Raw genomic sequence first — 144,179 nt, 5'->3', positions numbered from 1 at the left:
CGGGCGTGGATCCACGTGATATGATGTCGGCAGGATTCAACTTTGTGGGCCAAGTGCCAAGTCATTTCAGCGGTGAGCTCCTGAATCCGCTGAACTCGATTAGAAACAAATATATTAAAATTCAATGGTGATTCTCGAATCCAGGCAAGGGCTATGGACGAATCCGACCAGCAATGTATTTGGCATGGAGCTGATAATCCCTTAACTATGGTGGACACTAGTTCGGCTAATACGAGGGCAGCGGATAGCTCAAGCTTGGGGATAGTCATACTTTTCAAGGGCGCGACTCTGGACTTAGAGCATAAGAGATGACTTTGCACAATGCCAAGAGCTTCCGAACGCATGTGTACACAGGCGCCATATGCTGCTTGGCTCGCATCACAAAACGCGTGCATTTCTAATCGGGCTTGCTGCCGAAGCACGTAACGTGGAAACTTAAAGTTTTTAACCATCGACAACTGCGAAGTCAGCTCAATCCAAGTCGTATGTAGATCCTGGGGCAGGCTTTCGTCCCAATTCAACCGTAGGCTTTCGTCCGAATTCAACTTTAGGCTTTCGTTCCATAGCGACTGCATAAATATTTTAGCTTTTGTAATGATGGGAGAGATGAGCCCTAGAGGATCGTAGAACCTAGCTAGTGTAGACAGGACCGAACGCTTCGATATTGGGCCTGCAGCGGTGCCGACGTGAGCGAAGCTAAACAGAAGATTGTCCGTGGTGGGATCCCAAACTAGACCAAGCGCCTTGGTTACTTCAGTCCCGTCATGAAAGGTAAGGAACTTTTCGCGATCCGCCTCCGATACTCCTTCCAAAGCAGCGGGTTCATTGGAACTCCATTTACGTATGGGAAAACATCCTTTCGAAAGTATCTCCTTTACCTGCTGACGAATCTTGATGACAGAATCAATGCTGTCCCCTCCAGATATGAGATCATCGACATAGCTTCCTCTCCAAATTGAGAAATCTACGTAGCGCCTGCTGATACGATTCTCCTAATTCCTCTAGACTGAATTTGGTTGGCAAACGCACGGAGTAAGCTCCGGAATCTAGGCGAATGCAGTTTGTGACGAAATGCTGTTCGCAATGAACATCTTCCTCCGAAATTGATGAGGGCGAATAATCTCCATCGACGTCCCAAAACCGCCTTACAATATCGCACAAATTAGTCTCGCAAGCGGAGATGACGGGGGATCTTCAACGGCTGCTAGCGCCGCACGGGCTTTCTCAGAGTTTTTAATACTTCCTGACACTATCCAGCCAAGTTTCGTCTTCTGCAATGTTGGCAATTGGTCTAACAGTCGAATCTGTCCAACGCACATTAATTCGAAGAACAAAACAGCACCTATCAACAGATCGACACGCTGGGGCTTGGCGAAATTAGGATCAGCCAGTTTTAGATTATTTGGCATTGGCCAATCCTTTGCGTCTAGGCCGAAGTCTTGAGATTGCAGGACGATGTCTACAGCCTTGCTGGATGGTAGAATTGACTCTCCAATACCGGCGATTTGAACGTGAGACGGGTGAGGATCTAACTGCAGCTGATTGGCGAGTCTCGATGTTATAAAGTTAACCTGAGAAGCGGAATCTAAAATGGCACGACATGGAATAATCGATCCAAAACGGCCCCTGACATATACGATTGCGGTAGGTAGCAGCACGTTTTGGCTAGGCAGAGATTTCTGACTCGAGGGGGGAGGGCTAGTATATTTGCTTGCTACTAGGGCACTTGCAGGATCATGCTGGGTCGATTCCGTGCTCGGCGACGGCAACTCAGCGTCAGCAACACTGCATGTGGAGCAGTGTGTGATGCTTGGCTTGGCAATTTCTACATGCCCCTGACTTGCAGCGTTGCAATGAATGGCCTTTGTTGAGGCAGTTTAGACATAAATATCGCTTCTTCACGTCCTTGTATCGAGAAAAAACAGGGAGATCTAGAAATGCCTGGCATCGGGATATGTAGTGATCGGAGGATTTGCAATACTTGCATGTTGAGCTATTATGATCGTTAATGGAGGTGATTAGGGTGCTAGGTTTAGTTTCTCCCACCTGCTGGCTAGGAATTGTTACCATAGCCGATCCCAAATTTTCCAGCATCCGACATCTTGCTTCCAAGAATGAGGCCATGCTTGACCACCGAGGCAATCCTGACGTCGGCAAGTTCTCTTCCCATTTCTCCTTGGTCTTGTGGTCCAATTTCGTGCCTATGATGAAGATCAGCAACCCATCGGAAATCTCCTGCGGGGTCGCCAAGGTCTGAAATGCACGCAAGTGCGAATTGATTTTATCGCTGAGCGCGCGCAAGCCGATAGCCGAGTCCTTCTCCACCCCTTGCAGCCCGAAAATAGCCTTGACGTGTGCCTGAAAATGAAACAGTTTATTATCGAATCGCAACATTAGCAAATTCAACGCCTTGTCGTAATTCTCCTCAGAAAGTTCCAAGGAACGAATCGTATCCAGCGCAGCACCATCTAGACATCCACGAAGATATTGGAATTTTTCGATGATTGGTATACGATGGTCTTTGTGCACCATTGTCGAGAACATCGAGTGGAATTCTGGCCAATCCATGTAGTTCCCACCGAATCGCGGAAGCTGCAACTCGGGCATTCGAGAACGGCCTATACTATTAAAGGCGAACAACGACGAATTCCCCTCGAGAGTATGCCGAACCGTTGAATTGGCAACATTTACCGTGCGAGCAGCCATCAACTCCCGCGACAGCCTGGACCTAACCTTGACATAAACATTCGAAAAGTCCAGTCGGGCATCATGGGCTAACTGCAGGAAATCCAGCCTTTCAAGGCTCGTTTGAGCGGCATCGAAATCCGCATTCATTCGCTCGATTTGCTTTAAGCGAGCTTGAAGTTCTGCCTCATCTAACTCGGCAAGCTCTTCCTTGGTGAGAAAGCGATCCATGGCCTTTAGTTGGCGCGCGATGGACTCGGCCTTGTGCTTGTAGAAATCTACATCACTCGGCATTGCTGCGTTCGCGACATTGGTAGGCTCAGGTGCTGCCATGTTGAGGTTTTAAAAGAGTCTCTCAGCACGACCGAAAAAGACACCCTGTATACGTATAAACGTGGGAACCGAAAGCAAAGGGATTACAGCTAATGCCTTTAGCTGTGCGGCTGTGCGAGCTGTCCGATTCCGCTTTGTACTCCGCTTGTGTGTATTAGTGAGTTCGCTGCACTGCACTGACCGAATTGTCGCGACAGAGAAATTAATAGCCAGCAATGCGTGTATGTAGGTGTATGTAAGTATGTTTTAGCACCGAATTGTGCTTAACCGCCGAAAATTTGCTAAGGCTAACGAATGTCGATCGCGAATGATTATTAATTGACACTGCAACTCAGAGATCACGTCGGGGTCACCAAATTGTATGTGGAGATAATGTTTTTTATCCCCAATCGGCCGACTAATTATTTCGAATTAAATAAAACTCGGCGCAGAAATAAAATTACGATATGTTCTTTAATGCGTGACATCCAAATTGCAAGTGTGGCTTGCCTGCCCTTTACATTGCCGCTCCGATCGCTGAGCGCAGCTTTGCTCGGCTGACGTCGGTAGGCAGACGCAAAGCGGAGATAGCGAAGAGCAAGCTGGGAGAGCGTGTAGCAGGGCAAGCACGCCCAAAGCTTTAACAAACAAATGAGTGACATAGACATAAGTAACAAACAAAATAAGCGGCTGAGGGCCAAGAATTAGGTGCTATTTGGCAAGCAGCTAATCGGCTGGGTTCTGCTCCGAAAAATTATTATAGCCAGAATTTAGAAAACAATTTCGTTCTCTCTCGCTTTGCCTATCGCGAAAAGTGAGAACCTAGATCTCAGAGACTATAAGAGCAAGAGCAACCAATTTATCCACACTACTGTGATATCAAACCTGCCCAAGTATATTTAAAATTTCACCCCACCCTTCCGCCCCCGTCAAGGACGAAAATCTGTGGCTTCCACAGATCTCAGATACTTTTAAAGGTAGAGCTACCAAATGTGGTATCCACACTCCTACTAGATCTAAATGTTATAAGAGTATTTCAAAAATCTGCCGCACTTCCTTTCGCCCCTAAAAGGACGAAAACCTGTGGCATCGACAATTTCAAAGATACGAGAAAATTAAAAACGCACAATTATAGAGAATGACCATATCTACCAGATTGCCGAGTCCGGATCAGATCGGATCATTATTATAACCAAAAAGAACAAATCAATTTGCAGTGGCTACGGAGCGGCCGACGACACGCTCAGACTTTTTTTTATGTCTAGCACGCACTCTTTGTCGTGTCGTTCAATGTTAGCGCCGCCTGCCGGAGGAGAGCTATACTGACTATGTGTCAGGGCCGGTCTGGTCTGATGAGCTCGTGAGGTGGCTCAAAGGGGGTCGCGGGTTGCGGACAGCGAACGGCCTACCTCGGTAGGTCAGCTGCGAATAAGCGGGCATCCCTTACGGGAAAGTACCGAAATAAGCAGTCCCGGACAGCAGGCTGGTGTTCGCGAGGAAGCAACACTGCCGATGCGTTTGTGGTGCCGCCTCAATAAGTAGCTCACACACTCCCATCCCTACACACTACCTACCCACATCGCAACCCCCAGACCCACCTCACACCGGGCCGGACTAAGTGTGTTACTCGACCGGTGCCGAGAGTCAGCCTGGCTGGGGGACCGGTATTAAAACTAGGCCAGTCGCTAACGGAGGGCTCAGGGACTTGGAAGCCTCCTGTTCTAATGATATCTTACCCGGGCAACGTGGATCTCTGCCCGGGCTGACCGTTCCCCTTCTCTGCATCTCGTGGGAAGAAGATTTAAAATAGTACAAACCAAAAAAAATATATTAAAAAAAAAAAAGCTCTACAGCAGGGAATACCTGCAAGGTGGAAGGTGCTTGTGCGAATCCGAGCGGGTCCCATCCCGAATCCGGAGTGGGTGGCAAGGCAACTCCCGAAGCTGACACCTTGGAGAGGCAGCTAAGCAATACTGCGGCTGCCTGACCTTCTGGTAAAGCGGAGGGGGATGACTTGCCGTCGACAAGCGCCCAAGCCAAACGCTACACTTACGCCGAAAAGAGGAGTGCAGGGTACATACTCCGTCGCCAACACGCCAGCAGCGAAGCCAGCCCATCACCCCACTGGCTGAAGAAGGTGGAATGGGCCTCTGCTGTGCTCCCGGAGTTTACCTTAGAGCAGAAAAAGGATGCTCCCCTATCTAAGAGGCAGCGCTCGCAAGAGACGCCTGGACCGGTGGCAAAGCGCTCCACAGTGCTGCCCAATGTATCCTTTGCGCAGATTGCCAAGGAGAGGACGCTGATCGGCGTCCTCGACAAAGGCAGCGCAGAGGTGAGGATACCAAGGAGTCATTGGAAGTGTGTAGAAGCGGCATTGGCCGACCGCTGCTTCGATCTCCTCGACGAAGACCCAGGACCTCCGCCAGTCTGCAAGCATATGGGGTGGTTCCAGGGCAACACCAAGATAATTGCCTGCGAAGACAAGCGCTCCGTGAAGCTGTATAAAGCGGCGTTGGCGCAAGTCGGCGAGGTCTACGCTGGGGCGAAACTCGCCGCAATGGACTGAAGCGATGTTCCCAGCAGACCAAGGGCCAGAATATGGGTGCCGGCTACCTTCAAGGAGGCCTAAGTGGGGCGGGCATTTAAAATACAAAAACAAATACCACTACAATTACTATTTATTAGAAAGGTGTGTGAGGATTAGGATTAACTTAATAAGAGGAAGAGATATATTGGTGGATATAATATGGTAGAGGGAATTATAATCCGAGCATAAGACCCCAAACGGTTCATGCAAGGAATAATTCGATCTACAAAGTGGAAGAGACAACGGTATATATTTTTATACCCGATACTCAAAATGAGTATAGGGGTATATTCGATTTTTGGTGAAAATGAATGTGTGTAACGTCCAGAAGGAATCGTTTCAGACCCCATAAAGTATATATATTCTTGATCAGCATCAATAGTCGAGTCGATTGAGCCCTGTCTGTCCGTCCGTCCGTCTGTCTGTCCGTCCGTCCCTATCAGCGCCTAATGCTCAAAGACAGTAAGAGCTAGAGCAACAACATTTTATATCCGGACTTCTATGACATGTCACTGTTACTAGAATATTTCAAAGCTTCGCCCCGCCCACTTCCGCCCCCACAAAGATCGAAAATCTGTCGCATCCACAATTTCAAAGATACGGGAAAACAGAAAACGCAGAATCGTAGAGGATGACTATAGAGTGCAAAATCTGAACCAGATTATTTTCGCCAGAATCAAGAAAACAATTTCATTATCTCTCGCTCTGTCTCAGGTTTCATGGTCTGCTTTGCTTAGTGCAAAATGTGAGTACAAGTATCTCAGAGACTATAAGAGCTAGAGCAACCAAATTTGGTATCCATACTTCTGTGATATCGGACCTTGACAGTTTTGACTCAAAATTTCGCCACACCCCCTTCCACCCCCGCAAAGCACGAAAATCTGGGGCATCCACAAATCTCAGAGACTATTAAGGCTAGAGTAACCAAATTGGGTATCCACACTTCTGTTAGATCTCACTATAAAGCGAATATCTCAAAATTTCGCTGTCGCGGAGGTCGAATGCGCTCCGAGGAGAAGAAAGGTTGCGGAGGTCAAATGCGTTCCGAGGAGAATAAATGTTGCGGAGGGTTGATGCGCTCCGAGGAGAATAAATGTTGCGGAGGGTTAATGCGCTCCGAGGAGAAGAAATGTTGCCGAGGGCTAATGCGCTCCGGGGAGAAGAAATGTTGCGGAGGGTTAATGCGCTCCGAGAATAAATGTTGCGGAGGGTTTATGCGCTCCGAGGAGAAGAAATGTTGCGGAGGGTTACTGCGCTCCGATTATAATAAATGTTGCGGAGCGCTAATGCGCTCCGAGGAGAATAAATTTTGCGGAGGGTTAATGCACTCCGAGGAGAAGAAATGTTGCGGAGGGTTCATGCGCTCCGAGGAGAATAAATGTTGCGGAGGTCTAATGCGCTCCGAGGAGAAGAAATGTTGCGGAGGTCGAATGCGCTCCGAGGAGAATAAATGTTGAGGAGGGTTAATGCGCTCCGAGGAGAATAATTGCTGCGGAGGGTTAATGCGCTCCAAGGAGAGGAAATGTTGCGGAGGGTTAATGCGCTCCGGCAGAAGAACGGTTGCGGAGGGTTAATGCGCTCCGTGGAGAAGAAATGTTGCGGAGGGTTAATGCGCTCCGAGGAGAATAAATGTTGCGGAGGGTTAATGCGCTCCGAGGGGAAAAAATGTTGCGGAGGGTTAATGCGCTCCGAGGAGAATAAATGTTGCGGAGGGTTAATGCGCTAAGAGAGGAAGAAATGTTGCGGAGGGTTAATGCGCTCCGAGGAGAAGAAATGTTGCGGAGTGTTAATGCGCTCCAAGGAGAAGAAAGGTTGCGGAGGGTTAATGCGCTCCGAGGAGAAGAAAGGTTGCGGAGGGTTCATGCGCTCCGAGGAGAATAAATGTTGCGGAAGTCAAATGCGCTCCGAGGAGAAGAAAGGTTGCGGAGGGTTAATGCGCTCCGAAGAGAGGAAAGGCGGCGGAGGTTTAATGCGCTCCGAGGAGGATGGGAGGATCGCTGGGGCTGCTGGTGGCTGGGTTCTGGCTGACCCATTGATCTGAGTCTCTTAGACGTATTGCTGCTGCTTCTGCCCGTTCCTTTCCTGCGAGGTCAAGGCTCTGTAGGCATAGGATGGCATTTAGCGCATCATTTGGGGTGGTGCGAAGAGCTCCGCTGATGCATAGGGCGGCAGTCCGCTGGACTTTGCCCAGTTGCTTGGTGATCGCCCTTTTTGATAGGGCCGGCCACCACACCGTAACTCCGTAGAGTAGTATTGGTCTAACTATAGCTTGATATATCCATTGGACTATGCTTGGGATCATACCCCATCTTAGCCCAATAGCTTTTTTGCATGTGTAGAGTGCAGTCATTGCCATCTTCACTCTGTCTTTGACATTCAGGTTCCAGCTAAGCTTCTTGTCAATTACCAACCCTAAGTAGCTGGCACTGTCGCTAAAGGAGAGCCTGCATCCTTGTAGTATTGGAGGGTTGAGGGGCGGGACCTTGTATTTATTTGTGAATAGTACGAGTTCCGTTTTTGAGGGATTTACTCCCAGACCGCGCGATTCTGTCCAATCCGACAGTTGCGCTAGCTTTGTGGACATTAAGTCGCACAGTGTTTGGGGGTATTTCCCCGAGAAGATAATCGCAACGTCGTCCGCATAGGCCACGACTTTGCAGCCCCCCCCTTCTAGGTCACATAGAATCTTGTTGACTGCTATGTTCCACAGAAGAGGAGACAGGACACCACCTTGCGGGGTGCCTCTGTTGACATACCTTGACTGGGCGGATGATCCCATCGATGATGTCACCGTCCTGCATGTGAGCAATTGATCAATGAGCATCACCAAGTGACGGTCCACCCCCAGGTCAGTCAGGGCTTCTGTAATGGCGCCCGGTACAACGTTGTTGAAAGCTCCCTCAATATCGAGAAAGGCTATGAGTGAGTACTCTTTGTGATGCAGAGATTTCTCTACCGCTGAGATCACTTCATGAAGAGCCGTTTCCGTGGATTTTCCTTTCCGGTAGGCATGCTGTGCGCCTGACAGCAACTGAGGGTGTATAGTTGTCCTCAGTTGCAGCCCGACGAGTCTCTCAAAGGTTTTGAGGAGGAAGGACGATAGGCTGATTGGTCTAAAGTCTTTTGTAGCTGAGTGCGAGGCTTTCCCAGCTTTGGGAATGAAGACTATCTTTGCCTTAAGCCATGTTCGCGGGATTGTACCCACAGCCAGTATCTTCCTGAAGATACCTTGTAGCCAGTTGATGGCCGTATCCCCGGCCTTCTGAAGTTGGGCCGGGATTACCTGGTCTGGGCCTGGCGATTTGAACGGGTTGAAGCTGTTTATTGCCCAGCTTATGTTACGTTTTGTGAGGATGTGATCCATCGAGGTTACCGGTCCCTCTCCTGGAAGATGTGCCGTCTCGATGGTTGTGCACCCTGGAAAATGTGTGTCTAGTAGAATGTGCAGGGACTCCTCACTGGAGTTAGTCCACGTGCCGTCATTCCTTTTAAGATACCCTACCGAGGGGTTAGTTTTTGAGAGAATCTTGCGAAGCCTTGCGGCCTCTGACGTTTCCTCAATTTCCGAGCAAAATTTTTGCCAAGAGGCCCTTTTTGCTTTCCTTGTTTCCTTTTTATATAAAGACAGACTGATTTTGTAGTCTGCCCAGTGGCTCCCCTCGTTCGCGCTTTTGGCCCTGTTGAAGAGGGTCCTGCGCTTTTACGTAGGATGTCTATTTGTTTTGACCACCAGGGGGGTTTCTTTTTCCCCCTAGGTTTGCTAGAGGGGCACGCTGCCGCGAAGGCTTTGTTGCATGCCTCTGTGAACCTGTTCACTAGGCGATCTAGGTCGTCTTTTGTGTCAGGGCATGATGGTGCTTTGGAGGGGAGTAAGTCCTCCAGGGCTGAGCTATATTTTTCCCAGTTGGCTTTCCTGGGATTAATATAGTCCTTAGGTTTCGGACACTCGAGGGATAGTGTGGTCTCGATGTATCTGTGGTCAGAGAAAGAGTGGTCATCAAGGACTTGCCAACTCTTGACTATGTCTAACAGGTTGGAAGACACTAGGGTGATGTCAATAACCTCCTGTCGATTTTTAATTATAAAAGTGGGGTCGTTGCCCCGATTACAAATAAATAGATTTGAGTTAAGGATGAAGCTGAAAAGTGACTCACCCCTTACATTTGTGTTCGAGCTCCCCCATTGAGTGTGGTGAGCGTTGGCATCGCAACCTATCAGTAGGTCTATGTCCGACCTCTCGCTGTCGCTGGCTAGTTTGCGAACAAGGTCGTTGGGAGGATCGTTTCCCTCATGGGCCATGTAGGACGACATCAGTCTTAGATGTGTCCCCTTCAGCTCTAGGCTTGCCGCCGTGTTGTCGCTATCGCTATAATTATGGAGCAGAAAAATATTAAGGTGCTTTCTGGCGAGAATGCAGGTGCGGGTTTTACCTTCATGTTGAGCTACAATTATCTTGTACTCCTTCGACCCTAGTCCACAAATCTTGTCTCCCACTATCCAAGGTTCCTGGATCAGGGCTACGTCTGCTCCGCTCTCTTCGAGGCGGAGTATAAGAGCAGCGGATGCTGCTTTACAGTGGTGGAGATTGATCTGAAGGAGCCTCAAGGACATCCTTAGTGTTCTCCACCACTGTAATGTCGGCATCCGGATCGTCCTCGACTTCCTCGTGGCAACACATCGCCTCGAAGTCGCATCTCAGCGTGCCATCGGTGGAGTAGCCCTCTGGGTCTATCTCTGTGTGATCGTCGGGTGCTTCGATCTCCGAGGCAGCGTCCTGCTCGACTGGCTTGTCGACAGGACGTGCCCCGGCCGCCGCATCCGACTTGTAGACCTTTACGGTCACAGAGCTGAACCCAAAATTGAGCTCGCCCTTGGCAGCCTCAATCGGGGCCAGCGACTCTTTGTTGAGGACGACCACCGCCTGGTTTGTGTGCGGCCCTGTGTCGTCTCAACTTTGACCACCTTCCAATCCGCTGTTGGGAGGTGGGGGTTGCATCTTTGCAACATTTTTAGGATGCGCTCCGGCTCCTTCATGGAGGCACCCAGACTCTCGCCCTTGGTCTACTGGGCACTTCGCTCCAGTCTACAGCGACGAGCTTCGCTCCTGGGTAGACTTCCCCGACTCGCGCTACCGCTGCTTTGTACAGCTGTACGGAGCGCTCGTCTTCACAGGCTACGATTTTTATAGATCAGGGGGCTGCCAAGTCCCTGAGCTCTCCGTTAACGATTGGGCTAGTTTTATATACCGGGCACCCAGCCAGGCTGACTCTCGGCACGGGTCGAATAACACTCTTAGTCCGGCCCGGTGTGAGCTGAATGTGGGGGGTTGGGATGTGGGTAGGTAGTGTGTAGGGATAGGGATAGGGAGTGTGTGAGCTACTTATACGAGGCGGCACCACAAGCGCATCGTCAGTGTTGCTACTTCGCGAACACCCGCTGGCTGTCCGGGGCTGCTTATTTTCGGTACTCTCCCTAGGGATGACCGATTATTCGCAGCTGACCTACCTATATGACCTGTATATAGGTAGGTCGTTCGCTATCCGCAACCTGCGACCCGTCCGGTGGCCTCAGCTAGGCCCCCTTTGAGCCTCCTCACGAGCTCATCAGACCAGAATGGAATTTGTAAGCATGCACGCATTGAGGAAGGGTGTTGAAGAATGACCATCTCTAGCAATGCACGCATGTATTGACAGACATATGAATATGTAGACGTATGAGTGAGAGACGTAACGAAACGACGTTCTCTTATCTCCCTTTCTGTTTTCCCTTTTTTCGGTCTCTATCTGCCTGCGAGAAGAGCATTTTTTTAGTCACAAATAAACCTTACACATGAATGGTTGCGTTTTTACTTTTCGGTACAAGAACTTCCCTTGCAACGGCAGCGAAATTCTGTCCAACAAGCATAGCCTGAGCTCCATTTCGCTAATTAATTTTTGGTTGATTTCACTATATTTTTATAGCTCGGCGGAGTGATATAATAACACGTCTGATGTTGTTGATAACTGACGACCAAAAATAATATTTAAAATGTTTTTTTTTTGTTTAATATTCTCCAGGAAGATGAAAACACATTTTTAAATGTTATAATGTTAAATGTCAGTCTCTTTTGGTATCGAAAATCTTTGGCACTAGTGGCACTTTAGTGCTGTTAAGCGCCTAATTTGGTGTATTGCGCGCTCAAAATACTCTATAGATAACCGGATCGAGCTACGGCAGCTAATCTGTTAGTACGAAAACGCAGTATTGTTGCACTGACCAATTATTTCAGAACCAAATTTTAGAATTAATGTAAATAAAAATTATTTTTAAAGAAGGCACAAGAGCAAAATTTGTTAAAAATTAAAAACGGACACCAGCTTGATAATAACATTTATTTGTTAATAAAAAGGTAAAATGTTATAGTATAGTATATAGTATAGTATAGTATAGTATAGTATAGTTTACATTTCCATATATTTATTTAAATATATATAACTACAAAAAAACTTTGTAATCACTGTTAAAATTTATTTGTCTAAGACGCTTCTTATGTAAATCTAATGTTATCTAAAACATTAATGATATCCATGCTAATATAGATTTTTCTATTAACTTAATGCAATAATAAAATAAATAAAATAATCACAATCTTCGGGCCCCGAAGCGAGCATTTCTTTGTAATATATTGCTAATGTATTATTTATATTTTTTTTCAGTATGCTCATAAGTTGGCGTACCTAATTGGACAAAGTATTCAGCGCAATGTTGCAGATTCCTTATCGGAGAAACTGTTTTATTTATAAACGCTAAAAATTTTTTTTTAATTATGTCATGTGGCTGACATTTCGTACAATAAATCATAAAATCTATTTGACTTTTTTTATAGCCGGTACTAGAAATGTTTTGGTGAAAGAGGATGTGTGTAATACCCATAAGGTAGCGTTTCTGACAACAAAGTATATACATATATTCTTGATCAGTATCAATAGCCGAGTCAATATAGTCATGCCTGTCTGTTCGTCCGTCCGTCGTTCTGTCCGCCCGTCTTTATGGGCGCATAGATCTAAGAGATTAAGATCTAGAGCAATATATGTATTTGTATCCAGACTCTTCTGATATCATACTGAATCAAGTCTTTTCAAAATTATGCACCTCCCTCTTCCGCCTCTTTAGATCAAAACTGTATGAAAAACAGCCAGAGAACAATGTACCCAATCGATTCCGATTATCTTTCGTAGTGATCAGACGAGTTTTTGTTTAGCGCTCCGCATTTTTTTCTTTTGTTTTGAATAAACAGCCGGCTATTTCCTAACTAAATTCTAATTATACTTCCTAACCAGACAACAATCTGGAAACCTATTCTATTACGCGAGTGCATGCCTTTTGATTTGTGTTAAAACATTATTTAACTTTTTATTTTTCGGCGTCGGCTTGTGCTTGTGCTTGTGTTTGTGTTGTTGCAGTGAGTGAGTACGCATTACATTGCATTGCAGTCCGCTCTCGTCTGGTAGCTTTTGTTGTTTTATCACTCTCTCGCTATCACCTCAACTTCAATAACTGTTCTTTCTCTATCGCTCTTCAAACTTTCCGAGCAATAGCGCTCTCTGCTTAGTAGCTCTCCGCAATTCCGCTTTGAGCGTTGTCTGGCACATTGGTCTGATACCAATTTGTTTTGCAAATAATAGTATATAAATAAATAATAAAATGGAATACGCTGTGGTCTGTGCCAAAAAAAGCTGTAAGAAGCAGATCACCCACGATCAGCCGAATGTCCCCTGCTGGCTCTGCGACAGCGTAGTGCACGCAAAATGCGCTGGATTTTCTGTCCTCGTGAGTGATGCTATAGCCAAACGTAATGGCTTGCATTACAGTTGCGAGGCATGCCGTGCGGTGGAGAAAGACATGGTGGCTTTCATGAGGCAGACGCGGAGTGGCTTTAAGGAGCTGACCGTTGGTTTTAAAAACCAATACGATCGGCTCCTAGCCATGGAGGCTCAGTTTAGCGGTTTAAAACTGCTGAATGAGTCTCCGAGGCGCAAAAACGTCACTCCGCGGGATCTGCAATTGCCAACCGTCACTCAGCCGTGCGCCGCCGAAAAACTGATTCCGACCACTCCAAGTGTGCAGCAGTTGATCTCGTTTGCCACTCCAAGGGCAACGACAGCTGCTGGCGATGCAGATTCGGTAGCCGAATTCATCGCCTCGGAGAATGTGCAGCCAAGTACGTCTGCAGCGTCCGTGTCCGTGGTGTCCGCAAGTTCGCTAGTTGTCCCGTCTATACCGATCCCACCAGTAAATAGACGTTCCGGACCTCCGGATATTGCCACCACAGGTACTAGGCCTGTGGTGACTAAACCACTGGTGGGAGTCCCACCAAAACGACAAGTTTTTGTTTCACGGCTGGCCCCTGACCTCACATCTAATGATGTAATTGCTTTTATTCAAAGCAAAATAAACGCCGTGGGTTTAAAGGTGGAGAAATTTAACTTCTCTTATGCCAGGGAGATAGCCTCGTTTAAGATAAGCATCTCCCCAACTCAATTTGACACCATTTGCTCCGCCAAATTTTGGCCGGAGCATTTGGTGGTGAAGGAGTTTAAGGCTAAGAAGAAGAATAGGCCCCCATATCCCTTCCAAATCTTTCCAGTGTGCCACCCTCAACCTCAACTTCCTCTTCCTCAACTTCCCGTCTTGCTTCCACCTTTCCAAAAAACTAACTTCTCTTTTAGTAACCTATCAGAATGTAAGAGGCTTGCGTAGTAAGCTCAGCATTCTTTTCCGGGATTGTGTTGCATTTGCTTCCCACGTTATTGTGTTTACTGAAACCTGGTTAAAGCCGGACATTCTTAGTTCCGAGGTTTTGGCAGGTCGGTACACAACTTTTAGAAAGGACCGTTCGTCTCGACGGGCAGGGGGGGTTCTAATTGCAGTGGACTCTTACTTCACGTCGGAACACTTCACAGTCCAAGTTCAACGGGAACTGGAATTCCTGTGTGTAAAACTGATTCTTCCCGCTTTCGCTATATTCATTACTTGCTCGTATATCCCACCTTCTTCGGATATTTCAATTTATGAGCAGCACTTGTCCGCTTTAACCGCTGTTTCTTCCTCGCTATCTGATAAAGATCGTATGATAGTTCTTGGTGACTTCAACTTGCCAGGAACTGTTTGGTCTTCGGTAAACGAGTCTAGTATCCTAGTGCCCATGTCACGACATGACTTTGTTGACGGCTTGCTTGACCTATCCCTGTCTCAAGTCAACCATGTGAATAATTCCTTGGGTCGATTGCTTGATCTGTGCTTTGTATCGGATCCGACCATAGTGTTGTTAGCCCGAGCCCTTCCGCTCACTATACCTGAAGACGCCTACCACCCTACTTTCGAGGTGTCGCTAGATATAGGACCAACTGTATTGGATCGGTCGAGTAGGCTGCCCGAACGTGTCCGCTGCTTTCGTAAAGCCGAGTTTGCGAAGCTTAATAACCTCATTAGGGATTTTGATTGGTCCGCTTTGTACTTGTGCACTGATATCATAAAAGGCACAAACATTTTTTACAATGCTCTTGGCACATTTTTCGATTCTTGTGTCCCGCTTTCTTGTCCGACTAGATCTGGAAAACCCCCTTGGTTTACCAAAGAGTTATCCAGTCTAAAAAACTTAAAATCAAGACTTTATAAAAAATTTCAAGAAGTGGGTTCTCCTACTTCTCACTCTCGCTATGTATTAGCTCGGTTAAACTTTTCAGTTCTTAATGCTCAATGCTATAAGAACTACCTATCTCGATGCAGGATACGTTTTTCTCAGGACCCTAAACAGTTTTACAGCTTCGTAAACAGTAAGCGTAGAACGTCCGCACACCCATCCTCGCTATCATTTTGTAATACGTCGGCAAATAATGATCAGGCAATTGCCGATCTTTTTGCCCAATTCTTCCAAACCACCTATTCTGAGGAAAGCTACTCTGGTCATCCGTACCCATACGGTTTACCGAGGTCGAACGGCATTTTCAGTCCCTTGTTAAATGAATGTTCCCTACTTCATGATCTTCGACTAGTTAAGCCGGTGTTTTCACCGGGTCCAGACGGTGTTCCAGGTTGTGTACTCAGGTACTGCGCAGAGGCTCTGTATGGACCTTTGCTTGATTCCTCTTGCTTCCCCCGATCTGGAAGGAATCGTTTATAATTCCTCTCCATAAAAAAGGTAGCAAGTCTGATGCAAAAAATTATAGAGGTATAGCAAAGTTATCCGCTATTCCTAAAATGTTTGAGAGGGTTTTAACTCCGCACTTGCAACATCTCTGCAAGTCACTTATATCTCCAACTCAGCATGGATTTATAAGGCGGCGATCAACCACCACGAACTTGTTAGAGTTTACCTCTTTCATTATTAAAGGCTTTCAATGTAACTTACAGACGGATGTTATTTACACCGACTTTAGTAAAGCATTCGACTCTGTAAACCATTCCCTTTTAGCGCATAAACTTGACCTTTTAGGGTTTCCGCCCAACCTCCTGAGATGGATTTCTAGCTATCTTTGTTCTAGGTCTCAAAGAGTCCTCTTCAAAAACTCCCTCTCTTTACCAGTAAAGGTTTCTTCGGGAGTACCACAAGGTTGCCATCTAGGCCCCTTACTCTTCACACTCTTTATTAATGACTTACCTTCAGTATTAACATACTCTCGAGTACTTATGTATGCGGATGATGTTAAACTCTGTGTCCAGTACAAGGACATTTCATTTCATTCTCGCTTGCAATCCGATCTCAATAACTTTCAGTCATGGTGTTGTGCAAACTTTTTACACCTTAATGCCTCGAAATGCAAAGTTATGACATTTCATCGTTCTAGCCCTTTGTTGGCTCCCTACACCCTATTTGGTGGTTCTCTTGAGAGAATTACCCTGGTGGATGATCTGGGTGTTATGTTAGACCCCAAGTTAAAGTTTTCCGAACACATTTCTACCATGGTAAATAAGGCCATGGGCGTGCTTGGGTTTATAAAGAGGTGGTCAAAGGAATTTGACGACCCCTATATAACAAAGACTCTCTATACCTCGCTTGTTCGTCCGATCTTAGAATACGGCTCCTGTGTATGGTGCCCTCAGTACAAAGTACACCAGGACCGTATAGAATCAGTACAGAAAAACTTTTTACTCTTTGCTCTGCGGGGCCTTAACTGGGATGCGGGTGTAAGACTCCCATCTTACTCTAGTAGACTACTATTAGTAAACCTCCCATCCTTAGTTAACCGTAGAAAAATGCTTGGTGTGATATTTATGCACAACTTGATCAGGGGTGACATAGACAGCCCTGATCTGTTGAGCCGCATAAACTTCACGATTCCTATTAGACTGACTAGAAATTTTATACCGTTGTTCCTTCCACTTTGTAGATCGAATTATTCCTTGCATGAACCGTTTAGGGTCTTATGCTCGGATTATAATTCCCTCTACCATATTATATCTACCACTAATTCTCTTCCTCTTATTAAATTATTAATCCTTACACACCTTTCTATTAATTAGTAACTGTAGTGGTATTTGTACTTTGATTGCATGCTTAGTTTCTTAGTAAGTTTAGTACTAATTTTCCTCGAATGTTAGTCTAATAGCTATCTTTCTTGCATGTTCGCGTTTGGTTCGGCTACGCACCGCGCGTCATGCGGCAGCGCCGCTCGGTCGGTTGGGCGGGAGGAGGGCTGCGTTTTGCCTGGGATCCGCGCGTAACAGCCTTCTGCTGGTGTCACACGGGCCACTTGACGGTGCAGTAACTGCATCGCCTCTTGAAAGATGCAGTCATTGCATGTCAACGTCCACAATATAAAAAATATAGAACATAGTACCCAACGAGTATCAGCGCGCACAAAGAAAGGCAACTACTTCGTCTAAGAAGAAAAAACAATCTGTCTCGGTGATCAGCGATAGTGAGACTAAGTAGGAACAGGAGCATAAGAAAGTCGCGTATGAAAGAAAAGACGACGAAGAAAACGATACCAAGTTGTCACAAGAAGAAAAAGCTAATCTGAGACCGAATGGTGCTTACTAGCGAATGTTCATAAAAGCTAATACACTTCTAAATTGGGTAAAATTTAAATAAATGACAACAGTACTCATATTGAATATTGAAACAATCAGCCAGGCTCCGTTTTTCACATTCACAAAAGTTTTCCGATTTACTTTTGAATCCACATAAATTGGGGCTCCAGTTTTCATATTCCGCAAGGTTTATTCGTTTTCAAAACGAAAACATTTTCGTTGACGAAATGAAAAGTAAACGGCTTTTTATACAACGAAACGAACATTAATTGCAAAATGAAAAAAATTTATGACTTATTGATGCATTGACATAATCTTGACACCTATATCAGGGTAATTTAACTTTTGCTGTCTTTATAAATAATTTTATTTTAACCCAACCTCAAATTTGGCTCGGAAAAAATTGGCCACGGCAACAACAACAACACTTTACAACGAAACGTTTTGGCTAAAAAAGTAATCCGCAAATGTAAGTGAAAAACGGAGCCTGCATGAATAAAAAAAATAAATTTGCACAGATTTTTTTCAACCAGGGAATTTTCAAATTAGTAAATCTACATTGCTAATACCAGTTTCAAAAGAAGATGTAGCCATAACATCTCTTGAAAAGTGGAATCTGGTTAAAAATTTTAAATTACGTCGTTGAAATAACCTGACCAGCATCAGTTTAAAGAATCTGCTGTACTTCTGTTCGGGAAAGACAGTCGCCATAACCCTGGCAGACCCCCGAAATAATGTTTTAGATATGAACAAAACCAGGCACAAAAGCACACCGCGATAGTCAGCATCAATAGCCGACTCGACTGAGCCATGTCTGTCCGTCCGACCGTCTGTCTGTCAGAGCAACGACATTTTGTATCCAAACTTCAACGATATGTCACTGTTACAAGTGTATTTCAAAACTTCGCACCGCCTCTTCCCGAACCCGCAAAGGACGGAAATCTGTTGGATCTCCAAATTTAAAGATATGAGAAAACCAAAAGCGCAGAATCGTAGAGAATAACTATATCTTCTAGACTGCAGAATCTGAAACTAATGATAATGTTTTTTATCCCCAATCGGCCGACTAATTATTTCGAATTAAATAAAACTCGGCGCAGAAATAAAATTACGATATGTTCTTTAATGCGTGACATCCAAATTGCAAGTGTGGCTTGCCTGCCCTTTACATTGCCGCTCCAATCGCTGAGCGCAGCTTCGCTCGGCTGACGTCGGTAGGCAGACGCAAAGCGGAGATAGCGAAGAGCAAGCTGGCAGAGAGCGTTTAGCAGGGCAAGCACGCGCAAAGCTTTAACAAACAAATGAGTGACATAGACATAAGTAACGAACAAAATAAGCGGCTGAGGGCCAAGAATTAGGTGCTATTTGGCAAGCAGCTAATCGGCTGGGTTCTGCTCCGAACATTCACCCCCCGCTGGAAGGCAAAGGCTTTCAACAGATCCATCCTGAAGGGGCAGAACCGCTATTTTTCCAACGGCCCTCTTGAAAAGGCCTCTTTGAGTGCGGATGACGGCTACTCTGATGGTTCCATCTTTTCCTGGGATGACGCTCTCAATGCGGCCAAGCGGCCACCTTAATGGTGGCAGCGTTTCCTCCTTGATCATGACGAGCGCTCCTGGCTTGATGTTTGGAGACGATGACCGCCACTTGCTCCGCTCCTGAAGAATCGAAAGATACGCCGTGCTCCATTTTCTCCAAAATGCCTGCTTCATTTGACACAGCCGCTGCCATCGACTAAGTAGGTTGACCCGGAGATGCGTCACATCTGGCTCGTCGAATGCAGCTTTCGGGGCTCCATTGAGAAAGTGGTTTGGCGTGAGCACATCGGGGCTTTCTGTAATTGCATAAAGCGGACGGGAATTTAACAAATCAGAGATTTCACAAGCCAAGGTCTGAATTTCATCAAGAGTAAAGATGTAGGTCCCGACGATGCGATGAAAATGATATTTAGCTGCTTTAACAGCCGCCTCCCACAAATCCCCACAATGAGGTGAGCGAGGGGGGATGAATTTCCAATCGATTCCACTAGAAACGCAGAGATGTGACACAGCCGTCGTATGAGGATCGCTGAGGAACATTTGCCGAAGCTCCAAATGCTCATTTTTTGCTCCTACAAAATTTGTAGCGTTGTCTGACCGGATGATTCGAGGTTTGGGACGTAGACTTATAAAACGCCTTAATGCTGCCAGAAAGGATTCTGTAGATAGATCCCGAACGACTTCCAAATGAGTTGCTTTGGTGCTAAAGCATACGAAGACAGCGATGTAACATTTGATAGGAGGCCTGCTTCTGACTTCCAACTTGTGATAAAAGGGTCCGCTAAAATCAACGCCCGTTGTGTGGAATGCTGGATTAGTCCTTACGCGATCCGCAGGCAAGTTTCCCATGATATGTTCCCTCAGCACTGGCTTCAAACGAAAGCATCTAACACATTTGCGAATGATTCCCGCAACATATTTGCGTCCACCAATAGGCCAGAATTTTTGCCGAAGCAGTCCGAGCAATCCTTGAGCTCCTGCGTGGAGAAACCTTTCGTGAAAGAAGATAATAATAGAGACAGTGACAGGATGTCCCTTAGGAAGCAGGATCGGGTGCTTCGCGTCGTAGTCCAATTCGGCATTTTGGAGGCGGCCTCCAACCCGCAGCAATCCAAAGCTATCCAGAAATGGATTCAGTGAGGCCATCGTGCTTTTTGGCGGTACGGCCTGTTTGCTGGCGAGGGCCCTTATCTCTTCCGAAAATTGTTGCTGCTGTATTGCCCTTATGAGCAAATGCGTACCATTTTTGATGTCGATTACGGTAAGTTGACCCTTCGACCGCGCTATGCCTTTGTCCTTGAGAATGTAGAATCGATATATGTAAGCAAAGACGCGCTGCATGGATCCGAATGAGTTTTGAAATTTACAATCTTACGATACATCCCTTTCGTTTGAAACAACCAATGCTGCATGACGACGTTCTGGTACATCGGTCGGCAATTGCAAGCCTGCAGGCCACTCTGAGCTCTCAAGACGCAAGAATGGTGGTCCAGAGATCCAAAGGCTGCTATCCATTAGTTCAGCGGGCGTGGATCCACGTGATATGATGTCGGCAGGATTCAACTTTGTGGGCCAAGTGCCAAGTCATTTCAGCGGTGAGCTCCTGAATCCGCTGAACTCGATTAGAAACAAATATATTAAAATTCAATGGTGATTCTCGAATCCAGGCAAGGGCTATGGACGAATCCGACCAGCAATGTATTTGGCATGGAGCTGATAATCCCTTAACTATGGTGGACACTAGTTCGGCTAATACGAGGGCAGCGGATAGCTCAAGCTTGGGGATAGTCATACTTTTCAAGGGCGCGACTCTGGACTTAGAGCATAAGAGATGACTTTGCACAATGCCAAGAGCTTCCGAACGCATGTGTACACAGGCGCCATATGCTGCTTGGCTCGCATCACAAAACTCGTGCATTTCTAATCGGGCTTGCTGCCGAAGCACGTAACGTGGAAACTTAAAGTTTTTAACCATCGACAATTGCGAAGTCAGCTCAATCCAAGTCGTATGTAGATCCTGGGGCAGGCTTTCGTCCCAATTCAACCTTAGGCTTTCGTCCCAATTCAACTTTAGGCTTTCGTTTCATAGCGACTGCATAAATATTTTAGCTTTTGTAATGATGGCAGAGATGAGTCCTAGAGGATCGTAGAACCTAGCTAGTGTAGACAGGACCGAACGCTTCGATATTGGGCCTGCAGCGGTTCCGACGTGAGCGAAGCTAAACAGAAGATTGTCCGTGGTGGGATCCCAAACTAGACCAAGCGCCTTGGTTACTTCAGTCCCGTCATGAAAGGTAAGGAACTTTTCGCGATCCGCCTCCGATACTCCTTCCAAAGCAGCGGGTTCATTGGAACTCCATTTACGTATGGGAAAACATCCTTTCGAAAGTAGCTCCTTTACCTGCTGACGAATCTTGATGACAGAATCAATGCTGTCCCCTCCAGATATGAGATCATCGACATAGAAATCTCTTCGAACAACATCAGCGCCAAGCGGAAAACGCAACTCTTCATCATTTTCCAATTGATGCATAGCACGAATTGCTAAGAAAGCGGCAGGTTTGGTTCCGTAAGTAACAGTCTCCAACTTGAACACCTGAATCTCCTCCTTCGGGTCATTGCGCCATAGGATGCACTGCACGTGCGTATCGGGATGGGAAACGCGTACACAGCGGTACATTTTGCAGATATCGCCACACAAGGCGACTTTAAAAAAGCGGAAACGAAGCAGAGTTATCAGAATTTTAGGTAGGATGGTGGGTCCAGCCATTAGCGCATCATTCAGTGATACTCCAGACGCTGTTTTGGCAGATCCATCGAACACTACGCGTAATTTGGTGGTTGTACTATCCTGCTTGTGGGCGCAATGGTGAGGCAAGAAGTACTGCGGGAGGTCTGACTGCCGCGAAGCTGGCGACATGTGTCCTAAATCACGATACTCCTGGAGAAACTCCATATATTTTGCCTTAAGCTGTGCATTTTTTGCTAGCTTCCTCTCCAAATTGAGAAATCTACGTAGCGCCTGCTGATACGATTCTCCTAATTCCTCTAGACTGAATTTGGTTGGCAAACGCAAGGAGTAAGCTCCGGAATCTAGGCGAATGCAGTTTGTGACGAAATGCTGTTCGCAATGAACATCTTCCTCCGAAATTGATGAGGGCGAATAATCTCCATCGACTTCCCAAAACCGCCTTACAATATCGCACAAATTGGTCTCGCAAGCGGAGATGACGGGGGATCTTCAACGGCTGCTAGCGCCGCACGGGCTTTCTCAGAGTTTTTAATACTTCCTGACACTATCCAGCCAAGTTTCGTCTTCTGCAATGTTGGCAATTGGTCTAACAGTCGAATCTGTCCAACGCACATTAATTCGAAGAACAAAACAGCACCTATCAACAGATCGACACGCTGGGGCTTGGCGAAATTAGGATCAGCCAGTTTTAGATTATTTGGCATTGGCCAATCCTTTGCGTCTAGGCCGAAGTCTTGAGATTGCAGGACGATGTCTACAGCCTTGCTGGATGGTAGAATTGACTCTCCAATACCGGCGATTTGAACGTGAGACGGGTGAGGATCTAACTGCAGCTGATTGGCGAGTCTCGATGTTATAAAGTTAACCTGAGAAGCGGAATCTAAAATGGCACGACATGGAATAATCGATCCAAAACGGCCCCTGACATATACGATTGCGGTAGGTAGCAGCACGTTTTGGCTAGGCAGAGATTTCTGACTCGAGGGGGGAGGGCTAGTATATTTGCTTGCTACTAGGGCACTTGCAGGATCATGCTGGGTCGATTCCGTGCTCGGCGACGGCAACTCAGCGTCAGCAACACTGCATGTGGAGCAGTGTGTGATGCTTGGCTTGGCAATTTCTACATGCCCCTGACTTGCAGCGTTGCAATGAATGGCCTTTGTTGAGGCAGTTTAGACATAAATATCGCTTCTTCACGTCCTTGTATCGAGAAAAAACAGGGAGATCTAGAAATGCCTGGCATCGGGATATGTAGTGATCGGAGGATTTGCAATACTTGCATGTTGAGCTATTATGATCGTTAATGGAGGTGATTAGGGTGCTAGGTTTAGTTTCTCCCACCTGCTGGCTAGGAATTGTTACCATAGCCGATCCCAAATTTTCCAGCATCCGACATCTTGCTTCCAAGAATGAGGCCATGCTTGACCACCGAGGCAATCCTGACGTCGGAAAGTTCTCTTCCCATTTCTCCTTGGTCTTGTGGTCCAATTTCGTGCCTATGATGAAGATCAGCAACCCATCGGAAATCTCCTGCGGGGTCGCCAAGGTCTGAAATGCACGCAAGTGCGAATTGATTTTATCGCTGAGCGCGCGCAAGCCGATAGCCGAGTCCTTCTCCACCCCTTGCAGCCCGAAAATAGCCTTGACGTGTGCCTGAAAATGTAACAGTTTATTATCGAATCGCAACATTAGCAAATTCAACGCCTTGTCGTAATTCTCCTCAGAAAGTTCCAAGGAACGAATCGTATCCAGCGCAGCACCATCTAGACATCCACGAAGATATTGGAATTTTTCGATGATTGGTATACGATGGTCTTTGTGCACCATTGTCGAGAACATCGAGTGGAATTCTGGCCAATCCATGTAGTTCCCACCGAATCGCGGAAGCTGCAACTCGGGCATTCGAGAACGGCCTATACTATTAAAGGCGAACAACGACGAATTCCCCTCGAGAGTATGCCGAACCGTTGAATTGGCAACATTTACCGTGCGAGCAGCCATCAACTCCCGCAACAGCCTGGACCTAACCTTGACATAAACATTCGAAAAGTCCAGTCGGGCATCATGGGCTAGCTGCAGGAAATCCAGCCTTTCAAGGCTCGTTTGAGCGGCATCGAAATCCGCATTCATTCGCTCGATTTGCTCTAAGCGAGCTTGAAGTTCTGCCTCATCTAACTCGGCAAGCTCTTCCTTGGTGAGAAAGCGATCCATGGCCTTTAGTTGGCGCGCGATGGACTCGGCCTTGTGCTTGTAGAAATCTACATCACTCGGCATTGCTGCGTTCGCGACATTGGTAGGCTCAGGTGCTGCCATGTTGAGGTTTTAAAAGAGTCACTCAGCACGACCGAAAAAGACACCCTGTATACGTATAAACGTGGGAACCGAAAGCAAAGGGATTACAGCTAATGCCTTTAGCTGTGCGGCTGTGCGAGCTGTCCGATTCCGCTTTGTACTCCGCTTGTGTGTATTAGTGAGTTCGCTGCACTGCACTGACCGAATTGTCGCGACAGAGAAATTAATAGCCAGCAATGCGTGTATGTAGGTGTATGTAAGTATGTTTTAGCACCGAATTGTGCTTAACCGCCGAAAATTTGCTAAGGCTAACGAATGTCGATCGCGAATGATTATTAATTGACACTGCAACTCAGAGATCACGTCGGGGTCACCAAATTGTATGTGGAGATAATGTTTTTTATCCCCAATCGGCCGACTAATTATTTCGAATTAAATAAAACTCGGCGCAGAAATAAAATTACGATATGTTCTTTAATGCGTGACATCCAAATTGCAAGTGTGGCTTGCCTGCCCTTTACATTGCCGCTCCGATCGCTGAGCGCAGCTTTGCTCGGCTGACGTCGGTAGGCAGACGCAAAGCGGAGATAGCGAAGAGCAAGCTGGCAGAGAGCGTTTAGCAGGGCAAGCACGCCCAAAGCTTTAACAAACAAATGAGTGACATAGACATAAGTAACAAACAAAATAAGCGGCTGAGGGCCAAGAATTAGGTGCTATTTGGCAAGCAGCTAATCGGCTGGGTTCTGCTCCGAAAAATTATTATAGCCAGAATTTAGAAAACAATTTCGTTCTCTCTCGCTTTGCCTATCGCGAAAAGTGAGAACCTAGATCTCAGAGACTATAAGAGCAAGAGCAACCAATTTATCCACACTACTGTGATATCAAACCTGCCCAAGTATATTTAAAATTTCACCCCACCCTTCCGCCCCCGTCAAGGACGAAAATCTGTGGCTTCCACAGATCTCAGATACTTTTAAAGGTAGAGCTACCAAATGTGGTATCCACACTCCTACTAGATCTAAATGTTATAAGAGTATTTCAAAAATCTGCCGCACTTCCTTTCGCCCCTAAAAGGACGAAAACCTGTGGCATCGACAATTTCAAAGATACGAGAAAATTAAAAACGCACAATTATAGAGAATGACCATATCTACCAGATTGCCGAGTCCGGATCAGATCGGATCATTATTATAACCAAAAAGAACAAATCAATTTGCAGTGGCTACGGAGCGGCCGACGACACGCTCAGACTTTTTTTTATGTCTAGCACGCACTCTTTGTCGTGTCGTTCAATGTTAGCGCCGCCTGCCGTAGGAGAGCTATACTGACTATGTGTCAGGGCCGGTCTGGTCTGATGAGCTCGTGAGGTGGCTCAAAGGGGGTCGCGGGTTGCGGACAGCGAACGGCCTACCTCGGTAGGTCAGCTGCGAATAAGCGGGCATCCCTTACGGGAAAGTACCGAAATAAGCAGTCCCGGACAGCAGGCTGGTGTTCGCGAGGAAGCAACACTGCCGATGCGTTTGTGGTGCCGCCTCAATAAGTAGCTCACACACTCCCATCCCTACACACTACCTACCCACATCGCAACCCCAGACCCACCTCACACCGGGCCGGACTAAGTGTGTTACTCGACCGGTGCCGAGAGTCAGCCTGGCTGGGGGACCGGTATTAAAACTAGGCCAGTCGCTAACGGAGGGCTCAGGGACTTGGAAGCCTCCTGTTCTAATGATATCTTACCCGGGCAACGTGGATCTCTGCCCGGGCTGACCGTTCCCCTTCTCTGCATCTCGTGGGAAGAAGATTTAAAATAGTACAAACCAAAAAAAATATATTAAAAAAAAAAAAGCTCTACAGCAGGGAATACCTGCAAGGTGGAAGGTGCTTGTGCGAATCCGAGCGGGTCCCATCCCGAATCCGGAGTGGGTGGCAAGGCAACTCCCGAAGCTGACACCTTGGAGAGGCAGCTAAGCAATACTGCGGCTGCCTGACCTTCTGGTAAAGCGGAGGGGGATGACTTGCCGTCGACAAGCGCCCAAGCCAAACGCTACACTTACGCCGAAAAGAGGAGTGCAGGGTACATACTCCGTCGGCAACACGCCAGCAGCGAAGCCAGCCCATCACCCCACTGGCTGAAGAAGGTGGAATGGGCCTCTGCTGTGCTCCCGGAGTTTACCTTAGAGCAGAAAAAGGATGCTCCCCTATCTAAGAGGCAGCGCTCGCAAGAGACGCCTGGACCGGTGGCAAAGCGCTCCACAGTGCTGCCCAATGTATCCTTTGCGCAGATTGCCAAGGAGAGGACGCTGATCGGCGGAGTCATTGGAAGTGTGTAGAAGCGGCATTGGCCGACCGCTGCTTCGATCTCCTCGACGAAGACCCAGGACCTCCGCCAGTCTGCAAGCATATGGGGTGGTTCCAGGGCAACACCAAGATAATTGCCTGCGAAGACAAGCGCTCCGTGAAGCTGTATAAAGCGGCGTTGGCGCAAGTCGGCGAGGTCTACGCTGGGGCGAAACTCGCCGCAATGGACTGAAGCGATGTTCCCAGCAGACCAAGGGCCAGAATATGGGTGCCGGCTACCTTCAAGGAGGCCTAAGTGGGGCGGGCATTTAAAATACAAAAACAAATACCACTACAATTACTATTTATTAGAAAGGTGTGTGAGGATTAGGATTAACTTAATAAGAGGAAGAGATATATTGGTGGATATAATATGGTAGAGGGAATTATAATCCGAGCATAAGACCCCAAACGGTTCATGCAAGGAATAATTCGATCTACAAAGTGGAAGAGACAACGGTATATATTTTTATACCCGATACTCAAAATGAGTATAGGGGTATATTCGATTTTTGGTGAAAATGAATGTGTGTAACGTCCAGAAGGAATCGTTTCAGACCCCATAAAGTATATATATTCTTGATCAGCATCAATAGTCGAGTCGATTGAGCCCTGTCTGTCCGTCCGTCCGTCTGTCTGTCCGTCCGTCCCTATCAGCGCCTAATGCTCAAAGACAGTAAGAGCTAGAGCAACAACATTTTATATCAGGACTTCTATGACATGTCACTGTTACTAGAATATTTCAAAGCTTCGCCCCGCCCACTTCCGCCCCCACAAAGATCGAAAATCTGTCGCATCCACAATTTCAAAGATACGGGAAAACAGAAAACGCAGAATCGTAGAGGATGACTATAGAGTGCAAAATCTGAACCAGATTATTTTCGCCAGAATCAAGAAAACAATTTCATTATCTCTCGCTCTGTCTCAGGTTTCATGGTCTGCTTTGCTTAGTGCAAAATGTGAGTACAAGTATCTCAGAGACTATAAGAGCTAGAGCAACCAAATTTGGTATCCATACTTCTGTGATATCGGACCTTGACAGTTTTGACTCAAAATTTCGCCACACCCCCTTCCACCCCCGCAAAGCACGCAAATCTGGGGCATCCACAAATCTCAGAGACTATTAAGGCTAGAGTAACCAAATTGGGTATCCACACTTCTGTTAGATCTCACTATAAAGCGAATATCTCCAAATTTCGCTGTCGCGGAGGTCTAACGCGCTCCGAGGAGAAGAAATGTTGCGGACGCTCTGGCGGACTAGAGTCCCAAAAGAAACAACTACTACATTTTTCAGAGAGAACAGACCTCCCAAAACATATTCGAGAGAGGCTAGAAAAACTAGCAAATACCCAAACACGAGGGAAAAGCCCGAGAACCAAGAGCCCAAGGCAACAATCACCAAAAGGAGTACCACACAAACCAACAATGGAAGAGATCCAAGGGGAGACCAGGACAGGCAGGAAGAAATCGCTATTTCCAAAACAGATAAAGAAATGATCACCAGAAGCAGTAGCGATAATAGAAAAAATACGCAAGTAGGACCTGATCTTTACAGGAAAAGGAGGGCTGCTAGAATTCCTGAGCAGGATGGAGGAATTAGCAGAAACCTACGGGGTAGAACCGGACCACCTCGTATTCGCAATGCCGATAATCCTGGAGGAAAGCGCGCTAGACTGGTGGCACACAAAGCCAGCGCCAGTCACATCATGGGAGGAAGCAAAGGTCGGACTAAAAGAGAACTTCATATCCCCCAGATACCAAGAGGAATTTGCAAAACAAGTGGCAGAGCGAAAACAAGCGGAAACAGAACCAGTTCGAGACTATGTCCAAGAAATAAGGAAGTTAATGACGTTTGGAACCTACACAGAGCAGGAAAAACTGGAAATAATATACCAGAACTGCCGGCTGCCGCTGAAACTATACGTGAAGAGAAGAGAACTCCAAACGCTGTCGTAATTCATTATCATCGCAGAGGAATTCGAAAAAATAGAGACAAGGTTACAGGTCGCCAATGGAATTACCCACAAAACGACCAACCAGCATGGCAAAGGACGCAATACCGACAACGGAAATGTCAAAGATGTGGAAACTATGGGCACGAGGCCCGAACATGCAGCAGGGAACCCGTACTGTACTGCTGGACCTGCAACAAACAAGGAGTACGCACAATAGACTGCTGCAGAAAACAACCGGAAAACACACAGGGCGCAGGACCAACCCGCGAATCTCCTGTGGCCCAAAACCAGCTGAGCGGGACAACACACAACTAATATTTGACAAGAACCAACTTTTAGGACGGGCCAGGATTGGATCACAACTGATGGAAGTAATCATCGATACAGGGGCAACAAGATGCATGATAAACGAAAGGGTGGCCGAAAAACTAAAAGAAGAAGGTATCGAAGGAGTGGAAAACAGATCAATACGGCTCGCGGATGGAAGCACTCGGAGAACAACACGAAGAATCCAACTTACAGTAGAACTAGGGGGAAAAGAAACCACCCAATCATTCCTAATCATGACAGGGGTACCAGACACCCCCATACTAGGAATGGAATTCTTAAAAGATGCAGGCACATCAATAACGTGCGGAGAAGCCACAATAAACTTAAACGGGGAACCAAACCCAAAGAGAAAGGAGGAAAGCGTAAGAAATTCAGTAACAGAGCCAACGGACGAGGAAATCGAAAAATGGATTACAACGGAAGTACAGAAATCCAACACTCTTGAAGGGGTGAGCAATATTACGAAACATCGGATATTTCTGAAAGATGACAGACCAGTCAAACAGAGGTATTACCCAAGAAACCCAGCGCAAATGGAAATCATCAACAAAGAGATCAGCGAACTCATAAAGCAAGATCTAATAGAACCATCACACAGCCCATACAGCTCACCGATTGTCCTCATAAAAAAGAAAACTGGAGATTGGAGGGTCTGCGTGGACTACCGACTGTTAAACGAAAAAACAGAGAAGGATGCATACCCATTACCACGGATGGACTTTATTCTAAATCAGCTTAAAGAGGCTAAATACATTAGCACGCTCGACTTAAAGTCAGGGTATTGGCAAATCCCAATGGAAAAACAGAGCCGACACTACACAGCCTTTACAGCTCCCGCGCGAGGATTGTACCAATGGAAGGTCATGCCATTCGGACTCGCAACAGCACCTGCTACGTTCCAAAGAGCCCTAGACTCGGTAATCGGACCGGACATGGAACCATTCGCTTTCGCATACCTAGACGACATAATCGTAATTGGGCGGACGAAAGTTGAACACATGCAGAAACTACAAACGGTATTTGAACGACTACGGACAGCAAACCTACGCATTAACGCAGCAAAATGCCACTTTTTCCAAAAGAAACTTAAATACCTAGGACACATGGTGAGCGAGGAAGGAATACACACAGACCCAGACAAAGTGGCGGCCATTAAAGAACTCACCGCACCAACTACACTCAAACAGCTGCATAGTTTTTTAAGCCTGGAATCTTGGTACCGCAGATTCGTACCAGCGTACACCGAACGAGCAAAAGCACTACAAGACCTTTTAAAAAAGGGACAAAAACTTGAGTGGGGCGAAGCACAAGAAAACAGCTTCAAAGACCTAAAGCTGTGTCTAACGGAAGCACCAATATTGGCATGCCCACACTTCAGAAAAACATTCATAATCCAAACAGACGCAAGCGACTGCGGCCTAGGAGCGGTGTTGACCCAGGAAGATGCGGACGGAGAACATGTAATTTCCTACGCAAGCCGCAAGCTCAAAAGCGAGGAAACCAAATACTCCGCAACGGAAAAAGAATGACTAGCCATCTACTGGGGTATACACAAGATGAGGATGTACCTAGAAGGCTATCAATTTATTGTAATTACAGATCACCTAGCCCTCAAATGGTTAAATTCCATCGAAAGCCCATCCGGACGAGTAGCAAGATGGGCATTGGGACTGCAACCATTCTCATTCAAAATATGATATCGAAAAGGGAAGTTGAACGCAGTGGCGGACGGACTCTCCCGCTTACCACGCGAAGAAACCCGAATAGCAGAAATCGTAGAATGCGCTTGGTATCAAAACAAATGGAACCTAGTAGAAATGACACCAAAAGAAGCTACGGATTATACCATAAAACACGGAAGATTATACCGACACATACCAAGCCAAACCGACGAAGACGATCAACCCTGGAAACTGTGCGTTCCAAAACAAGAGAGACAGAGGGTACTAACCGAAAATCACACAAACCCAACAGCCAGACACCTCGGGATCAGACGCACGAAAATCAGAATAAGGCAGCGATATCTTTGGCCAGGGCTAAGCATGCGAACATGCGAAAGCTGCCAAAAATTTAAGGTATCGCAACAAGCCGCGGCAGGCAAAATGCTGACCAAAATCGCAAACGCACCATGGGAAACAATATGCGTCGATTTCGTGGGACCACTCCCAAGATCGCCGCACGGCAACACCGCACTAATCGTGTTTATCGATAAATTTTCGAAATGGGTGGAGGTCACACCGGCAAGAAGCGCAACAGCTGACGCATTCCTGCTTTGGCGTTCAGAGAAAAAATACTGGCGAGGGGAGGTGCACCAAAGCGATTGATCTCAGACAACGGCGTTCAATTTACAAGCAGAAAGACGAAACAGGTAATGAAAACCCAACAATTCACGGAACCATACACACCACAGGAAAACCCAACCGAACGAGCGAACCGAACACTAAGGACGATGATCGCACAATTCGCGGGAGGAAAACACAACAAATGGGACGAACAACTACCAGAACTAACCCTAGCGATAAATAGCAGCAAGTCAGAGGCAACAGGGTTTAGTCCAGCATACCTGATATTCGGGAGAGAACTTAGATTACCGGGCAACCTATTCGACGAGGTAACACTAGGGTCAGGGTTCAACAATCAAACAAACCAAGAAAGCACCGACAAACGAAAACAAACAGAAACAATAGCAAGGCAAAACATGGAAGAAGCAGCAGCCAAACAAGCAAGACATTACAATTTGCGAAAGCGAGCATGGAAACCAAAAATAGGGGACCTGGTATGGGACGAACGCACCCACTATCGAAAAAAATCGACAAAACAACAGCGAAACTAGAACCGAAATACACCGGTCCGTGTAAGGTACTCGAACTAACCTCACCAGTGATTACAACAGTACAAGATACGACAACGAACAAAAAACTACGGGCACACGTCTCACAACTAAAACCAGCAAAAATATAGGAAGCAAACACAATAACGATGCCATCTCTCTACCTTTTCAGAAAGGTAGAAAATAATGAAAATAAATTCGACATTTCGGCCCGGAAATTTAAGGAAAGGATGGCACAGGCCAGCCATAAAAACCGAGCGGCAAAACTACTATCGGCCGCCCCCCCCACTCAGCTCACGGATGAGAGTATCAGGAACAAAAGTGTCAGCACCCAGGAAAACAGCCAAAACCAAGACGATGGAAACCACGGCAGGACAGCGCGAGACACAAGGAGAACCAGTAGCAACATACAAGTAAGTAATCCCAACAAAGAAGAGGATCAGCTGGGCAAACCAGGCCAACCAACAGGAACAAACGGCACGAAGAGTCAGCGAACAACAAGTCACGAAGCTTTCCTGGGCCAAACAAGTGGAAGACGAAGAATCAGACAGGGACGTGCTGAACCTACACCCCGAGTGGCCAACGCCGGAACCGGAACCATGTAAGCCCAGCCAGAGGGGTACCATCCCGAGGGAACGGAACGTTCCGCATAGCTTCGAGCTATCGGACGCATTAATCAAAATCAAAATCAAAGCGAAACTCGAAGACCGCCCGAAACACACGCAAAGACGGTTCAAACTATGGAACGAGGAACAGGAGGCGTGCTGGGTCAAGATCGGCCGAGCTGGAGATGTCCGCATCGGCACCTGGTTCCGGGCGACACAAGGAAAGACAACCGAAAACGCCACACTGGGAAAGGAGGGGGAATGTGACGCCCAGCGCCAGGAAGACCATGCACCGGCGCCACAAACACCACAACAAGACATTAGAAACACCAAGACAAGCCATGAAGACTAAACGATAAGTATTAGTAGGATAAGTAGAACATAAGCGACAATACATGAAGACCTGCCACATAAGGATAAAAGAAATAAGTATAAATAAACAAACAATAAAGATACATAAAACCAACCACAGCTGATCACCACCAATGGGCCCGTAGCGCAGCCACCCACGGTCACACCCACAGCTGACCGCTCCAAGTGTGACCATAGCCCAATCACCAACGGGCACACTATCAGCCGATCCGTACAAACGCGTTAGGGACACATCAGCACAACGCGCTAGGGACATGCCGTACGGCTCAGCTGCTTTTCGGAAATAAAAGGGGCTCCGCCAGAGCGATCAGCATCAGTTCGGCTCCGGCCAGTGGAGAGGTAAGCATCAGTAGCAGCCACCAGCAGCCCCAGCGATCCTCCCATCCTCCTCGGAGCGCATTAACCCTCCGCAACATTTCTTCTCGGAGCGCATTAACCCTCCGCAACATTTATTCTCCTCGGAGCGCATTAACCCTCCGCAACATTTATTCTCCTCGGAGCGCATTAACCCTCCGCAACATTTCTTCCCCTCGGAGCGCATTAACCCTCCGCAACATTTATTCTCCTCGGAGCGCATTAGCCCTCCGCAACATTTCTTCCTCTCTTAGCGCATTAACCCTCCGCAACATTTATTCTCCTCGGAGCGCATTAACCCTCCGCAACATTTTTTCCCCTCGGAGCGCATTAACCCTCCGCAACATTTATTCTCCTCGGAGCGCATTAACCCTCCGCAACATTTCTTCTCCACGGAGCGCATTAACCCTCCGCAACCGTTCTTCTGCCGGAGCGCATTAACCCTCCGCAACATTTCCTCTCCTTGGAGCGCATTAACCCTCCGCAGCAATTATTCTCCTCGGAGCGCATTAACCCTCCTCAACATTTATTCTCCTCGGAGCGCATTCGACCTCCGCAACATTTCTTCTCCTCGGAGCGCATTAGACCTCCGCAACATTTATTCTCCTCGGAGCGCATGAACCCTCCGCAACATTTCTTCTCCTCGGAGTGCATTAACCCTCCGCAAAATTTATTCTCCTCGGAGCGCATTAGCGCTCCGCAACATTTATTATAATCGGAGCGCAGTAACCCTCCGCAACATTTCTTCTCCTCGGAGCGCATAAACCCTCCGCAACATTTATTCTCGGAGCGCATTAACCCTCCGCAACATTTCTTCTCCCCGGAGCGCATTAGCCCTCGGCAACATTTCTTCTCCTCGGAGCGCATTAACCCTCCGCAACATTTATTCTCCTCGGAGCGCATCAACCCTCCGCAACATTTATTCTCCTCGGAACGCATTTGACCTCCGCAACCTTTCTTCTCCTCGGAGCGCATTCGACCTCCGCAACATTTCTTCTCCTCGGAGCGCATTAGACCTCCGCGACCTCGACCGACACCGACCGGACGGCTACCAGGACCCGCACGCAACCATCCGCCACGTGCGGCCAACCCGAAGGACGACCCCGACAGCCGACCCCGAAGGAAGAGCCAGAAGAAAAAACCGCGCACCTACCAAACTTTGTACCTTTTAAGAACAATAAAAATAACTCTATCTCTTTTGTTACCGCTCAAGCCCCGCCTTATTCTTGAACCACAAGACTCTCTTTCAGCTACCACACCCAGAGATCAAACAAATTTCTGTGGAACCCGGCGCGACGAGCATACACCGTGCCGTACGGATCAGCTGCTTTTCGGAAATAAAAGGGGCGCCGCCAGAGCGATCAGCATCAGTTCGGCTCCGGCCAGTGGAGAGGTTAGCATCAGTAGCAGCCAACAACAGCCCCAGCGACCCTCGAATCCTCCTAGGAGCGCATTAAACCTCCGCCGCCTTTCCTCTCTTCGGAGCGCATTAACCCTTCGCAACCTTTCTTCTCCTCGGAGCGCATTTGACCTCCGCTACATTTATTCTCCTCGGAGCGCATTAACCCTCCGCAACATTTCTTCTCCTCGGAGCGCATTTGACCTCCGCAACATTTATTCTCCTCGGAGCGCATTAACCCTCCGCAACATTTTTTCTTCTCGGAGCGCATTTGACCTCCGCAACATTTATTCTCCTCGGAGCGCATTAACCCTACTCAACATTTCTTCTCCTCGGAGCGCATTTGACCTCCGCAACATTTATTCTCCTCGGTGCGCATTAACCCTCCGCAACATTGCTTCTCCTCGGAGCGCATTAGACCTCCGCAACATTTATTCTCCTCGGAGCGCATGAACCCTCCGCAACATTTCTTCTCCTCGGAGTGCATTAACCCTCCGCAACATTTATTCTCCTCGGAGCGCATTAGCCCTCCGCAACATTTATTCTAATCGGAGTGCATTAACCCTTCGCAATATTTCTTCTCCTCGGAGCGCATTAACCCTCCGCAACATTTATTCTCCTCGGAGCGCATCAACCCTCCACAACATTTCTTCTCCCCGGAGCGCATTAGCCCTCGGCAACATTTCTTCTCCTCGGAGCGCATTAACCCTCCGCAACATTTATTCTCCTCGGAGCGCATCAACCCTCCGCAACATTTATTCTCCTCGGTACGCATTTGACCTCCGCAACCTTTCTTCTCCTCGGAGCGCATTCGACCTCCGCAACATTTCTTCTCCTCGGAGCGCATTAGACCTCCGCGACCTCGACCGACACCGACCGGACGGCTACCAGGACCCGCACGCAACCATCCGCCACGTGCGGCCAACCCGAAGGACGACCCCGACAGCCGACCCCGAAGGAAGAGCCAGAAGAAAAAACCGCGCACCTACCAAACTTTGTACCTTTTAAGAACAATAAAAATAACTCTATCTCTTTTGTTACCGCTCAAGCCCCGCCTTATTCTTGAACCACAAGACTCTCTTTCAGCTACCACACCCAGAGATCAAACAAATTTCTGTGGAACCCGGCGCGACGAGCATACACCGTGCCGTACAGATCAGCTGCTTATCGGAAATAAAAGGGGCGCCGCCAGAGCGATCAGCATCAGTTCGGCTCCGGCCAGTGGAGAGGTAAGCATCAGTAGCAGCCACCAACAGCCCCAGCGACCCTCGAATCCTCCTAGGAGCGCATTAAACCTCCGCCGCCTTTCCTCTCTTCGGAGCGCATTAACCCTCCGCAACCTTTCTTCTCCTCGGAGCGCATTTGACCTCCGCTACATTTATTCTCCTCGGAGCGCATTAACCCTCCGCAACATTTTTTCTCCTCGGAGCGCATTTGACCTCCGCAACATTTATTCTCCTCGGAGCGCATTAACCCTCCTCAACATTTCTTCTCCTCGGAGCGCATTTGACCTCCGCAACATTTATTCTCCTCGGTGCGCATTAACCCTCCGCAACATTTCTTCTCCTCGGAGCGCATTAGACCTCCGCAACATTGCTTCTCCTCGGAGCGCATTAGACCTCCGCAACATTTATTCTCCTCGGAGCGCATGAACCCTCCGCAACATTTCTTCTCCTCGGAGTGCATTAACCCTCCGCAACATTTATTCTCCTCGGAGCGCATTAGCCCTCCGCAACATTTATTCTAATCGGAGCGCATTAACCCTTCGCAACATTTCTTCTCCTCGGAGCGCATTAACCCTCCGCAACATTTATTCTCCTCGGAGCGCATCAACCCTCCGCAACATTTATTCTCCTCGGAACGCATTTGACCTCCGCAACCTTTCTTCTCCTCGGAGCGCATTCGACCTCCGCAACATTTCTTCTCCTCGGAGCGCATTAGACCTCCGCGACCTCGACCGACACCGACCGGACGGCTACCAGGACCCGCACGCAACCATCCGCCACGTGCGGCCAACCTGAAGGACGACCTTGACAGCCGACCCCGAAGGAAGAGCCAGAAGAAAAACCCGCGCACCTACCAAACTTTGTACCTTTTAAGAACAATAAAAATAACTCTATCTCTTTTGTTACCGCTCAAGCCACGCCTTATTGTTGAACCACGAGACTCTCTTTCAGCTACCACACCCAGAGATCAAACAAATTTCTGTGGAACCCGGCGCGACGAGCATACCCCGGCCGAAGCGCCGTCACAGTGGCGCCCGAGCAGGTTGTGGTAGCATAAGAAGCATAATCTCAAAGGTCAAGATGGCAAAACAATGGATAAACCAAGCAACGAAACTGGGGTTACAAAACTATTGCGAGGAATTCGGATTGGAGAAACTGGACGGACTAGAAACCCAAAAGAAGCAACTACTACAATTCTCGGAGAGAACAGACCTCCCAATACATATGCGAGAAAGGCTAGAACAACTAGCAAATAACCAATCACGAGGCAAAAGCCCCAGAACCAAGAGCCCAAGACAACAATCACCAAAAGGAGTACCACAAAAACCAACAATGGAAGAGATCCAAGGGGAGACCAGGACAGGCAGGAAGAAATCGCTATTTCCAAAACAGATAAAGAAAGGATCACCAGAAGCAGTAGCGATAATAGAAAAAATACGCAAGTGGGACCTGATCTTTACAGGAAAAGGAGGGCTGCTGGAATTCCTGAGCAGGATGGAGGAATTAGCAGAAACCTACGGGGTAGAACCGGACCACCTCGTATTCGCAATGCCGATAATCCTGGAGGAAAGCGCGCTAGACTGGTGGCACACAAAGCCAGCGCCAGTCACATCATGGGAGGAAGCAAAGGTCGGACTAAAAGAGAACTTCATATCCCCCAGATACCAAGAGGAGCTTGCAAAACAAGTGGCAGAGCGAAAACAAGCGGAAACAGAACCAGTTCGAGACTATGTCCAAGAAATAAGGAAGTTAATGACGTTTGGAACCTACACAGAGCAGGAAAAACTGGAAATAATATACCAGAACTGCCGGCTGCCGCTGAAACTATACGTGAAGAGAAGAGAATTCCAAACGCTGTCGTAATTCATTATCATCGCAGAGGAATTCGAAAAAATAGAGACAGATGCAGGACTCTCCAAGGTTACAGGTCGCCAATGGAATTACCCACAAAACGACCAACCAGCATGGCAAAGGACGCAATACCGACAAAGGAAATGTCAAAGATGTAGAAACTATGGGCACGAGGCCCGAACATGCAGCAGGGAACCCGTACTGTACTGCTGGACCTGCAACAAACAAGGAGTACGCACAATAGACTGCTGCAGAAAACAACCGGAAAACACACAGGGCGCAGGACCAACCCGCGAATCTCCTGTGGCCCAAAACCAGCTGAGCGGGACAACACACAACTAATATTTGACAAGAACCAACTTTTAGGACGGGCCAGGATTGGATCACAACTGATGGAAGTAATCATCGATACAGGGGCAACAAGATGCATGATAAACGAAAGGGTGGCCGAAAAACTAAAAGAAGAAGGTATCGAAGGAGTGGAAAACAGATCAATACGGCTCGCGGATGGAAGCACTCGGAGAACAACACGAAGAATCCAACTTACAGTAGAACTAGGGGGAAAAGAAACCACCCAATCATTCCTAATCATGACAGGGGTACCAGAAACCCCCATACTAGGAATGGAATTCTTAAAAGATGCAGGCACATCAATAACGTGCGGAGAAGCCACAATAAACTTAAACGGGGAACCAAACCCAAAGAGAAAGGAGGAAAGCGTAAGAAATTCAGTAACAGAGCCAACGGACGAGGAAATCGAAAAATGGATTACAACGGAAGTACAGAAATCCAACACTCTTGAAGGGGTGAGCAATATTACGAAACATCGGATATTTCTGAAAGATGACAGACCAGTCAAACAGAGGTATTACCCAAGAAACCCAGCGCAAATGGAAATCATCAGCAAAGAGATCAGCGAACTCATAAAGCAAGATCTAATAGAACCATCACACAGCCCATACAGCTCACCGATTGTCCTCATAAAAAAGAAAACTGGAGATTGGAGGGTCTGCGTGGACTACCGACTGTTAAACGATGGATGGACTTTATTCTAAATCAGCTTAAAGAGGCTAAATACATTAGCACGCTCGACTTAAAGTCAGGGTATTGGCAAATCCCAATGGAAAAACAGAGCCGACACTACACAGCCTTTACAGCTCCCGCGCGAGGATTGTACCAATGGAAGGTCATGCCATTCGGACTCGCAACAGCACCTGCTACGTTCCAAAGAGCCCTAGACTCGGTAATCGGACCGGACATGGAACCATTCGCTTTCGCATACCTAGACGACATAATCGTAATTGGGCGGACGAAAGTTGAACACATGCAGAAACTACAAACGGTATTTGAACGACTACGGACAGCAAACCTACGCATTAACGCAGCAAAATGCCACTTTTTCCAAAAGAAACTTAAATACCTAGGACACATGGTGAGCGAGGAAGGAATACACACAGACCCAGACAAAGTGGCGGCCATTAAAGAACTCACCGCACCAACTACACTCAAACAGCTGCATAGTTTTTTAAGCCTGGCATCTTGGTACCGCAGATTCGTACCAGCGTACACCGAACGAGCAAAAGCACTACAAGACCTTTTAAAAAAGGGACAAAAACTTGAGTGGGGCGAAGCACAAGCACACCAATATTGGCATGCCCACACTTCAGAAAAACATTCATACTCCAAACAGACGCAAGCGACTGCGGCCTAGGAGCGGTGTTGACCCAGGAAGATGCGGACGGAGAACATGTAATTTCCTACGCAAGCCGCAAGCTCAAAAGCGAGGAAACCAAATACTCCGCAACGGAAAAAGAATGACTAGCCATCTACTGGGGTATACACAAGATGAGGATGTACCTAGAAGGCTATCAATTTATTGTAATTACAGATCACCTAGCCCTCAAACGGTTAAATTCCATCGAAAGCCCATCCGGACGAGTAGCAAGATGGGCATTGGGACTGCAACCATTCTCATTCGAAATACGATATCGAAAAGGCAAGTTGAACGCAGTGGCGGACGGACTCTCCCGCTTACCACGCGAAGAAACTCGAATAGCAAAAATCGTAGAATACGCTTGGTATCAAAACAAATGGAACCAAGTTGAGATGACACCAAAAGAAGCTACGGATTATACCATAAAACACGGAAGATTATACCGACACATACCAAGCCAAACCGACGAAGACGATCAACCCTGGGAACTGTGCGTTCCAAAACAAGAGAGACAGAGGGTACTAACCGAAAATCACACAAACCCAACAGCCGGACACCTCGGGATCAGACGCACGAAAATCAGAATAGGGCAGCGATATCTTTGGCCAGGGCTAAGCAGATACGTAACACGATTCGTACGAACATGCGAAAGCTGCCAAAAATTTAAGGTATCGCAACAAGCAGCGGCAGGCAAAATGCTGACCAAAATCGCAAACGCACCATGAGAAACAATATGCGTCGATTTCGTGGGACCACTCCCAAGATCGCCGCACGGCAACACCGCACTAATCGTGTTTATCGATAAATTTTCGAAATGGGTGGAGGTCACACCGGCAAGAAGCGCAACAGCTAACGCATTCCTGCTTTGGCGTTCAGAGAAAAAATACTGGCGAGGGGAGGTGAACCAAAGCGATTGATCTCAGACAACGGCGTTCAATTTACAAGCAGAAAGACGAAACAGGTAATGAAAACCCAACAATTCACGGAACCATACACACCACAGGAAACCCCAACCGAACGAGCGAACCGAACACTAAAGACGATGATCGCACAATTCGCGGGAGGAAAACACAACAAATGGGACGAACAACTACCAGAACTAACCCTAGCGATAAATAGCAGCAAGTCAGAGGCAACAGCGTTTAGTCCAGCATACCTGATATTCGGGAGAGAACTTAGATTACCGGGCAACCTATTCGACGAGGTAACACTAGGGTCAGGGTTCAACAATCAAACAAACCAAGAAAGCACCGACAAACGAAAACAAACAGAAACTGTTCGCGAATAATATGCTCGACGGATTTGATTTTAGTGGACTGTATTTATTTTGTTCTTGTCCAGTTCGATGTCTATTTGGTACTGAAAAATGCCGTCGCAGCGGAGGTAAGAATATGTGTGTATACAAATTTTCGTTTCTTCCATTCTCTTCTTGTTCTCTTTTGGCGATGGTTTTTCGCTTAGCGATGGACTTGTTATGCGTTCCTCAACATCCCGGCCCCCCCTGAAACAAAGTTTCGGAACGGGGCAATACAGCGATTTTAGTAATTGTTCGGGTTAATTCTCCAGATGCGGTCTTGAGCTTGACAGCTCGAACCAGTTCGTCCTTTCCTGGATATGCTTCTATAACTCGTGCAATGTGCCATGAAGCCGGTGGGCTGTTGGACTCCTTAACAAGCACAACGTCCCGATCGAGATATTAGGGATTGACGTGGTCCACTTTGGACGCTGTTGCAGAGTGGTCAGGTACTCCTGATGCCATTGTTTCCAGAAGCCTTGGTACATAGACTCGATACTCTGCCAGTACCCCAATCGACCCACAGTAATGTGACCCAAGTCAGCCTCCGGTATGGTGGTGAATGGTCGTCCAATTAAGAAGTGAGCCGGCGATAAATAGTTGACCTCAGTATCCGGTGTGTAGCATAGAGGACGTGAGTTGACCACTGCGCTGACTTGCGCAAGGAGGGTACGCATCTGCTCAAATGTAAGCATTGAGGTTCCGACGACTCGTCGAAGGTGCAGTTTAACAGATCGAACTGCCGATTCCCATTTTCCACCCCAATGAGGTGAACCAGGCGGAATGAATACCCATTGTATGCCGTCATCCGCCAGGGTATGAGTAACCAGGTCGGTGTGTTGCTGTGACGCCAGTAGGGTTTCATTTCATCAAGTGAGCGTTTCGCGCCGATGAAATTTGTGCCGTTGTCACTGTAGATTTTGGCACACTTGCCACGTAGAGATATGAAGCGCCGCAGTGCAGCCAGGAACGTTTCAGTGGTGAGATCCGTGGCAAGTTCCAAATGTATTGCCGATGTGACCAGGCAAACGAATAGGCATAGCTCTTGCTTATACGTGGTTTGCGAACCTTGCCATCCTTGAGAAGGATTGGCCCAGCATAGTCGCAACCGGTGTTGACAAATGGCAGTGCTTGTGTTGTACGAATGCTGGGTAGATCAGCCATTCGTTGCTGTGATGTATGCTGTCTCTGTCGAAAGCAAGCCAAACATTCGTGCGTGATTTTGCGTACGAGGTTACGTGCGCCAAATATCCAGAACCTTTGCCGAACAATTACGAAGAGTGCAGAAACACCAGGGTGGAGGTTGACCCGGTGCTCGTGTTCCAAGATCAGTTTCGTGACGCGATGAGTCTTTGGCAGCAAAACTGGATGTTTCGCCTCTACTGGCAATTGAGAGTGATGCAATCGTCCGCCGACCCTGAGTAGATTGTCTTTGTCAATGATTGGTGACAGTTTCACAAGCTGCGGTCGGCTCCGTAATGGCTTCTTGGCAAGTAGCAATTGGTAGTCATCTTGAAAGCAGGCTTGCGCGTAACGCAAACACATAATCCGTGCAGTCCTGATCTCATGAAATGTTAGAGATTGGGAGCCATCTCTGTCCCGAGATGGATGTTTTGTGCGTTGGATGAAGCGAAGGACATAGCCAATAGTGTGCACCAGCTTCCACCAGGAGGAGACTCGGGCTATTAGTTCTTCCAGCGGATTATCCAATTGTGATTCGGCCAATGTAGACAAACAATTGGTTTTGACTTCGTTTTGTATGCCAGTTTCTGAAAGAGTAATGTAAAACTTTGAGTTGTTCAACTTTACCAGGAATTGATCGTTGTCACGTAGCCATGAAGGACCAGTCCACCACAGCCGAAAGTCGATGAGATCGGCAGCCATGAGGCCTCTGGACGCACAGTCAGCTGGGTTTGTTTTGGAGTCCACATGACGCCAAGCATGGCATGGAATGGAATCCAGAATTTCCGAGGTTCGATTCCCAACAAACGTCTTCAGCTGGGCTGGTGCATATGATAACCACGATAAAAAAATTGTAGAGTCGCACCATGCAAATACAGTTGTATCTCTGTGTCGTAATCCAGCCTTAATTGATCGTATGAGTTGGCTCAGAAGAAGTGCTCCGCAAAGCTCCAGGCGTGGCAAGGATTGCTGCTTGAGTGGAGCCACCCTTGTCTTTGCAGCCACTAAAGATACGGGCACAGAGCCGTCGTCGTGTATTACTCTGCTGTAAACTACAGCCGCGTATGCCTTTATAGAAGCATCGGAGAATCCGTGCAACTCAATGTTGTCTGCGTCGTTGACAACCAAACGTGGTAGTTGAAACTGCTGCAATGTGTCGAGGTCAGCGCGCCACTTCAGCCAATTGTCCGCCAGTTTTGTTGGAAGTGGATCATCCCAATCCAGATTGAGTAACCATAGTCGCTGAAAAAGAATCTTGAACTGAACCACGACGGGTGCCAAGAGTCCAAGTGGGTCGAATATCCGTGAAACATCGGACAAGACTTGTCTTTTTGTGCAGTTAGGATTTGCAGATAGACCCACATTGTATGTTGGCGTGTCCTTTCCAGGATGCCAGTAGAGTCCCAGAACCTTTACTGGTGACCATTGAGTTGGTTGTGTGTAGGCGTCGGTATCCTCCTCTGTTATGCCTTGGGTATTGCATACCCATTTCCCGAGCTCTAGCTTGGCGCAGGACATTAGTTGTATAAGTTCGTTCCGGTTCCGCAGTAGCTCATCCTCACTGTTTGATCCAGTAAGAACATCGTCAACGTAGAAATCTTCCAGTAGGATTTTCGCAGCATTCGGAAATTCATGATGATGATCCGAAGCCAGCTGTTGCAACACCCGAACCGCTAGGAATGGCGCACATGAAGTTCCGTAGGTGACGGTACATAGTTGAAAGTGCTTGATTGGATCGGTTGGATCTTCCCTCCAAACGATTCTCTTAAAATCTCGATGCTTATTGCAGACCCATATTTGGCGGAACATTTTCACAATATCCGCTGAGAATACGAATTTGTACATTCTGAAGCGCAGGCACACAGCAAACAGATCGCGTTGAATGCTCGGCCCTGTAAAGAGAATGTCATTCAAGGTCTTTCCATTGGCGTCGCGGAATGACCCGTCGAAAACTACTCGGAGTTTTCGACCCAATACAGGGTGGTGTGGCATGTAGAAATGTTGCCCAGAGGTGATTTCTTCCGTTGGCAGTTGTCGCATGTGTCCCAAAGTCTGATATTCCCGCATGAAATGTATGTATTGTATTCGTAGCTGCTCATTCTGTTGCAAGCGACGTTCAACCGTTTTGAAACGCTGTAGAGCTCCTTGTAGAGTATCTCCAAATTCAGGTTGTGTGGTGTGGAATGGAAGCTCCACGATATACTTCCCTTCTTCATCGCGAGTGTGTGTGGTGAGAAAGTGTTTCTCGACCTGTTCATCTTCGGGTTCAAGTTTGGTCGTGCAGTCGACGTTCTCCAGCTCCCAAAACTTCTGGAGCGAAGCATCTATATCCAATGTTGTTGTTAGTGAAACTGCGTTGCTTGCTTGGGGTGTCATGAGTGCCGTAATAACCCATCCAAAAACTGATGAAATGGCGATAAGATTGCCCTTGCTGTCATACATCTTTCTTCCTGTTAATGTAGACCATACGTGTTCGCTACCCAATAGTATGTCAATTGGTGCGTTTGTGCAGAAGTGTGTGTCAGCCAATTGAAGATCACTAAACACATCGAGTGCCGATGCATCAATGTTTTGCCTTCCCATTGATGAAGTGATTCTGCCAAGTACTGTAGTATGCTCATATTAAATTAAATATAATATACACATTCACATAAAGTATTCATTATTTCGAATACCCACTGTACCGACGGTACTTAAAGAATACACACTGTAACACTTTGTTGCAGTGTTTACGTAACAATAAAGTCCCAGACATTCTGGGTGATCGTATCACGATTCACTCAAGAATGCCTCGAGCGACCCAAGTGCAGCGTCAGCATGTTCCCATGACTTGACGGCACTAATATACATGCATCCACACATATATCTTCCCTCGCGCTCTCGCTGCCAACAGCGCTGAGCATATTCACACATATACATACTAACATATAAGAGATAAGAACACATAGTTCTGCCGCTCCGCTGCCGGCGTCACTGGCAGCGCAGCTCCGCGGCTTTTGGCTTATGAAAGCCCAAACACAATTGTTAAATTTAATCAACAAGAACCAACAAATCAGATCGGAGGGATAACTCCCGAAAGATCAAAATAAAGAAATACACATATATTTTTACAAAGAATTATACTTCTTTCCACATGGCGACCGTGACAGGACCATTGTGAAAAACAAATTAGTGAAAAATTATAAATACGCAACCGGAAGGAGCACACGCCAATAACCATTCTTTAACTACAATGGAACAATTAACCAATAAACAATTAAAATTAAAAGTGTATTAAAAGTGCGACAAAAGAAAACGGAAGAAGATAAAGACCTCAAAAGGCACCGACAACGCTACAAAGAGCGTGTGTCACTAGAAGCACCTGTGCGATGACCAGCACCGGCACCGCCTGAGCTCATAGGCCTAAAAGAAGAAAATAAACTACAAACATAACATACAAATGTATAACTTGACCTGTGCGATGACCGGCACCGGCACCGGCACCGCCTGAGCCCATAGGCCCATGGAAAAGGAACCAATGAAAAATGCTGTTCCTATTGAACAAAGGGACGCACCGACGCTGAAAGAGGCGCTTGAGGTGTGTCCAGCTGATGGACCACGCCCACTCACAATAGAGATTGATGATATGAGAAAACTTCTGCCAGCGGAACACGCTGATAAGTTCAGCTGCAAAGAGGCCATTAGTACAATGGCTAAAAATTGCGAGCACGGCAGACTAAAAACAATACTAGAAGCAGGCACATTCCCAACAATGAATAATGCCGTAACAAAATATATACAGTGTAGTACAGAGATGACTGGTAGTGCAAGTTCAATATTGTACACCAGACTAGGACAAGTCTACCGCGGTAGTAACTTTCGAGGTAACTATCGTGGTAGAGGAAATGGTCGTGGTTACAACCACAACCATATTTACAACAACAATAATTATAATAACAATAGAGGTCGTGGTGGCTATAGGGGAAATAACCGTAATAACGGTGGAACCTATTACAACCAAAGATACAATAGCAATGGAAACACACGACAGAACAATGTTCGTGTTACCCAGACAGCTTCGGGAAACTCCCAAGATCACAAAAAATCCAGCGGTCCACACAATCAACCTCAATCTCAATATATTCGTGGCATTCCTCAATTCTAAAACAGGAAAACAACTTACATTCCTTATAGATACAGGTGCCAATATATATTGGATGTCTTTAACGACATTCAAACCAAAAATACAATAGATATTCAAGGAATAGGGGAAGGTATATTAAAATCCCAAGGCCTTGCCCTAATAGAGCTACAGACAGATAAGTACATTATTCCACACAATTTCCATTTAGTTAATCAGCATTTTGCAATTCCGTGTGATGGAATAATAGGCATTGATTTCATAAAAGAATTAAACTGCCTGTTTGTAGGAGGGCGGATCACCGGAGCGGCTTTCCAGCGACGAGTGGGAAAATATCTAAAAGAAGAAGTCAGAGTTGTTCCAATAAATATGTTCCTTGTATTTCTGTATATATGTGGACTGTAGGTGCGCGTATGTGCACGACAACAGCTTGTAGCGGGGTGGGAAACGTAACTAAAACTAGGCCTTACGATCTATGCTCCATGATGGCTTGAGCGCCGGGTGGATCGTGGGTCGTAAAGTCTCCCGAGCGCCCCTCCGAGCGCGCGAGAGCGAGTTGAGACCGGAGCGCACGAAGTTGGCACAGTGCGCGGCAATCATCTGCTGCTGGCCTGAACATCCTCCCCCCCCCCTGCAGGATGCAAAGCCCAATCGGTGTCTATGGCTGTGTGCATGCACCGGATACGATCCATCCGAACACCGTGCTCTGGGCCACAGGAAGGCCGTCCTCGCGTGCCAGGAACCCGGGTTGGATCATTTTCGGGTAGACGTCGGCGCCTAAGACCAGAGAGATGGTGGCTGGTCGATGGAATTGCGCATCTGCGAGCTTCAGATCGTCAAATCGAGCCCGGATCGTATCGCTCAAAGTTCGGATCGGCGTGCGGATGCGCAAACGGGGCTCGACCTTCAGGATGGCTTCCAGTCGGAAGTCGCCCGTCTTGGTACGAATGACCGCGGTGCACACCTTCTCGTTGCCGACGCGCGTAGTAGGTATCTTGAAGGCGGTGGCCTATGAGTCGTCAATGCAGCTCACCGGCGTGCATGGGTCGATGAGCGCGCCCGTTTCGAAATCCTTCGAGCCCGTATCCAGGACCACCAGCGCCGTCGGGAGGATATTGAGGCTCCTATGTTGTAGAAGGGAGCTTACGGAGGGCGCCGGGGTTCCTACGACGGGGCGGTTCACGGGGTGACGGGGACGGCACTCAGCTTGAGCCGCTGGACTCGAAAACGATGAGGTCGCGGTTCCTACGACCGGTCGGCTGACGGGCCGACGAGGACGGCGTTCGGCGTGAGCCGGCGTAGATGGCGGCGGTGCAGCCGGGTATGGACGGGCTGGGCGACGAGGGCGGCGTCCGGCGTGGGCCGATGTAGCTGTCAACTGTATTCGCGAGGCTGAGCGGGCTGGACAGCGATGCGCGGATATGTGGAGTAGCGTGTGGTCGTTCTTGCCACACACCCTGCACAGCCCGCTACTGAGGCAGTCCTTCCCGGAGTGCTGGTGCGCCAGGCAGTTGGCGCAGTATTTGTTTCTCAGGACGGCTCGGAGCCTCTTCTCAGGGCTCAGGCGCAGAAACACATGGCAGGTCCGTAGCGGGTGTATTCCTGAGCAGACTCGGCAACGGTAGGTGCCTCTACCCCGTGGATGCCGGCTCTCCCCGGTGCGGTTGGCGCGTGAGCGTGGGGCCATGTCTGGATACGATGAACTAGGAGGAAGGAAAGTGGTCGAAGAAGTATTAGTAATGAAACTTGGAGCTTTGGAAGGTACATTCGCGTTATTGTTGGACGGAACTAGGGCGTTCTACTGGGAGGAGAACGACCTTTACAACAGGCCTTTTAAGGACCCCGCGGGCAGTAAGGATATCTACCACACGGACTCTATCGTCAGCGCCGGGATACACGGACTGGACTCTCCCGAGCCGCCATTCATTGGAGGGCAGGTTGTCTTCTTTGACGACAACCATATCCCCAACCTGGAGGTTTGGCGTCGGCGTCTGCCACTTAGTGCGCTTGTTGAGCTCTTTGAGGTATTCCTCTTTCCACCGCTGGCAAAACTGTTGGGTGAGCGCCTTTAAATGCTGCCATCGATTGATTATTGATTTAAGGTCACCCTTTATTTCGTGTTCGGCCGTGGACATCAAGGGTCCCCCGGTAAGGAAGTGCCCGGGAGTAAGGGCCAGCAACTCAGTTGGATCTTCGGACATCGGCGAGAGCGGCCTGGAATTAAGGCATGCTTCGATCTTTGCGAGAAGCGTGGAAAGCTCTTCGAAAGTGTACTTCCGAGTGGACGTGGCTTTGTAAAAGAGAGTTTTGAAACTCTTCACCCCGGCTTCCCACAGACCTCCCATGTGTGGAGCTCCTGGTGGGATAAAACGCCACGAAACCCGGTGATGGCTGTACGCATCAGTTATCGAGCCCTTGAATGCTTCTAGGAAGTCACGGGAAAGCACCTTGGCGGCACCAACGAAAGTTTTGCCATTGTCGGAGTGAATGCGCTGCGGACACCCTCGTCGTGCGACGAAACGAGCGAAGGCTGCAAGAAATTTCTCGGTCGTGAGATCCGACGTGGGCTCCAAATGGATCGCCTTAGTGGAAAAACACACGAACGCACACACATACCCCTTGGTTATCAGGCACGCTCTGCCTGTGTAATTCCGTATTTCGAAGGGACCCGCGTAGTCGATTCCGGTGTTCGTGAACGGTCTGGAAAAGGACGTTCGTTCCGTAGGAAGATCACCCATCATTTGGGCTTGCAACTTCTGTCTGTGGATGACGCATACCTTGCAGGAGTTTACCACCCCCTTTATGAGTTTCTGAACCTTGGGAATCCAGAACTTGGATCGGATAAGTCGCACCATTAGTTGGTTCCCGCCATGAAGAGTTATCCGGTGGGTGAATTGCGCGAGAAGGCGGGATAGCCGGCAGCGGTACGGCAGAATAATGGGATGCCGTTCGTCGTACTTCAGAAAGGTAGAAGTTGCGATACGGCCACATGCTCTTATGAGCCCATGTTGGTCTAGGAACGGGTTCAAATTCAGGATAGAACTTGACCTTGGCACTGGCCGCTTCTCGCTTAGGCAGTGATGCTCTTGGGAGTATTCCCTGCGCTGAGTCTCTAGGATAAGAGTGCGCTCAGCTTCGGTAATGTCTTCGCTTGCAAGGTGGCAGCGTTTTGTGAAGCGAAGGACATAAGCACGGACTCGCAGGGCTCTCTCCAGATTGGAGAACCGATCGAGGAAGTCTTCGGATGGGCTCGGTGCATAATGAACCTTCAGAGCACGTTGCTCGAGGGTTATCACGGGATCGTCCCCGCCTTGGGCTGGCCATTGATGCCGGGGCCCTTGCAACCACGCTGGTCCGTGCCACCAGAGTTGGTTCTCGACGAGCTCCTGTAAGGATACGCCCCTCCTGGCGAGGTCGGCGGGATTTTGTGCGGACGGAACGTGACCCCAATTCTCGACCCCGGTGGCTTGCGAAATTCTGGTCACTCGGTTGGCCACGAAGGTACTCCAGTGGCAAGCAGGCTTTTTCAGCCAGGACAGGACTATAGCGGAATCTGTCCAGAAGTAACAGGTTGTAGGTGCGCTTGGCATATTTGGCAGGATAGCCGTCGCCATTTCGGACAGTAGCACGGCGCCGCATAGCTCTAACCGGGGGAGCGATACAGTCTTAACGGGTGGGACTCGTGTTTTCGCGGTGAGCAACTGCACCTTGACCAGGTGGTCAGTCTCGATGCGTACGTAGATCGCCGCACCGTACGCCTTTTCGGACGCATCGCAAAATGATGATGATGCTCGACCCTTACAGATGGTTCGGAGCCAATCCACCTTGGAATGCGGATCTGGTCGAGAGCGGAGTAGCTCCGCAGAAAACTCTGCCGGAAGATCTTCGTCCCATCCCACTTTTTGCAACCAGATCTCTTGCATGAAGATCTTTGACCGGACAATGAAAGGAGCCAACCAGCCCGCAGGGTCGAACAACCTTGCTATCTGGGAAAGCACCGCTCGCTTGGTATAGGATGCCGTAGATGCCAGTTCTGGCGGAACGAAGAAGAAATCGTCTGTTGTCGCCTTCCAGCGAATTCCGAGAGTCTTGGCTGTGCTTTCTGCCTCGAGTTCAAGGAAGTCGGTGTGAAGGAGATGGTCATTCGGAATGGTAGTCAAGATATCCTTGTGGTTGGACGTAAATTTTCTCAGTGGAAACCCGGCAGAACTCAGGGCGGCCTGTAACTCGCGGATAGCTAGTTGAGCCTCAGTGGGAGAGTCTGCTCCCGCTAGGACGTCGTCGACATACATACAGGACCGAATGATGTGACTGGCTCTTGGGAATCGGGACTGGACATCGTCTGCAAGCCGTTGCAACATGGCGAGAAAGGGAGCACAATTGACTCCAAAGGTGACAGTTTGCAACTCATAGTCGCGTATCTAGCCCTCCTTGTTGCGAAACAAAATTCGCTGGAAGGGGGTGTGCTTCGGATCTACCCAAATCTGCCGATACATCTTGGTGATGTCAGCATTGAAGACGTACTGGTAGTAGCGCCACTTCAGGATCTGAAGGGTTAAGTCGGACTGGAGAACAGGGCCGGGGTGCAGAAGGTCATTCAAGCTGATACCGTTAGTCGACGGGCTGGATGCGTTTAATACAACGCGGACTTTCGTGGTGGTACTATCAGGCTTGAAGACAGCGTGGTGCGGCAGGTAGTAGGTTGAGGACCCATGAGTCGGAAGAACTTCTGTCATGTGTCCAAGCTCTAGGTATTCTTGGATCACGGTGTCGTACTGCTCTTGTAGGGGACTGTTTCTTTTCAAGCGATTTTCGTTTCTTAGGAACTGGGCCAGCGCGGTTGCCCTTGAATACCCCAGATCTGATCCGAGATGATCTGGGTCGCGAAACGGTAACGTGACGACGTATTTCCCGCTTGGCGTTCTTGACATAGTTCGGAGGAAATTTCTTTCGCAGTACGAATCCGACTCGCTTTCTATTTTAGTAGGAATGTCCTCCACCTCCCAAAACTTTGTGAGGAGTTTGTCTAACGGAGTCTCTAGCTCGGTGGAAATTTGCGTGGAGAAGGATGCGACCCTGCCTTGTACCGTGTTTGGCACTGGGCCTGTAAGAACCCATCCGAAAATGGTCTCCTGTCCGAGGAGAGATCCACAGATGTTCGTCTGTGAGCCGCTCAAGAGGATGGATGGAAGGATGTCGGCACCAATCAGGACATCTATTTGTGAGCTTGCGTAAAATGTCGGGTCTGCCCATGGCAGGTTCGGCAAGTCTCGCAACGAGTGTTGCGGGATCGGATGGAAGGGAAGGCTGCCTGATAGTTCCGGCAGGACATAGGCTGTGGCGTCCAAGTGTAAGCCCGGCTTAGTCGGGGAGCGGATGGAAAAATGGCAGAGCTTCTTGGACTGAGCGGATATGGTCTGATTGAGGGCCGAGACCTGTGCCTGGGCGAGTCGGAATGGCAACTTAATGATCTGGAAGAGACGTTCCGTACTGAACGTCGCCTCGGAGCGCGGGTCGATTAGAGCGCGGGCGCGAAAGTTTGTCCCCAAGTGGCAAATATTAATAATAGCCGTGCCCAGGAGTACCGCCCTCTTGCCGGAGGCGAAATAGTTCTGAACGCTAGGCTGAGCTTTGGCAGGAGTCGGAAGTGGTACGGAGAGCCGCCTTTTGGCGAGATGTAAAACAACGGTTAAAACGGTGGATGACCGTTTTATATGCAATATGTATAATTTAAAATGCGTACGTATGTATGTATATGTAAGATAAATATATATGTGGTGCCGTATGTATGGATCGTGTCTTATTTTTGTTGGCAATATAATTAGTTAAATACGGAGACGCAGTGATTTATTTTCTTTATTTATAAAACCGAAAACCGATGGAACGTTGAGCATGGAAAAAAAAAACAACGAACTAATTGCAAGCATATGAATTTATGATTGTTGTCAGCCGCTTGGATTGCGTTGCGATGTGTACATGTGCTTGTATGCATGTGCATAGGTTAGGTTAGGTTAAGGCGGTAGCCGGGAGGGGGGGGATAAGAGCCTCCCGCCCCCAAGCTCACTTGGACCTATAAAAGGTCCGTTGTGTTGCCGCATGGGCATGTGCCCCTTCGCGTTGCCCGAACCGTGAGAGCATACTACTGCAGGTTAAGGGCAGTCCCATCCGGTGGCTTGGATGTATTTGGACAAGGTCCCTGGTTTGATTACGGACAGGTCCGAAATGTCCGTGAGGAAAGCGGCCCCGAGAATTCGAAGAGGACGATTTCCAAGGGCTGGGCAGTGGCAGAAGAAGTGGGGGACCGATTCCTCCTCCTCCTCGTCGCGACAACTCCTGCAGAAGTCGTTATGAGGGATTGACAGTCTAGAGGCGTGAGTGCCGATCTGCCAGTGTCCCGTAATGGCTCTAGTAACTGCAGAGCACTGTGCTCTGCTGAGTTTATACAGCTCTGCTGAGCGCTTCTTCGATCGATATGGCCATATCAATCTTGAGACTTTACAGGAAACGGTTTGCTGCCATCTCCTATTGGCATTTTGCTCGAACAATTCGTGCGTTAGGAGCCTGCACGTAGCCAAGGGCATCGCTACTTGCTCCCTCTCCGGTAGGAGAGGAATCGTAGTACCCTGCCTGGCTAGCTCGTCGGCGGCGTCATTCCCCTCGATGTCCCTGTGTCCGGGGACCCATATAAGGAAGAGATCTAACTGCTCTGCGATCTCGTGCAGAGACCTGCGGCAGTCATTTACAGTCGCTGAGTTCGACGATATTGAGCCTAGAGCTTTGATAGCTGCTTGGCTGTCCGAGAAGACGCACACTAAGTGCGTATCTAGAAGTAATTTGGAGACGATCGAAATGGCCTCCTTGATGGCTTCAAACTCCGCTTGGAACACACTACAGTGATCCGGGAGCCTGAAGCAATGACTGATGTTCAGCTCGCTGCAGTAGACTCCGCCTCCCACGCGGCCGTCTAGCTTTGAGCCATCAGTGTAGAAGTGGACCGCAATTGCAGGTCCTGGTTCGCCCATCTCCCAGTCCTCCCTAGATGGGATTGATACCTGGAAGGGCGTCGAGAGGTGATCACTGGGGATACAGTAATCTGTCCTCTCTGGTAATTGCGGGAGTCTCATCAGGATTCCCGAGTGCCCAACCGCGGATGCTTTCCACAGTCTGGCTTCTCTCATTCTGAGGGCGGAAAGTGTTGCCACCTTCTTTCCCATGAGATCCACAGGGAGGAGGTCCAGCACAGTATCCAGGGCTTCCCCTGGAGTAGTGCGTAGCCCGCCAGTTATGCATAGCTCTGCCATGCGTTGAACTCTGCTGAGTTTATTGAGGCATGTCCTTCTGTCCAAGGCTGGCCACCATACCACCACTCCATAGAGCATGATTGGTCGTATGATGGCGGTGTAGAGCCACCGAACTATATAGGGGGTCATTCCCCATTTTAGTCCGATGGCTTTCCTGCAAGTATAGAGGGCCACTGTGGCCTTCTTTACTCTATCCTCTATGCTCAATTTCCAATCGAGCTTTCTATCGAGGATTAGGCCAAGATACTTGGCGTTGTTGCTGAAGACTAGCGTTTCCCCACATAGTCTTGGGGGAATCAGTACCGGAACTTTGTACTTCCTTGTGAAAAGCACCAGTTCCGTTTTAGACGGGTTGACGCCTAACCCGCATTTGTCTGCCCATTTCGACATTTTCGTGAGAGTACTTGTCATGCACTCACACAATGTCTGCGGAAATTTTCCGGAGAATGCTATGGCAACATCGTCCGCGTACGCCACCACACGGCAGCCACCCCCCTCTATCTCCCGCAGCAGTGTGTTCACTGCCACGTTCCATAGGAGGGGCGAGAGGACTCCGCCCTGCGGTGTGCCTCTGCTGACAAATCTGGTACACGTTGACGTCCCCAGTGATGCCTCAACCGTCCTGCATTGTAGCATCTGATCGATCAGGCTCACCGTCCTGGAGTCAACGCCCAGATCCGTCAGTGCGCCCGTGATGGCGGTCGGAAGGATGTTGTTAAAGGCGCCTTCTATGTCGAGGAAGGCTACTAGGGTGTACTCCTTAAAATTAAGGGATGCTTCGATGATCGATGTGATCGAGTGTAGGGCCGTTTCGGTGGATCTTCCCTTCCGATAGGCATGCTGGGAGTCTGAGATCAGACTGGACGGAATGCACGTCGTTAGATGCAGCCCCAGGAGCCGCTCCATCGCCTTTAGAAGAAAAGACGATAGACTTATGGGTCTGAAATCCTTTGGGGCAGTGTGCGAGGGCTTGCCTGCCTTGGGTATGAATACGACTTTGGTCTGAAGCCAGGTGTCAGGAATGCACCCGTGGGAGAAGATTCCCTCGTAAATTATTTTGAGCCAGTTAATGGCTTTATGTCCCGCGTGAATCAGTTGGGCAGGGAAAATGCCGTCTGGCCCCGCGGACTTGTAGGGTTTAAAGCTTCTGATCGCCCAGGAAATGTTCTCCTGGCTTAGCAGTCCCAAGATGGCATTTGAGGCGACAGAAGGAGGCGCGAGGTAGTTCGGTCTGTTTTCATCGCAGCCAGGGAAGTGGGTATTTAGGAGAAGATTTAGCGACTCCTCGCTGGACGTAGTCCACGACTGGTCGGTGTTCTTCAAGTAGCCCAGGGTGGGTGTTGTCTTCGAGAGAACTCTGCGCAAGCGTGAGGCTTCTGAGTTACTCTCGATTTCGCTGCAGAACTTACGCCAGGAGGCGCGTTTGGCTTTTCTAAGTTCTTTGTTGTAGGTTGACAGACTGGCCTTGTATTCGGCCCAGTTTTGCTCAACGTTTTCAGCCGTAGCTTTATTGAAGAGTCTCCGGGAGGCTTTCCGGAGTTCACCCAGTTTCGGATTCCACCATTCAGGTTTCTTCCGGCCTCTGTTCTTGCCAGAGGGGCATGCTTTGTCGAGCGCCTTATTGCAGGCGTCGGTAAAGATCTTAAGAAGACGAGTCGTGGCCTCCGTGGAGAACTCCTCCTCAGATGGGGGCTCAGGGAGAACACGACAGAGGTAATCAGAGTACCGAGTCCAGTTTGTCCGCCTGATGTTTCGGAATCGGACTGGCTTCGGTACTGAGAAGGAGAAGACAGTTTCCACGTACCTGTGGTCCGAGAAGGAGTGCTCTTCCAGGACCCTCCAGGATACAATGTTACGCTGTATCTCATGAGAGGCAAGCGTGAGGTCCAGGACCTCCTTGCGGTTTTTAATGATAAAGGTGGGATCACTACCCCGGTTTAGTAAGACCATCTGAGTGGTCAGTAAGTAACTGAAAAGGTACTCACCCCTTTCGTTTGTGTCAGTGCTTTTCCACTGACAGTGATGTGCATTGGCATCGCACCCCACAATTAGGCCGATGTCCTTGGCCGAGCAGTCTGCGATTAGAGCCCGGAGAGGCGCGTGTGGAGGGGGGTCTGGTTGTTCATGCCCCATGTATGCGGATGCATGTGCATATGTCACTGGATCGTAGGTTGACCGCAGGAGCTTGCTCGGATCAAATTAAACCTTTGGAGAAGTAGGTGGCCACAACCGTTGGCAGAACGAAGTATGGTTTAATTTGGAGCTAGAGCGAGAAATGAATACATATGTATGTACATATGTATGCCACGGGTACTCGGACTGGGATGGAAAACTCGCACAAAATCACTGCACTGGTGTTGGGCTTACTTATCTTGAACTTAGAGCGATCCGCCGATGCTGGCTGGGGTAAGCTTCTCCTTATGGGGAAGGCGAAGATCCGGCTCGAAGGACCAATGTTTGTAGGAGGGCGGATCACCGAAGCGGCTTTCCAGCGACGAGTGGGAAAATATCCAAAAGAAGAAGTCAGAGTTGTTCCAATAAATATGTTCCTTGTATTTCTGTATATATGTGGACTGTAGGTGCGCGTATGTGCACGACAACAGCTTGTAGCGGGGTGGGAAACGTAACTAAAACTAGGCCTTACGATCTATGCTCCATGATGGCTTGAGCGCCGGGTGGATCGTGGGTCGTAAAGTCTCCCGAGCGCCCCTCCGAGCGCGCGAGATCGAGTTGAGACCGGAGCGCACGAAGTTGGCACAGTGCGTGGCAATCATCTGCTGGTGGCCTGAACACTGCCTAATAGACTTAAAACCTTCAGAGGATTGGTTAATAATACGACCAAATAATATAAAAATTAAAATGTATGTTCCAATAACATACAGTTCTGGTAACAATACAATTCTTTTACCAGCAAGATCACAAGTTGTCAGAAAAATAGAATTAACTTCCGATATAGAAACCATATTAATCCCAAACCAGGAAATTCAACCTGGTATTTATGTAGCAAATACAATAACTTCAAAAAATAATACATTTGTCCGATTGCTGAATACAACCAGTACCAACCAATTAGTACATATAAACAACATACAATATGAATCACTTTCGAATTACAAGGTAATTCAAACAACTCAAAAAACCCGAGAAAAAACTGTCATAGCTGAATTAAGCAAACATTTCCCAGTACAATTCAAGAAGCAATTAACTAAACTATGCACCAATTTTAGTGACGAATTCGGGCTTGAAACCGAATCAATCACAACAAATAATTTTTATAAACAGAAATTGAGATTGAGGGATGATGAACCCACATATAAAGAACTATCGAAGCCCGCATAGCCAAGTTGAGGAAATTAAAAAAAAAGTAGGAAAATTAATTAACGACAATATTGTCGAACCATCCGTATCAGAATACAACAGCCCTTTTCTACTTGTCCCAAAGAAAGCCCTTCCGGGTTCAGAACAAAAGAAAAGGCGATTAGTAGTTGACTATCGTCAAATAAACAAAAAACTCCTGGCCGACAAATTTCCACTACCTAGAATTTATGACATTTTGGATCAACTAGGTAGAGCAAAGTTTTTCTCATGCCTTGACTTAATGTCAGGTTTTCATCAAATCGAACTAGAAGAAAGTTCGCGAAATATAACGTCTTTTTCAACGAGCAATGGCTCATATCGCTTCACGCGACTACCATTTGGTTTAAAAATAGCGCCGAATTCATTTCAAAGAATGATGACTATAGCATACTCTGGACTTGAAGCTTCGCAAGCTTTCCTGTATATGGACGATCTTATAGTCATGGGTTGTTCCGAAAAACATATGCTTAAAAACTTAACAGATATTTTTGAGATATGTAGGAAACACAACATAAAATTACATTCACAAAAATGTTTATTTTTTATGCATGAAGTGACCTTTCTTGGTCATAAATGCACAGATAAAGGAATCTTGCCAGATGACAAGAAATATGACGTCATCAAAAACTATCCAGTCCCACATGATGCGGACAGCGCTAGACGATTTATTGCATTTTGCAATTATTATAGACGTTTTATTAAAAACTTCGCCGACAATTCCCCGCACATAACTAGATTATGTAAAAAGAATGTCCCCTTTGAGTGGTCAACTGAATGTCAAAATGCACTCCAATATTTAAAAGATAAACTTATGGAACCCACTCTGTTACAGTACCCAGATTTTCAGAAAGAATTTTGCATAATCACCGATGCTAGTAAACAAGCATGTGGAGGGGTTTTAACTCAAAACCATAACGGACTCCAACTCCCATTAGCATATGCATCACGTTCATTCACAAAAGGTGAAAGTAACAAAAGTACTACAGAACAGGAATTAGCAGCAATTCATTGGGCAATTACCCATTTTCGACCATATATCTATGGTAAACACTTTACAGTAAAAACGGATCACAGACCACTAACATACCTATTTTCAATGGTCAATCCCAGCTCAAAACTCACACGCATGCGGCTCGAATTAGAAGAATACGACTATACAGTCGAGTATCTAAAGGGTAAAGACAATCATATAGCAGATGCGTTATCAAGAATAACCATCACAGACCTGAAAAACATACAAACAACGAATAAAGTCCTGAAAGTCACTACCAGGCAACAGAGTAGACAGAAATCCTGCGCAGGAAAAGAACAAATAGAATTGCCTAGGCAATCTCTAACAAAAGCTTCAAAGCCCAACGTATATGAAGTCATCAACAATGACGAAGTACGTAAAGTAGTGACCTTGCATGTAAATAATAATTTATGTTTTTTCAAACATGGAAAAAAAATCACTGCAAGATATGATGTTAGCGATTTGTATACTAATGGAACCCTTGACTTAGGTCAGTTTTTCCAAAGGCTTGAAACGCAAGCCGGTAAACAAAAAATCAGCCAACTCAAAGTGGCACCGTGGGAAAATATCTTTGAATACATTTCAATAGATAATTTTAAAAATATGGGCAATAAAATATTACGAACAATAAGAGTAGCGCTACTCAACCCGGTGACCCTAATTCAAAATGAAAAAGAAAAAGAAGCAATACTGTCTACATTACATGATGATCCCATACAAGGAGGACATACAGGCATAACAAAAACCTTGGCCAAGGTCAAAAGACATTATTTTTGGAAAGGTATGACTAAAGAAATAACCAATTACATACGAAAATGTCCAAAATGCCAAAAAGCTAAAGTAACCAAGCACACAATAGCTCCATTGACTATTACAGAAACACCATACATGGCTTTTGATAGAGTAATAGTGGATACGATCGGTCCACTTCCTAAATCAGAACAAGGAAATGAATATGCAGTCACCTTAATATGTGACCTGACAAAATACCTTGTTGCCATACCTATTAGAAACAAAAGTGCAAATACAGTAGCTAAAGCTATTTTTGAAAATTTTATTTTAAAGTACGGTCCAATGAAGACGTTCATTACGGACATGGGAACAGAATATAAAAATTCAATAATTGAAGACTTATGTAAAAATCTAAATATCAAAAACATAACTTCTACTGCACATCATCACCAGACTGTAGGAACCGTGGAGCGAAGCCACAGAACATTTAACGAGTTCATACGCTCATACATCTCAGCTGACAAATCAGATTGGGATATATGGCTGCAATACTTCGTATATTGCTTTAATACAACCCCCTCTATGGCACATGATTATTGTCCATATGAGCTAGTTTTCGGTAAGACTTCAAACTTACCAGTTCAATTTAATACTATAGATAGAATAGCACCTCTATATAACATAGATGATTACTCTAAAGAGAGTAAATATAGATTAGAAGTAGCATATAAACGAGCAAGGATTATGCTCGAGGAGCATAAAATTAAAAATAAACAGCTATATGATTTAAAGTTAAAAGATTTAAATTTAGCTGTAGGAGATAAAGTTTTATTGAAAAATGAAACAGGTCATAAGCTAGATTTTAAATACATAGGACCATATAGAGTAGAAAGTATCGGAGAAAGAGATAACGTCATAATCTCCGATAATAAAAACAAAACTCAGAAAGTCCATAAGGATAGGTTAAAGATTTGCAATTCTTAATCATTTTTAGTGTGGCCATACATAAATATAAACCATAAGAATATATTATTCTGCATTTATATTCAAATACCTTCTAAATTTTATCAATATTAATTCAAGTTCAATACTCTAATAATTAACTTAGAAAAAAAACATATAAATTTTCTTTTTAAGAATACATAACTACATATATACAAAAAGCTTAAAATAAAATAACTTCATTAGATTACGTTATTTTTCAAAAGGAGGGAGCATACTACAGCTCATATTAAATTAAATATAATATACACATTCACATAAAGTATTCATTATTTCGAATACCCACTGTACCGACGGTACTTAAAGAATACACACTGTAACACTTTGTTGCAGTGTTTACGTAACAATAAAGTCCCAGACATTCTGGGTGATCGTATTACGATTCACTCAAGAATGCCTCGAGCGACCCAAGTGCAGCGTCAGCATGTTCCTATGACTTGACGGCACTAATATACATGCATCCACACATATATCTTCCCTCGCGCTCTCGCTGCCAACAGCGCTGAGCATATTCACACATATACATACTAACATATAAGAGATAAGAACACATAGTTCTGCCGCTCCGCTGCCGGCGTCACTGGCAGCGCAGCTCCGCGGCTTTTGGCTTATGAAAGCCCAAACACAATTGTTAAATTTAGTCAACAAGAACCAACAAATCAGATCGGAGGGATAACTCCCGAAAGATCAAAATAAACAAATACACATATATTTTTACATAGTATTACACTTCTTTCCACAGTACATGGGCGTTTACAGTCAAATAATCCTCAGAAGTTCGAGACTTGATGTGAAGTGTGCCGAATCCCCTTGTGGTGTCGGCTTTTACTGAAGATATTCCCGAAACAAGGATGCGTGATTGTGAACGTGCCAACCCAAGAGCGTGAATGCAACGTTCCGATATATACGAGAGTTCTGAGCCAGTATCCAATAAGAGGCGACATGTTATGTAGTCCCCATTTGCGTTTTTAACATAAACCAATGCCGTGGGTAATGTGCTTCTGTTCAATCCTTTTGCTTGAGTAGATTGTGCAGAGCCTTGCGCACATACAATCGATGGTGTGCCCTCTGCTTGGGCAATGTGACTTGAAGTCACCGAAGTGTTATAATGCGCGTTTGAATTGCTCTGATTCTCCCCTTTTGTTTGCGCAAAGGTCCCGATAATACCCGATGTAGTATCTGGTAAATGGAGTAGTGAATGGTGATGACCTTTGCATTTCTTACATGTGTATTTTGATTTACAATTGTTGCTCAAATGACCAGGCTTCAAACAATTATAGCATAGATTTTTATCTTTTACAAAAGAGCGCCTTTGCAAACCTGTCATTTCCAAAAATTGTGGACAGCCATACAGAATGTGTTCTGTTGAATGGCATTTGGTGCAGTTGCTGCCTTCAACTGCCACCATCGAGTGTGTGATTCTTTTTGATTTGTCCCCGTGAGTTACTGTTTTCCCTTTAGACGCAGGCTCCCCTTTGCTTAGTTCCAATTCCTCGCAACGAGCATCCAAGAACTTGAAGAAGTCGTCGAGACTGGGTGAGTCTTTATCCAAACTGCGTTCAATCCACCTGCGCCTCGTGTCGGCATCAAGTTTTTCCAGTGCTAGATATATAATCCAACAGTCGCGTCCCGTTTGATTCACGGCGTCCAGACCACGTACAATTTCGTTTGCACCGTCGGACACTTTACGCAAAATCGCCGCATCAATTTTAGTAGTTGTGGGCAACCTCATAAATTGTTCCAAAAACGAGTTTACGATATGCCTCGGCCGATTGTACCTTTCCTTGAGACGTTCCCATGCAGTGTTGTAAGCAGTGTCCGTGATCGCCAAATGTCGTAGCAAGTTGGCAGCCTCATCGATAAGTAGTGTTTTCAAATGATGAAACTTCTGTGTGTTCGTCAAATGCTGCTTGCTATGAATTGTACTTTCATAGATATCCTGAAATGCTGGCCACTCTGTGTAGCTGCCAGCGAACCGTTTGATCTGAATTTTGGGCAATTCGCTCTGTATTGGTGTGACCGCACCAACTGCAGAATTCGAATTCACCGCGCCTCTAAACTCGACGCTCTCGATCTCTCCAGCAGCACGCATAGACATGTTCGTCGTGTTCTGGTTTGCAGCTAACTGTTCAAATAGCTGTTGTTGTTGTTGTAGCAGGCTGAGTACTGCGTTGTTGTTTAGATGAAGCTTTCTGCTGCCATCCCCGTTGATCGTTGCAGTTGTAGTTGGTTGTACTAACCCCTTTTTCTCCAAAATCATTGCATGTGCAAATAGATACTTTTCCTCGTAGAGTGCATTGTCTTCCTCTGGATCCCCATACCCATCCACGTGTTCGAGAAGGGCTATGGAATCTTGCGAGAACTCTTTCCAAGCCGATTGGAGCAGTTCCATCCGTGAGGTGACCTTTGCCGTTGTATTGGGTTCCTCCCGTTCAGCCCAAGACAATGAGCGTGTGATAATGGCCTAGAGTCTGCCACGGGCTTTTACCAATGCCTTTAATTGTTCCATTGTCAACAATTTTGAATTAACACCAAAGCACACAAAACTGTTCAAGAATCCGGCTCGAAGGACCAAAGAATGTTCACGAATAATATGCTCGACGGATTTGATTTTAGTGGACTGTATTTATTTTGTTCTTATCCAGTTCGATGTCTATTTGGTACTGAAAAATGCCGTCGCAGCGGCGGTAAGAATATGTGTGTATACAAATTTTCGTCTCTTCCATTCTCTTTTTGTTCTCTTTTGGCGATGGTTCTTCGCTTAGCGATGGACTTGTTATGCGTTCCTCAACAGAAACAATAGCAAGGCAAAACATGGAAGAAGCAGCAGCAAAACAAGCAAGACATTACAATTTGCGAAAGCGAGCATGGAAACCAAAAATAGGGGACCTGGTATGGGTACGAACGCACCCACTATCGAAAAAAATCGACAAAACAACAGCGAAACTAGAACCGAAATACACCGGTCCGTGTAAGGTACTCGAACTAACCTCACCAGTGATTACAACAGTACAAGATACGACAACGAACAAAAACTACGGGCACACGTCTCACAACTAAAACCAGCAAAAATAGAGGAAGAAAACACAATAACGATGCCATCTCTCTACCTTTTCAGAAAGATGGAAAATAATGAAAATAAATTCGACATTTCGGCCCGGAAATTTAAGGAGAGGATGGCACAGGCCAGCCACAAAAACCGTGCGGCAAAACTACTATCGGCCGCCCCCCCACTCAGCTCACGGATGAGAACATCAGTAACAAAAGTGTCAGCACCCAGGAAAACAGCCAAAACCAAGACGATGGAAACCACGGCAGGACAGCGCGAGACACAAGGAGAACCAGTAGCAACATACAAGGAAGTAATCCCAACAAAGAACAGGATCAGCTGGGCAAACCAGGCCAACCAACAGGATCAAACGGCACGAAGAGTCAGCGAACAAGTCACGAAGCTTTCCTTGGCCAAAAAAGTGGAAGACGAAGAATCCGACAGGGGCGTGCTGGACCTACACCCCGAGTGGCCAACGCCGGAACCGGAACCATGTAAGCCCAGACAGAGGGGTACCATCCCGAGGGAACGGAACGCTCCGCATAGCTTCGAGCTATCGGACGCATTAATCAAAATCATCAAAGCGAAACTCGAAGACCGCCCGAAACACACGCAAAGACGGTTCAAACTATGGAACGAGGAACAGGAGGCGTGCTGGGTCAAGATCGGCCGAGCTGGAGATGTCCGCATCGGCACCTGGTTCCGGGCGACACAAGGAAAGACAACCGAAAACGCCACACTGGGAAAGGAGGGGGGAGTGTGACGCCCAGCGCCAGGAAGACCATGCACCGGCGCCACAAGCACCACAACAAGACATTAGAAACACTAAGACAAGCCATGAAGACTAAACGATAAGTATTAGTAGGATAAGTAGAACATAAGCGACAATACATGATAAAAGAAATAAGTATAAATAAACAAACAATAAAGAAAACACGAAAGATACATAAAACCAACCACAGATGATCACCACCAATGAGCCCAGAGCACAGCCACCCACGGTCACACCCACAGCTGACCGCCCCAAGTGTGACCATAACCCAAGCACCAACGGGCACACTATCAGTCGATCCGTACAAACGCGTTAGGGACACATCAGCACAACGCGCTAGGGACATGCCGTACAGATCAGCTGCTTTTCGGAAATAAAAGGGGCGCCGCCAGAGCGATCAGCATCGGCTCCGGCCAGTGGAGAGGTAAGCATCAGTAGCAGCCACCAGCAGCCCCAGCAATCCTCCCATCCTCCTCGGAGCGCATTAAACCTCCGCCGCCTTTCCTCTCTTCGGAGCGCATTAACCCTCCGCAACCTTTCTTCTCCTCGGAGCGCATTTGACCTCCGCAAAATTTATTTTCCTCGGAGCGCATTAACCCTCCGCAACATTTCTTCTCCTCGGAGCGCATTTGACCTCCGCAACATTTATTCTCCTCGGAGCGCATAAACCCTCCGCAACATTTCTTCTCATCGGAGCGCATTAGACGTCCGCAACATTTATTCTCCTCGGAGCGCATTAACCACATTAGACCTCCGCGACCTCGACCGACACCGACCGGACGGCTACCAGGACCCAACCATCCGCCACGTGCGGCCAACCCGATAGACGACCCTGACAGCCGACCCCGAAGGAAGAGCCAGAAGAAAAACCCGCGCCAAACTTTGTACCTTTTAAGAACAATTAAAATAACTCTATCTCTTTTGTTACCGCTCAAGCCCCGCCTTATTCTTGAACCACGAGACTCTCTTTCAGCTACCACACCCAGAGATCAAACAAATTTCTGTGGAACCCGGCGCGACGAGCATACCCCGGCCGAAGCGCCGTCACAGTGGCGCCCGAGCAGGTTGTGGTAGCATAAGAAGCATAATCTCAAAGGTCAAGATGGCAAAACAATGGATAAACCAAGCAACGAAACTGGAGTTACAAAGCTATTGCGAGGAATTCGGATTGGAGAAACTGGACGGACTAGAAACCCAAAAGAAGCAACTACTACAATTCTCGGAGAGAACAGACCTCCCAATACATATGCGAGAAAGGCTAGAACAACTAGCAAATAACCAATCACGAGGCAAAGGCCCGAGAACCAAGAGCCAAGGCAACAATCACCAAAAGGAGTACCACAAAAACCAACAATGGAAGAGATCCAAGGACAGGCAGGAAGAAATCGCTATTTCCAAAACAGATAAAGAAAGGATCACCAGAACCAGTAGCGATAATAGAAAAAATACGCAAGTGGGACCTGATCTTTACAGGAAAAGGAGGGCTGCTAGAATTCCTGAGCAGGATGGAGGAATTAGCAGAAACCTACGGGGTAGAACCGGACCACCTCGTATTCGCAATGCCGATAATCCTGGAGGAAAGCGCGCTAGACTGGTGGCACACAAAGCCAGCGCCAGTCACATCATGGGAGGAAGCAAAGGTCGGACTAAAAGAAAACTTCATATCCCCCAGATACCAAGAGGAGCTTGCAAAACAAGTGGCAGAGCGAAAACAAGCGGAAACAGAACCAGTTCGAGACTATGTCCAAGAAATAAGGAAGTTAATGACGTTTGGAACCTACACAGAGCAGGAAAAACTGGAAATAATATACCAGAACTGCCGGCTGCCGCTGAAACTATACGTGAAGAGAAGAGAATTCCAAACGCTGTCGGAATTCATTATCATCGCAGAGGAATTCGAAAAAATAGAGACAGATGCAGGACTCTCCAAGGTTACAGGTCGCCAATGGAATTACCCACAAAACGACCAACCAGCATGGCAAAGGACGCAATACCGACAAAGGAAATGTCAAAGATGTGGAAACTATGGGCACGAGGCCCGAACATGCAGCAGGAAACCCGTACTGTACTGCTGGACCTGCAACAAACAAGGAGTACGCACAATAGACTGCTGCAGAAAACAACCGGAAAACACACAGGGCGCAGGACCAACCCGCGAATCTCCTGTGGCCCAAAACCAGCTGAGCGGGACAACACACAACTAATATTTGACAAGAACCAACTTTTAGGACGGGCCAGGATTGGATCACAACTGATGGAAGTAATCATCGATACAGGGGCAACAAGATGCATGATAAACGAAAGGGCGGACGAAAAACTAAAAGGAGAAGGTATCGAAGGAGTGGAAAACAGATCAATCCGGCTCGCGGATGGAAGCACTCGGAGAACAACACGAAGAGTCCAACTAACAGTAGAACTAGGGGGAAAAGAAACCACCCAATCATTCCTAATCATGACAGGGGTACCAGACACCCCCATACTAGGAATGGAATTCTTAAAAGATGCGGGCACATCAATAACGTGCGGAGAAGCCACAATAAACTTCAACGGGGAACCAAACCCAAAGAGAAAGGAGGAAAGCGCAAGAAATTCAGTAAAAGAGCCAACGGACGAGGAAATCGAAAAATGGATTACAACGGAGGTACAGAAATCCAACACTCTTGAAGGGGTGAGCAATATTACGAAACATCGGATATTTCTGAAAGATGACAGACCAGTCAAACAGAGGTATTACCCAAGAAACCCAGCGCAAATGGAAATCATCAACAAAGAGATCAGCGAACTCATAAAGCAAGATCTAATAGAACCATCACACAGCCCATACAGCTCACCGATTGTCCTCATAAAAAAGAAAACTGGAGATTGGAGGGTCTGCGTGGACTACCGACTTTTAAACGAAAAAACAGAGAAGGATGCATACCCATTACCACGGATGGACTTTATTCTAAATCAGCTTAAAGAGGCTAAATACATTAGCACGCTCGACTTAAAGTCAGGGTATTGGCAAATCCCAATGGAAAAACAGAGCCGACACTACACAGCCTTTACAGCTCCCGCGCGAGGATTGTACCAATGGAAGGTCATGCCATTCGGACTCGCAACAGCACCTGCTACGTTCCAAAGAGCCCTAGACTCGGTAATCGGACCGGACATGGAACCATTCGCTTTCGCATACCTAGACGACATAATCGTAATTGGGCGGACGAAAGTTGAACACATGCAGAAACTACAAACGGTATTTGAACGACTACGGACAGCAAACCTACGCATTAACGCAGCAAAATGCCACTTTCTCCAAAAGAAACTTAAATACCTAGGACACATGGTGAGCGAGGAAGGAATACACACAGACCCAGACAAAGTGGCGGCCATTAAAGAACTCACCGCACCAACTACACTCAAACAGCTGCATAGTTTTTTAGGCCTGGCATCTTGGTACCGCATATTCGTACCAGCGTACACCGAACGAGCAAGACCTTTTAAAAAAGGGACAAAAACTTGAGTGCGGCGAAGCACAAGAAAACAGCTTCAAAGACCTAAAGCTGTGTCAAACGGAAGCACCAATATTTGCATGCCCAGACTTCAGAAAAACATTCATACTCCAAACAGACGCAAGCGACTGCGGCCTAGGAGCGGTGTTGACCCAGGAAGATGCGGACGGAGAACATGTAATTTCCTACGCAAGCCGCAAGCTCAAAAGCGAGGAAACCAAATACTCCGCAACGGAAAAATAATGCCTAGCCATCTACTGGGGTATACACAAGATGAGGATTTACCTAGAAGGCTATAAATTTATTGTAATTACAGATCACCTAGCCCTCAAATGGTTAAATTCCATCGAAAGACCAACCGGACGAGTAGCAAGATGGGCATTGGGACTGCAACCATTCTCATTCGAAATACGATATCGAAAAGGCAAGACTCTCCCGCTTACCACGTGAAGAAACCCCCATAGCAGAAATCGTAGAATGCGCTTGGTATCAAAACAAATGGAACCAAGTAGAGATGACACCAAAAGAAGCTACGGATTATACCATAAAACACGGAAGATTATACCGACACATACCAAGCCAAACCGACGAAGACGATCAATCCTGGAAACTGTGCGTTCCAAAACAAGAGAGACAGAGGGTACTAACCGAAAATCACACAAACCCAACAGCCGGACACCTCGGGATCAGACGCACGAAAATCAGAATAAGGCAGCGATATCTTTGGCCAGGGCTAAGCAGAGACGTAACACGATTCGTACGAAGATGCGAAAGCTGCCAAAAATTTAAGGTATCGCAACAAGCAGCGGCAGGCAAAATGCTGACCAAAATCGCAAACGCACCATGGGAAACAATATGCGTCGATTTCGTAGGACCACTCCCAAGATCGCCGCACGGCAACACCGCACTAATCGTGTTTTTCGATAAATTTTCGAAATGGGTGGAGGTCACACCGGCAAGAAGCGCAACAGCTGACGCATTCCTAAAGGCGTTCAGAGAAAAAATACTGGCGAGGGGAGGTGCACCAAAGCGATTGATCTCAGACAACGGCGTTCAATTTACAAGCAGAAAGACGAAACAGGTAATGAAAACGTGGGGCATCACCCAACAATTCACGGCACCATACACACCACAAGAAAACCCAACCGATCGAGCGAACCGAACACTAAAGACGATGATCGCACAATTTGCGGGAGGAAAACACAACAAATGGGACGAACAACTACCAGAACTAACCCTAGCGATAAATAGCAGCAAGTCAGAGGCAACAGGGTTTAGTCCAGCATACCTGATATTCGGGAGAGAACTTAGATTACCGGGCAACCTATTCGACGAGGTAACACTAGGGTCATGGTTCAACAATCAAACAAACCAAGAAAGCACCGAAAACAAACGAAAACAAACAGAAACAATAGCAAGTCAAAACATGGAAGAAGCAGCAGCAAAACAAGCAACACATTACAATTTGCGAGAGCGAGCATGGAAACCAAAAGGAGGGGACCTGGTATGGGTACGAACGCACCCACTATCGAAAAAAATCGACAAAACAACAGCGAAACTAGAACCGAAATACACCGGTCCGTGTAAGGTACTCGAACTAATCTCACCAGTGATTACAACAGTACAAGATACGACAACGAACAAAAAACTACGGGCACACGTCTCATAACTAAAACCAGCAAAAATAGAGGAAGCAAACACAATAACGATGCCATCTCTCTACCTTTTCAGAAAGATGGAAAATAATGAAAATAAATTCGACATTTCGTCCCGGAAATTTAAGGAGAGCATGGCACAGGCCAGCCACAAAAACCGAGCGGCAAAACTACTATCGGCCGCCCCCCCACTCAGCTCACGGATGAGAGCATCAGTAACAAAAGTGTCAGCACCCAGGAACACAGACAAAACCAAGACGATGGAAACCACGGCAGGTCAGCGCGAGACACAAGGAGAACCAGTAGCAACATACAAGGAAGTAATCCCAACAAAGAAGAGGATCAGCTGGGCATTATCCGTATCTTTCGTAGTGATCAGACGTGTTTTTGTTTTGCGCTCCGCATTTTTTCCTTTTGTTTTGAATAAACAGCCGGTGTTTTCCTAACTAAATTCTAAATTTACTTCCTAACCAGACGACAATCTGGAAACCTATTCTATTACGCGAGTGCATGCCTTTTGATTTGTGTTAAAACATTTAACTTTTTATTTTTCGGCGTCGGCTTGTGCTTGTGCTTGTGTTTGTGTTGTTGCAGTGAGTGAGTACGCATTACATTGCATTGCAGTCCGCTCTCGTCTGGTAGCTTTTGTTGTTTTATCACTCTCTCGCTATCACCTCAACTTCAATAACTGTTCTTTCTCTCACGCTCTTTAAACTTTCTGAGCAATAGCGCTCTCTGCTTAGTAGCTCTCGCTATAACCGCTCTCCACTCTGCTCTCTTTTTTTTACCAATTCCGCTTTGAGCGTTGTCTGGCACATTGGTCTGATACCAATTTGTTTTGCAAACAATAGTATATATATAAATAAATAATAAAATAAAATGGAATACGCTGTGGTCTGTGCCAAAAAAAGCTGTAAGAAGCAGATCACCCACGATCAGCCGAATGTCCCCTGCTGGCTCTGCGACAGCGTAGTGCACGCAAAATGCGCTGGATTTTCTGGCCTCGTGAGTGATGCAGGATACGTTTTTCTCAGGACCCTAAACAGTTTTACAGCTTCGTAAACAGTAAGCGTAGAACGTCCGCACACCCATCCTCGCTATCATTTTGTAATACGTCGGCAAATAATGATCAGGCAATTGCCGATCTTTTTGCCCAATTCTTCCAAACCACCTATTCTGAGGAAAGCTACTCTGGTCATCCGTACCCATACTGTTTACCGAGGTCGAACGGCATTTTCAGTCCCTTGTTAAATGAATGTTCCCTACTTCATGATCTTCGACTAGTTAAGCCGGTGTTTTCACCGGGTCCAGACGGGGTTCCAGGTTGTGTACTCAGGTACTGCGCCGAGGCTCTGTGTGGACCTTTGCTTAAACTATTCACCCTATCCATTGATTCTTCTTGCTTCCCCCCGATCTGGAAGGAATCGTTTATAATTCCTCTCCATAAAAAAGGTAGCAAGTCTGATGCAAAAAATTATAGAGGTATAGCAAAGTTATCCGCTATTCCTAAAATGTTTGAGAGGGTTTTAACTCCGCACTTGCAACATCTCTGCAAGTCACTTATATCTCCAACTCAGCATGGATTTATAAGGCGGCGATCAACCACCACGAACTTGTTAGAGTTTACCTCTTTCATTATTAAAGGCTTTCAAGGTAACTTACAGACGGATGTTATTTACACCGACTTTAGTAAAGCATTCGACTCTGTAAACCATTCCCTTTTAGCGCATAAACTTGACCTTTTAGGGTTTCCGCCCAACCTCCTGAGATGGATTTCTAGCTATCTTTGTTCTAGGTCTCAAAGAGTCCTCTTCAAAAACTCCCTCTCTTTCCCAGTAAAGGTTTCTTCGGGAGTACCACAAGGCAGCCATCTAGGCCCCTTACTCTTCACACTCTTTATTAATGACTTACCTTCAGTATTAACATACTCTCGAGTACTTATGTATGCGGATGATGTTAAACTCTGTGTCCAGTACAAGGACATTTCATTTCATCCTCGCTTGCAATCCGATCTCAATAACTTTCAGTCATGGTGTTGTGCAAACTTGTTACACCTTAATGCCTCGAAATGCAAAGTTATGACATTTCATCGTTCTAGCCCTTTGTTGGCTCCTTACACCCTATTTGGTGGTTCTCTTGAGAGAATTACCCTAGTGGATGATCTGGGTGTTATGTTAGACCCCAAGTTAAAGTTTTCCGAACACATTTCTACCATGGTAAATAAGGCCATGAGCGTGCTTGGGTTTTTATAAAGAGGTGGTCAAAGGAATTTGACGACCCCTATATAACAAAGACTCTCTATACCTCGCTTGTTCGTCCGATCTTAGAATACGGCTCCTGTGTATGGTGCCCTCAGTACAAAGTACACCAGGACCGTATAGAATCAGTACAGAAAAACTTTTTACTCTTTGCTCTGCGGGGCCTTAACTGGGATGCGGGTGTAAGACTCCCATCTTACTCTAGTAGACTACTATTAGTAAACCTCCCATCCTTAGTTAACCGTAGAAAAATGCTTGGTGTGATATTTATGCACAACTTGATCAGGGGTGACATAGACAGCCCTGATCTGTTGAGCCGCATAAACTTCACGATTCCTATTAGACTGACTAGAAATTGTATACCGTTGTTCCTTCCACTTTGTAGATCGAATTATTCCTTGCATGAACCGTTTAGGGTCTTATGCTCGGATTATAATTCCCTCTACCATATTATATCCACCACTAATTCTCTTCCTCTTATTAAATTATTAATCCTTACACACCTTTCTATTAATTAGTAACTGTAGTGGTATTTGTACTTTGATTGCATGCTTAGTTTCTTAGTAAGTTTAGTACTAATTTTCCTCGAATGTTAGTCTAATAGCTATCTTTCTTGCATGTTCGCGTTTGGTTCGGCTACGCACCGCGCGTCATGCGGCAGCGCCCCTCGGTCGGTTGGGCGGGAGGAGGGCTGCGTTTTGCCTGGGATCCGCGCGTAACAGCCTTCTGCTGGTGTCACACGGGCCACTTGACGGTGCAGTAACTGCATCGCCTCTTGAAAGATGCAGTCATTGCATGTCAACGTCCACTAATAAACCAGGCCAACCAACAGGAACAAACGGCACGAAGAGTCAGCGAACAACAAGTCACGAAGCTTTCCTGGGCCAATCAAGTGGAAGACGAAGAATCCGACAGGGACGTGCTGGACCTAAACCCCGAGTGGCAAACACCAGAACCGGAACCATGCAAGCTCACCATCCCGAGGGAATGTAACGTTTCGCAGAGCTTCGAGCTATCGGACGCATCAATCAATATCATCAAATCGAATTATTCCTTGCATGAGCCGTTTAGGGTCTTATGCTCGGATTATAATTCCCTCTACCATATTATATCCAACACTAATTCTCTTCTTCTTATTAAATAATTAATCCTTACATACCTTTCTATTAATTAGTAACCGTAGTGGTATTTGTATATTGATTGCATGCTTAGTTTCTTAGTAAGTTTAGTACTAATTTTCCTCGAATTTTAGTCTAATAGCTATCTTTCTTGCATGTTCGCGTTTGGTTCGGCTACGCACCGCGAGTCATGCGGCAGCGCCCCTCGGTCGGTTGGGCGGGAGGAGGGCTGCGTTTTGCCTGGGATCCGCGCGTAACAGCCTTCTGCTGGTGTCACACGGGCCACTTGACGGTGCAGTAACTGCATCGCCTCTTGAAAGATGCAGTCATTGCATGTCAACGTCCAAAGAAAGCGAAACTCGAAGACCGCCAGAAACACACGCAAAGACGGTTCAAACTATGGAACGAGGAACAGGAGGCGTGCTGGGCCAAGATCGGCCGAACGGGAGATGTCCGCATCAGCACCTGGTTCCAAGCGACCCAAAGAAAGACAACCGAAAACGCCACACTGGGAAAGGAGGGGGGGAGTGTGACGCCCAGCGCCAGGAAGACCAAGCGCCGGAGCCCCAAACACCACAACAAAACATTAGAAACACCGAGAAGAAACCCTGAAGACTAATTATACTAGAAATACCAAGACAAGCCGTGAAGACTAAAATATAAGTATTATTAGGATAATTAGAACATAAGCGACAATACATGAAGACCTGCCACATAAGGATAAAAGAAATAAGTATAAATAAACAAAAAATAAAGATACATAAAACCAACCACAGATGATCACCACCAATGGGCCCAGCCACCCACGGTCACACCCACAGCTGACCGCCCCAAGTGTGACCATAACCCAAGCACCAACGGGCACACTATCAGCCGATCCGTACAAACGCGTTAGGGACAGCTGCTTTTCGGAAATAAAAAGGGCTCCGCCAGAGCGATCAGCATCAGTTCGGCTCCGGCCAGTGGAGAGGTAAGCATCAGTAGCAGCCACCAGCAGCCCCAGCGATCCTCCCATCCTCCTCGGAGCGCATTAAACCTCCGCCGCCTTTCCCCTCCTCGGAGCGCATTAACCCTCCGCAACATTTATTCTCCTCGGAGCGCATTAACCCTCCGCAACATTTCTTCTCCTCGGAGCGCATTAGACCTCCGCGACCTCAACCGACATCGACCGGACGACTACCAGGACCCGCACGCAACCGTCCGCCACGTGCGGCCAACCCGAAGGACGACTCCGGCCGCCGAACCCCAAAGGAAGAGCCAGTAGAAAAAAACCCGCGCACCTACCAAACTTTGTACCTTTTATTATTCTTATTCTTGAACCACGAGACTCTCTTTCAGCTACCACACCCAGAGATCAAACAAATTTCTGTGGAACCCGGCGCGACGAGCATACCCCGGCCGAAGCGCCGTCACATGGGTTTGTGTGATTTTCGGTTAGTACCCTCTGTCTCTCTTGTTTTGGAACGCACAGTTTCCAGGGTTGATCGTCTTCGTCGGTTTGGCTTGGTAGGGGTCGGTATAATCTTCCATGTTTTATGGTATAATCCGTAGCTTCTTTTGGTGTCATCTCTACTTGGTTCCATTTGTTTTGATACCAAGCGCATTCTACGATTTCTGCTATGGGGGTTTCTTCACGTGGTAAGCGGGAGAGTCTTGCCTTTTCGATATCGTATTTCGAATGAGAATGGTTGCAGTCCCAATGCCCATCTTGCTACTCGTCCGGTTGGGCTTTCGATGGAATTTAACCATTTAAGGGCTAGGTGATCTGTAATTACAATAAATTGATAGCTTTTTAGGTCCATCCTCATCTTGTGTATACCCCAGTAGATGGCTAGGCATTCTTTTTCCGTTGCGGAGTATTTGGTTTCCTCGCTTTTGAGCTTGCGGCTTGCGTAGGAAATTACATGTTCTCCGTCCGCATCTTCCTGGGTCAACACCGCTCCTAGGCCGCAGTCGCTTGCGTCTGTTTGGAGTATGAATGTTTTTCTGAAGTCTGGGCATGCCAATATTGGTGCTTCCGTTAGACACAGCTTTAGGTCTTTGAAGCTGTTTTCTTGTGCTTCGCCCCACTCAAGTTTTTGTCCCTTTTTTAAAAGGTCTTGTAGTGCTTTTGCTCGCTCGGTGTACGCTGGTACGAATCTGCGGTACCAAGATGCCAGGCCCAAAAAACTATGCAGCTGTTTCAGTGTAGTTGGTGCGGTGAGTTCTTTAATGGCCGCCACTTTGTCTGGGTCTGTGTGTATTCCTTCCTCGCTCACCATGTGTCCTAGGTATTTAAGTTTCTTTTGGAGAAAGTGGCATTTTGCTGCGTTAATGCGTAGGTTTGCTGGCCGTAGTCGTTCAAATACCGTTTGTAGTTTCTGCATGTGTTCAACTTTCGTCCGCCCAATTACGATTATGTCGTCTAGGTATGCGAAAGCGAATGGTTCCATGTCCGGTCCGATTACCGAGTCTAGGGCTCTTTGGAACGTAGCAGGTGCTGTTGCGAGTCCGAATGGCATGACCTTCCATTGGTACAATCCTCGCGCGGGAGCTGTAAAGGCTGTGTAGTGTCGGCTCTGTTTTTCCATTGGGATTTGCCAATACCCTGACTTTAAGTCGAGCGTGCTAATGTATTTAGCCTCTTTAAGCTGATTTAGAATAAAGTCCATCCGTGGTAATGGGTATGCATCCTTCTCTGTTTTTTCGTTTAACAGTCGGTAGTCCACGCAGACCCTCCAATCTCCAGTTTTCTTTTTTATGAGGACAATCGGTGAGCTGTATGGGCTGTGTGATGGTTCTATTAGATCTTGCTTTATGAGTTCGCTGATCTCTTTGTTGATGATTTCCATTTGCGCTGGGTTTCTTGGGTAATACCTCTGTTTGACTGGTCTGTCATCTTTCAGAAATATCCGATGTTTCGTAATATTGCTAACCCCATTAAGAGTGTACCTCCGTTGTAATCCATTTTTCGATTTCCTCGTCCGTTGGCTCTGTTACTGAATTTATTGCGCTTTCCTCCTTTCTCTTTGGGTTTCGTTCCCCGTTGAAGTTTATTGTGGCTTCTCCGCACGTTATTGATGTGCCTGCGTTCTTTAAGAATTCCATTCCTAGTATGGGGGTGTCTGGTACCCCTGTCATGATTAGGAATGATTGGGTGGTTTCTTTTCCCCCTAGTTCTACTGTTAGTTGGATTCTTCGCGTTGTTCTCCGAGTGCTTCCATCCGCGAGCCGGATTAATCTGTTTTCCACTCCTTCGATACCTTCTCCTTTTAGTTTTTCGGCCACCCTTTCGTTTATCATGCATCTTGTTGCCCCTGTATCGATGATTACTTCCATCAGTTGTGATCCAATCCTGGCCCGTCCTAAAAGTTGGTTCTTGTCAAATATTAGTTGTGTGTTGTCCCGCTCAGCTGGTTTTGGGCCACAGGAGATTCGCGGGTTGGTCCTGCGCCCTGTGTGTTTTCCGGTTGTTTTCTGCAGCAGTCTATTGTGCGTACTCCTTGTTTGTTGCAGGTCCAGCAGTACAGTACGGGTTCCCTGCTGCATGTTCGGGCCTCGTGCCCATAGTTTCCACATCTTTGACATTTCCTTTGTCAGTATTGCGTCCTTTGCATGCTGGTTGGTCGTTTTGTGGGTAATTCCATTGGCGACCAGTAATTTTAGAAAGTCCTGCATCTGTCTCTATTTTTTCGAATTCCTCTGCGATGATAATGAATTCCGACAGCGTTTGGAATTCTCTTCTCTTCACGTATAGTTTCAGCGGCAGCCGGCAGTTCTGGTATATTATTTCCAGTTTTTCCTGCTCTGTGTAGGTTCCAAACCTCATTAACTTCCTTATTTCTTGGACATAGTCTCGAACTGGTTCTGTTTCCGCTTGTTTTCCCTTTGCCACTTGTTTTGCAAGCTCCTCTTGGTATCTGGGGGATATGAAGTTCTCTTTTAGTCCGACCTTTGCTTCCTCCCATGATGTGACTGGCGCTGGCTTTGAGTGCCACTAGTCTAGCGCGCTTTCCTCCAGGATTATCGGCATTGCGAATACGAGGTGGTCCGGTTCTACCCCGTAGGTTTCTGCTAATTCCTCCATCCTGCTCAGGAATTCTAGCAGCCCTCCTTTTCCTGTAAAGATCAGGTCCCACTTGCGTATTTTTTCTATTATCGCTACTGCTCCTGGTGATCCTTTCTTTATCTGTTTTGTAAATAGCGATTTCTTCCTGCCTGTCCTGGTCTCCCCTTGGATCTCTTCCATTGTTGGTTTTTGTGGTACTCCTTTTGGTGATTGTTGCCTTGGCTCTTGGTTCTCGGGCTTTTGCCTCGTGATTGGTTATTTGCTAGTTGTTCTAGCCTTTCTCGCATATGTATTGGGAGGTCTGTTCTCTCCGAGAATTGTAGTAGTTGCTTCTTTTGGGTTTCTAGTCCGTCCAGTTTCTCCAATCCGAATTCCTCGCAATAGTTTTGTTACTCCAGTTTCGTTGCTTGGTTTATCCATTGCCATCTTGACCTTTGAGATTATGCTTCTTATGCTACCACAACCTGCTCGGGCGCCACTGTGACGGCGCTTCGGCCGGGGTATGCTCGTCGCGCCGGGTTCCACAGAAATTTGTTTGATCTCTGGGTGTGGTAGCTGAAAGAGAGTCTCGTGGTTCAAGAATAAGGCGGGGCTTGAGCGGTAACAAAAGAGATAGAGTTATTTTTATTGTTCTTAAAAGGTACAAAGTTTGGTAGGTGCGCGGTTTTTTCTTCTGGCTCTTCCTTCGGGGTCGGCTGCCGGGGTCGTCTTTCGGGTTGCCCGCACGTGGCGGATGGTTGCGTGCGGGTCCAGGTAGCCGTCCGGTCGGTGTCGGTCGAGGTCGCGGAGGTCTAATGCGCTCCGAGGAGAAATGTTGCGGAGGTCGAATGCGCACCGAGGAGAAGAAATGTTGCGGAGGTCCAATGCGCTCCGAGGAGAATAAATGTTGCGGAGGTCTAATGCGCTCCGAGGAGAAGCAATGTTGCGGAGGGTTAATGCGCTTCGGAAGAATAAATGTTGCGGAGGTCTAATGCGCTCCGAGGAGAAAAAATTTTGCGGAGGGTTAATGCGCTCCGAGGAGAATAAATGTTGCGGAGGTCAAATGCTCTCCGAGGAGAAGAAATGTTGCGGAGGGTTAATGCGCTCCGAGGAGAATAAATGTTGCGGAGGTCAAATGCGCTCCGAGGAGAAGAAATGTTGCGGAGGGTTAATGCGCTCCGAGGAAAATAAATGTTGCGGAGGTCAAATGCGCTCCGAGGAAAATAAATGTTGCGGAGGTCAAATGCGCTCCGAGGAAAATAAATGTTGCGGAGGTCAAATGCGCTCCGAGGAGAAGAAAGGTTGCGGAGGTTTAATGCGCTCCGAGGAGGATGGGAGGATCGCTGGGGCTGCTGGTGGCTGCTTCTGATGCTTACCTCTCCAATGGCCGGAGCCGAACTGATGCTGATCGCTCTGGCGGCGCCCCTAACGCGTTTGTACGGATCGGCTGATAGTGTGCCCATTGGTGCTGGGGTTATGGTCACACTTGGGGCGGTCAGCTGTGGGTGTGACCGTGGGTGGCTGTGCTCTGGGCTCATTGGTGGTGATCATCTGTGGTTTGTTTTGATGTATCTTTCGTGTTTTCTTCATTGTTTGTATATTTATACTTATTTCTTTTATCCTTATGTAGCAGGTCTTCATGTATTGTCGCTTATGTTCTACTTATCCTACTAATACTTATCGTTTAGTCTTCATTGCTTGTCTTAGTGTTTCTAATGTCTTGCTGTGGTGCTTGTGGCGCCGGTGCATGATCTTCCTGGCGCTGGGCGTCACACTCCCCCCTCCTTTCCCAGTGTGGCGTTTTCGGTTGTCTTTCCTTGTGTCGCCCGGAACCAGGTGCCGATGCGGACATCTCCAGCTCGGCCGATCTTGACCCAGCACGCCTCCTGTTCCTCGTTCCATAGTTTGAACCGTCTTTGCGTGTGTTTCGGGCGGTCTTCGAGTTTCGCTTTGATGATTTTGATTAATGCGTCCGATAGCTCGAAGCTATGCGGAACGTTCCGTTCCCTCGGGATGGTACCCCTCTGGCTGGGCTTACATGGTTCCGGTTCCGGCGTTGGCCACTCGGGGTTTAGGTCCAGCACGTCCCTGTCGGATTCTTCGTCTTCCACTTTTTTGGCCCAGGAAAGCTTCGTGACTTGTTGTTCGCTGACTCTTCGTGCCGTTTGTTCCTGTTGGTTGGCCTGGTTTGCCCAGCTGATCCTCTTCTTTGTTGGGATTACTTCCTTGTATGTTGCTACTGGTTCTCCTTGTGTCTCGCGCTGTCCTGCCGTGGTTTCCATCGTCTTGGTTTTGTCTGTGTTCCTGGGTGCTGACACTTTCGTTACTGATGCTCTCATCCGTGAGCTGAGTGGGGGGGCGGCCGATAGTAGTTTTGCCGCTCGGTTTTTGTGGCTGGCCTGTGCCATCCTCTCCTTAAATTTCCGGGACGAAATGTCGAATTTATTTTCATTATTTTCCATCTTTCTGAAAAGGTAGAGAGATGGCATCGTTATTGTGTTTGCTTCCTCTATTTTTGCTGGTTTTAGTTATGAGACGTGTGCCCGTAGTTTTTTGCTCGTTGTCGTATCTTGTACTGTTGTAATCACTGGTGAAGTTAGTTCGAGTACCTTAAACGGACCGGTGTATTTCGGTTCTAGTTTCGCTGTTGTTTTGTCGATTTTTTTCGATAGTGGGTGCGTTCGTACCCATACCAGGTCCCCTCCTTTTGGTTTCCATGCTCGCTCTCGCAAATTGTAATGTGTTGCTTGTTTTGCTGCTGCTTCTTCCATGTTTTGACTTGCTATTGTTTCTGTTTGTTTTCGTTTGTTTTCGGTGCTTTCTTGGTTTGTTTGATTGTTGAACCATGACCCTAGTGTTACCTCGTCGAATAGGTTGCCCGGTAATCTAAGTTCTCTCCCGAATATCAGGTATGCTGGACTAAACCCTGTTGCCTCTGACTTGCTGCTATTTATCGCTAGGGTTAGTTCTGGTAGTTGTTCGTCCCATTTGTTGTGTTTTCCTCCCGCAAATTGTGCGATCATCGTCTTTAGTGTTCGGTTCGCTCGATCGGTTGGGTTTTCTTGTGGTGTGTATGGTGCCGTGAATTGTTGGGTGATGCCCCACGTTTTCATTACCTGTTTCGTCTTTCTGCTTGTAAATTGAACGCCGTTGTCTGAGATCAATCGCTTTGGTGCACCTCCCCTCGCCAGTATTTTTTCTCTGAACGCCTTTAGGAATGCGTCAGCTGTTGCGCTTCTTGCCGGTGTGACCTCCACCCATTTCGAAAATTTATCGAAAAACACGATTAGTGCGGTGTTGCCGTGCGGCGATCTTGGGAGTGGTCCTACGAAATCGACGCATATTGTTTCCCATGGTGCGTTTGCGATTTTGGTCAGCATTTTGCCTGCCGCTGCTTGTTGCGATACCTTAAATTTTTGGCAGCTTTCGCATCTTCGTACGAATCGTGTTACGTCTCTGCTTAGCCCTGGCCAAAGATATCGCTGCCTTATTCTGATTTTCGTGCGTCTGATCCCGAGGTGTCCGGCTGTTGGGTTTGTGTGATTTTCGGTTAGTACCCTCTGTCTCTCTTGTTTTGGAACGCACAGTTTCCAGGATTGATCGTCTTCGTCGGTTTGGCTTGGTATGTGTCGGTATAATCTTCCGTGTTTTATGGTATAATCCGTAGCTTCTTTTGGTGTCATCTCTACTTGGTTCCATTTGTTTTGATACCAAGCGCATTCTACGATTTCTGCTATGGGGGTTTCTTCACGTGGTAAGCGGGAGAGTCTTGCCTTTTCGATATCGTATTTCGAATGAGAATGGTTGCAGTCCCAATGCCCATCTTGCTACTCGTCCGGTTGGTCTTTCGATGGAATTTAACCATTTGAGGGCTAGGTGATCTGTAATTACAATAAATTTATAGCCTTCTAGGTAAATCCTCATCTTGTGTATACCCCAGTAGATGGCTAGGCATTATTTTTCCGTTGCGGAGTATTTGGTTTCCTCGCTTTTGAGCTTGCGGCTTGCGTAGGAAATTACATGTTCTTCGTCCGCATCTTCCTGGGTCAACACCGCTCCTAGGCCGCAGTCGCTTGCGTCTGTTTGGAGTATGAATGTTTTTCTGAAGTCTGGGCATGCAAATATTGGTGCTTCCGTTTGACACAGCTTTAGGTCTTTGAAGCTGTTTTCTTGTGCTTCGCCGCACTCAAGTTTTTGTCCCTTTTTTAAAAGGTCTTGCTCGTTCGGTGTACGCTGGTACGAATATGCGGTACCAAGATGCCAGGCCTAAAAAACTATGCAGCTGTTTGAGTGTAGTTGGTGCGGTGAGTTCTTTAATGGCCGCCACTTTGTCTGGGTCTGTGTGTATTCCTTCCTCGCTCACCATGTGTCCTAGGTATTTAAGTTTCTTTTGGAGAAAGTGGCATTTTGCTGCGTTAATGCGTAGGTTTGCTGTCCGTAGTCGTTCAAATACCGTTTGTAGTTTCTGCATGTGTTCAACTTTCGTCCGCCCAATTACGATTATGTCGTCTAGGTATGCGAAAGCGAATGGTTCCATGTCCGGTCCGATTACCGAGTCTAGGGCTCTTTGGAACGTAGCAGGTGCTGTTGCGAGTCCGAATGGCATGACCTTCCATTGGTACAATCCTCGCGCGGGAGCTGTAAAGGCTGTGTAGTGTCGGCTCTGTTTTTCCATTGGGATTTGCCAATACCCTGACTTTAAGTCGAGCGTGCTAATGTATTTAGCCTCTTTAAGCTGATTTAGAATAAAGTCCATCCGTGGTAATGGGTATGCATCCTTCTCTGTTTTTTCGTTTAACAGTCGGTAGTCCACGCAGACCCTCCAATCTCCAGTTTTCTTTTTTATGAGGACAATCGGTGAGCTGTATGGGCTGTGTGATGGTTCTATTAGATCTTGCTTTATGAGTTCGCTGATCTCTTTGTTGATGATTTCCATTTGCGCTGGGTTTCTTGGGTAATACCTCTGTTTGACTGGTCTGTCATCTTTCAGAAATATCCGATGTTTCGTAATATTGCTAACCCCATTAAGAGTGTACCTCCGTTGTAATCCATTTTTCGATTTCCTCGTCCGTTGGCTCTGTTACTGAATTTATTGCGCTTTCCTCCTTTCTCTTTGGGTTTCGTTCCCCGTTGAAGTTTATTGTGGCTTCTCCGCACGTTATTGATGTGCCTGCGTTCTTTAAGAATTCCATTCCTAGTATGGGGGTGTCTGGTACCCCTGTCATGATTAGGAATGATTGGGTGGTTTCTTTTCCCCCTAGTTCTACTGTTAGTTGGATTCTTCGCGTTGTTCTCCGAGTGCTTCCATCCGCGAGCCGGATTAATCTGTTTTCCACTCCTTCGATACCTTCTCCTTTTAGTTTTTCGGCCACCCTTTCGTTTATCATGCATCTTGTTGCCCCTGTATCGATGATTACTTCCATCAGTTGTGATCCAATCCTGGCCCGTCCTAAAAGTTGGTTCTTGTCAAATATTAGTTGTGTGTTGTCCCGCTCAGCTGGTTTTGGGCCACAGGAGATTCGCGGGTTGGTCCTGCGCCCTGTGTGTTTTCCGGTTGTTTTCTGCAGCAGTCTATTGTGCGTACTCCTTGTTTGTTGCAGGTCCAGCAGTACAGTACGGGTTCCCTGCTGCATGTTCGGGCCTCGTGCCCATAGTTTCCACATCTTTGACATTTCCTTTGTCAGTATTGCGTCCTTTGCATGCTGGTTGGTCGTTTTGTGGGTAATTCCATTGGCGACCAGTAATTTTAGAAAGTCCTGCATCTGTCTCTAATTTTTCGAATTCCTCTGCGATGATAATGAATTCCGACAGCGTTTGGAATTCTCTTCTCTTCACGTATAGTTTCAGCGGCAGCCGGCAGTTCTGGTATATTATTTCCAGTTTTTCCTGCTCTGTGTAGGTTCCAAACCTTATTAACTTCCTTATCTCTTGGACATAGTCTCGAACTGGTTCTGTTTCCGCTTGTTTTCGCTCTGCCACTTGTTTTGCAAGCTCCTCTTTAGCCTCTTGGCGAAACTCGAAGACCGCCCGAAACACACGCAAAGACGGTTCAAACTATGGAACGAGGAACAGGAGGCGTGCTTGGTCAAGATCGGCCGAGCTGGAGATGTCCGCATCGGTACCTGGTTCCGGGCGACACAAGGAAAGACAACCGAAAACGCCACTCTTTGGTAGGGAGGGGGGAGTGTGACGCCCAGCGCCAGGAAGACCATGCGCCGGCGCCACAAACACCTCAACAAGACATTAGAAACACCAAGACAAGCCATGAAGACTAAACGATAAGTATTAGTAGGATAAGTATAACATAAGCGACAATACATGAAGACCTGCCACATAAGGATAAAAGAAATAAGTTTAAATAAACAAACAATGAAGAAAACACGAAAAGATACATAAAACCAACCACAGCTGATCACCACCAATGGGCCCGTAGCACAGCCACCCACGGTCACACCCACAGCTGACCGCCCCAAGTGTGACCATAACCCAAGCACCAACGGGCACACTATCAGCCGATCCGTACAACGCGTTAGGGACACATCAGCACTACGCGCTAGGGACATACCGTACGGATCAGCTGCTTTTCGGAAATAAAAGGGGCTCCGCCAGAGCGATCAGCATCAGTTCGGCTCCGGCCAGTAGAGAGTTAAGCATCAGTAGCAGCCACCAGCAGCCCCAGCGATCCTCCCATCCTCCTCGGAGCGCATTAACCCTCCGCAACATTTCTTCTCCTCGGAGCCATTAACCCTCCGCAACATTTATTTTCCTCGGAGCGCATTAACCCTCCGCAACATTTCTTCTCCACGGAGCGCATTAACCCTCCGCAACCTTTCTTCTCCTCGGAGCGCATTAACCTTCGGCAACATTTCTTCTCCTCGGAGCGCATTAACCCTCCTCAACATTTATTTTCCTCGGAGCGCATTAACCCTGCGCAACATTTATTCTCCTCGGAGCGCATTTGGAGTGTGCTGGGTACTTGAGTCGTATGACTCTACAACAATATGTAGTTGTTTTGAATAAGTGTGTAAATTATAAGTTTGTATATTTGACATATACTGATTACAGTATACTCTCGATGTGTGCATACTACAGTGCCCATCAGTGCAAAAGTACTAAGTGGACCAATCAAAATCCCTAATGAGGTTAGTAAGCTTCGCAAACTCGGCCTTACGAAAGCAGCGGACACGTTCAGGTAGCCTACTCGACCGATCCAATACAGTTGGTCCCTAGCGACACTTCGAAAGTAGGATGGTAGGCGTCTCCAGGTATACTGAGCGGAAGGGCTCGGGTTAACAACACTAAGGTCGGATCCGATACAAAGCATAGATCAAGCAATCGACCCAAGGAATTTTTCACATGGTTGACTTGAGACAAGGACAGGTTAAGCAAGCCGTCAACAAAGTCATGTCGTGACATGGGCACTAGGGCACTAAGAAAAAATACATCAATAGAGGCAATGATTTACACAAAAAAAAAAAAAAATACGTATCTCACAATTTTTTTTTTTCTTCAAATATAACTTATAGCTATTGAATGGAGTGAATTAGCTCGACAAATAAATAATTTTAAAGACAAATTCCAAAAATCTTATAAGAGCCTTAATAAAGATACAACTATAAAAGTCGACACGCTAGTTGACCACATAACTGTATTAGTTGAGCAATATAACAACATTTATCAATTAATAAATGAGCACAAAAATAAGATAACAAACGGCCATAACAGTCAATGCAACAAAAATCAAAATAATTGGCTCCGCGCTCTACAAGGTCCAAAATTAACTTACAATTGATACAATCATCAATAAATTACAGACAACAACCGTCGGTGAAAAATCCGACCTTGTCAAAGCAAAAATGGGAAATGTTTACCAAAAAGGCAAAACAGCAACCCAATTTGCTAATGAAATCGAAAATGTACGAAAACTGCTCGAGTCTTCGTATATTGATGAAGGACTAAGCCCTGAGCACGCTGATACATTCAGCACTAAAGAAGCCATAGCTACCATGGTCAAAAATTGTGAACATGGTAGACTAAAAACCATACTTAAGGCTGGCACATTCAAAACAATGAATGAAGCCATTAAATGTCCGGAAGTGCAAGCACTGTATTATATAATAGAGGTAAAACTGGTAGAGGTGATAATTTCCGCTATATCCAAAGGTGTAGACCTAGCAGTCGAGGTAATTATCACTCAAACTACCCAAATTACCCCAGTAACAATTATAATAAGTAGGGGAAATTTCAGAGGAAATTTCCGTGGCCATAGCCGAGGAAGGAATAATTCCAACCTAGACCTTAGCAGCCACAATAACAATAACAATAACAACAGCCATGTTCGAGTTACTCAAAGTATCTCGGCAAACCAGAACTCCCCTTAATATATTCAAGAGCGAAAAAAATTAATGTACGTTCAGTTAATTTAGATCTCAGTATCTTCATTAAAGTAAATAATGAAAAACCATTTATTGGTAGACACTGGTGCAGACATATCTGTGATAAAAGAAAACCTTCATACATTTGAACATGTTAACTCATTTATATGAACACAAATATCTGGAATTGGTGAAGGTTCAGTTTTTTCTAAAGGTTTAACATTCGTAGAGTTATCTACAGGAAAATATATCATTCCGCACGACTTTCATATAGTCGAACAAAATTTTCCAATACCAAGCGATCGCATTATTGGTATAGACTTCTTTAAAAAGTACAATTGATAATTAGATTTCCCACAAACATGTGATTCATTACAACACAAACATTTTTTACAATGCTAAATGCTTATCTCGACGCAGGAGATACGTTTTTCAGTAAGCGTAGAACGTCCGCACACCCATCCTCGCTATCATTTCGTAATACGTCGGCAAATAATGATCAGGCAATTGCCGATTTTTTTGCCCAATTTTCTCAAACGACCTATTCTGAGGAAAGTCTGATGCAAAAAATTATAGAGGTATATCAAAGTTATCCTCTATACCCAAAATGTTTGAGAAGGTTATAACTCCGCACTTGCAACATCTCTGCAAGTCACTTATATCTGCAACTCAGCATGGGTTTATAAGTCGGCGTTCAACCACCACGAACTTGTTAGAATTTACCTCTTTCATTATTAAAGGCTTTTAAGGTAACTTACAGACAGATGTTATTGACACCGACTTTAGTAAAGCATTCGACTCTGTAAACCATTACCATTTAGCGCATAAACTTGACCTTTTAGGGTTTCCGCCCAACCTCCTGAGATGGATTTCTAGCAACCTTTCTTCCTGGTCTCAAAGAGTCTTCTTAAAAAACTCCCCCTCTTCACCAGTCAAGTTTTGTTCGGGAGTACCACAGGGTAGCCATCTAGGCCCCTTACTCTTCACACTCTTTATTATTGACTTGCCTTCAGTATTAACATACTCTCGAGTACTTATGTATGCGGATGATGTTAAACTCTGTGTCCAGTATAAGGACATTTCATTTCATTCTCGCTTGCAATCCGATCTGAATAACTTTCAGTCATGGTGTTGTGCAAACTTGTTACACCTTAATGCCTCAAAATGCAAAGTTATGACATTTCATCGTTCATAGTTAACCTCTTGTTGGCTCCCTATACCCTATTTGGTGGTCCTACTGAGAGAATCACCCTGGTGGATGATCTTGAGGTTATGTTAGACCCCAAGTTAAAGTTTTCTGAACACATTTCTACCATGGTAAATAAGGCCATGGGCGTGCTTAGGTTTATAAAGAGGTGGTCAAATGAATTTGACGACCCCTATATAACAAAGACTCTCTATACCTCGCTTGTTCGTCCGATCTTAGAATACGGCTCCTGTGTATGGTGCCCTCAGTACAAAGTACACCAGGACCGTATAGAATCAGTACAGAAAAACTTTTTACCCTTTGCTGAGACTCCCAGCTTACTCTAGTAGACTGCTATTAGTAAACCTCCCATCCTTAGTTAACCGTAGAAAAATGCTTGGTGTGATATTTATGCACAACTTGACCAGGGGTGACATAGACAGCCCTGATCTGTTGAGCCGCATAAACTTCACGATTCCTATTAGACTGACTAGAAATATTATACCGTTGTTCCTTCCACTTTTAAGAATTATTCCTTGCATGAACCGTTGGGTTGGGCGGGAGGAGGGCTGCGTTTTGCCTGGGATCCGCGCGTAACAGCCTTCTGCTGGTTGCAGTAACTGCATCGCCTCTTGAAAGATGCAGTCATTGCATGTCAACGTCCAAGAAAGAACTTTTGCTTCTATTGGGCTGTTCGTATATTTTGATGTTGAACCACAGCCGATATAATTGCTACATCTTCATCATCCATTATAAGAAAAAAATTAATAAATTCTCCGCGCAAATTTAATGTACATGTTATTGGCATCAGCTATTATTGACGGATGGTGCCAGTGTGAATCGGAGTTTCACATCTGTCAAAAAATCCCACCATTCCCGCGGGGTCGGCTCAGTGTGCAGATCCTATAAGCCCAATAGGCTTCAAGATGGAAAAGTGTTATCGGTAAGTCTCATCGATAGTTCCGTGACACTGATTTTGACAGCCCTCATACAAATGTTCAAAGTGAAGTACAATAATGGTACTTGAAATTAGAATTAGAATTAATTAATTACAAGATTTAATCGGTGTCTAAAAAGTGGTACAAATCAAGTTCACTCTTTCTGCAATTAAACTATTTGTATTTATATCTGTTAATAATAAAGAGTCTCAAAAATATTGAAAGGTAATGCAACTCGTGTTACCGATATACACATACACATTAGTACATACAAATGTGTGTATATATTCAAGTTTGATAGAAATTATTTCATAAACGGTAAATTGTGTTCTTGTCTTTTTATTTGTTGAATTAAGATGGTGGTGTAATAATTGTAACTGTTTTGTTTTCAGAAAAACAAATTGGGTTTAAAATGGCGGAAGCAAATGCTGCTGGAACAAGTGTTGAAGGTGCTGTTGGTTTGCTAGCCCCGCACCCTAATGCTGAACTAATAAGGGGTCAAATTTTTGAAGTGGGTCCCAGATATACCAAATTAGCTTACATTGGCGAAGGAGCTTACGGCATGGTGGTGTGAGTACAAATTGTTTAATTGTGGTTTTGTTTTTTATAGATATATACATATGTTCATAAGTACAAATGTACGTAAAAATGTAACTACATATGCCCACATTTGTAAATCTTTGACGAAATTCAAGAACAAAATATTTATGCATTTTAAAAATTTGTTAGTAAAAGATTTGGCTAATTAAAATAGTGAGATCATTTCCAAATGAATATATATAAATAATATAATAATGCATATACATACATATGTATCTACATACATATATACATACATCTCGATCTGTTAGGACTTACATAGATACAGACATACAGTATGTCAAGAAACTCTTTACACACTGAAAATAAATTAAATTTTTTGACTTTGGATAAGAAAATAATGGCCTTTGGTTCAAATTTATCAAATTTTTTTAATTCATAACCATTCAGGGATTAATTATAAAGTAGTAAGTGAAAAAAAAAATAACAAAACTATAAATAAGTAAATTACAAAACAACAAAAACAATGATTACTCATTTTTGACACTGTCAAGAAAGTCTTTACACAAAATATTTTCATTTTTTAAATTCAAAATTCTTCGTAATTATTTAATATATTTAACTTATTTTAATATTTGGTATGTCCACCCTTAGCATTGACTACATGCTGGAGCCGTTTTTCATCGAATTTATCAATTTTTGTAGGTCATACTCAAAGGGAATCTTTTGCCACTCTTGCAATATGAATTCTTTGAGCTGATTGCGGTTTTTGGGCTGTCTTTTTCCCACTTTCTTCTTCAAATAGGCCCACAAATTTTCAATGGGGTTAAGATCGGGACTCTGGGGTGGTGTATCAATAACTTTTCCACAGTTGTAAAGCAGCCAAGCTCTCACATTGGACTCTTTATGTTTGGGATCATTGTCTTGATAAAACTTAAATTTGGCCCTATTGTCCGTAATGAGACCAAATTTCTCCGCACTGCTTTTTAAATTTGTTTTTAAAATTTGGAGGTACTGTTTGGCATCCATTGTGTTCTCAATAAATTCAATATTTCACACTCCTCGGCTAGAGATGCACCCCCAAATCATAACCGAAAGTTTTCCAAACTTTACAGTCGGAATGATGTTTCGGTTATCTAAAGCTGTTAACGGCTTGCGCCATACTCTGGGTGGACCATCATTGTAATATAGCATCATTTTTGTTTCGTCGCAAAATATGACGTCATCCCAATACTCTGCCGGCTTACTGATCATGTTAACAGCGAAAGTGAAGCGCTTTTCCACATTGACCGACGAAAGCAGCGGTTTTTTTCGTGCCACTCTGGAAGAGTGTTTATGGCGTAGAATAACCTGGCGTACTGTTTCGTGTGAAACAACCAAGTCAAGTTCTTCGTCAAGTTCCTTGGCCAGAGTCCTGACCGATATTTGCGGATTCTGATTAATTTTCCTCATGATTATGCGGTCTGCCCGTTTGTCTATCTTCCTTTTACGGCCACCTCCAGATTTGGTTTCCAGTCTCCCTTCGTTCTTCGCGCGACTTAGGACATTGTAAATTGTTTTCCTTGATACTGAAAACATGTCTACCATGTCTGCAACAGATTTGCCCAACTGGTGATTATAGTAAATCAACTGGACAACGTCAAAGCTTAGTCTTTTGCCAGGCATTTTAAAAATTTCAGAAAGTTAGTCTGTATATGTGCACTGGTCAAAATTTCGCAACCAAATCAAAGTCAATGCAAAAATAGAGCATCACTGAGCAACGCCAAAAGCATAGATTACGGTAAAGTCCCGTTTTTTCTAAGAACGAGATCAAAACAGAGCTCGAAAACGACATGTGTAGACTTTCTTGACAGTGTCAAAAATGAGTAATCATTGTTTTTGTTGTTTTGTAATTTACTTATTTATAGTTTTGTTATTTTTTTTTCACTTACTACTTTATAATTAATCCCTGAATGGTTATGAATTAAAAAAATTTGATAAATTTGAACCAAAGGCCATTATTTTCTTATCCAAAGTCAAAAAATTTAATTTATTTTCAGTGTGTAAAGAGTTTCTTGACATACTGTATGTAAAGATAAAAAAGGCGTAAAAAACAAAAAAAGAGCGCGAAGAATAATTCTTTATTTTTTAAACCGATTTGGCATTGATTCTAACAATTTGTATCCTCTACGTTATTTGACTCCATTCTTCAACAATGACGCGTTTGAGCATATCCTTTGACCTAATGGTGTGCAATCGGATCCTACGCTCCAGGACGTCCCACAGATGCTCAATGGGTTTGAGATCTGGCGATTGCGGCGACGAATTCAACATACTTTTGACGCTATATTTTTATTACGGTATTTTATTTATCGAATCTTCTCTCTTGGAGACTAACGACAAATATAAAATATTTATTTAGTTAGCTTGTAGCTAATTAATTCTTAATAGTGGTGGGAAGGGTGGGGAGGTCTCTTCGCCGGAGTCGTGTATGTCCAATGTCCTATGTCCAAATTGGTCTGAGAATTGCATTGTACAAAAGTACTTTGTGCTCCAGTACAGGATAGTAGCTCCATTTCATCATGTTGTTGAATATTATGGTGAGAAAATATACTGCACAGCTCGACAAATCCTTGATAATTTTAGGGGAGACGAAGTCGTGATTCTTATAACTTCTCCTGTTAGAAAATGACAGACTTGGTGATTTCAACAAAGCTATTTGTTGCTGGATGTGGTTTGAGCACTTTTTCTAAGTTGACGGCAAATGTATTTGCCTTCTCTTTGTTGCTACGAGCATATTTCTTGTATTTGAGACAATCTGTTTTGTAAGAAGTTCGAAAGTGTGCGCGTTTTGAGAAATGTAGATGGTCACAAAGGTGAAGTAGGTGATCTGATGATAGATCTGTTAGGTGTGCTACACGAATCTGAGCCTACGGCACTCTTCTTGTAATAGTAAAATCAATCAAATCGGTTTGCTTCTTCGGATCTGTGGGCCAATATGCAGGCCTGCCCGAAGAAATAAAGTCAAGCTTGTTTCGTGGTGTGATTATAGCAAAGGAAAAAACAAATTATAATAATATTTTATAATAATTATTGTCACAAAAATTTCTAATGTGTCCTCTAGTAATCCATACACAGAATCAAATAACTTTGATTTATGCCATTTTGCAAGCTTTCTCTGTCCGGTTGTAAAACGGTCGGACTGTAAAAGGAGTGTATTCATCATGTAGGTGTTTGTTAAAATGCGTTTGTTGACAATGCGTGACATTTTTCGGCTGTGATTAAGTCCACATTTGTTTAGTTCTTTGTTGGATTCAGCAGCTTCCTCTGAAAGCTCCCCAATTGATACGATCGTATTTTCTATCACAGCAGATCCATTAAGTAAGACCTTATGGACTGTCGCCGGAAAATAGTACCATGGATATTCCTTAATCAAATTCCTTGGCAGTATTTAGGGCAAATACATTAAATTTCTCAACATTAATTTTGTAACCTGATGATATAGCTTGAAGTATCGTGGCGCAACGAAGAATCGGTTTTTCACTTGAGCTTGCTATTTCTTCAGATAATTTTGGGTTAGAACTAAATTTTCTGGCTACATTTCCATCAGCAAAGTTAAGTTTTGGACGGCCACAAACTTAACTAATTACACGACGGATTTGAAGAGCGCTTTTGTTCTAAATAGCTCGTCCTGCTTTCAGCTTCGCTTTGAAAATGAACACGTTTTCATGCTTTTAATTCTATTTTTAGAAAGTCCAGTTAGATTTCCCGAAAAATCTGACTTGCCATTGTGAAGTTTGGACATTTAAGAAACAAATTGTGTACTTTTTGTGTAAATACTTTTTGATAAATTTTTGATTTTTGGGCGGGACCACTGTGCATTGAGATGAAAATAATTTTTGTTTGTTAGGTGAGTCTGGGATATGAGCAAGGCGTTATTTCAAAGGTCGCATTAGTGCTGGGTAATGTCATTCGCATTGATAGCATTGCATTGTATTTGTTATAGTTACCAGCATTGATTCAATTACATTAGGCAATTGGAGTGGATTTTCAGGGTAGCAAAATAAACTTATGGGGTCGTAGTTGATGGTATATACGGAAAGTTTTGTCGGATGGCTGGGCTTCCAGCTGTGGATTTTTGTTGGGTTAGGCGATTTTTTTTAGCTCTTTATATACAGGGCTACCTCTGTAGTTTGCAATGTGGTTTCCCCCAAAGTTGCACCGTTGTGCATTGGACGGGTTCAATTCGTTTGTGTGGTTCCTAAAAGATGATTCTTTGGTACAGCAAATAATAGAACTTGTAGATTGGGTGAACATAATTTTTGTCTATAGGCCTACTATCAGGAGTCAGTTCTACCTTGAATATTGGTTGAGGAATTTTATTATTTTTTATGTTCATAGCTATTTTGACTTCGAAGCCCTTGTCTTTAGGTCCAGCTATTATCTCATTGACTCAAACCGTTTATTCGATTCCTTTTAATAACTTATTGCAATTTGCTACTTTTTGGGTGGTAGGTATAGTAATTAATTTTTTAACTGTCAAATTCACTTTTAGTTTTCTAACCTACAGTAGAGTATAACAATTTTAATTTTTTCATTTTTCATTTCAAAAATATATTTTATGATCGATTAAACCTAAAAAACATAAACAAAGGTTGGCCAAAATAATAAGTACAGCAATTCTACAAAGCGAAAAACTAAAAGCGTATCAACATTTTTCCACTTTTTTCTTATTATTTATAATCTTATACAAGTATCCTGTATAGCCACACTTTTTATACCCGATACTTAAAAAGAGTATTGGGGTATATTAGATTTGTGGTAAAAGTGGATGTGTGTAACGTCCAGAAGGAATCGTTTCCGACCCCATAAAGTATATATATTCTTGATCAGCAGCAATAGCCGAGTCGATTGAGCCCTGTCTGTCTGTCTGTCCGTCTGTCCGTCCCTATCAGCGCCTAGTGCTCAAAGACTATAAGAGCTAGAGCAACGACGTTTTATATCCGGACTTCTGTAATGTCACTGCTACAAGTATATTTCAAAACTTTGCCCCGCCCACTTCCGCCCCCACAAAGGGCGAAAATCTGTGGCATCCACAAATTCAAAGATACAAGAAAACTGAAAACGCAGAATCGTAGAAGATGACTATATGTTCTAGACTGTTCTGAACCAGATCGTATAATTATTATAGCCAGAATCAAGAAAACAATTTCAATCTTTCTCGCTCTGTCTCTCTCTAACACACAGGTTTCATGGTCGGTTTTGCCAATTGCAAACAATGAGTTCAAGGATCTCAGAACCTATAAGAGCCAGATCAACCAAATTTGGTATCCACACTCCTGTGATATCGGACCTTGACCGTTTCGTGTCCAAATTTCGCCACACCCCCTTCCGCCCCCGCAAAGGACGAAAATCTGGGGACTATTAAGGCTAGAGTAACCAAATTTGGTATCCGCACTTCTGTTAGATCTCACTATAAAACGTATATCTCAGAATTTCGCCCCACCCCCTTCCGCCCCCACAAAGGACGAAAATCTGTTGCATCCACAATATTGCACATTCGAGAAAACTAAAAACGTAGCATCATAGATAATGACCATATCTATCAGATTGCTGAATCTGGATCAGATCGGATCATTTTTGTAGCCAAAAGCAAGAAATCAATTTGCAGTGGCCACGCAGCGCCCGACGTCACGCTCAGACTGATTTTCTGTCTCTCTCGCACGCACTCTTTGTCGTGTCGTTTAATATTAGCGGCGTCTGCCGGAGAAGAGCCATACTGACTTAGTATCGGGTATAACTGTAGAGTTGCGGTGTCCGCAGCAACTCACAACGTTCCCCCTCGTTATTCATCGACATAAGCCTTTACCGATCTCGATCTAAAACCTAGGTCACTCAAAATGGACTTCTATAGGATAGGGATATAGTTCTGTATTTTGCCAGAGTGTGGTTTGGTAATCTGCAGGTCATGCAGTTATCGAAAGATTTGTGGAAATATTGAGAGATTTTCTCAAACCAACAAAATTCATCGGAGACATTATTAAAAACGGGCCACCTAAACGGCTTTGGAATAACGGGCAGACGAGTTTTTTTAATTTCTCTGAATTTTTCTATAAAGTTTTCCAGCTCGCAAACCACAGGTCTTAGCCATATCCTCAGGTTACAAAACTTGGAAACAATTGACAATGTTTCCTTATCTCTGGTGCTCAGCCAGCAAGCAATTATTTTGTGATCTTGGTTAAATCTTGATGTACTCTTGGAGTCAGCTCGATCTTTGTGCAAGGGCCTTTAGCGAATTGCAATCTGTCATGTACGGCCATGTATAAATTGCATCAATTAGGGCACGGTCTGCAGAGTAGTTCACCCATTTCCCACCCATTAATCGCTCATTGAAATACCGATGGGTCTTCTTAAGCCCCATTGGCATAGCCAAAAACTCAAATTGTCACAAATGCGGGGCGTTCGATTGAGTTTGGATGAATCGGAATTCGACGAAAATCGCATAGCTCGCAAATAACGGTCAACCACGCAGACATGGTCTCTCACTGAGCAGAACACTTTTTTCCCTTCGCTTGTGTTATGTGTTTCGTGTTTTCGGTTGAGCCCGACACACGATCGTGTCTCACACTAACAACTTAGAGAGACACTTTGGTCAAGCGCTCACAGAAAAAGTGTCTTTAGATGAGCAGAAGATTTGGTTCCTCTTCAATGCTGTTGCTGTCCAAATCTTCAGACGCTTCATCATGTTTTGTCGTCAAATGGCGCCTTAAATTTGTCATGTGCCTGCCGGTCAGTTCCACACCACATATGTATGTACGTTGCAAGTTGATTTCTTATTTGTTGGATTAAATTTATAACACCAACGAACATTTTTGTTTCAATTTTCCCGATTGATTTTAAGCTCCAATAGTCCAAACGAACACAATTCACAAAGGAAAGTGATCGTTGCCATAGCCACCACAAAAGAGAAGTGAAAAAATCGGTCTTTGCTTGATCGGGTAATTTCTGTCCCTTTTCTCAATGTGTCCGTAAATGAGAGGTTTTTATCAGAGGTACGCTTGCCATATACACCCGGCGACAAAAAAAAAAGCCGCACTCTAAAATGTCATGCATTTTTGACTTGTCCAGCTTGGGGTTTCCCCAGATGTTATTGTCTTTTGTTTGTCTCAATAAATCAGTTCCTAACAAAAGTACATACTACATTTTTTATGTCATCTATAATATAAAAATGAATCGCCGAATGTGTTGCTAAGCGAAAATCTAGAGAGCAGCTGAACCAATTTCGCTAATTCTTTTTTATAATATTCCTTGGTGTACAAAGATGGTTCTTACGGAAAGAAAAATTTAAAAAAAAAATGGTAACACTAGGCGCTTATAGGGATAGACAAGGCTCAATCGACTCAGCTATTGATGCTAATAAAGAACATATATACTTTATGGGGTCGGAAACAATTCCTTCTGGACGTTACACACACCCATTTTCACCACAAATCTAATACATTTTCACCACAAATCTAATATACCCCTATACCCATTTTGAGTATTGGGTATAATAAGAACGTCAAATAATCACTTACAGAGCGAGCTCGGTGACAAGGTGCAGAATCGTCCTGAAAGATGGGATCGTCTCCTTTCATAGTAACTGATTCGATCGATACTGGGCCCACTTCAACTAATTTCTCATACTATTTTGAATTCACCATACCCTTAATTATTATTAAAGGTTTAGTGTTATATTTAGATATGTATCTCCATATAATATATGGCGAATGATTTAGTGTGGCAATGCGGCAATTTTCGGAAAAGCGTTCACTTCCAATGAGATTAAATTTGGACTTATCCGAAGGTATGACTCGTGGCCCGTTGGATGAGGAAGTCAAATCATATCAAATGACGGCGAGAACGACGACTTTTTTGTTGGTAGAAGCTCTGATACTATTTCATTTATAGACAGTGATTGAAGATTCAGCATGCATATTTTCGCCATTTTCTGGTGGTTTCAATGACTAATAGAGTAAACTAAACTTCAGTAAACCATTCAAGTACAATTTATTTGTTTATCCAAAAAGCTCAAAATATGACAGAAAAAAATGTAATAAGAAAACATAACTGTATTTAACCTGCTCCTAAACCTGGTTGAAAAAATAATTTGGTTTAAAATCAATAAATTAAAAACTATATTTAAATTTTCTTTTTTCTTTACCACTGGTCGTAAACGACATACAAATTTTGCAATAACTTTAAATTTTGATTTTCAATATTTTAGATTATGTGAAGTAATTTAATCGAGTAAATGTATACATTACTGAGAACATACATTTGCTGTATTTCTGTGCCTGGGTATCTCCGGATATACTAGTCGCATTAAGCACTCTGTCCCATAGACATGGAAAACCAGTGTACTTGTCTTAGATCTCGGCCGGACCGAGGTTTTTTGTATGAAAATATAAATATTCAGTACATAAAATACAGTTATGTTGTGTATTTTTACTTTTGAAGAAACTTATGAAACAGTCAAGGAAAAAATTCAGTTACAAATATTTTGCAAAAGAAAATGCGGGGCAAAAAAGTAGTCATCGAATTGGGTCAGGTACGACTTATGGGGAGTAAATAATAAGTAATAGTGCTCTTACAGTAAATGTACCAATCGGCTCCACAAATCTTGCGTAACATTTTGTTTTCGAACACCCTGTTTATCCGGGATATCGTAGATCTGTATTCCGTATCTCCAAATAGGCGCCGGGATAGCTTTGTAAATGAGCACTTTGTTGACAGCGTTTAGCAGCCAGTAAATTTTCCTTGTCTTGCTTTCCAGGTTACATATTAAGGTTTTAATGTGGCTGGCAAAAGTAAGTCTGGTATCCAGCGTGACTCCTAGGTATTTATGTTATTTCCGTTGGTCTAGCAGCTCGCCATGAAGAAAATCTTAAGGGCAATTTCCTCTTTTTTAAGGTTTGGGTCACCATCGCACACATATTGGAAGCCGTCGAATATGTGCTCCACAGCTGCTCCAGTGTGCTATGCCTAAGTCTGAACTCAAATTGGTTGTTTTGAGTGACTCTCTTGACTTGCGAAGATTCCAGAACCCTTCGCAGGATGCAACGCTGAAGTAATTTGCCAAAAGTCGAGAGGAGGCTGATTAGTCATGCGTTGAAGGTCATCAACAGGTATTGTCGATTCTGTCATCGCCAAAGGCCTTCTTGGACTTCCAATTCTTTATGTCTGCCGAGCTTTCATGGAAAGTGATAGGTGCCATAGGGAGTTTTGTCTAATGGCTCTCATTCAGCCTCTCGGTGACCAGATTAAATCTTCTGCTTGAATTCGTACAGAAACGTGTGAACCTTTCTTCAAGGTTCGCCGCGAAGGCCTCCGCTCTGCCCATTGCTGATCTCATACATGTGCCGTAGGCCTTCATAACCGGAAAGCGAGGCCTAGGTTGCTGCGTGCAGTGTCCTGTCAACTTCCAGAGTTGCGTTTGATGTCTATCCATGATCTTGGTCTTCTGTACGGCTAGTTTTTTCCTTACTTGGTTTGCCACTCCTGAAAACTCTGCCAACTTTTGGGTCGTTGGTGCGTATATACTCGCGTCTGAGTCGTATTTTGAGTGGGTGCAGACCCTCAATCTCACTTGAAGTGCCGCCTCTGTGGCTTCCAGTTTGCGATGTTCGAGTGGCTTGAGGGCCGCAGATGGCAGCGGCTGCAGAAGTGTCACAGACTTTGGCCACAAGAGTGTCGATCGCCACATCTACATCTACAGTCTAGCGGGGTGCATAGAATTTCCTTGAACGGGGGAACGTTTGAGTTAGGCTTCAACAGCCTCGTCATGATTGGGATCGTCTGCGGAGTTGGCGATAATGTAGCAATGAGAGGCAGGTGGTCGGAGCTGAGGTCATGCTCTTTACGGATGATGAGTTGATTGCTGGGGATAGATGATATATGAAGAAGTCTGAGCAGGAGGTCATGGATCTCTGAATCGGTGGGTAGTAGGTGGGGCTTCCTGTCGCCTAAATTTGTGCCGAGCAATTGGTTAGGGCGTCATGCAGCGCCATTCCTCTGCGGTCTTCCCTGTGACTGCCCTAAAACCTGTGCATCGTATTAAGGTCTCCTGCAATGATAAATTTGTTACCCAGTTGTGTCACAAGACTGTCGAAATCAGTGCTTGACCATTGAATCGATGGGGGCTGTGGCAATGAGGATCTCCCCTGTTGAAACCATGATCGCCTCAAGCTGTATCGGCCCCAACTGTACATCGCTATGGTGGTTGTGGGAAATGTCCTTCCGAACGAGTACTACTGCTCCTCCTCTGGACCTGCTGCTTGGGTGGTCGGCTCTGTAACACTCGTATCCGTGGAGCGTGTAGTTTTTTTTCCTGGGTGAGGGTAGGTTTCAGCCATTAATATGTTGTCAATGTTATGACGCTGTAAAAATAGAGCCAGGTCATGAGTGTTATGAGGTTACGGTCTTTTCAGAATCCGATCCTTATGAAGAAAACTGTTTCAGTTTCTGTCGCTATGTCTCTCTCTAACACACACTTTTCATGGTCGGCTGCTTGCAATTTGATAAACTATCGTCATGCGGGAAATACTACTACTACTATACTAAATAATACTACTACTACTAAAAAAAAACAAAAAAAAAAACGTGCTAAAAGTGGCTAAAAATTAAGCTAAAACTACATGCACCCACAAAAATATACAATTTTGTGGTATTAGTTATTTTTGTATGGTAGCTATAACTTAAGTATATCGTCCACATCAGCATCCTCCTCTTGACTGTTATAATATTTGTCCTTTTTTGAAACTAAATTCAAATATTTAACTGGCAATTCTTAGTTGTTGCAACATTTTCCTTGTCTCCGCAGCCCTATAAAATTTCTAACGGTTAAAATGTATTCAAAAATGATTAACTTAAAAAACAAACCTTATGCTTTAGATAACACTTAACGTTTAATATGCCAAATGTTGCGCAATTTAGTTTTAACCATATTCATTTGACTGAACACCCGTTCCACATCATCATTTGACACGAGTAGGTTGGTTTTTGCCCGCATCTTTGTAGGCCAGCACTTCTTCCCATAACTTAATAGTTGGTGGTATTTTCCCATTTGAACAAATCAATTTTATCATACTTTCAATGTCGGCGACCTTACTATATTTCAAAACGTACACACTATCGTTGGTATTTTGTGCCGCTGCAACGGAAATTGAGTTTCTTAAGAACTTCAAAATTATAGCGTAGTCTGAAACTTAACAGAACCAAAATCTTGCTCTTATGAACAAAGTTTCCATCACAAAAACAAGTTCCAATATTTTTTATTCAACAAAAAATCCAGAAAAGATTAAATTTACATTTAAAGCTAAACAGCTTATATAAGCTATTTGCAAATTTTATAAGCTAGTCCACTTTGCTAGATCTAGCCTGAAATAGGCTAAAATGGCAGCGCTTGTTCCCTGAAGGACAGGAGCGTGTTGATATGGACTCCCAGATATGTATTTGACAGCCCTCTACGACTGGATCGTGGTCCCTCCCATCAGTACTCTGGCAGTTTCGAACACTCTGCGGCGTAAAATGAGGACTGCCTCCGCCAGCTCCATCCAGTCCCGCAACAGACAGTCACACCTCAACGGCTTGGATTGCCTAGTTGGCGTTGGTCATGAATTCTTGGATGAACTCCAACGGGTTCAATTTCCTATTAGATTTACATTCGCAATGAAATTCAATAAATCGCAATTACAGTTTGCGGCTTAGATTTGGAACACCATGTTTTTGCTTAAGACGAATCGACAAAAAATAACGTACTTTTACTGCGTTTAGACATTAATATTAATAATTTACCTAGTTACGTATAAAAGATATTGTATAAGTTACATAAGCTATAGGCTCACAACGTTCCCGCTCGGTTTGTATTCATAATTAGTAATCAACTATTCTTACATACATTTTTACGATCCTTTCCAGATCTGCCGATGACACGATAACAAACCAAAGAGTTGCAATTAAAAAAATTTCGCCGTTTGAACACCAAACGTATTGTCAAAGAACACTCAGAGAGATAACCATCCTGACCCGATTTAAACATGAAAACGTAATTCAATTTAGTTTTTATTTGTAATCGTATCTTTCATTTATATTGGTATTAAAATATTTTTAGATTATTGATATACGAGACATCTTGCGAGTAGATAGTATAGAACAGATGAGGGATGTTTATATTGTACAGTGTTTAATGGAGACTGATTTGTATAAACTACTTAAAACACAGGTACGTATGCCAGCAGCCCAAATTACTGTTTTTATCTTGCAGGAAATATTATTATTTTGCGCAGATTATCAGTATTATTACGTAAAATCCTTCAGTTCCATTTACAAATTTGATATTAGGTTTGTGGTGAAAGTAGATGTGTGTAACGTTCAGAAGGAAGCGTTTCCGACCCCATAATATATATAAAATATATGTCAGACTGGGGACTTTTATTATTATTATTAAATAATGCTAATAGCTAGTTAAAACTAAATATTAACAGAAGTTGGAGCTATAGCTACTGAGGCCTTAAGCTCTAGGGTAATTGGGTCAGATTTTATACATATATACAAAGATGTTGGGATAAGTATTTATTTACAGTATGTTCGGTTATATATTGTGGAGGATATTTGCGGTTTGTAGGAATTTGAGGATAATTTTGGAATTTGAGTTGGTGGGGTTTGCGATAAGTTGCATGGGGTCGTTGTTATTGAATGATAGGGACCTTTGTGGTGAGAGTGAGGGACAGGTGTATAGTGGGTGTCGTAAGTCTATGTTCGCGTTGTGGCACAATGGACATGTGTTGGGCAATGTTTTGTCAATGTAGTGGGCGTTGGTCAGCTTGGTGTGGCCCAGTCTCAGTCTATTAAATATGACCTGGTGCCTTCTATTAAGGATATTGTTTTTGGGGGTGTTGTTGGTAGCGAGGTTGCTAATTTGTTGGTACCATGTAGAGGTGTTTGTGAGGAGGTCAGTTTGTTTGGATTGGAGGATTTTTTTTAGGAAGTGTGCAATATCGGTAGAGTTGTGGCTTGGGGTGTAAATAAGGGGAAATTTGGCGTTCATCCTGGCTGTAGAGTCGGCGAATTCGTTGCCTTTTATGCCAATGTGACTGGGTATCCAGATTATTAGGATCTTAGGGAAGTGGGTGGATAATAGGTTTCTGATCGAGGAGGCGTAGTAGGAGTGATTGTTGGGGTTCCTGATTGAGGTGATAGAGGAGAGGGAGTCGGTGCAGATAGCATATTTTCCACGTTTATATCGAGTAAATAAGATGGCTTCGTGTATTGCAATGATTTCGCTGGAGAGTACAGATGAGTATGTTGGCAGCAATCCAGTTTTTATTACTGCTGACTCGTTTGTAATACAGTAGCTGGTAATGCCCCCGGCTTTGGAGCCGTCTGTGTAAAGGAAGTTGTGTTTGGGGAGAGCTGATTTGATAGAGTGGAAAAGTTGGTGGAAGACTATTGTAGGGGTAGTGTTTTTGTTGTGATTGGAGAGGTTGATGTTTGTTGATTTGTGGATGTTAAGGATGTTGAATTTTTTGGATGTGGAGGTTCTGATTGGGGAAAAAGGGATGAGGTGTTTTTGGGACACTTTTATGGCTCTGTCTACCGTGCTGAGCAGTCGGTGTTTTCTTTTATGGCTTTTGGAAAGGGTATTTAGGGGGGTGGATTTTCCGTGGATGAGGTTTTTGGAGATTTTCCCGGTAAGGAAGTCTCGTTTGCTTTCAATGGTGAAGATGTTGGTTTCAGCTAGCATATTATTTATGGGGGTGGTACGGAATGCTCCAAGGGCGGCTCTTATTGCTGTATTTAGGGTGGTTTTTATGCGGTTAAGTTGGGATTTGGGAGCAAATCCATATATGGGAAGGCAGAAATCTATTTTGGAAATGATTATGGATTTTATGATTTGCACTAATGATGAAGTGTGGCAGTTATATTTAAATGAAGAGAGGTGTTTGATAATGCCTAGTGGCTTAGCAAGGTCAACTTTGAGTTTTTTGATGTGAGAGATCCAATTGTATTTGGTGTTGATTGTGAGCCCAAGGATTCTGAGTGTGTCGGTAGCTTGGATGGTTGTGCCACCGGTGAGTATCTTGGGTTTGCAGTTGTGTTTGCTGGGATTGGGGGAGCTGGGAGTTGGGATTTTTGTTTAGAGAGGATTGAGCCTGAGTGATTGCACCAGTCGTCTATTTGGTTAAATATTGTTTGGATGTTAGTTGTGGGACTTTTTTGTTTGTTGTGATTGATGAGTAGGTGGAAGTCGTCGGCGTACGCGCAAAATTTGATTTTTTTGTGGAGGGAGATGATATCGGTGAGTGAGTTGTAGGCCATGAGGAAAAGGATAACGGAGATTGGGGAGCCTTGGGGAATGCCATTATTTAGAGGGGAGATATTTAGGCTTCTGCCGGTTTTGACGAAGATTTTCCTGTTAGACATAAAGTTCTTAACATAATTGAGAATTCGTGGCCCTACTTTCCATTTTTTTAGTTGGTTTATTACGGTGTGAATACCAATTCTGTCGAAGGCTTTGGTGAAGTCCAGCGAGATGACTATGAGGTGTTTTTTCAGGGCGATGGCTCTGGTAGCTAGGTGGTCTACAAAAAGTAGACTGTCTAGTACAAATTTGCCTCTTTTGAACCCTAGTTGGTTGTTGTGGATCAGGTTGTTATTTAAAACAAACCACCACAACCTTTTTGCGACAATCTTGTCCAGAGTTTTGGCTAGGCATGAGTTTAGGGAGATGGGTCTGTATGATTTGATATCGGTTTGGGGTTTTTGTGGTTTTAAGATGGGAAGGACTAGGCTGAGTTTAAGAGATTGTGGGATGAAGGAGTCGAGTATCTTGTTGTAGAGGGTTAGGATTCTGGTTTTGAGGGGGTAGGGTGAGTTCTTTAGCATAGAGTAAGAAATTCGGTCAAGACCAGGAGTGTTGCCCTTCAAGGTGGACAGTGCTGATGTGTATTCGATTAATGTTATGTCATTCTCGATTTCTAGGGCTGATGGTGTTGGGTTATAGTTAGAAGGGGTATTTATGAGGAGTTTGTTGGACAGGAATGTTGGGGAGAAGTTGAGGTCGTCTGCTTCTTCTGACCATGTCTGGGCAAAGGAGTTGGCTATTTCGGATTGACAGGTTGTTTGTGATTGGGTGTACGGGTTATGAATGGCATGGAAATTTTTAAAGACCGCAGAGACGTCTGATGTTGGACCATGTTGTGGTTGGATCTGAGTTTGGGTGTATATGGGTTGTGAACTCAAGGATCGATTTACGTTTGGCTTCTCTAATTGCTCTTTTAAAACACGCTTTTGATTTTTTGTATTCTATGATGTAATGGTTGCTTGGTGGTGCTTGAGGTAGTTCCATTTTACGACTTTGTCTCTTTTGAGGAGTGAAAGTTGTTTGTTCCACCAGGGAACAGTGCGGGTGAGAGAGAAGGTGGTGTTTTGTGGAATAGAAAGGTGGGCACTTTGGATAAGTATTTTTTTTATTAGGGCGGCTTCTCTATTGACATTGTTATTTGATTGGGTTGTGGAGATAAAGCGGGCTGTATGTTTCCTGAAGAGATCCCAGTCTGCGTTTTTGAGATTGAAAGTAGGTTTAGGGGTGAAGGGGGAGGGGGGATAGCGAGAGGGAGTGTTGAATAGTGTAAGTAAGATGGGAAAGTGGTCAGAACCGTAAAGGTCATCTATCACTTGCCAGAGGATTTTTGGAGCAATTCTGGATGTTGCAAGTGAGAGATCGATTTGGGTAAATGTGTTGTGTGTTGAGAAGTGGGTCGGAGTATTGTCATTTAGTAGGATGAAGTTCGAGCGGTCTAGGAATGAGGCTATTGTTTTCCCTCTGCAGTTGGCCTTAGGTGAGCCCCAGTAAGGGTGCCAGCTGTTGAAGTCTCCTAGGACAATGGTGTGGTCGTTTGCCGGGGTGAGGACGTTTTGGAGGTTACGGGTGTTGAAGGATTTGTTAGGGGAGATGTAGGCGGATATGATATTGAGATTTGATTTGGACCTTATGGTGACGCCTACTGCGTCAAAGTCTGCGTTGAGTTGAATTTGGGTATGGGAGATGGAGTTGTGAATGAGGAGAGCTGTGCCACCGAAAGCATTTGTGGGGTTGTTGTTGCAGTATAGGCTAAAGTTAATTGGGATTGGGAGTGAGATGGGGTTCGTTAAGTGGGTTTCCTGTAATGCAATAATTTGAGGGTTGTGGGATTTCATGAGTGTTTGTAGTTCTATATAATTATTCTTGTATCCGTGGATGTTCCATTGGATTATTTTGAGCATTATAAGTTAGTGGGAGTAGTGTTTTGTTTTCTTAGTGATAGGGCTTAGTGATAATTACTAGTTTGGGTTGATATTTATAGATCGTCTTCGCTGTAAATTTGGTTTGCTAATGCATTATTTGATAAAAGGGCTAGGTTTGCGTTTGGGGTCTTATTTTTTTCAGTTTTATCTTTGGCTTTGAGGTGTTTGGTAACCAGGTTAAGTTTGTCTTTTTCCATAGTCTGGCTTCTGAGTTTACGGTCAGAATCTTGGATAGTTTTCGAGTTTTTGGTATTTTTAGCGGTTCCCGTAGTTTCGGTGTCCATATCCATTGCTTGTTGTTGACTGGGGGGGTGTAGTTGGGATGTAGTTGGCTTAGGGTTGATTGGATGTGTGTTTGGGGTGATGTCTCCGTAGTCTTTGATTGGTCTTGTTTGGTGTGATTGGTTATAGGTGGGCGATGATGAGGTAGATGTTTCAGTGAGATGAGGTTTTGGTTGTTGATGGCGGGCTACTTCAGCGTATGGTGTGGATTGATGGGGGTTCCGTTGATGGTAAATTTTCTTTGCGGTAGTGAAATCTACTTTTTCGATTGTTTTGATTATTGTGATTTCTTTTTGTTTGAGGAACTCTGTGCAATTTTTGTCTATGGGGCTGTGGTTATTCTGAATGTCGGTGTTGAATTTGCAGTTACTGCAAAACTTTGGCTTAGAGCATAGTTCATCGTCAGCAGGGTGCACTTCTGAGCAGTTAGTACAGATCTTTGGGGATCTGCAGTATTTAGAAGGGTGGCCGTATTTTTGGCAGTTGTGGCATTTAAGGGGGCGAGGTGTTTGAGGACGTACGTTCACTCGTTCGTAACCGATCATTAAATGTTGAGGTAGAGTTGGTGTGTCGAATGTGACGATGATGAGTCCGGTTTCATGGAGTACGTTGTCTTTCTGTTGAAGTATTTTGGTTGCGTCAATGACTTTTTGAGGTTTGAGTTCTTTTTTGATTTCGTCTATATCAATGTTCCGCAAGTCGTTGGAGTAGATTACCACTTTGGAGAAGTTTAGTGTTTTGTGTTCGGTTGCTATTACTTCGAAGTCGTGGAATTTGGTGATTTTCATAAGTCTAGTAGCCTGGGCTGTTCCTTTTGTTTTGACTAGAAGTGATCCGTCTCTGATTTTTTTAACCGAGTCTACTTCACCGCAACACTGGTAGTCTATGACTTTTTTTATTATAAAAGGGGAGGTGTTTTCGAAAGATTTGTTATCTTTTCCGTTTATTGATATGTATTTTGGTTCTAAGAATGCTGTTTTGTCCCACTGTGTGAGCAATTTTGGGTCTGGTGGTCGCGACATTGCGCTCGAGCTTGGGCTGCTGCCCGCTTCACTTGGATTTGTAACTGTTCACTTGGTGTGTTTGTTATTGGCTTTTTTGGAATTTGCTTTGTGCACTTGAATGTTTTTCTGCGTGGATTTTGTTGTTAGATTTGCGTTTGCTGTTGCTTAGCTGCTGGCGCGTCTTTACTTGACGGAGTCTAGACTGGCACTGAGACTGGGGACTTATTGACCGATGTGTTAAAAGAACTAGAGCAACCAAATTTGGTATCCACACTATCCAGTGTATTTCAAAATTTCACACCACCCTCTTCCACCCCCACAAAGGAAGAAAATCTGTGGCATCCATAACTTGGCAAATACGAGAAAATAAAAAACCTACAATCATGTAGAAATACCATATCTACCAGATTGCCAAATCTGGATCAGATCGGATCAATCATAATTTATAGCTAAAATAAACAAACCAATTGGCAGTGGCTATGCAGCGACCGACGACACGTTCAGACACGTTTTCTGTCTCTCCCGCACGCACTGTTTGTCGCTCAATGTAGCCATACTGACTATGTATCGGGTATAAATATAGAGTTGCGGTCGCAGCATCAACTGACAGCGTTCCCCCTCGTTTTTGTTTGTTCCGCTAAAACTCCATGCATTGACATTGCGCCAAACTGGTTAAACTAATTCAACCATTAACAGGTCGAATCTCGCGAGGGTGATTTTTGGGACTTTTAGGACACATAAAATTGATGCATTTCTGTCAAAAACCTGAACAGCATTTTGTTTGCAACAAATTAATTAAATTTATACGATACGATTAAAATGAATATTTCAGTAGTTTTTTACTATTAATATTATTTGATAGACATTGGTCTTAGCAAAATTCGTTAAATATACATAAGTGGAAATATTAAGAAAAGAACCCACCCTCACAATCGATGCATCACTGTCTGAAAGTGTTAAAGGGATCAGAATAAATTATATACGATTTCTGACTCTATCTCTTTCCTAGTGTGGCTTAGCTGAATCTGTAGCTCTTACTCTTACTCTGTTTGGGCGCTACCGGAAATTAATTGTGATGAACATTGCTTATAAAATAACCTTCTTTGATAATCTTTTATAGCTTTGCGAAATTTTAAAACAAGAAATTTTGAATATATTTTACACGAGACTAAGTTTAGGTTGCATATGCCTGCAATCTGAATTTTCTGATAGATTTTTGATGAAGTATGGTTTTTCTTAGAGGTAGGCGTGCGTTTCTTCATATAACTTTAGTACGCTACACCTTGTTGAAGAACTTCTTAAGTCTGAAAATTAAATGAATGCTGGTATCAATCAGACTTAATAGGCTATGCACACTGAGCCCATCCCGGGGGAATGGTGGGAGTTTTTGACAGGTGTGAGTCTCCGATTCACACTGGCACCATCCGTCAAAAACAGCTTAAGCCAATAACAAGTACATTCAATTTGCGCGGAAGATTTATTAATTATATTATAGCAATTATTTCGGCATATAGCATCAATCGGAAAAGGTCTTGTGCTGTTGTATTTTACACAATATATGAAATATGCACAACAGCGCTATGAAAATTAGGAGCTTGCAACAATTGAGCAGCGCGAACAGCCCGATAACAGCTGACTTTAATCAGTTAGCAGAACAGATACGATCTGCAATTGCAAAATATTGTGTAGACCGTAATGAAAATTAATAACTTATTTATTTTTATTTTTTAAAACTTCTAACAATTCGTTCTGGAATTTCGTTTGGGTGCTGATGGGTCTCGTTCAGTCGTACAGAAAAGTGTGAACCTTTCTTCAAGATTCGCCGCGAAGGCATCCACTCTGTCCATTGCTGATCTCGCCCATGTGCCGTTAACCTTCCTAACCGTAAAGCGAGGCATAGGATGCCGCTTGTGGTGTCCTGCCAACTTCTGATGTCGCATCCGTTAGCAGGCTATCCGTGATCTTGGTGTTCTGTATTGCTAGTTTGCTCCTTACTCGGTTTGCCACTCTCCTGAAAATTTTGTCAACTTTTGGGTCGTTGGTGCGAATATACTCGCGCCTGAGTCTTTTTTTGAGTAGGAGCAGGCCCTCAATCTCACTTGAAGTGCTTCCAGTTCTGTGGCTTCCAGTTTGCGATGTTTGAGTGCCTTGAGGGTCGCAGATGGCAGCGGCTGCAGAAGTGTCACAGACTTTGGACAAAAGTGTGTCGATCGCCACATCTACATCTACAGTCTAGCGGGATGCATAGAATTTCCTTGAACGGGGGAACGTTTGATTTAGGCTTGAAACAATATTGTGAACGAATTCTTAGCATCGGAAGCCTCACGCTGTTGTTTTTGCGGGGCAACTCCATCTGTATCCGTTGTCTTAGGTACTTGGGCGAGGTCTATGAACCAGACATTCACAGGGGTTCGTCCCCCCATGCCCCAAAACATTAATAACTTTAACTATTGTCGCCTTTGGTGTGGAGGACGACCGGCTTTTGCGACGATGCGGAACTCTCTATCCTCACTCTCCACATATAATAGGCCTATGCTTTCTAAGCTTCTTAGACACCTCAGCAGCTCCCTCGCCGCAATCTGGGCAACAGTTGTGAGATCCTGTTCACTCAATGGGGCAAAACGGTTGCCTAGAAGAGGCGAAAGATTAGGGGCGGGGTCAACTTGGCGAAGTTTTCCCTTTTTGAGTGTATCGTTAATAAGCTCGGCTTCATGACGTTTCTTTTCACCCCCCTTTTGCCAAGTCACAGATGATAGGTGAAACAAGGGTCGGGAAAGACTCAGCCTGGCTGGACGTCTTAGTAGCTAGCATGGAGATTGAAACAGATCTTACCTTGGATTCAGCGGCTAGTTTCAAGGAATGTGCCAGCGATATCCATAATGCGGTAATTGGACGACTAAGAGGCTGATGGTTTGGTTGACGTGACCGTGACGTGATGGTCGAAGTGGTAGTGGTTGCTGGTCCAATCCCCCCGTTGCAAAGGGTATGCATTAAACCTTTAGCAGAGTGAGGGTCACGGATACGTGGAGGAAAGTCCATAGAAAGGATCGAGTCGGCATCAGCAACCATGTCTTCATCCATTGCAGCGAGAGAAGATAGAGGAACAACCTGCTACTTAATAGCAGGTTTTAAGCACTCGATACTTTCACGCTCGAAGGCTAGGTCCAGCCAGTCCTTACCAAGCGATGGAAGTTTAGTTTTTTCTAAATTTCAACAAATTTGTAGTATGAAAAAAACAAACACTGAACTGAAATCTTAAAAAGCTAGCCCAAATCAGCTCAGCTTTGTTCAATCGATCAAGCATGTTTGTTTTTATCAGCAAGCTGAGTGCTGATATCGAACATTAATATTTCGCTACTATGGCTACATGATATAGAAAAATGATTGGCAATGACAACATTTCGTTGAGATTGTTTAAAAACTCAGAGAAAAGTTAATTAGAAACCCACGGAAACATAGCTATCAGATCATACTTCAAATCAGCCGACCGTGTGCGCACCCAGCAAAGCTGATGCTTGCTTTAGAAAGTTTGGATCTCAATTTTGAAACCTACTTAAACTCAGTTCCGCTTTATGCTCCTCTTATAGCTACAGTTTGAGCGAGTCCTTAGAACTTCAGAGATTTTGTAGAGTTTCTTGTTAGGTTAGGTTAGGTTGAGGCAGCTATCGGGCTACCTTTTCCTGCCTAGCTTACAGAGCTCGGAGGTCGGCCATGTTTGCCGAGTTATGCGACATCGTGACACTATTTGCCACATATCGTCCGTTAGTCGCTTGTATTGCTCTTTTATAATGAGCTTACAGGTGGCATACAGATATCCTCCTTGTCTTGGAGAAGGGGGATTGTAGTGCCAGATCTGGCCAGCTCGTCCGCTATACAGTTGCCCGGGACCCAAATCAGGCTAATAGCAAATTGCTGAGACATCTCGTGCAGAGATTTGCGGCAGTCTGCCACGGTGGCCGAGTTCGAGGAAATCGCACTTAGCGATTTGATCGCAGCCTGGCTATCGCTATAAATGTTTAGCTTGGTTGCCGTAACGGCAACCGCTTGTAGGCAGTCTAGAGCCTCCCTGATTGCTATTACTTCCGCTTGAAAGACACTGCAATGATCTGGGAGCCTGAAGGAATGCCTTATGTTTAGCTGTTCAGAGTAGATTCCTCCTCCGACTCTGTCGTCCAGCTTCGATCCATCCGTGAAGGTGCTTATGGCCCTATCTGGTCCTGGGAATCTCTCGAGCCATTCGTCTCTGTGAGGGATGATTGTGTTGAAGGGAACAACTGGGTACTCTCTTGGGGACGATATTGATGTTCTTTAATATGGGTGAGTGACCTATGCGCTGTGGCACCCATTGATTTGAGTCTTAAAGACGTATTGGTGCTGTTTCTGCCCATTTGCGGTGGTGCGATGAGCTCCACTGATGCATAGGGCGGCAGTTCGCTGAACTTTTTTTCTGTTTTACTTTGCCCCATTTCTCTTCCATCTGTTTTGCCGTAGCTGTTATTGTGCTTTCACCTTGATCATTGACTGGCAACATGATAGACGCTTGATCCTCCAACTGCAGTATAACCTATCGTTGTTAGTGACCTTGACTCTTAATCACTTCACCTTGACATTAAATTTTCATTATCATCTGTTGCATCATCTTCAACTGCCCTTTGGACGCCGCTGTCTGGTTCTCTTTCTTGGCTACCTGAAGCCTTGCTCATCTTGCTCAAGACGTCTTGGTTTTCAACTTTGAAAAATTAATTTCAGCTTTCAAACGTAGCTGCAGTTCGGCTTTCAAACCACTTGTCGGCAAGCCAATTCATTCCTTAGTTGCTCAAGCTTTAATTCTCTGAATTTAATTATGCCCCACTTCTGACGCCAAGTGTTACTAGTGTTGGGTAGGTTAGGTTAGGTTGAGGCGGCTGTCGGGCTCGCTCAGAGCCCGTCACACTTAGGCCGGTTTCGGCCCGTTGTGATACCGCATACAGTGGCGAGCACATGTGGATACATGTTTATCACTTTTCACTTTAAGCGCCTGTAAAATCTTTAAAAATGAATCAATCCTTGTGATTTTTTTTTAAAGATTCTTTAATTTAGTTAGAATGAAAAACGACAATAATTTCAATTCAAAGAGATCCTTTTCCTTAAGAGATTTTAATTTGTTCAAAAACTGAGCATGTATCCACTTTTGCACGTTTCATATTTTTTTTACTTTAATAATTTTTTAAAAATATTTGTTCCAAAAGGCCTTAGCTTTTATCATATTCTGAATAAGTATTGACATACTCTCGACTAAATTTAGTAGGTGCTGGCCAGGTATCATGCGCCACTCCGACTTCACGCGCTCCCAAAGACTCACCCAATCCCTTTGGTGCAGACTCGTACTTTTCCAATGTTTTTTAAACAGAGCCCATCGATTTTCAAAGGGATTTAGATCTGGGCTATTGAGCAGGCCAGTGGATTAAGTGAAAACTCGAGTTATTGGGACGATTTTTCGCGAATTTAGCCGTGTGTGTGGGGCTACCGTCTGGCTGGAAAGTGATCTCGGATATGGGAAAGACACATTTGTCTATAAAATTTGACAAAATGGGTTCCTAAATATCAAGATATTACTCTTTCTTTATTATTCCATCGATTTTAACCAATTGGAGAACGTTCCACCAAGTGTAGCAGCCCTACACCGTCAGGCTTCCTCGTCCATGCTTTATTGTTTCCTTGACCTGATGATTTTTCAGCTTTCCACGTGAGCGGTATCAGTAGTTTTCATTTCGATCAGACTTAAAACGGTTTATTTGGTATATCTGACCCAATTAACTTCTTACAATCTTCCGTGGTCCAGTTCCTATGCTCCTCGCTAAATATAAGGTGCGCAGCCACTTTTTGTGAGAGAGGGCAGGTTTTCTCTGGCTATCTGCCGGTGTCAGGCCGATCGTACGCAGAGCGTCCACTCATGGAACGTTCTCCAATTGGTTAAAATCGATGGAATAATGAAGAAAGAAAGGCTGAGCCCAAGTGCTTTAGCCTTCTTCTGCTGAGAGCTGGGCAGGAGCAGAACAGGTGTTCCACTGTCTCCTCCTCTTCCTCGTCTCTACAGCTGCGACAAAAATCGTTATGTGGGGCCCCCAGCCTGTTAGCGTGGGTGCCTATTAGCCAGTGTCCCGTGAGGGAGCGTATGACTACGCTGCACCTTTTCCTGCTTAGCTTGCAGAGCTCGGAGGTGCGCTTCTTGACCATGGTCGGCCATGTTTGCCGAGTTATGCGACATCGTGGCACTATTTGCCACATATCGTTTGTTAGTCGGTTGTATTGCTCTTTTATAATGAGCTTACAGGTGGCCATTGGCATACAGATATCCTCCTTGTCTTGGAGAAGGGGGATTGTAGTGCCAGATCTGGCCAGCTCGTCCGCTATACAGTTGCCCTCGATGTCTCGGTGGCCCGGGACCCAAATCAGGCTAATAGCAAATTGCTGAGCCATCTCGTGCAGAGATTTGCGGCAGTCTGCCACGGTGGCCGAGTTCGAGGAACTTAGCACTTAGCGATTTGATCGCAGCCTGGCTAACGGCAACCGCTTGTAGGCAGTCTAGAGCCTCCCTGATTGCTATGACTTCCGCTTGAAAGACACTGCAATGATCTGGGAGCCTGAAGGAATGCCTTATGTTTAGCTGTTCAGAGTAGATTCCCCCTCCGACTCTGTCGTCCAGCTTTGATCCATCTGTGAAAATGTTTATGGCCCCATCTGGGCCTGGGAGTCCCTCGAGCCATTCGTCTCTGTGAGGGATGATTGTGTCGAAGGGAGTGACTGTGTACTCTCTTGGAACTTGGTAGTCTGTTTTTGAGGGGACGGTATTGCTATTATTTAATATGGCTGAGTGACCTATGCACTGTGTCACCCATTGATCTGAGTCTCTTAGACGTATTGCTGCTGCTTCTGCCCGTTCCTTTCCTGCGAGGTCAAGGCTCTGTAGGCATAGGATGGCATTTAGCGCATCATTTGGGGTGGTGCGAAGAGCTCCGCTGATGCATAGGGCGGCAGTCCGCTGGACTTTGCCCAGTTGCTTGGTGATCGCCCTTTTTGATAGGGCCGGCCAACCGGCCGGGACTCCTCACTGGAGTTGGTCCACGTGCCGTCATTCCTTTTAAGATACCCTACCGAGGGGTTAGTTTTTGAGAGAATCTTACGAAGCCTTGCGGCCTCTGACGTTTCCTCAATTTCCCAGCAAAATTTTGCCAAGAGGCCCTTTTTTCTTTCCTTGTTTCCTTTTTATATAGTGACAGACTGATTTTGTAGTCTGCCCAGTGGTGCTCCTCGCTCGAGCTTTTGGCCCTGTTGAAGAGGGTCCTGCAGCTTTTACGTAGGATGTCTATTTGTTTTGACCACCAGGGGGGTTTCTTTTTCCCCCTAGGTTTGCTAGAGGGGCATGCTGCCGCGAGGCTTTGTTGCGTGCTTCTGTGAACCTGTTCACTAGACGATCTAGGTCGTCTTTTGTGTCCGGGCATGTTGGTGTTTTCGAGGGGAGTTAGTCCTCCAGGGCTGAGCTATATTTTTCCCAGTTGGCTTTCCTGGGATTAGTGTAGTCTTTAGGTTTCGGACACTCGAGGGATAGTATGGTCTCGATGTATTTGTGGTCAGAGAAAGAGTGGTCATCAAGGACTTGCCAACTCTTGACTATGTCTAACAGTTTGTGAGACACTAAGGTGAGGTCAATAACCTCCTGTCGATTTTTAATTATAAAAATGGGGTCATTGCCCCGATTACAAATAAATAGATTAGAGTTAAGGATGAAGCTGAAAAGTGACTCACCCCTTACATTTGTGTTCGAGCTCCCCCATTGAGTGTGGTGAGCGTTGGCATCGCAACCTATCAGTAGGTCTATGTCCGACCTCTCGCTGTCGCTGGCTAGTTTGCGAACAAGGTCGTTTGGAGGATCGTTTTCCTCATGGGCCATGCAGCCTAAGATGTGTCCCTTTCAGCTCTAGGCTTGCCGCCGTGTTGTCGCTATCGCTATAATCATGGAGCAGAAAGATATTAAAGTGCTTTCTGGCGAGAATGCAGGTGCGGGTTTTACCTTCATGTTGAGCTACAATTATCTTGTACTCCTTCGACCCTAGTCCACAAACCTTGTCTCCCACTATCCAAGGTTCCTGGATTAGGGCTACGTCTGCTCCGCTCTCTTCGAGGTGGAGTATAAGAGCAGCGGATGCTGCTTTACAGTGGTGGAGATTGATCTGAAGGATCCTCAAGCACATCCTTAGTGTTCTCCACCACTGTAATATCGGCATCTGGATCGTCCTCGACTTCCTCGTGGCAATACATCGCCTCGAAGTCGCATCTCCATCGGTGGAGTAGACGCTTTGTTGAGGACGCTGCTTTTCCAGCAGCTCGAAGCAGCGGTCGGCCAGTGCCGCTTCCACCCACTTCCACTGGTTTCTAGGTATCCGGGAGTCCGCGCTTCCTTTGTCCAGGACGCCAATCAGCGTCCTTTCTCTGGCAATCTGCGCGAATGATGTGTTAGGCAGCACTCTGGAGCGCTTCGGTGTCGGCCCCGGAGTCTCTTGTGAGCGCTGCCTTTTTGGCTGAGGGGCTTCCTTCTTCGGTGCTTCCTTGCCAATGTTCGGCAGCACCTTCGAGGCCCACTCAACCTTCTTTATCCATTTGTCCGTCGGGCTGGACATCTGGCTTGCGCTCTGCCGACGGAGTATATTGCCAGCACTCCTTCTATCGGCATATGTAAATGGCTTGGCTTGGACACTAGTAGATGGTAAGTCATCAGCAGGCAGGGCAGCCGCAGGATTGCATAGCCACTCTGCCAAGGTATCGGTTTTGGGAGCCAATTCACCACCCACCCCGAATCCGGGATGGGACACCTTTGGGCTCTCCCTAGCGTCGACCGCCGCGCAGGTTTTCAGTGCTAGTTTGCGGGTTGGGCCAGGCCTTTGGGCCGCTGCCTTCCGCTGTTTGGGATTGCTCCCTGTTGGCATTTGGGGAGTGCCAGACTCATTTTGTTTTGTTTTCAAATCTTCCATTCTTTTCCCACGAGCTGCAGAGAAGGGGTACGGTCCGTCCGGGCAGAGATCCACGTTGCCCGGATAAGGCATACTTAGGTCAGGGGGCTGCCAAGTCCCTGAGCTCTCCGTTAAAGATTGGGCTAGTTTTATATACCGGGCCCCCAGCCAGGCTGACTCTCGGCACGGGTCGAATAACACTCTTAGTCCGGCCCGGTGTGAGCTGAATGTGGGGGTTGGGATGAGGGAGTGTAGTGTGTAGGGATAGAGGAGTGTGTGAGCTACTTATACGAGGCGGCACCACAAGCGTTCAGTCAGTGTTGCTATTTCGGGAACACCCGCTGGCTGTCCGGGGCTGCTTATTTTCGGTACTCTCCCTAGGGATGTCCGCTTATTCGCAGCTGACCTACCTATATGAACTGTATATAGGTAGGTCGTTCGCTATCCGCAACCTGCGACCCGTCCGGTGGCCTCAGCTAGGCCCCCTTTGAGCCACCTCACGAGCTCTTCAGACCAGATAGTGTTGGGTAAACATCGTTAAATTTACTGAATAAGTTCGTTCGTTCATTTTCATGCCGTGAACTAAGTCGTTCTATTAGTTCGTTCCTTTTTGTTCATCTTAATCATTCTATTATATTCAACATTATTTATTATTCATCGTTAGTTTTAGTTCGTTCTATTTTTTGTATTGGTATTTTTGTTCTTAGCTAATTTTTAAGGTCGAATTCTATCTTTAAGCTTAAATTTAAATAATGCACTACAATTCATTGACGTTTTAACTTCGTAAATTTACTTTACGATGCTGTGTAGGCAGAATAACTGTCTTCAGTACTTCCACTTCCTTGCCGTTCAATTGTATCGAGAGAAGCTGGGTGTTTCAACTTCAAATGCGGTGTCAAATTGCTCTGTGAACTTCGGGCCATACTTAACTACGACTTGTAGTACTTGCACTTTGCCTTCTTCTCGTCTATAGCGTCGAAGTGATTCCATAAATCACTAAATTTACCTTTAAGCGACATTTTAAAACAGTTTTATTTGTCTTTAAACTTTCTTGCCAGAGTCCGCCAAAACAAAATGTGAAAGAGGGTTTTTACCAGCTTAAAAAAAAACGAGCAAAACGAAATGAGCAAAACAAAAAGAGCTGCCATACCACCTCAAACATAGCGAACATCTTCACTTCCTTTTCATCCGCGAGCGAGACCGGTCGTGTTTTTTCTTAGAAGTCTGAAAAGTGACTTTTTGCAAGCAACAAAGGCTTAATTAAAAGTGGTAGAAAAGATTGGATCATTGTTTCTTTCATACAAATCTTTATCAATAAATAAATTTTTCCTCTTTTCATTTCCCAAAGGAGAGGTGAGTCTTTGGCAATCTGGTAAAACCAGCAAGTATGGCGGACGCCGGTCACTCGGTGTCTGCCAAATTGAAACCCCCTGATCAGGGGGCAAAAAGCAGCAAAATTCACACCAAAAAAACAATAGTAAAAAACTTCAGTGCTTTGAGTTCAAGTGTAAAAGGGGACATATTCGACAGCTTTACTAACGAAAAGTACCCAGCATAAAAGATGCGCAAAAATTCTTCTGCATACACTCAGAACTATGACGAAAAACACATGGACATACTAGACAGCAAGGAACAAAAAAGCGACAACACCAATACAGACATAAATAGCAAAATGCTGACAAACGATGACAGTAACAAAATGGTGGAAGTAGCTTCGGACGGTGTGACCGTTCACAATTCTCACACAAATGCTATAAATGGTTTTACTGGAAATACTGAAAGACACCTTAAAATCAAAGGAATTAAAGAAATCGTAACTCATGCGCCTACACTATACAAGATTTATTTTAAGGCTTTCAGCGAAGCAAATGATTTAGTTTTAAATGAGGATTTAAAAAATTGAATTTAGTGGTATTTATACCAAAAGACTATGTGGAATCCTATGGAGTAATTAAAGGGGTGCCCCTTGGTTTTTCAGATGATGAAATTATGGATAACATACAAATTAAGTCAATTGAAAGGTTAGCAAGAAGGCAGAAAATTACTACCGATGACAACAACGAAACTTTCAAGCTCATACCCTTAGAAACAGTCAAAATTGGTTTCGAGGGTTCAGACATCCCAGAAAAAGTATCTCTTTTTGGGATATGTGGGATATATGTTCCCAGAGTAAGGCAAGACTTGGTCACATTTCGGCCAGATGCAAATCAACTAGGAGGTGCAACAAATGCGGAGTCGAGGAGTGCAATGGTCTCAAGTGTATCCTTTGCAATGGGAAAAATCACTCAGCTATGGATAGACTGATGTGCCCAGTATGGGAAAAGGAGATAAACGTTAACAAAATAATGACAATCAAAAAAATCGCGCGTAAAGAAGTGCTTAGCACTTACTCAATCCATCAAAACTTTTCGTCGTTAAATAATTATGAAAAAAAACTATCCAAAATTAGACATAAATGAGGGAAACAAAACAAAAACGTTAAAGCAAATGAAGTTTTAAAAAAACTGTTATGCGAGCAGGTTAGTGCAGAAACCTTTGGTTCCTGCACAAAAACCTCACTATCACGTAGTGATCACGTGATCACGTACCATTTTTCGAAAGCAAAGAACTAAAAGAAAACAAATTTACCATTCAACAGATGGTTGACATGTTGTCTCGTTTAGTCGACTCAAGTGATGTGTCACATCCATCAAAAAAAGTGAACAGTACAAATGATAGCGATATGGAACATAATGTAGACAGAAACATGAACAAACAGAGAGAAACGAACCTTTTTAAAACATCTAAATAAATATGAAATTTTTACAACATAACATTCAATCTATTAAAGCCAATAACAACGACCTAGAATTCTACTTAAACAATGAAAACCTCGACTTTGCCATTCTGGCTGAAGTTTTCTCTCACGATCTCCGTTTTAGGAAACTAGCCAACTTCAATATGTTAGAAAAACATAGGACGGTTATGGAGGAGTGGCGATTGCCTATAAAAAAGACTTAAGAGTTAAAAGACTGATATATGAGACAGAGCAAGATGTAATTATAGCAAGTACCATCAACAACAAAGAAAAGTTGTTTATCACCTCAGTATATTTTGAACCTTTGTTGTCTCTTGCATCCTTCAAACAAGCGATTGACAATCTCCTTGAATCTCCTTTAGACGCATTCGGAAAAGTCATAATTGCAGGCGATTTTAACGCAAGACATACCTTTTTTGGAGACAGAACCAACAGTGGAAAGGGAACTTTTCTCATGCAAGCTACACATTCAGAAGACACATCGACTCAACATCAGGGTCTGTGCTCGATTTAACGTTCACAAAGGGCATTCATATAGAGAATTGTAAATGTCACCCAATAACCTTTAAAACAGCAGGATATCAATCCAAACTCAAAACTTTCCTTGCGAAAAACAGGCTACTGAAAAAGCTAAGCCAGTTTGAGGCTGACAAAGATATGGATAATTTAGCGAAGAACATACAACTGGAAATAAAAGCAGCTACTTATGAAATCAAAAATAAATGTCCAAAATTATGGTGGGACGAAAATTTAGCCATATTATTCAGGGAGTTTGCAGAGTCGCAGAAGAAGGCAGCTTCAGAACCCTCTTTTCAAAATTATTGTTCTGCTGTTAACCTCAAGGTTAAATGGAAAAAAGCTGTTAAAACTGTCAAAAGAACAAGCTAGCCAGGAAGTTAACAGAGTTAAATGTAAAGTCGAACACAAGAGAAGCCTGGAGATTCCTCAGAAATCTAAAAAACTGTCAAGAGGACACCTCAGAAATTTTCGACCCTGACAAAGCTGGGCCATACCTGGAATTCCTTAACGAACAAATAACCTCAGAAGCAAAAGATGTAGACGAAGAAATGTACTCAACCAAGAATAATGAAAATCCTTTCTTTTCCTTGGAAGAGTTAGAGGCTGTGTTAGTCAGAAACAGAAAAACGGCAGGAGGAATAGATCACATCACCTACGAGATGCTGAGTGCTCTAAACACTAGTAAAAAGACAAAACTTGTACATTTTGTGTGATTTTCCAGTCGAATGGAGATCTATCAGAATTGTACCAATACCGAAAAAAAAACATGGATCTGACTGACTTCAAATATTTTCGACCCATATCCGTCATTTCGGTTCTAGCCAAGACAGTAAACGGCATGGTGAAAGCTAGGCTTGAAAAGCATATACAAGAAAACAAGATTATACCTTACAGATCTTATGCCTACCAAAAAAACAAGTCTGCAGTGATGAGTATTAATGATGTTACCAATGTGGAAGCGGCGAAGAAAAAGAACAAGGAACACGTTACTCTTGTGTTTGTTGACCTCAACAATGCCTACAATTGTGTCAACCTGAAATTCTTAAAAAGACTAATGGAGAATGAGCATTTTCCTAAAACATACATTGACTTTATCATCAGTTTTATTTCTATGAGACTACTCAAAATAGGAGAAGCTGTTCAGGTAGCTCAGGGAGGAATCCCACAGGGCTCTTGTCTGTCGCCCCTCCTTTTTAATGTATACACGAAAAGACTACATCAGATCAGTGATGAAAATACTCATATGATGCAATTTGCAGATGACTTCGTTATAATCTCTCACAACAGAGAGTTTTCTGTAGCGGTTGAAAACCTTAATAACAAACTAAATGACTTTAACATTTTATGTGGTGATCTCGGTTTTAGCTTCAACCCAAGTAAATCTGCGGCAACGAATGTAGGAAAAGGACAGGTCAGAGCGGTACATATTTCTGTTGGAAATGTGCCAATACCAAATCGAAAAGATATCCGTTTCTTAGGCAAACTGATTAGCGCAAACATGTCAAATGTCAGCCATGTAAAAATGGTTAAAGAACAAACCAAAAAAGGCAACAGACTCCTTCAGCTCGCAACTACTATCAAATCAGGGCTAAAACCTAAAAAAAGTACCAACATCTTCAAAGCTTTTATTAGAACAAAACAAGAATATGCTATCACAAGTTTTTCAGACATGGGATCTCGAGCAAGCAAAGATATAGAAATAGCGCAAGCTAAATCACTCAGAAGGTGTGTTGGGGTGCCACCTGACACAAGCAAACACGAAATTTTTGTCCTCGCTGGTGTAATGCCACCTGTTTTCAGGGCGAAATGGCTTACAGCCAAAGAACTGCTTAAAATTAAAAGGTTCAATCCAACAATGTTTGACGAGCTAATACGCTCAAAAGCTGATACGAGTTACAGACGTACATTAAGAGAATTTAATTCCATCTTTGTAAACACTGAAGACTGTGATAGTGTTAACACATGTAACAAAATCCATGTATTAGACAAATTTATAACTAAGAGTGAAGATGAATACTCGGATGAAGAAATAAAAACCATGTTTTATGAGATTCTGAACAAGTACAGAAAGGACGACTGGAACATTCTATCAACAGATGCCTCAGTTACAGAAAGTACATGTGGCATAGGAATATTAGAATGGCCTAGTGGAAATATCCACAAGTACAAAATAGAAAACAGATTATCCTCAGTAGGTGCCGAACTCGTAGGCCTTAAAAAGGCCTGTCTTAAATATAATTACAAAAAGGCTGTGGATTTAAGTGATGGATTATGAGCTATTAATTTAATTAAAAACAAGAAAACAGACTCGTACCTAGTGAATGATATTCACAACATAATTAACCAATCAGACATTGAGAAACTTGACAGTCTATGGGACCCTGGTCACAAGGGTGTGGCCATCAACGAAAAGACTGACATAGCAGCAAAGGCTGCTACAAGTGAGGGGTTTACAATAAATATAAAATACAGCTACAAGGAGGCTCAAAGAGAAATTAAGAACTTTTTAGTATACAAATGGAATGAGGACTACAGGATGAAGTGCAGGACGAAGGGATCCAGCCTCATAGACATATTTCCAAATATACCCAGTAAACCCTGGCATTATTCTCTTAAATGGAATGCTAAAAGCATTAAGACCATTAACAGACTTATGACAGGACACACATACGACAAAGTCTTCCTACACAGTTTACATTAGTTATTAATCAAAAAATAGCCGCTACATCTCAAAGAGCTGGCAATTTTCATCAAAACTGCTGACTTAAACTTTTGACGCCGTTTTTCTTCATCACTTTATAAAGTAAATTCAGTTTACATTCTAAAACAGTTAATTAACTATTTTGTTTTATATACCGACCTGTCAAACTCGCCAAACTACCTCACCAGTATCCAGTATCTGATCAATGTGGCTACAGTGCTACGATCAAAATCCGATCATCCTTGAGATGATGTAAAACCAAAAAACAAAAAAAAAAACAAAAAAACAGCGAACATGAGTAACAAAAACGAACGAAATCGAATGATGAACAAAAAAGAATGACCGATGAACAAAAATAATGAACAAAAACGAACGATGAACTAATTCAGTTTGTTCACTTCCATGAATAGTTCTTTTTTGTTCGTGAGTTCAGTCTGGATTGAGGAATATAGATAAAGAGTTGTTTTTACGATTATTGGAAATTTAGGTTCCAACGAACATTGAGTTAAGACTAACTAAATTCACAGTTAATATGGCAAGACGGTATCCTTGGGATACTTGATCAACTTATTTCTTACCCCAGGAACGCTAAAATCTAAACCGGCCTAATTATGTTCTAGAAAAAACTAACTTAAAGGATTATAGTCAAGGTGTAATTTTTGTAGCTGTGCGTTTTTGAGGATATCAGTCGGAAAAGCAGATATACATAGATATTAAGAGATTGGTTCTGTTTTGTATCGTTTCAGAGGCTCAGTAATGACCATATCTGCTACTTCCTGTATCAAATATTACGAGGATTGAAGTACATTCATTCAGCAAACGTTTTACATCGGGATTTAAAGCCAAGCAATCTATTGTTGAATAAGACGTGTGATTTAAAAGTATGTATTTTTCCACTTATTTATTTAACATGTTTCCGGATTTGATAAAAAATCGTTGATAGATTTGCGATTTTGGATTAGCCCGAATTGCAGATCCTGAGCACGACCATACTGGCTTTCTAACAGAATATGTTGCTACTCGGTGGTATCGCGCACCTGAAATTATGCTCAATTCCAAGGGATACACAAAATCTATTGATATCTGGTCCGTTGGGTGCATTTTGGCTGAAATGTTAAGTAATCGACCAATATTCCCTGGAAAACATTATCTGGACCAACTAAATCATATTCTTGGTGTCTTGGGATCTCCATCGCGCGAAGATTTAGAGTGCATTATTAATGAAAAGGCATGTAAAACTCATACTTGAATGTAAAATATCGTAAACATCTTCGGATTTCAGGCACGTAACTATTTGGAGTCTTTGCCTTTTAAGCCAAATGTTCCATGGTCGAGACTTTTCCCAAATGCCGATCCCTTGGCTTTAGATCTTCTTGGAAAAATGTTGACATTTAATCCGCACAAACGAATTCCAGTTGAAGAAGCCCTTGCACATCCCTACTTAGAGCAGTATTATGACCCTGGAGATGAGGTACTATGAATGGTAGTAGAGGATAAATTGCCATGTATTATATTTATTTATCACGTACTCAAATGTTTTTCCATTTTTTTCCTAGCCTGTTGCCGAAGTACCATTTCGTATAAATATGGAAAATGACGATATATCTCGAGACGCCTTAAAGTCATTGATTTTCGAAGAAACTTTGAAATTTAAAGAACGACAGCCAGAACAAGCAATTTAAGAAAACAAATAATATATTTTTATAAATAAAAAGCACCTTTTTATATTTTGTTTAGTTGTTTTAAGTAAAACTACATCCACTTCGTGATTTATATGTTTGCAATCACTTTCCATCATTTTAATGGGTAATATTTTTTAAGAAAACTGGCTGTAATAATTTTTAATATATTTGATAACTGATAACTACAAAATTAGAAATTACAGTTCTATATGAGAACAAATTACACTAGTTTACAACGATTGCAGGTAAAATTACAAAAAAATCACGAAAGTTGAGAAAGTAGCTCCAAAATAATGATGGTTTTTCATGATAAAAAAATTATTTTACTTTAATATAACAGTCATAACTGTTCTTTTCAGTGGAAGATTTTGAGTATCAAATTTCTATAGAATAATTCCGATCATCTCCTTTAATTCTATTGATAAATATAGCTTAAATTTTACCTTAAATTTCTAAAATTTATATTAAATACTGGATTATACTATTGATGACACAAAAAGAAGAATTTCACTGATTTTAATTATTGGTTAGTAAAAAAATGTTAAAGTAGAACGGAATATGTTAAAGTTGGATGTCGTTTGTTTATCGATAACAGAAAGGGAAACAGAAAGCCATCGATATCACTAGCACATTCTGTTATTATGAAAGAGACGTACGTATCAGCGATAAGACTATCATGTATATCTTATCAACTATAAACAGCATAATTGGAAAATTTGAGCAGAAGTTGTTGCTTTGATTACTGGTTTGTGCAAAATACATTTGAGTTTTTTCCGAAAAGATTGGGCCGATCGAATTGGTTTTTCCGTTGGTAAGGAAAATTTGAAGTTCGAGCTAATTGTTAAACAATAAAAAATAATCGTTCCACCTTTACATGCTTGGACTTTTAAAAAATGTTTTGCCAAAAGATGGGGATTTATTTCGTTAATGCTAAGTCAGTAATGCTAATCACCAGTGAAAGCTCTAAAAATAAAAAAAATTTCTTTATTCTCTTTATTTTATAATTACTCGCATATTTTTAGCGGATTTTTCAAGGGTGCCCAATACAGGAAACAATTTTTTTTTTGTTTTTTAAACAATTTTTTTTACTTTACTAAATTTTGAATAAAATCTGAATTTTTGAAGTAATTAATTTAGTTAATTTAGGTACCTGCAGTTACCTAAGACCTCACGATTTTTATTCGTATTGATGTTTATATATTATATAATTTGTTAAAACTTAGGCAAAAACAAAACCTCTCAACCGTCACATTTCCCTTATATTAAATTTTCAATGATTAATTTTAACATTTTATCAAAAAAAAAAAAAAAGGTGGACATCTGTCTCTAAAGATTAACTTTATATTCTCTCATTTGGATCTCTTCTCGCATAATCTTGGTGCTGACATCGACGAACACGGTGATCGTTTTCAACAACAATTAAAGACAATGGAACGTAGCTATCAAGGTTCTTGGGACGAAGCAATGATCGGTGAATTTTGTTGGATTCTAATTAGAGAAACTTACACTAAACATAAAAAGAAAACCAAATCAATTATAGCTTAAAAGATTTTAAATCAAAACGAGGGGGAACGTTGTGAGTTGGTGCGGACACCGCAACTCTAAAGTTATACCCGATACTAAGTCAGTATGGCTCTCCTCCGGCAGACGCCGCTAATATTAAACGACACGATAAGGAGTGCGTGCGAGAGAGACAGAAAATCAGTCTGAGCGTGACGTCGGGCGCTGCGTAGCCAGTGCAAATTGATTTGTTCCTTTTGGCTATAAAAATTATCTGATCTGGTCCAGATTCAGCAATCTGATAGATATGGTCGTTATCTATGATTCTGCGTTTTTAGTTTTCTCGAATGTGCAATATTGTGGATGCAACAGATTTTCGTCCTTTGTGGGGGCGGAAGGGGGTGGGGCGAAATTCTGAGATATACGTTTTATAGTGAGATCTAACAGAAGTGCGGATACCAAATTTCGTTACTCTAGCCTTAATAGTCTCTGAGATTTGTGGATGCCCCAGATTTTCGTCCTTTGCGGGTCGGAAGGGGGTGTGGCGAAATTTGGACACGAAACGGTCAAGGTCCGATATCACAGGAGTGTGGATACCAAATTTGGTTGCTCTGGCTCTTATAGGTTCTGAGATCTTTGAACTCATATTTTGCAATTGGCAAAACCGACCATGAAACCTGTGTGTTAGAGAGAGACAGAGCGAGAAAGAATGAAATTGTTTTCTTGATTCTGGCTATAATAATTATACGATCTGGTTGAGATCTTACATTCTAAAACATATAGTCATCCTCTACGATTCTGCGTTTTTGGTTTTATCGTATCTTTAAAAATGTGGATGCCACAGATTTTCGTCCTTTGTGGGGGCGGAAGTGGGCGGGGCGAAGTTTTGAAATATTTTTGTAGCAGTGACATATCACAGAAGTCTGGATACAAAACATCGTTGCTCTAGCTCTTATAGTCTTTGAGCACTAGGCGCTGAAGGGGACGGACAGACGGACGGACGGACAGACGGACAGACAGACATGGCTCAATCGACTCGGCTATTGATGCTGATCAAGAATATATATACTTTATGGGGTCGGAAACGATTCCTTCTGGACGTTACACACATCCACTTTTACCACAAATCTAATATACCCCAATACTCATTTTGAGTATCGGGTATAATTATGTATCTCTTCTATAAAATAGTTTTGGGTCGCTGTCACTCCATCAAGTTTATTTTTTTTGGTTGCTCTTTAAACTCTCATCCGTTTTATTAGACGTAGTCAGTACTACAGCAGTGATATTTGAGACAAAATATTTTCTGCACATAAATTCTTGATAAATTGCATTCCGTAGAAGGTTTCTTTTTTTTTTTTTTCTTAAGCAAGTGATACGGGTGTTGGCGCACGAGCAAATCAAGTGTGCAGGGATAAAATATATATTTTTTGCCAACGTTTCCAACACGTTTACTAGAAATAACAATCTCGCGCTGCTTGATTCGGCGATCATGCAATATTTTGTATTTAACTACCATTTCTGGTAGGGAGGGAGCTGATTCTCCATGAACTTCGTCCGACTCATTTTTAATTTCTTCATTGGATTTCTTAAAAAAAAAAAAAAATCTTGTGACAGTTCTATATTTGATTTGACTCATTTTGACGACAATGCAAAAGTGACAGTGCTAAAACTCCCGTCAAAATTAGTGACAAGCTTTATCAGCAACCAGCTGACAAAAATCACTAGTCGAATAAAGTATTCATGGGTGGTTAAAAATGTGTTCTTTTGGTAAGAACGATTACTTATCAGCACGTTCTCGTAGAAACCTGTTTTTATTCTAAATTTAAAAAAAAATTAAGTAAAAATATGATATATTCATCAATAGCGCTAAAGGCAATGATCGGGGATACAAACATCCCATAAATAGTTGATTGGATATCTAATTACCTTAAATTTAAAACAAAAATATATTGTAATTCGTTCCTTAGAAATTATAGTTAGTTAATAACATATGTAGTTACTTTCATGTAAAACAACTTTTTTATAATGGAAAATATGAAAAGCCATCAATATCTTTAAAAAATGTTTGGATTCAGCGCGAAATTTTACGTGGAAAATGAGATACAAATGTCGTGGATTGCAAATTTTGTTTAAACTTGTAATCTTAACTTACAAATAGATATTTCCTTATTATTTTAATACACGTGCACCGAAGATTGAATTGCGAACAGGAAGCAGTTCCGATTTTACTCAAGTGATGATATATATTATCCTATTATCTTGATCAGCATCCAAAGCACGTCTTCCTTATGGTCAAGTCCGTCAATCTGTTGTCGAAAAGTTTTCTTAGGCTATATTAAGGTTCTACTAGAGGCATTCGTCAAATTACGTTGTTGAATTAAATCCTAAAAATAGTCAGCTGAAGAAATGATTTAATGGGCTGATTTGAAGACCAAATCAAAGACATGAGTATAGACATATTAGTCTTTATTGCCTGCATCAGTCTTCATTTTATTATTCATCTTATAACCAAAGATGTGAGGAACTACATTGAAAACGTTTTAAATTTGCGCCACCTTGACCTATTAAATTTTCAGTTCTCATTGAAGTGGCATGCCTTTTCTTCAAAGTATGTTAGTACCTATTTCAGATGAAATCATTGTCTTTTCCAGTTCGAATGATTCAAAGCTGTACATACGTAATAACCAAATACGTGAGCAGTAACATCACGGATATAGTGGAACTAACACATCTTATAGGGACGATCGATAAAGAACTATTATTTGGTTTTCTTTAAATAATACAACCCAACTATTTGTTGTCTAATATGTGTTACTTACTGGAACACAGTTTTTTTTAACTATTATAATTGTATCGAACAGTTATTGCAAAGGTATTAAAATCTGAGGCACAAAAAAGAAAAAATGTTATAACAAACACAAACCGTCTTTCTCATAACTTTGGAAGAAAATTATTATTGTAATTTTTACTAACATGTTTCTTCCTCAATGTTTCAGTATGTAAATGTTTAATAATTGTAATTATAGTTCTGTGTTGTAACTTTATTTGATTAACTTTATCTCTAGTCTGCGTTAAAAATAATGCATGTTAATTAAGTGTTCTACTTTTTCTATTATAATATTTTATTATTATTTTCTTGTCTCTTTTTAAGTTATAATTAATGTTTGCATCGGCTAAGAACTTGTTAAGGCTTTGAAATGTTGAACCACAGTTAGGCATTTTCTAACATTCCATTGATTTACATTTTAGCGACCAGTGAAGTGAGAAAGTCAAGGCTACTCTCTTTGCAAGCAATACATTTTAAGAAAAAATCTTCGTGTTAAACCAACTAATAATACAATTTTTATTTAGATATTGATATTTTAGCTTATTATTATTTATTCAATTACATATGAATACTAAAGCGTTTCAAACACCATAATTTATATATATTCTTCATCAGCATAAACAGCAGCGTCATCTCTGTCTGTCTGTCCGTATGTCCGTTTTGTTTGACGCCTAGTACTCAGAGACTGGAGCAACCAAATTTTGTATCCAGACTCCTGTGATATCACACCGAACACGGAGAATCAAATCAATCAAAAAACAGTTTTCCCCTTTGCAAACAGCGACACAAAAAGACATATAAAATATATTGTATAAATTACATAAATCATAAGCTCACATATACACTCCACGACTCTTGAATACGACACACTAAAATGTACACTTTAGGCACCAATATTTCCGGCCCAAGCCAAAGAAAACGGTGAATTTGAATTTTCCTCAAATCTCGATTCAATTTAGCATAACAAAAAAAAAATAGCAATATTCATCAAATTAGATTGAGGAAAAAAATTTACATTTTAGTGTGTCGTATTCAAGTGTCGGTCCTGGCTCAGGACCGGGTATAAAATAGAGCCGCGGCATATTAGCAGATGTTTAAAAAATGTCGTTCACAGGTTTATTGATTAATATATTCAGCCAGGCTCCGTTTTTCACATTCACAAAAGTTTCCCGATTTACTTTTGAATACATATAAATTGGGGCTCCCGTTTTCACATCCCGCAAGATTTCTTCGTTTTCAAAACGAATACATTTTCGTTGACGAAATGAAAAGTAAACGGCTTTTTATACAACGATACGAACCTTAATTGCAAAAGGAAAAAAATATATGACTTGAAAAACGGAGCCTGCCTGAATATACATATATACATACATGTATACATATACATTGAAAATAACACTAACATTACCTGAATAATTCGAACAGTCGTTCAGAATCATTCGAAAATATGTTCTTAAATTTGGCTGAGAACTTCTTCTTCCGTTGGGTCAAAATTAACGAAAAATTACAAAAATATTCTACAAAATGCAGTGCAGTAGAATCTCACAAATTTGATCTGTCCAGAAATTAGAACTGGTCGTTTTAACGATATAAGAACCTGTGTTTATAATTCCTGGACTTTTTTATTTTATTTTTTACTACAAACTATTATTTTTGGATTGTCAAATCTCTTAAAGATAGTTGACATCAATTAAAAAAAAAAATCATACAAACAAACAATTCGAAATTTCTGATTTAATGCTAAAAAAAAAAACAATTAAATAATAATAAACAAATTCAATAATGAGGCAGACTCCGGTTTTCACTTTGGCAAAAATATTACGATATACTTTTGAAAACAAACCTTTTGTTCCGCAATTTTCAAAAACGCAAGATTTTTCCGTTTTCAAAACATTTTTCTCGCCGAAATAATAATTATCCGTCATTTTATATACAAAAAACGAATCTTAATTGCAAAAGGAACAAAATATATGACATTTTGATGCATTAGCATAAATTTAACCGAACTTCAAATTTGGTGTATTCAAATAAGTATATATATATATTTTTTGTAGTATTTTATCTTTTTCTGTGATAATAAAGTGGTTCTAATTTGTGATAATTTACTGTACAAGGTTGTTTTATAAGTTTTGCAGTTCGATTTAATTCCATCCCTGAAGTGAGAATCCGGAAATGCCTAAAAATACGCTTCCACAGCTGTTTGACCTCATCATTTGATGAAAAATTTTTTCGACGCATGAATTTTTTAGGTTTGGAAACAGATGGAAGTAGCTTAGGGCCAAATCTGGTGAATACCGTGAATCCTCCAAAAATTCAAACTTTAATGCATAGATTTTAGCCATTGTTAAAATTCTCTTGTGAATTGTCCTGATGAAAAAGGATTCAGAATATATTATTTTACCAGTTTGCAAGTAAACCACAAACAAAATTCCTTGGCCGATTTCTGGACACTAGACGAAAAGCCGGGTTCACACCACTCATTCGCCTCTTGTTTTCATTCAGGATCATGGTGATAGACCCAAGTCTCTTTCATAGTGATGCATCGACGCACAAAATCCACCTCATCCATTTGAAAACGCCCTAAATATTGCTGAGAAAGTCGTTTTTTTTTTTAATTTATTTTTTTTTTATTTTTAGCGAATGCGGCACTCAGTTTGTACAGAGATTTCTGAAATCCAATACTTCAGCCAAAATATTTTTTACACTGCCCAATGAGATGCCTAGGGCTTCTTCTTTTAGTCACTCGACGATTTTCCAATACGAAATCATGTATTGTTTCTTCGTGTTCAGGTGTTGTTGCTGACTTTGGACGTAAATTAAATTTAATTAATTAAAGGCGAGGAGTCCTTATATACTTACAATATTCGTTCATAAATTTCCTTTGTTTTTAAACCATCCAAAAAAAAAAATCAATCCCTGCACGGTAATTGATTTCATATTAGGGATGCACCAACATAAAAAAAAAAATATGTTAGTCGCAACGCACTCTCATATCGAACCGTAAAACATATTGAACAACATTGTATTTGGCTGGAGAATGGCTTAAATCGTAGAAAAAATATTTCTGCAATGTAAAATTTCAATGAGGAAAGTATTTTCGTGTGATTCTATATGACTCCATGACGAAAGATAATCTTAGAAAAACCTATAATGTAAAAAAGTTAGTGTACGTCTGCAGCTAAATCAATGTTGGGCTGTTTAATTGTATTTTGCTTATATAGTCGTACGAATGATTTTCATAAGCATTCCAGCAAAACGTAAATTGGTATAGTAGTAATATATTTTAAATAATGAAAGTACTTCTAATACGGCATACTACCAGATTGCAAATTTTATTAAATTTAAATCGGGTTTACAGCTATTAAGTCAAATTATGTCGCTCTTAAAAAAGGGTCTTAAAAAAATCTTAAGTCCTAAGAAAATATGTCTTAATATGATATTTTTAATTTCAAACAATTTTAAACAATTTTATGGAAAACGTGGTTTGTCATCAGTTCATTTATTTGAGTGTTTGATTTCAAAGACACCAGACAAGATTATAGAAATAATTTGTCTCAGGACAGTGCTAAAACTGGGGACCATTCCGCGTGGCACTTGAAATTATGTCTGATGAACTTAGATTTCAAAGTAATCGTCTATTCAAGCAGGAATCTGGTTTGGTTCTAAAGATAACATTAAAAATTTTTGTACATACATATTATGACAAGTTTTTACATAACTCAAATGTGTGATGAAACACAGCTAATGGCAGTCCCCATGAAATTTTGCTAGCATTTTTTTTTATTGGTAAATCTAAAAATTCAAAAAATAGTAGTTCGGAATACTTAACAAATAATTTTTTATTCATTTTTCAAAAACAAATATTTTATGTTTATCTCTTAAAACTTAGAAAACCTATGTAATTTCACATTTTTCATTATTTCAACATATTTGACTTAGGTATATGTTTTAATTTTTTGCTTGATCTTCAACAGTAAAAGTCATCTACGTTGATAATTTTAAGGCAAATCCCGTAACTGCTGGAAAAACGACGCTCTGGTATTAAAGAAATGTGTGTACTACTCTGATTAGTTTGGCTTAGTTGGAAAGAATCAGTTGAAATACGGAAATAATTTTTACAGCTAATGACCAAATATGTAGAAAATTTCTGAAAGAAAATAAACAAAATTTATGTTATTCTCTAAAACCGAATTATACGAAATTTTGTTAGATCCACATACTATATTCTTACATACTATATTCATATTTTTTCTGTTCAGTAAAATAACCAATGCCATTAACTTAATAGTTGCACTAAAACTATTACAAAAAAGTTTTTTCCATTGTATGTATTTACTTCTAGTTTCGAAAATTTGTTGTCAAATCTAATTAAATTCAACACCTCAAAGAAAAATAAATATACATATGTGAATTTATCGAAGTTTTCCATAAATTAAAAGGATTTTATTTTTTAATATTATACATAGACGCAATGGGGTACACTTGAACTCCAACTATAGGTGTATTAATCAAGCTATTAAAATATACCACAAAATAACAAAATTCCAAGAAAAAAAACTTTGTTTATGAGTATCGAAAATTGTAATCATTTTTATGGTTGATCGTAAGTATCACAATAACATATGTATGTACATTGTACTTGTTAAAATTGTTATTCACTTTTATATAAAACAAACATACCAACTTGATAGAAAAAGAAGAATTCATTTTCTGATTTTTTGAAGTTTATATTAAAGTATTTATGATAAAGAAAATAAATATTCTTAAAAAGTGTAATAATTTACAAGCCACACTAGTGTTTTTTGTGTGATGAAATAAATTGAACAAATAAAAGTGCAAAGAGTTGGAAGGTCGTCGTGTATTACGGTAACCATGCAATTTTTAAAAAGCCTTAATCTCGCTAACTTTTTAAAAACGAGATCGGTCTTACACGATTATAAATCTGCTCTCTTAACACGATGAAAACCTCATTCTTACACGATTGCAAAATTTTTATATTTTTTGTAGTAGACTTATGCGTGAGAACTTTTGTGTATGTTTAACTACTTATTGGGTGCGTGTAGAAAAGAGAAATCGCATAGTTGTGCTGTCAGATCCTAAAATTTTCAGACGGCTAAATAAAAAATTTTGTGGTAAGTGCAAAAATGTTGCAGCTTGATGAAATCAAACAAATAAATGCAAATTCCAACTTTTACAGCCTACTATGGACAAAAGAATTTTTTTTTTTTTTTGGCATAAATTTGCATTTTTTATGTGAATGCATTACGTTTCTTCTTATAAACTCTCAAAGTAAATGCATCATACATATTAAAAACTAGGGGGAACGTTGTGAGTTGCTGCTGCGACCGTAACTCTACATTTATACCCCATACTTAGTCAGTATGGATCTCCTCCAGTAGACGGCGCTGGCCTTAAACGAAAAAAATCCGTGCGAGAGAGACAAAAAATCAGTCTGAACGTGTCGTCAGGCTCTGCGTAGCCACTGCAAATTGATTTTCTTCCTTTTGATTTTAATAATGATCCGCTCTGATCCAGATTCGGCAACCTGGTAGATGTGGTCTATATGTCTATATGTGTTAAGACCTTATAAGAAAAGTCTGGACATTTGAGTTGAGTTATAAATTCAAACTAAATTTTATTCTTAAAATCAGAAATATGTGATTTGACAATAAGGCATGAGGTACAATTTTGTATTCTATAATTATCGTTAGACATACGCAAAGGATACATTTTACTGCGGGTGTCTATTTGAGCATTGTTTTAGAATTTTTTAATGGGTATTTTTTTAACAGATATCTGTAACTCTGTTTACACCCGAACAGTATAACTTGTCTACTTTATGTGATTTCTTTAGAGATGAGTTTTTTGGATGCATGAGTGAATGTGTACAATATGTTTATGTTTGAACAAGAGGCCGAAAGTGGCATGGTTTTGACGATAATTTGTTCATGTTTGAACATTTTGAAAAGGGCTGAAAGTGTATTTTTGTATTTTGATTCTTGTGAACCTTTTTGTGTAAATTTTCTTTATATCTTTTAATCATTTACAATCAATTACTGTGGGTAGGGATGTGCTATCGTTTGCAGTCTTCGAGCTATTTTAATTCTTATGGCATAGATTATTAATATTATTATTATGATTCCGCTAATCAAGGCCGCATGTCCAGATACATGATGGAACTTAAGTCCTTTTAAATCATGACCTTCTTTTAACCATTTTAGTTTGTTTCTTAACTTATCCATTTCTTCTGTATAGTTAATTAATCGTACTGTGTGATGGACCTACATATTTCAGGCTGAGGTAAGCTCAGTAACGTCCAGGGGTCAATCCACAAGAAATTTGTAGAATAGATGGAACTGGAAGGGAGACGTCGGGGTTGGCCTGTTGCAGAGAGGATGGATCGGGGCTTGGACGAGCGTTTCTAGTGGTGTGTATCGAGTGGTGCAAGTGGACTTTTAGCACTTTCTTAGATTCTTAGATTGGTACAACGTCTGTACTCGGGGCCGGGTTTCCACGCAAGTTCTTGGTACAACGTCTGTACTCGGGGCCGGGCTTCCACGTAAGTTGTTATTTGGTACGCCCGCCGTTACTGCGTGCGCTTCCGCGTAGGGCTCACGTTTCGCTGACTTGCTGATCGTCTGTCGACCGGATATTATTCCTCGCGTTTTGGCGACTTGGCAGATTTGTCGTTGGCACGTGTCGTCAGTTTTCGCGGTGTCATCTTTTCGTGTTTGATGAACTCGGAAGACTGCACCTGACCGGTCGTTTGGTCTGGAGTGGCGGTCTGTTGCGTCGGTTCGTGGGGTCTGCGCGTGTCTTTGTACCTATGTGTGGAGGTGTTCTTATGGTTAGCAAGTAAACATAAAGTAAATGGGCGTGGCCATTTAGGCCCTTTTAGGTTCGTTATACCCTCCCCTTTCTTCCCCGACGAGAGTTACGAAGACTCGTTCATCGGGTGTGCGGCGGTGGGTCCGGTACCGTTTGGCGTGCCTTTGATTTGGGCTGTCGGTCGGGCTCTGGTGGTTTCTGTTCTTCTGGTGAGAAAGTACTGATCGATGAATGCCGGAGCTAGGGCTATTTAAGTCGCCTCTCGGGGTCTATACATGCGAAGCAAGCTTTCGTTCTTCTTCCGAGTTGCGCCATGGTTGCGTCTCGGGGCGTCCGCCTTGTTTTTGTTTGTCTCGATTTGATTCGAAGGCATTGCTTGTCTCTCGCCTCGTCAGCGGATTCGCTTAATTAGCGATCGAGTGTTTCGCCGCGCTCATGTTCTCGGGGACTTTACGCCACCGAGCTCGTGTTCTGCCGGCGTTGACTCTTTTGGCCGGGTGCCGCCTCGTCAGCGGAGTTTGTGGGGCGTGTGGTCGGGGCGTCAGGTTAGCTTTACGTTGTTTCCCTCGTTGGTGTCAGCGTTCTTTGGTTGGTCAGGGGGTTCTACGCTGTCGTGGTCGAGGATGTCCCTCAGGTCGTTGACGTTCGCGACTTTGCGTTTCCGGCTTTCGCAATGTTACAACTTGGCGATACTTGGCGACAAAAAGCTTTTGACCCGGTAGTGGCCGTCGACCTTAGGGGCTAGCTCTGCTGCAAAGCCCTCGGCGGCGTTCGAGAGATGGTGTTGGCGCAATGGTACCAATGTCCCGATGGCGGGGCGCCATAGTCGGCGGCTGAGGTTATAGTGGCTCTTGGCTGGCTCTCTGGATGATGTTATGGACGATGCCGTGTATTGTTACATCCGTCGTCCCTCGGAGGCCTGCGAGTGTTGGCAGTTCCTCGTCTAGAAATTCCTGTATTTTTGGCACGATGTAGGGGGGCCATGGGTCGGTGATTCGTTCTGTATCGTCCTCGGGTGGTTCGTTGATTCCTGGGTCTCAAGTTTGGTCGGGGTTTTCGGGGAGGATCGTCGTATCGCATGCGCTAGTTGTAATCATGCGTTCCATGATGTCGGCGGCGGACGCGGGAGTAGCGGGTCGGTCTCTGTCGGGGGTGGTACCTCGAGCGCTTCGCTGCTGCGTGGCGGCTGTTGTTGCTGGGGCCGGTTGCCTTCTGGAGGGGCGTCCTGGGTTCCTTTCCCGTCGTTGATGGAACCGCGTCGGTGCCCTCGGGAGACCGGCTCGCTTTCTTCGTTGCTTTACTTGGTCTTGAGTTTACTGGCTTGGTAGTTTACTCTGGTAGTGTCAGGAGGTTCGTTGGCGGCGGATGTTTCAAGTCCGTGGGTCCGGGGGCGTGTACTTGGCTGGCGGTGATCACCGGCGTGTTTGATACGGGGCGTTGGTGGCCTTGAAGGTGGAGCCGCGTGGTGCCACACTGAATTGTGGTTTCGATGGCCAGGCCTATCAGGACGCACGCGTCTCGCAGGTCGTTATCGTGGTCGAGTTGGCGGGCCAGGTCATCATTGATGAAGCTTCGGAACGCCCCGGTGTCGACCGTGGCTTCCGTGCGCCGTCCTCCGTTGGTCACTCTCGCCACTATCCGGCCTTTACTCGTAGTGGGTTCTTTAGTTGGTTGTCTGAGGAAGCGTCGTGCCCGGCTGTCCCGTGTTAGCTGGAGACGCGAGTCGTTATCCAACGGGTGTCGGCGGCAACAATCCACGGTCCGTATTCCGCGCTTACCGCATTCCCAACAGAAGAGGATGGACGGGTTAGGGCAGTCGCGAGAAGCGTGTCCAGCTTGATATTCGATGCGTAGGTTCCTGTATTGGAGAGCCGGCTTGTTATAGCTTCCTTGACGATTCTGGGGTGTTCCAGTGGGGTTTTCGGATGGTATTCCGATTTGCCCCGCCTTCGTTTTGCGCCTGTGGTGCCGTCGGCCGCACGTACCTTGGAGATGTCGAAGGGTGATGGGCGTTGCAGGGATGTTTCGCTCCTGTATACTTTCGTACTCTGTGGCCAGCATCGTGAGCTGCGCCAGACTTCGCAGTCTGGTTCCGCAGATTTCGTCTGGTGCGGAACCATCGGTTGGATCGGCCGGTGAGGAGCTTCGCCATGGCGCGCGGCAGGTAGTTTATGTCTTCCCCGTACGAGAGGGCATGCTCTTGCAGCAGTTCCGAGCCGTGCATCCAGGGGACATGGAGAGTAGACCAGGCCCTTCCAGTGTTATGGTTGACGGAACTCCGTTGCATACTGCTTGAAGTTTAGTTGTGGAATGCGTTGCGAAGATCCATTTATTTGGATGCTGATTTTTTAGCCACACCATGTCATCCTTTGTGTGTGTTACCTGACACCGTGTTTCTGTTTTATTGTTTAACAGTTTAAACTCACAGCGATTGTCCATATTGAAGATCGTCTGATGGTCAAAGCAGATGAACTCCTCGTAGTGTACTTTAAGACAACGTCGGAATTCCTCTTGGGTAGTGCCCATGAACTGGTCTCGGTGGATGTTCACAGTTACTATGGTGGTTTTGAGGTCAAATAGGCTCCAGCTTGTTGAATCCCAAAACGGAATTGGGATGATGCTGAAGACTTCGAGCTGAGCTGTTGAGACCAGTGGTAGCGTCAACTTCGGCTCGCATGATTCTGTATAGTTGAATCACTTCTTTCGTTGTGACCGGCAGCATTTGCTCTTGTGGCAAATGATCCCGCATCTGGTCTAGTTGGTCTCTTAGTTGCTCGGGAGACACCAGCGTGGGGCTTATTCTCCGATGATGAATAGCGATTAGGACGTCAGATATTGGAGACTTGTTGTGAGCAGGGTTAATTGTGCTATTAGTCCGAAATGCGCTTGAGTCAGATGATCGTTGTGATATGATATGATATGATGATATGATATAGCCATATGCTGTTCCCAAAATTTTTAAACGATTATTCGTGGATACTTTGTTTTTTCTGACTACGTTTATTGTCGCGTCGACAATTGATGTTTGGTTTTGGAGTAGATGTAGTAGAGTCTTCATTGGTTTTCACTTTCTCAATTACTGGAGTCATCACCTCAGCGTATTTTGCGTCGAGAACACCAATAAGACTGCTTGCTACATTTCCTATGATATCCAGCGGCGATCTGCGTTTTCGAGAGTTTTTCATTAAATCGCTTTCTGTTTGTAGCTCGTTATACACATGTTGAAAGTGTTGAACAATGGAGTTGCATGCCGGAATATTTTTTAGTTCAGGGCACATGTATCGTAACTCGGACATTCCAGCAGACATTAGTTGCATATCCTTCCAATATGGGTCCAAGTCATAGTATACGATCATGGTCCACTCAGAAGTTGCTATTCTTGATGTTCCAAGCTTCTCATAGAATATTCCAGGCTTGTTTGCGAATTGTGTCACATTTATTGACTGTGAAAATGCTAATGGAAGCATGAGCAACAGCACTAATAATGTTGATGTTAAAGTGGGTAAAAATTTTGTTGTTCGCTGTGGTGGTGGCTTATCAATCTCCATGGTGTCACTGATCACGTTGTGGGAACGTTTGATTGCCACATCTGCTGGAAATAGCGGCGCTAGACGAGTGATCGGGCGCTTGTATACGCCAGATGCTGTCTTAACGTCAACCACTCGTAGGTGGTTGTCCTGTCCAGGATATGTCTTAATGATGCGACCCGTTGGCCACTTCATTACTGGAAGGTTGTCTTGCTTTACCAAAACTAATAACCCTTCAGGTACGTTTGGGGAAGCAGTCTTCCATTTATGCCGAGCTTGCAATTCTTGGAGGTATTCCGTAGACCATTGTTTCCAGAATGAATACTTTAGGCGCGATACCAATTCCCAGCGCTTTACCAATGTTTTTCCTTGATGATGTCAGGTGGCGTTGTAATGGTTCACCAATCAAGAAGTGTCCTGGGGTGAGCGCTTTTGTATCAGTGGGATCATTTGACATTGGAGTGATATGTCGAGAATTGAGAATTGCTTTAATTTCGACTATCACTGTGTTTAGTTCTTCAAATGTCAATGAGGATGTGTTGGTGGTTGTTATCAACAGCTTTTTTGCTGATTTTACCGCCGCTTCACAGAGGCCGCCAAACGATGGAGCCCTGGGAGGAATGAATTTAAAATCCACTTGTTTTTTGTTGCAGTGATTCGTGATCAGAGCACTTGCCTTTGAACTGAATATAGATTCTTCTAGTTCGTTAAGCTGGTTGTTTGCACCCACAAAGTTCGTTGCATTGTCGCAATGAATAGTTTGGCACTTCCCACGTCTACTTAAGAATCGACGCAGGGCTGCCAAGAATGCATCTGTGGTCAGGTCGCTTACCAGCTCTAGGTGCACTGCCTTTGTGGAAAAGCAGCAGAACACGGCGATGTATGCCTTATCTGGTCTTTTGCCTCGGATCTTATGGTGGAGCGAGATTGGTCCACAGTAGTCGACTCCTGCATTAAGAAACGGGCGTGCTTGTGTGACTCGTTGTGCTGGGAGATTGCCCATGATTTGGTGCATCAGCTTTGGTCTGTGTTAGATGCTTTGGTGCATCTAACACAGCTGTGAATGATGCTTCTAGCCATTGTCTTGTCATTGATGATCCAATATTGTTGTCTTGCAATCGCCCTTAATGCATGAGCACCACAATGCATGCTATCCTCATGGAGTTCCCGTAAGATCATTTTGACGATTGAGTCATTGTATGGTAGCAAAACTGGGTGATTTGCGTTGTATGGCAGTAGGGCTTCTTCAAGTCTACCACCAACTCGGATGAGCTTATCGTCTCCTAGGAAGGGAGATAACGATATGATCGGGCTCTTTCTATCCACAGTCTTATGGCGTTCAAACTGTTTTAACTCTGCTGTAAACTCGACTTGTTGTATGGTTCGTAGGATTAAAGCGCAGGCATGAGTCAGTTCTTCTGCGCAGAGCGTCGTGGTGTGCGCTCTGTTGGTTTTGTAGCAGAAGCGTAACATATATGCCACAATGCGTTGCAGTTTGTGAAACGAGTTGCTATGTCTGCATGTATATAATTCGTCCCCAAGGGAGCTAGGTGTGATTGGCAAGCTTACATGTTTAGCCTTTCTCTCAAGATTGCTGGGTTCTATGGTGGGTGCCTTCGTCCATTTGTCACGAGATCCGTGCAGGAATAATGGTCCATATAGCCACAGATTGGGATCTGGCAGTTTTCTTGCTGCGATCCCTCTCGACAAGACATGTCGCAGGTGTCATGTATTCGAATAATACGATAATCTTTATTCTATTAAAGGTAATATGAAAAATACTCAATATGGAAGTTATATTTTTTTACTATACATAATACATATATATTACATTAATTACCTCTATGCTTATGTACACACGTAAGGGGTTCTGTTCTTCTTGAATTGATTGAATACTCGTATCTGTGTACTGGGTATAGGATATACATACATACACATTTATAGCACTTTAAGTTCAATATATTGTTTGTCTGTCTGTCTGTACATCGTTATTGTATTGTGTTTACTGATATGCATTTATTTAATTCGAATTCAATTCTCTTTCCTCCTTGCTGTCAAACGAACGATATTGCAATCATACGCGATATGGCAATCAGTACGATACGATAGCACGATAACTTATTCGAGTCAAAGTTTAAAACATAATTATAGTCGTACATACCATACATACATATGTGTATATTTAATTTAAATTGTAATTTATTGCACTCTCCTACATACATACGTACTTCTATACAACGAAAGATGACCAATTGCCAAACTTAAATCACAATATTTTCCATGTCCATTGCTTAGTCATAAAATAGATATAGTTAGTATATGTACTCGATATAAGAAACTAGACACTCATTCAAAAATCTCATATCTGGGTACATATTCGTCAGTATCGTATCTTTGCGAATCAGCTACGAGTATTTGGATTTGGATTTGGATTTTATTATGCCGAAACACACATATTGAGCTTAATTTGTGGCGATGATTGTTTTCCCGCCAATTTTCCAGGAATACACATATACATATACAATCCTATCTTAGAGTCTGGGGGGACCCCACATAGTCAGTGGCTGTGTGTCTGTGTGGTAGGTAGCAGGTAATGCACATCTAGATTTTTGTTTGGAAAAAAGCGTATCAATTGAACAAGTTACCTAAAAATATACAAAAGTTACATCCAACATTCATAAATGAATTCTTTCCTCTAACTACTTATCCAGATAACGTTACTTAATCACCGTATAGACGACCAGTGGGTGTAATGTAATTTCATTTAATTTAGTTTGCTTTGCTTGGGTTCGGGTTTGCATTTTGGCAGGAAGAGAGTGGAGTTCCTTCCTTCCCTATGTGGAATATTATATAGTAAACATACTCATATATAGAAACATATTTGAGGTATAAAAAGCAGTTTGTTATTATAATTATTATGTATTTTGTTAGCTGTTGCGGATCTCTCTTACACAAATATTGATAACACCAATGTTGTTGCGGTTTAGTTTAGTTAGTGAGTTGCTTCCTACTACAATCTTGCCAGATCCGAACTATAGATACAATGAGTGTGTGTGTGTGTGTGTGTTTCATATTGTAAAATATAGTGTATGTACTTGTATATTTGTATTATCTACCATGATGATTCCTTTCCTATACCTATTCCTATTTCTATTCCTACTCCAGTTGCTGTTTCTGTTGCTGTTAGGTGTCTTTCAGATACAATCTCGTATCGGCTGCGATGTTGGCCGATGACACATGACGACATTGTGACTGGTTTGTTAACGCCTGGATTTTGGCTATTCGATTTGCCACAAAGGTATGGTATGTTGATGATGATGCGTTTATCCAGGATAGCACAACGGTCGAATCACTCCAAAGGCATCCTGGAACCGTGTTAATGTCTATGTGCAGATCCTGTCGGACTCGGGTTGTGAATTCGGAACCGAGGACTGCAACACACAGTTCTAACCGAGGTAGTGATTGTTTGGCTGTCGGCGCCACACGTGATTTGGAACAGAGCAGTCTTACTTGGTTGTTTTTGTATGTAGCGCGTACATATACTGCTGCGCCAGATGCTGTTTCCAAATGTAGCATCGTGTTGTGCTTCTTGTCACACTTGAAGCAGTTTCCACCTGGGCATGCGTTTGTTTTGTGATTTGTTCTAAAGCAATTAACGCACATTTTTGTTTTTGTACCCAATTTAGTCGTTTTGATGGAGATTTGGACCGAATGATAAGGGTGCTAGCGCTCTCCCTGTGTTTGCTGATGCACATGTCGTGCCTTTTGGCTCTCTCCTTGATGCTGGTGGCTTCTTACTAGTTCCTAGAACTCGAATTCTTTACTCCAAGAACTGAAGCATCGTATCCAGCGCCTGAATGTTCTTTGAGCTTCCCAATGATTGCTCATACAAGGCCTTATTTGTAACATCCAGTTTGATTCTGATAATGGCATCAATATTGGATCCCATGTAGATATATTGATGCCCAATCCCTTTAGTGATGCAATGGATTCTATGGTTGTTATGTACAACTCTTTTAATGACTTGGGATCGTCATTAATTGGTTGCTGATTGAGGAAGCGGTTCAGTACCGTATTCGAAACATCTCTGGGATTGTTGTATGCGTCAACTAGTATTTCCCAAGCGGCTTCATAATTTTCTTCCTTTAGATCGATATGTCGAATCAATCTTTCTGCCTCGCCGGTAACGGTGGTTTTAAGGTTAGGTTAGGTTAACCCGGACGGCCCTCAGCGGGGCCACGCATAGGCCAATATGGCCCTTAGTTATCCATGAACCGTCGCGGGAGTGTTAATGTGGTTTTAAAAGTCCCCGAGAATCTAGGTGTTTTTAGCATAGGCCAGCAGTTCCTGTGGCGTCCTTTTGGAGGCATCTTCCAGTGATGCCAACACTGGGGCGCCCAGGTATCTCCTCCTTGCCCTTGAGAGAGCCGGACAGTTGCAGATGAGATGTTCCAGGGTTTCGATAGCCCCAGGTTCCTCACATTTTCTACAACTGTCTCTGTTGGTGATGCCTAGCTTTGCTGCATGTGCAGCAGCCAGACAGTGACCTGTTAGTATCCCCACTAGCAATCTACAGTCCTTTCGTGGTAGGTGCAGTAGGTAGTGGCTAAGTTTCTCGTTGCGCTCCTTGCACATTATCTTCGAGGTTCTGCAGGTGGTGGTACTCCTCCACCTGCTATCAGTCTGTGCTCTAGCCTGCTTCTCTAGATCGCCTTGCAGCGTTCTGAGGGAGACAGGCACGTTCTCGGTTCTCCTATTCTCCAGCCCGACGCCTTCCTTAGCTAGTACGTCCGCCGCTTCGTTTCCTTCGATGCACTGGTGGCTGGGAACCCAATAGATCCGCACTGTCTTTGTCGTGCTTAGGATGTCTAATGCCTCCCTGCTCGCCAAGACACTTCTGGAACTGACCGCGGACGACTGCATGGATCTTATCGCCGCTTGGCTGTCGACGAATAGGTTGACCGCATCGTGTGCTCGTTCTGTTAGGAGAGCGACCTCCGCTGCCTTCCCGATGGCAAAAACTTCTGCCTGGAATATGCTGCATTGGTCCGGTAGCTTATACGACAGCCTTATCTCAGGGTCTGTACAGTATAGGCCCGCTCCTACTCCTCCTTCCATCTTGGAGCCGTCTGTGTATATATTGAGGTGCTCAGTTTGGTCCCTTCCAATTTTCTAGTCTTCAGGTCCCAAAGATGTGGTTGTTTTGACGTCAAGGCAAGTTTGGGGGGTCATGTAATCAGTTGATCTGGTCATGTCCCTGCCAATTGAACTGTGCCCGTATCCTTGTATGGATAGGTTTCCTGATGCTATAAGGCGTTGTGCTGCCTTTCCAGCAATCAGGCGAGCGTGAATGTCCAGGGGGTCGATTCCGAGTATAGTTTCGAGTGCTTTTGTTGGGGTTGACCTCAGCGCCCCTGTAATACAGAGCAGAGCCTGTCGCTGAGTCTTTTCCATAAGCTTCTGGTATGTCTTCTTTTCAATAGCCTGCCACCACACTAAGGCTCCATACAGCAGAGTTGGTCGCACCACCGAGATGTAGATCCAGTGCATTAGAGCAGGTGACAGGCCCCATGTGCTGCTGAGCATCTTCTTGGATGCATAAAGCGCAATGGTAGCCTTCTTCACCCTTTCCACTACATTGGGCCTCCATGCCAGCTTGCTGTCCAGTACTGTGCCTAGGTATTTCACCTGTGATTTTGGAGTCAGCCTAGTTTGGTCAATTTTCGGGGGGATGAGGAGGATGAGGTCCGTCTTGTCCGCGTTGATACTGAGTCCTACCTCTTCCGCCCACTCACGTATCTCCCTGAGTGTACGTTCCATTATGGAGCTGAGGGTCGATGGACATACACCCGTAATAAGTAGGCTTATGTCATCTGCATAGGCTGTTATTTTTGGGGCCTTCCTTTCAAATCTCTTAATTAGGTCGTCGACCACCAAATTCCACAGTAGTGGCGATAGGACTCCACCTTGAGGTGGGCCTCTGTGTGCCCCCTTTACCATGGAAGCGGTGCCCCACTCCGATTGCACCCGTCTACAACTTAGGAGGTTTTTTAACCAGACGTTGATTGCAGGGTGTATGTTATTCGCTTCTAGGCGACTTGTTATTGCAGTTGTTGCCACGTTGTTGAATGCTCCTGAGATGTCCACAAATGCTCCCAAAGCATACTTTTTGTTGTGAAGGGCGCTCTCGATGGTGGCTACTAGCGAGTGTAGTGCCGTCTCCACTGATTTCCCCTTGGTGTAGGCGTGTTGGTTTATTGACATCAGTCCCCCTACCTCATTCCTGATGTGTAAATCCAACAGCTTTTCTAGTGTTTTTAGTAGAAAGGAGGTAAGGCTTATCGGTCTGTAATCCTTGGGACTCACGTGGCTGCACTTTCCTGCCTTAGGGAGGAAGACAACCCTCGAGGTTCTCCATTGGATGGGGATATAGCCTGTACTTAGGCATGCTGAGTATATTGCGAAGAGCCATGGGGTAATAACCTCTTTGGTCAACTGCATCATGGCTGGGAATATCCCGTCCAGTCCTGGTGCTTTTATGGCCGCGAAGGAGTCTATGGCCCAGTGGATTCTCTTAGTGGTTAACAGACCTATTGGGGGGTGCTGTTCCTCAGTTGCTAGGTCCTGATGCTCCTTGGCGTCAGTGACCTCGGTGCATCCAGGGAAGTGCGCCTCCATTAGTGCTGTTAGGGCTTCTTTACTGCCCTCTGTCCACTGTCCGTTGTCTAGTTTTAGTTGGCTCTGTACTGTGGGCTGCTTTGAGAGCAGCTTCCGGAGCCTAGCGGTTTCGGGCACTTTCTCAATGTTGGAGCAGAAGTTTCTCCACGAGTTCCTTTGTGCCTTACGTATTTCCTTCTTGTAGCTCCTAAGTAGGATTTTATATTCCTCATTGACAATCTCTTCGTTCGCTTGTTTGGCGATCTTGAAGAATTCCTTGAGGTTGTTCCTTTGGAGAGAGAGATCTCGGTTCCACCAGAGTGGCTTGGACCTCCTCTTCGTTCTCGAGGGTTTGCACGATGCATGGTAGGCGTTCAGTAACTCGTTGGATAGTCTCGATCGAGCGTTGCCTCTTGGTGGCCAACATCTCCTCCACCTTGTTGGCGAATCCACCGTTTGTTGCCTTCATCTGCGGCAGCTGCGCGTAGTATTCGCGGCCCTCCTGTACCCGTTGCTCAGCCCAGGCTAGCTTGGACTTCTCCTCTTGGGAGATATCCGCCTTGCCCTGGAGCCGGCTCAGTAACTTGAGGGCCGCCTTATACTGAGCTTTTGCCGTCATCCCCTCCCTGGAACGCTTCGGCCCTTCCCTACGCAGGGAGCTGGTACCTGGTTCCGGCGAGCGGAGAAGGCTTTCCTCTTCGGTCTTGCTAAGGAATAGCACGCTCTCCAGGTCCGAGTCTGCATCGACAACGGCACCCGCGCGGCTCACCCTGCAACGCGTCGTTTTTGTGGCAGTAGTATTACAACTGACATGACCTGCTCCCGCCATGCCCGAGGTGTGACCGCTGGCGACACGCAGAGAGGATTGCTCCTCCCCGTGCCCGCCGGTGAAAGCAGTCACGCTTTCCACCGACGTTTGGGTTGACATCCCAACCCGTGTTTGCTCCTTATCTACCTCCATATTTGGCCCGAAGGTCCATACCGGTTAATGTTTTTCGGGGGGACCACCCCCTAGCGTTTTATGCCTGGCCGCCAGGCACCTCTAGCCACGGCCTTGGTTCAGTTCCCCCGACTTTAGATCGGGAAGACGATGGACCATAGCCTTAGCTAGACACTGCATTACCCCGGGCAAGGCAAGCGACAGTGCATTATCCTCGCCCGGGATAATGCAGTGTCCATTGCCCAGCCGGCACCCTCGTGGAGGGTTGAGCTAGAGGGTTTTTGCCAGCCGGTGGTTTTAAGATACCACATCTTTTTCACCGTAGGCATGTTAGTTTCATGAACCATACATGAGAACAGATGGAAGAACTGGGTCCATTTTAATAGATCCCCATCAAACTTTGGGATGCTGATGTGTGGAAGCTGCACGTTATCTGTGTTTGGTGTGGCTGATTTTGCCAATGCTCTTTGCACCTTACTTTCCAGTGTTAGCTAGGATTCCATGTCATATCCTCCTTCCACTGGGTCCTCGTATTCCTCATGAATTGGGAAGTGGACTTCCTGTGCTTGAGTCCATAGTGATTTTATCAAATCACTTGATGTGCGTCCTTCCGCCTCTGAAAGTTGTTTCAGATTGCGTTTAACGGACTCTACTATGGCCTTTTGTCGGCGACATAGTGAAAGCAATTTGCTGTAATCCTGCTGGGACCTACTGGAAGTTTCTCATGCTTTTCTTTAGGGATGATTTGCCGTTCCCCACCTGCGATAGCTTATCAATGCATTCGGTAAAAATCCTAATGTATTGCTTACATGTTGTACGTAAGTCTTCACGGAATTTAACGTATTCATCCGTTTTGTCTGTATCGCGAAGTTTGGAGTCGTTTTTGTTGAAGCGATTCCACGCATTTTCGAGTGCTGATATTTTGGCTTGAAAATAAGAGGCAGTTTGCTGCACACACACAATTCTTGGGAATCGTTTTAAAGTTCCGAATGCACCTCGATATTTCCTCGCCAATCTCTTGCTGCACATCCATTGCCATTGTAGCGGCAGCTTCTGCCTC

At 44.3% G+C, this 144,179-nt stretch overlaps 2 protein-coding genes and 1 long non-coding RNA gene across 8 annotated transcripts; all 3 read left to right on the top strand.

The window, feature by feature from the left end:
- The first annotated feature begins 59,805 nt into the window (after positions 1-59,805).
- On the top strand, positions 59,806-63,158 carry LOC117188960. Of its 2 annotated transcripts, none has more exons than XM_033393642.1 (2): positions 59,806-62,127; positions 62,270-63,158. In XM_033393642.1, the coding sequence occupies exon 2, from the start codon at positions 62,274-62,276 to the stop codon at positions 62,961-62,963; it is 690 nt and encodes a 229-aa protein (XP_033249533.1). In that variant the 5' UTR covers positions 59,806-62,127; positions 62,270-62,273; the 3' UTR covers positions 62,964-63,158. The 2 variants fall into 2 exon arrangements, with proteins under 2 accessions (XP_033249533.1, XP_033249534.1); XM_033393643.1 differs by having other exon boundaries at positions 60,598-60,687.
- A 22,896-nt stretch (positions 63,159-86,054) lies between these two features.
- LOC117189168 (mitogen-activated protein kinase ERK-A) lies at positions 86,055-129,159 on the top strand. Of its 5 annotated transcripts, none has more exons than XM_033394238.1 (8): positions 86,055-86,245; positions 86,413-86,590; positions 98,498-98,624; positions 98,691-98,801; positions 119,902-120,036; positions 120,099-120,383; positions 120,438-120,626; positions 120,712-121,286. In XM_033394238.1, exons 2-8 carry the CDS (start codon positions 86,433-86,435, stop codon positions 120,835-120,837), a joined length of 1,131 nt encoding a protein of 376 aa, XP_033250129.1. In that variant the 5' UTR covers positions 86,055-86,245; positions 86,413-86,432; the 3' UTR covers positions 120,838-121,286. The 5 variants fall into 5 exon arrangements, with proteins under 5 accessions (XP_033250129.1, XP_033250128.1, XP_033250130.1 ...); XM_033394237.1 differs by having other exon boundaries at positions 86,055-86,338; XM_033394239.1 differs by having other exon boundaries at positions 86,055-86,338; positions 120,438-120,638; positions 120,712-120,805.
- Positions 87,045-88,218, top strand: LOC117189169. The gene is made up of 2 exons (XR_004473225.1): positions 87,045-87,198; positions 87,266-88,218. It is a non-coding gene; the product is annotated as an uncharacterized LOC117189169 (long non-coding RNA).
- Positions 129,160-144,179: the final 15,020 nt, after the last annotated feature.

The sequence above is a fragment of the Drosophila miranda genome, chromosome 4, assembly GCF_003369915.1.
Source record: "Drosophila miranda strain MSH22 chromosome 4, D.miranda_PacBio2.1, whole genome shotgun sequence".
Classification (NCBI taxonomy): domain Eukaryota; kingdom Metazoa; phylum Arthropoda; class Insecta; order Diptera; family Drosophilidae; genus Drosophila; species Drosophila miranda.
The sequence above is the reverse complement of the archived record's forward strand: the minus strand, read 5'-3'. Positions and strand labels throughout refer to the sequence as shown.

Excerpts from the sequence above, each read along its gene's own strand:
- LOC117188960 (XM_033393642.1), top strand. The coding sequence starts at position 62,274 with ATGGAAAATAATGAAAATAAATTCGACATTTCGGCCCGGAAATTTAAG.
- LOC117189168 (XM_033394238.1), top strand. The coding sequence starts at position 86,433 with ATGGCGGAAGCAAATGCTGCTGGAACAAGTGTTGAAGGTGCTGTTGGT. Across the intron at positions 98,802-119,901 it reads ATAAACTACTTAAAACACAG|AGGCTCAGTAATGACCATAT; the intron begins GTACGTATGCCA and ends GTATCGTTTCAG. Across the intron at positions 120,037-120,098 it reads ATAAGACGTGTGATTTAAAA|ATTTGCGATTTTGGATTAGC; the intron begins GTATGTATTTTT and ends AATCGTTGATAG.